The following is a 116,525-nucleotide window of genomic DNA, read 5'->3' as shown; positions in this document are numbered from 1 at the left end:
GCTACAGTGATTCCCGGGAAACCTGGCATGGCTCGAATAGAAGTGGCAAATGTCTCTATTGCTAACACATACATCAAAGGTGAGAGGGGGCAACCCTGTTTGAAATAACAAATGGAGATGATAAAAAACCATTGCTCGAGACTTTGGCAGTCAGGTTACTATATAGAGCAGTTATTGACGAGAGTATTGCTCCCTGAAATCCGAATTTAGTTAGGGTAGATGTAAGAAATCCCCAATGTAGGCGATCAAATGCCTTTTCGGCATCCAAAGAAAGCAGAAGCGCTTCCCGTTTTCTTTTAACTAACAATTCAGCTAGATTAAAGACCCTACGGGTATTGTCCGAGGCTTGGCGGCCCCTAACAAAACCCACCTGGTCAGGATGTATAAGCTGCGGGACCAGTGGGGAAAGGCGATTGGCAATTATTTTAGAAAAAATCTTCACATCAGAGTTAAGCAGGGCAATTGGTCTGTAATTTTGACAGAAAGAGGGATCTTTCCCAGGCTTAGGGATAGTAATGATCCGTGCTTCCAACATCTCAGTTGGAAAGGATCCTTGTTTAGTGGCTGAGTTATAAAGCGAAGTGAGAATAGGGGCAACCTCAAGTAAAAAATGTTTATAAAAGGAGTTGGAAAATCCATCCGGGCCGGGTGATTTACCCAGAGGGAGGGGCTTAATAACATCAACAATCTCACTCTCTGACCAAGGTGTATTTAGTGACTCCAGTTCGTCTGCCTTCAATTTGGGTAGATGTAATTTTTCTAAAAACAAGGAAATAAGGTTGTGGGTGGGTTGAGGAGTGTTAGAATCGTTATGTAAATTATACAGTTTTTCATAATACTTAGCAAAAGCCTCAGCAATGGACGAGGGATTAAGCAATCTCTGTCCATCTGGCGTAGTGATACTTTTAATTCTATTTCTCGTTTGGCATAAGCGTAATTTACGCGCTAAGAATTTGCCCGCTTTGTTACCTAATGTTTAAAATTTCTATTGTAATTTAGACAAGGTGCTTTTCATACGTTCCATAAACAATTTTTGAAGTTGGCTTCCAATGGACACCAACTCTCTTTTAAGGAGACGCGATGGGCGAGCTCAATTTAAGGAGTCTACTTGTGTCAGGCGGGTTTCCAAGTCAGTTTATTGTTGTAGGTATTCCTTACGGAGTCTAGAACCCGTCTGAATAGCGACTCCTCTAAGGACTGCCTTTAGAGCACACCAGTAAATAGTTATAGATGTGTCCTCTGGGGAGTTAGTAGCCTTATATGCTGAGAAAGCGTCCAATAGAGGAGTGGCTGCTTCGGGTGTGTGTAGCAGATATTCTGGGAATCTCCATTGTCTAGGGGGAAATTGGAGAGACCTCGCAATTCCATGAACAGGTCACAGCTGCGTGGTCAGACCAAACAACAGGGACAATTTTGGACTGTCTAGTGTGTTGTAAAGTCCTTTTGTCTAAAAGAATCAGGTCTATCCGAGAATATGAATTATGAACATGTGAGAAATATGTATAGTCTCTCACTCTTGGGGAGTGAATTCGCCACACGTCATACAGATCAGACTCTTTCAGTAAACTGCTCAGCGTAGAGGATGAGTCTGTGTAAGTTCTAGGGGTACCCCCTACATTTGACTTGTCTACTTTAATATCTGGTACTAGGTTGAAGTCGCACATGATCATAACACTACTCTTTTGGACTCCACGAAGGGCCTCTAACATCTTTTTTAGAAAAGGAATTTGTCTCGTATTAGGAGCATAAAGGGAGACTAAAGTAATTTCTCTATCATCTAGTTTTCCCACTAATATCAGATATCTGCAATCTTACAGGATAATTCGAATCGTAACGAGCAATGGAACATAATAGCTACTCCATTGCACTTAAAAGGACCGTTAGCATAATAAGTTACTGGGTATCTAGCATCTTTAATCACCGAAGGTGCCAATGAAGAAAAATGTGTCTCTTGAAGAGTCACCACTTTCGCCTTTTCCCTATGAAAAGTAGCCAGTGCTAAACGTCTCTTATTAGGGGAATTGAGACCATGGGTATTTAATGAGTAAAATTTAACCATTTGGGGTTAGAAAAGGCCTCTCTGTTGTATAGAGTTTATATGACAGCATATCTCGATTCCTAGGGATTAATAAAAAAGGAAAGGAAAAAGGAGATAGAAACAACAAAAAAAACACTCAGGAAAACATACATTAAAAGGGAATTAACTGAATTAGCCCAAAAAACATCGGGGAAAAGTGGCCTAGCATGAAAGCCACTCACCCATGCAGCTACTTAGAATTTTTTATTTTTTTTTACAAAACTGGGTGAGAAGAATATCAATTATATGAAACTCAGAAAACCCCAGTTTATAAAATCTTAAAATAATCACTACAACTTAAAGTACAAATAGTCAACTAATTTAGAGGTATCCTATTTCATAGGTTTAAGAATCATCCCTACATACTAGGAGCCTCATAGAGTATTGTAGACAAGAAGAGATATACTATTATATATAAAAAAACATATAAACAGTAATTATATTATAATAGCTACTTGAAATTTTTTTTTTTTTTTTTTTCCGAAAACATTGTATATAAACAATAAATGTAATACTATAACTACATAGTGTAAATATATGAGGGAAAGATCCACAGACCTAGAAAAAACACTCATCTCAGCAGGGAAACCGTATCTATCAAGGCTTCAAGAAAATATACACATAATCTCACGTGGATAAGATCAATCGGGAACAGTGTTCCTTGAAGATCTAGATGTGCCTATGGTCACGGGAATGTCCCATTCCGCTAGTAGTTTAATACTAGAGGATTCGTAGTGTACTAACAGCTTAACCGGGAATCCCCAACAGTAGGGTATCTCAGAATCCCGAAGTGCTGCCGTGATTGCATGAAATGAACGTCTCTTGGTCAATGTGTGTGCCGATAGGTCTGGAAATATCTGTAGGCCTCCCAGAGTGTCTGATCCTTCTGCTTGACTGACAGCTTTCAGGATAAGCTCTTTGATGTGAAAGAAATGTATCCTCATCAGAGGATACATTTGTTGGTACTCACTCTTGGCTTAGGTAGACGATGCACTCTAACTATGAGTAAATCTTGTACAGAGGCCGAGGGTAGGAGTTTTTGGAATAATTTGGTCACGTATTCTTGTAATTCTGTGGGAGCGACTGAATCAGGGATACCTTGTATTTTGACGTTCTTCCATCTCGATCTGTCCTCTAGGTCAGCCATTTTATCGCGGATATTTGACACTTCAGTTTGCAGTTCGGAATGAGCAGTTAGCAGGTCATTATGTGAGGAGACTAGTTCACTCATCTTTCCCTCTAAATGATCTGTGCGGCCGCTCAAACTCACAATCTCTGATTTGAGTGATTGTACTGAGGACTCTACTCCAGCTAGAATATCCGTGCAGAATGCTGCAAACATTTGGAAAATCGACTGGGTAGTTAGAGGAGCCGAGGTATCTAAGTCCAGACCCAAGTCAGCCGGTGTAGTAAGTCCCTTAGAGAGAGTAGCGACTGGGGTCAGGGAGGACTTCAGTGAAACAGGCGCGGATGATTTCTGTTTATTCGAGGATGAGTTAGGAAATTGCACAGGCGATGGTAGTCGCTGTAGCTTCCCACCATGTTTAGACGGCATTATACTTCAGAATATATCAATAGTAAATGCTAAAGAAACGAGCTATAGATTATTGGCTCCTGGTAGTGATGTGATAGACAGTCTCGGAAGGTTACTGCATGGGTGAGGGTGTCTTCATCCCTAGAAGGGAAGCATGCTGCGAGACGGCTTTATAACTCCCAGGACGGGTTTCTGCAGAGCCAGCACTATACTAACATAATATAGTGAAAGAGGACTTCCTCAGGTGATCATAAGCACTTTGACTGTAAAGGGTAAAGAGCTACAGCTGGGATTCACACCCAGGATTGAGAGAGTGTATCCCAAGGTTTCTGAGGTCAAGCTAGGTAGCCCCTAAGCTATTGGGACAGTGTTGCTGTGCATCAAACCCCAGCCTTTTTGCAATAGAGAGCTCTGATTTATAAGGACCCTGTCTCCCAACCAAGATGGCGGCCGAACGGGAGTGGCGTGAAAACGGGACCACTGATCTCCTGCAGCCGTCAGCTACAACAACAGAAGGGTCCTACCGGTAAGTTGGCACTGGGAGAGCAGTAGCCAGTGCTTTTAAGCCCTGGGTGGCATCCGGCGAACGCGCAGGCACCTCCGCGTGACGCCGCGACTAACGGTCCCGCACTCCAGCCCGCGGCTTCCTGTAATGTGTAGGCCCCGGGTCTCTTGATCTCCCCACCGGAGCCGCCTTCAGACACAGAGGTCTCACCGGAAAGATGGGTGAGGTAGGGAGGAGGGAAGGAAGCCCTCGCAGGGTGTAAGGTGGAGGAGAAAGCTCCTCTAATTAGCTGCTTGAAGCTGCAGGCCCCCGGAGCTGAGGGAAAGCACGTCTAGTCCCATAGGAGTTTAGGCCACGCGCCCCCCCCCCCCCCTGATATCTCCCTTTTTGGTTGTTTGGGTCTTTTTCCGGCCTTGTTAAACATAGACTGAGTTTCTAGTGGAAGGGAAGGGGTTATATAGAGGGTGGGAGCCAGCCTTAATTAGTGCCTGACTCCACATTTCACTATACAAAACCCAAAGTATCCGCCGGATAGACTCCAAATAAGAGATTTTACGGTGAGTAAAAATTGTATCTTTTGTCTGCTTATTACAGGGAATGCGGTCAGAATGCAGATGCCAGAATCCCAACACTTATCAGAATACCAACTGCCTGGATCCCGAAGTTAAGTACTGGGGTTAGGGGGAGGGTTAGGCTGCTGGGAAGGGGGAGAGGATAGGTTTAGTGTGCAGGGAGGGTTAGGTTAGGAGTACTTACCTTTAGGTGGTGGCATTGTAACCTGGTTGGGATGCCGGTGTTAGGATTCTGACTGCCGGCATCCCGTAACCCATCCCTACTACAGTATACCAAACTCCCTCTATGTCCATGCCGATGGTAGAGAATGACGTTGGACAGTAGCTGATGACGTCAGGGTACATCTGTGGAAGGGGATCTATCCACAACCTTTGTACCAGACCACTGGACCAAAATTCTACCAACTTCCTGCCTATTACAATACAGTAATACAGGTGAATCTATTGTTCAGCAAACAACACTGCTACACATGCATAGTTACACCTAGAAGTCCGGTTGCTCAGTTACCGTTGCAACATATCCTTTTACGTTACTCTTCTGCTGCCATATTCCTAATAACTTCCACTATTGGAGTACTTCCTGAACTCGTTTGGTAGCAATGTTGGGACACCACTTTATATTGTCCAACCTGGGACAACAATCAATAACTGCCCCTTCCATGTAGAACTCAGGAGGTGTCTCTGCTACCATCACCATTGCTGGAGTAGGGTTTCTGGGCAGCACTAAGAGCTGGGAAAGAGAATGGCATGGTTAATTTAAATGTGGAGCATGAGGAGGTGTTCCGCTGAAATTGAAGCTAGTGTTTCATTCACTTTGAATGCTGGGAATATAGTATTTTTAAATGATTATATGAAAATCCATGTACTGTACTATTATGAATTCAACTCGGGACCCCAAATTTCCGGAGTGCTCGGCTTTCAGCAAAACTGAACCGCTCATCTGTAGTCATTACCCGAGTGATGGAATTACCTTACTGTATATACAAGGAAGAGAGCAACAAAAAAGGGGTTAGAGATAAATTGTTTTAAGCATTTATTGACAGTACACACAATGCATAAAACAAAGGAAAGCATAGGATACCGCTATTAACCACTTAATGACTGGATGTATGTGATACCTCAATGACCGCGCCTATTTCCATGCATTTGTCATGTGTTAGTGGGACAAGAGCCGCGTAGCCAGCACGGCCATTATCAGTTAAGCCTACTGGGGACCCCGCTCTCATTGAGGAGAATGCAGGAGGCACTTTCCCTATAAGTTCTTCGCCATGTGTCTAGTAAACGTTTACGTTATAGCAATGTTATGTTGTCAGTCAAAAGAGGATGATCACTCAAGCCAGGTACACATTAGCCGACCGCCCAATATGATGGCCGATGGTGCCGATGAACGATATTTTTGGCAGTCGGTACACACTGCACGATCCGGTGACTGACCGCCCCATATGTTGTTCACCGCGACCACTGCCTTTGCCGGCATCGGCAGCTGGGTCGCTCCATTGTCCGTGCATGCACGGCCGACAGAATCACCCCTATGTCGAGCAGCGAGGCACGTATAGTGGGTACACACTAGACGATGTGCCCGATATGTCGGCCCAATCCAGCAGACATATTGTCTAGTGTGTACCCAGCCTCAAGCTCACACCTAATCTATGGTACATTACTTGCATATTCCCCCACGTACCAACCGCTAGCAGTATGGTCCAAAAGACTTTGATAATTATCGATCATCTACTGAGAACTGTAAGCCTCCAGCAGATCTCGGAAATGTATCAAACCATTTAATAAGTGTAGCAGTGGAGATGTTACCCAAAGAAACCAATCAGCGCCTGCTAGCATTGATCATTTACATTCTAAGAAATGGTAGGTAGAAGATGATTGGCTGCTATGGGTAAATTCTCCCACTTCTCCACTCTTAAGAAGGTTTGATACATTTCCCCCAAAAACACTAATGGGGTAACCTCGGGACTTAATACCTCTTCCAGTATTAATGTACTATTGTTCAATTATACACAGCCAAAGGAAGCCAAAGCAGCAAGGAGTCCCGAGGCAACGTGAACGCCGGGGCTGACACAATGGAACTCCCGGAACCATAGTGTCTACCACACCCAATATGGTGAAGGGCGACTCCACAGGTACCCAACTTCCCCTGGACCATGGGAATCTGGAGGTACATAAAAGGATGATGTAAGGCTAGGCAGGACTGGTTAGAGGTTATGGCTTCCCGTGACCTGTCGGGACCCAAAAGTGCAAAAGGGGGACGGGGGACTACAAAGACATCCCAAAACCTCTATCCCGCAAAATGGGTCTGATAAGTTTTGTTTGCTGTTGGGATAGACTTCTGCCCTGTCTGGCAGATGAAGAAGCATCCCTGTGAATGTTCCCGGGTAAAGGAAGCCAAAATGTCCAATTAACATTGCCCATTTATGTTAGAATTGTGACCCATATCAGGATAACAAAGGAGCTATTGGCGAGTCTATTAGGAAACTGGTTTAGCACAGATCTCTCCATCATAGCGTACAAATAGATCCTGGACTGTAGCTGGTATAGGGTAAGATGTGGGCTCCAATCCCGGTGTTCTGTCACAGGGAACAACTTTCCACTCTTCTCTACCCAGGAACATTTTATACTGATTTTCTTTAAGTAGCATATTGGGAAGAAAATATGAGATATGGTAAGAACTTACCCTTGTTATCTCTATTTCTACGAAGTCCATAGGGTTCCACAGGATACCTTGGGGTATAGGTGTGACGTCAGTCATCGGGCACCATAGAGTTAAGCTTTCAGCCTCCCAGGATGCACTAGGGTCCCCCTCCTATACCCCGCCCCTGAGCCAAGGCACCTCAGTTAGTTACCAAGCCATAGGCCGGAGGAGGAGAAGGAAGAGAGAGAAAAAAGATCTGGACACACACAAGAATCACATTCTCACCAGAGGGAGATGGAAAAACCGGTGACCACAGCAAAGCCCATCTGCAGCACAGGTGCAACAGGGCGGGAGTCCTGTGGAACCCTATGGACTTCGTAGAAATAGAGATAACAAGGGTAAGTTCTTACCATATCTCATATTTTCTACTTCAGGGTCCATAGGGTATCCACAGGATACCTTGGGGATGTCCCAAAGCAGTATCCTTTAAGGGTGGGGACGCTCCTGTGCAGAAAGGAGAATCCGCCGCCCGAAGGAAGCATCCTGAGAGGTGAAGGTGTCAAACCTGTAATAGCTCACGAAGGTATGGACAGAGGACCACGTAGCAGCCTTGCAGATCTGGACTGCAGAGGCACCACATCGAGCTGCCCACGAAGGACCCACAGACCTAGTGGAATGAGCCTTCACAGAAGGAGGAACCGGCAGGCCTTCACGAAGATAAGCTTCAGAAATAGTCATACGCATCCAGGCTGCCAAAGTTTGCTTTGAAGCAGGCCAACCCTTTTTACGGAAGCCATAGAGGACAAACAAGGCGTCCGACTTCCTAAACGAAGAAGTGCGGTCAACATAAGTCCTTAAGGCCCGCACGACATCCAAAGAGGCCTCACCCACTGACAGATCAAGTGAGTTAAAGGCCGGAACAACGATTTCCTTGTTAACATGAAACTGGGAAACAACTTTGGGAAGAAACTCGGGCCGAGTGCGGAGCACTGCCCTGTTCCCATGAAAAACCAAGAAAGGGGGTTTACAAGAAAGAGCCCCTAAATCAGAAACACGTCTGGCCGAAGCAATAGCCATTTAAGATCCACTGAGCCCAGTGGTTCAAACGGCGGTCCATGGAGAGCCCTCAGGACCACAGCCAAATCCCAAGGCGCCACAGGTGGAACAAAGGGTGGCTGAATGCGGAGAACACCTTGCATAAAGGTGCGTACATCCGGGATTGTAGCAATCCTACGGTGAAACCAGACAGACAGGGCCGAAACCTGTACCTTCAAAGAAGCTAGGAGAAGCCCATGATCTAGTCCTGCTTGTAGGAAGGCGAGTATCCTAGACAGACGAAATTCCTGCGGTGCATAACCTCTCGGTCGACACCACTGGAAGAATGTATGCCACACGCGATGGTATATCCTCGCGGAAGACGGCTTCCGAGCTCGTAACATGCTACGCACCACAGAGCTGGAAAACCCCCTGGACCTCAGTATGGCTGTCTCAACAGCCACGCCGTCAAAAACAGCCGAGTCAGGTCCGGGTGAAGACAAGGACCCTGTGACAGAAGGTCCGGTCGTAGCGGCAACCGCAGAGGACTGTCCACGGACAGACCCTGAAGGTCCGAGAACCAGTGCCGTCTGGGCCACGCGGGAGCTATCAACAGGAGCGTCCCTCCTTCCTGTTTGAATTTCCGGATTACCCGTGGAAGAAGGGAGACCGGAGGGAACAGGTATGCGAACCGGAACGTCCACCGGACGGACAGAGCATCCACCAGAGACGCCCCTTCGTCTCTTGTGCGAGACCCGTACACCGGCAACTTGTTGTTGTGCCGGGACGCCATGAGGTCGATCTCTAGAAGACCCCATCTGTCCACCAGCAGTTGAAAAACATCTGGGTGCAGGGACCATTCCCCCGGATGAACGTCCTGGCGACTTAGAAAGTCCGCCTCCCAATTTAGCACTCCCGGGATGAAGACCGCTGATATGGCCGGGAGATTGCGCTCCGCCCATACCAGGATCCGAGAGACCTCCACGAGAGCCGCCCGACTTCGGGTTCCTCCTTGCCTGTTTATGTAGGCCACAGTGGTAGCGTTGTCCGACTGGACCTGTACCGGACGACCCTGGAGAACCCGATGTGCCTGCTGGAGAGCATTGAAGACCGCACGGAGTTCCAAGATATTGATTGGAAGCTCCGCTTCTGTCGGCGTCCACCTGCCCTGGAACAAGTGTGGACCCGAAACTGCTCCCCAGCCCCGAAGACTGGCGTCCGTTGTCAACAGGACCCAATGTGGAACCCAGAACGGACGTCCCTTGCTGAGATGGGTCGTCTGTAACCACCAGGCAAGGGACAGGCGAACCTCCGGGGTAAGCACAATCGTCTGGGACTTCAGAGACTGAGGCAGCCCGTTCCACTTGGACAGGATCAGGTGCTGCAGAGGTCTGGAGTGAAACTGGGCATATTCCACCATGTCAAACACCGACACCATGGAGCCCAGTAACCTCATCGCCGAGTGTAGAGACACCCGGCGGCTGTGCAGACAACTGCGCACCCTCGACTGTAAAACAGAGATCTTTTCCCCTGTCACGAAGATCCTTTGCTGTTCTGAGTCCAATAAGGCTCCGAGGTGCAGAATCCGCCGAGACGGGATTAGAGTGGACTTCTGCCAGTTGATTAGCCAGCCGTGCCGTTGCAGTAGCGCAATGGTCAGGTCCAAGTGGCGTAGAAGGAGCTCTGGAGATCCTGCCACCAATAAAAGGTCGTCCAAGTACGGCAACATGCGGACTCCCTGCAGCCGCAGAGAAGCCGCCATGACCGCATCACCTTGGTGAACACACGTGGTGCTGTCGCCAGGCCAAAAGGTAACGCCCGAAACTGGAAGTGGTCGCTGCGGATTGCAAACCTGAGGAACTGTTGATGGCGCAAAAGAATAGGGACATGCAGGTAAGCGTCCTGTATGTCCAATGGCACCATGTAGTCCCCAGGTTCCAGCGCCAGAATGATGGACCGTAGGGTCTCCATCCGAAACTTTGGAACCCGCAAAGACTTGTTGAGAGCCTTGAGGTTGAGAATCGGACGATACGACCCATTGGGTTTCTGTACCAAAAAAAGATTTGAATAGAAACCCTGGCCCCTCTGGGAGAATGGAACAGGCACTATAACTCCAGCCTGGAGCATAGTGTGCAATACCTTCCGCAGCTCCGTAGCCTTGTTCCGGTCTGATGGTAGACCCGTGGTGAAGAATCGAGCCGGGGGTCTGTGCCGGAAAGAGAGGGCGTACCCGTGGGAGACCACCTCAAGAACCCAAGTGTCTGTCGTAGTGACCGACCAACACTGGGCGAACTGCAGCAGGCGGCCTCCCACTTTGGGATCCCCGGACCGTCAGGCCGCAGGCTTGTCATCTGGCTTAGGGGCCGGACGTATGGTACTCCATGCCTGTTTCAGGGGCTTGGCCGATTTCTTAGGGCCAGCCTGTCGAGGAAAAGACTGTGGTTTTGGCCTGCCCTGGGCCCTATAAGACCGAAAGGACGATGGTCCAGAACCAGAAGGAGCAGCGGCCGACGGGAGACAAGCCGATTTGGCTGCCGCCAGCGTGGCCACAATCTTGTCCAGATCCACGCTGCAGCCAGTCCCCAGGGAGCCCCCTGCCTGGGGACTCTGGACCATGTGACAGCGGGGACCCACACCGCCGGACCCCGCTACTTACCTGCGGTCCCCCTTGAATCCGGCCATGGTCCGGAACATCTGGGGTCACCGCTAGCTGTGACCCCAGATTCTCACCAGCATCCCCGGATCGGTACCGGCGTTCTGGTACCGGCGGGGGTGTAGGGAAGACAGCATGGACGTCAGGACTGACTGTCCATGCTGTTCATCCAGATGTGCAGCCACAGCTGCATGAAGAAAAAGCTTCAGGGGCTCTTCTAGCCCCCACTCCAACAGGTGCACCCGACTCCGGCCGGGCACCAAACTAAACTGAGGTGCCTTGGCTCGGGGGCGGGGTACAGGAGGGGGACCCTAGTGCATCCTGGGAGGCTGAAAGCTTAACTCTATGGTGCCCGATGACTGACGTCACACCTATACCCCAAGGTATCCTGTGGATATCCTATGGACCCTGAAGTAGAAATACTTTGTCTTTATATTTTCATCGCAATATAAGGAAAAAGAGCAAAAGTGTATGCAAGCTTAAATTCCAAGATTACAATCATGAAAATAGGCCCCATACTCGTTTAACTAACTAGTTTAGAGAAGATAGATACCAAACATATTTACTTTCAAACGTATTTTACATATTTACATCAGTGTGAAAAAAACATATATATATATTTTTTTATCATCAATGGGTCACCATCAAGACTCAAGCGACTGTAGTCATTATCTTCTACAACCAACACCTATAGATTCAACTGTATCTAATAACAACTAGTAAGTTATCTCCTAATACAAGTAGGCAGGGGAGAACAGATTTGGGTCCCCACTGCATTTCTGTAACCTGCTAGGAAGAGGACCTAATGACATCGCAATGTGACGTTTCCGGATCTCCCTCTCGGACCTAATGATATCGCAATGTGACGTTACCGGATCTCCCTCTCTCCTATGCGGAAGTGTTGTACACTCTGTTTTTGAATCATACAGGAGCTGATGCACAGTTTGCGTAGCGCAATTTGTGTGATTTGACCCCGCACATGCCCAGAAAGGTGGCATTCGTGCCCATGCAGACTTGTGTCATTTTCCCACTTACGTGTGTTTGTGCATGGAAAGGCTATATGGGACAAGACCTATGCATCTGAGAAAGCCATACTACACTACTCCGGTTTCCTCTCACACTCTAATGCTGCGTACACACAATATGATATGCTGTCAGATTTGAAAGAGAACGATAACGATCCTATCGTTAAAATCTGACAGTCTCTGGCCCCTGCAAACGACCATACGATGGTCGATGCGCGGCCGCGTATGGTCGTTATCGACCAACTACCGTCTGTGCGAGCAGGCAGACCTGGTCGATATCGACCAGGTTAGCCTGCTTACTATAGGGACTCGGTCGTTACAGTCGTTAAGGGGTTACTGCATGTGTTGGATGAACATGCAACACATGCTGGACGATCAGACAACGATCATCTGATCGTTATCAGATCGTTGCCATCGTACCATGTGTACGCAGCATAAGGGGCATATTCAATTGGGTGCGAGAATAGCAAAAACCCTGCACCTGCGAAGTTTTTCCTGCAGGTGCAGGTTATTTGCTATTCAAATAGGTGTGGATTTTTTCATTTTTAACGCCCCGGGAGATTTTAATTCACGCACCTCCAGAGCAAAATGTGTTTTTTTTCCTAAAATCGTTTTAGGAAAACTCAGCGGGACTTGCTCTGGCATCCCGACGGTACCCCCCCTGAGGTCTAATTTAGCAATTGGAAGTTTCCAATTAGCTTAATTAGTCCTTAATTACTTACTTTCTGCAGCGCTGTCTTCTTCATCCAGCGTCGGAAGTAGGGTCTTAGTATGTCAGTGTGTGTGAGTGTTTGTTACTGTGTGTTATACCCCTTTTCCACCTAAATTCCGGGTCTGACCCGGAGTTGGAACAGAGTTCCTATCCGGATCAGACCCGGAATTTAGCCGGCGCCGACTCGGGATATTCCCGAGTCGGCGCCGCTCACACCGCAGTCGGGTCTGCATAGACCCGGCTTTCCCGGCGTGAAAGTGGACGCTTGGAGATGACGTCATCTCCAAGCGCCACTGAAGCCGGACCAATCAGCCGGCTAGCAGCGCACTCCAGGTCATCGTGACCCGGAGTGCGCTGTTCTCACAGCAGGGTTTCACGGGCTACGCCCGTGTTAAACCCTGCTAGTTACCTGGGTTGGATTGCCGGGTCACTCGACCCGGCGATCCAACCCTCTCCCCTTTTACACCAGGGAGCTGCCCGGGTTAACCCTGCAATAACCTGGGTTTTAGCTCCGGTGTAAAAGGGGTATGAGTGTGTATGAGTGAGTGTGTGCGTGCATGAGTGTGTATGAGTGAGTGTGGCCCCCCGGAATGGGCGCTGGGAGAACTACATCTACCAGCAGCCCTTGCCCCTCCCAGCAGCCCCTGGAGCCTCCCAGCAGCCCCCCCTCCAGTGTGAAGATAGAGGGGAGGCCACCGGGAGCCGCGGAGACCACTGGAGACCCCTGGGCAGGTAAGTGCAGAATTCTTTTTTTTTTTCTTTTTTTGAAAACCCCGCAACCACTTTTTTAAATTGGTACCGAGGGTATCAGAAGCACACATACCCACGGTAATCCAAAATTGGGCGCCCAATTGAATATGCCCCTAAAAATACACTGTTAGGTTAATTGGCTCTTGACAAAAATGAATCCTAGTGGGTGCGTGTACATGCGATAGGGAATATAGAGTGTGAGCTCCACTGGGGCAGGAACTGATGAGAATCACCAAACATTCTCTGTAAAGAGCTGCAGAATATGTGTGCGCTATATAAATAACTGGTAATAAATAAAGGATGATAATAGAGCGGATTAGGGAATTGCTTATATTTGGCTATCTGGAAATGTTTAATTGACACCCACTGGCGGTACCTCCTTTGCCCGGGCCATATGTACTGCTGTCGTTTACGTGTTTATACAAAACTCTTTTCTTTCCATTGCATCTGCTGTATTAGAGAGGTTTATGCATTATTATATATGTCTAAAATCAAACGCAATTGTTGCAGATAAAATAAATTGTTAATAACATGGACGCAGGTGGGAAACACGAGTATGTGACTTTATCCTGGCATAAACCAGGCGCATAGGTTACTGTTGCCAACTGACACACATTTCAATATAGTCGCTGTTTTGCATATGGGCGCAGGTGAAGCTTTACTAATGAAAGCAATTTGCTTCCGTGGCCAACCATGCATCAACCCCACCATGTTCTGCAATCCAGAGAGGTGGGCAGAGACCTTCCAAATTCATGCCTTTAAATAGTCATTGAAATTGATGGCTGCACTTTCCCGCCGTACTCTCCGTCAAAGTACAACAAATGAAGCAAGGGCAAATCTGTATTATTTTTGTTAAAAAGTATATTTATATATTTGATAACTACGGATGTGCAGGCTCGGACTAGTTCGTATTTTCCCACCAAAACTCTGGTCTCAGAAAGAGGCAAAACATCATCTTTCATGGGCAAACATCATCTTTCATGGACGTTTGTCCATGAAAGATGATGTTTTGCCTTTGTGAGACCCAATTTTTGGCGGGGAAAAAAAAATGAATCTGAATTTGGCGGGAAAATCTGAACTACTCCGAGTCTGCACACCCCTATTGATAACTCTATACGTTTCTTTAGGTATGAACACTAGCACCAAATTCACTACCCTACCAGTTTTACTTTACACGTAACAGACGATTAAAATAATAATGGTCTTTTAAATATACATCCAAAATAACAGTACTCCCCAATAATCTGTTTTCGGGCCCCCCGATTGTCAGACACTTTGTATTGTAAGCTCCCGGTCCTCAGGTCCCAAATCTATGGCACACGGACAAAGCTAGAGTCCTATTTTAATGTGTTTCGTTCAAAAAGTAATTTGTATAACCTCCTATATAAGAGACCATTTACTAAAATGTATTATTATTACGGTAGTATATTTTATCTATGTCCTATTTTTCCTATAAACGGTTTGTTTTCTTACAAAAAAGAGGCATGTTCCTGAATTGCAGTCCGGGGGAACGCAGATTGGTTCGGAACAGAGCTATAGAAACATTTTCCCTTTTTCATGAATCCTTTTGCGGTGTTTATCAAGACTCCCTTTCCTGGTGAAAAACCTGCCACACTCCATACACAGGAAGGGTTTCTGATCCGTGTGAATTACTTTGTGCTTGGCGAGATTGGACTGGTTGGCGAAGCCCTTGCCGCATTCCGGGCAGACGTAGGGCTTCTCTCCCGTGTGGATTATCTTGTGTGAAATTAGATTGGATTGGTTGGCGAAGGATTTCCCGCACTCGGCACATATAAATGGTTTCTCCCCGGTGTGAAGTATCAAATGTGCATTGAGACCAGACTTGCTGGAGAAAAACTTCCCGCAATCGGAACACGAGAACGGTTTCTCCCCCGTGTGAATTCTCACGTGCTTAACCAGAGCCGGGTTATTGCTGAAGCATTTTCCGCAAGCTGGACAGACCACCGGCTTATCTCCCGTGTGAATCTTCTCGTGGGTTTTCAGATTGAACTTACTGGCAAACAGTTTTCCGCACTCAGAGCAGGAAAAGGGCTTCTCCCCTGTGTGGACTCTCTGATGACTGACAAGACTTGGTTTGTAGGTGAAGCATTTCCCGCATATGGAGCAGCAGTACGGTTTATTGCCCGAGTGAGATCTCTGATGCTTTGTGAGATACGAGTAAAGGCTGAAACTCTTTCCGCATTCCGTGCAGATGAATTGTTTTTCCACCCCAACCTGATCAAACTCTTCTGAGATACTGTTGCGATCGGCTTCATGGCTTACGGCTCCGGATGCTGTGGCTGAACGATATAATTTTTTCCTGCTCTTACAGTTAAGTGCGTGGCCTGGAGAGAGAGAGAGAAAAAATTCTAAACATCATCCTGCATTATTTTAGTTAAGAGCAAATAAATATTCAACAGTAGCCATCTTTTTAAATTGTGGCTAATAAATCTAGTAAGTCACTGACTCGATTCTGAAGTGTAGCTGGTTTATTATGAACAGGGCCACCCCCCTCCCCCCCCCAACCAGTGACGTCATGACATCACACTGAGGGGGCATGGCCACCAGCAGCAGGAAATCAAGCACTGCCTGGAGCAGCTGTCCCACACACCCTGCAAGCCAGATGCAGGTACCGTGGGGCATCGCGGTGCTGCCCCCGGGGCACTGCTCGATGGCACCGCTCACACCCAACCCCGCGGCCTTGATAAGAACACTGGGAAAATGCCATGAATTACCCAAGACTTACATGTCCCTATTTTATAATGGCGCCATCTTCCTCTCATGGGATCCCATGGAGACAATGGGGTAGACGTAATAGCCTGTGCGTTACAGACAGCTATGAGACTTCAGCAATTTAGACGCTAGATTTATAGGACGCCCGCAATGCCGCTCCAACGACCCCAGCGTCGGTGGTCGCAGCACTGGCAACTGGGTCAGTGGCTTCGGCCGCAAACTCCTGCACAGGTGGGTTGTCTGCTAGAGGGAGCGCATCCTGGGGAGGGGCTAACAGGAGGAGCCTGTCTCCCCCATCTGGTTCAGACCCCAGGGCAAATGGCCGCCACTGCTAAGCAGTGAGTAAGCGGCTCCGTGCCAGGAGGGATCCGCACTTACATCCCCTGGCCGCACAGCGGGGATAAGATATCTCCCCTGTGTGCAGAAGTCTGCGGCCGAAGTTACTGACCCAATCGCCAGTGCTGCGGCCACCGGCACTAGGGTCAGTAGAGCAGCAGTGAGGGCGTCCTAGGGGACGCCTTTCACTGCCCACTCTAAAAGACTAAATAAAACTAATAAACGTAATGGGGGACCACCTAAAGCAACCCTTCTTCTACAACGGTGCTCGCTCCTGCCGGCACTAAACTAAAACAGAGTCATCCCTGTGCCCCCTAGTGGAGGAAGATGAAAACTAGGTTTGATTATTTTGGAAAACGTTACCTTAGAGGTGACCTATTTTATGTATTTACACTCTACCATGAGGGAATATACGGTCACATTTATTCTGGCTAATAAATACAGACCCGACTAAATGTGGTGTTCTCACCTGGGTGAATATCTACAGGAACGGGCTCCTCCTTCACCTGCTGCTCAGCGGACACATACATCTCTTCCTCCCCCTCTGTCTGTGATGAGACATCATCCGTCTCAGCTCCCAGCCACTCGGCCTGAATGTCACACAGAATAACACCCCAATGGGGTTTAGCACAATGTATCTAAAGTCAACGTCATAATAGATTGTCTAGTAACTACATCCATCTACCTGGTCATTAGTCCGGGTACTGTCACCTTCTTCAGAACAATCTGAATAGTAAGGAGGGGGACATCTCTCTGCTGTATGTCTGTTACTGGATCCATCTGTAGGAAGCCCACACAGTGACTGAGTACACTGTTTATTAGAAGAGGTGTATAATAGAAACCTAAACAGGTAACTGCATGGACACTATTCTCCTGCGGTTCCTGTGTTCCAGCTCCCTCCTCCATCCCCATATACACCCTCACTATTACATTAGAACCGTTAGTGGGTGCCTAGCATGATACGGACATGACAGCGGCTGTATGTGACTAGCATGTTCTGCTATTCTGCTTTTGGCGTTTATTACTCACCAATGCTGGTATCTCTAGGGATTCCCTCTTTCTTACATGGCTTTTCACTGTATTTCAACTTACACTTCTCCTCTTCTCCCTCCATATATTCAACTTTGATATTGAGCCGATTTTCAACCTTAATAGCAAAGAACCAATTAAAATAAATAAAAATAAAATAATAATAGTAATAGCATTTTTCTTAGTAAACTGCAGTTTTACAGCATAGATCTGCACAAGAATTCTGGCATTTAAGGGTAAAGCTGGGTGCACACTGGGCCTGATTCAGACCCGGTCGCCAGCGCTGAGCGCTCGCGACTGGATTGATGTTTTCCCACTGGGCATGCGCACGACGGAGCCACCATCATTGTGCGCATGCGCGAGACCCGGCTAGCGACGGTCGCTCCGGGTCTCGCACCAAAGAGGGCGAGCTGTCAATGGTGATTGACAGCTCGTCCCGTTTGGTAGGCGTGGCCGGGGGGTGGCTTCACAAACGGAGGCGTTCCCAAGCGAATGCCTACCGTTTGTGGGTGGCCCCACTGACATCACCAGTGATGTCAGTGGGAGAGCTTCCGGCTCTATTAGAGCCAGAAGCTCTCTGGGGCTTGCGGCCACGAGACCCTACCACAAGGGTCTCGTCGCAAGCCCGATGGTCGCGATGGTCTTGACCATCACGACCATCATCCTGGCTGCTCGCTATAGCTGTGGGTGGTCACCCACAACTATGCGAGCGGCCAGGAGGCCGCTCAAAAAAACCCCAAAAACGCCCTGATTCAGAGCGAGCGCTCTTTCAGAGCGTCCGGCTCTGAATCAGGGCCACTATACGATCCATAATACGATGTATAGTTCCGTTGCGGATCGGAACGCTATATTGTACGGATAGCGCAGTTTGTATGCCTGATCCGTCGTTCGCGATGGGCATTCATCGCATTGTCCCAACTACTGTTCTGCACAGCACATGGGACGATGCAATGATCAATCGCGCCGTTGTACACTGGATCATGTACTGTGTGTATGGCGCACACTATGTATCGTTGCAGCATTGTTACATCAGTGGGTACACATATTGTATAGTGTGTACCCAGCTTAAGACTCTCAATTCTACCTACCTGATGATCCCGTCGGATACGATGATCTTCTCCTGATCCATCCTGTGAGTAACGAATGCAGGGACATCTCTCCGGGGTATCTCTGTTACAGGATCCATCTGTAGGGGACACACAGTCACTGAGTACATTGTATATATAAGACTCAGGTGTATGGGTATGCAGGTTTCTAGATGGACTCCTCAAGATCTAACCCTCTCACTCCTCACTATCAGCTCAGCAAGGACACTCTGAGATGGTGAATAATGGACATGCCTCTTGCTTGATGCTATTTCCCACTCACCTTCCCTTACTCCTCCAATAGGTTACTAGGCATCACTGATAAATATGAGAGCATGGAAAGATGATCCAGGTGGTTGAGAACCCTTATATTGGAGATTCCACTGCCTATCACTTCCCATACATCATACAGTCAGGTACATAAATATTGGGACATTGACAGAATTTTCATATTTTGGCCTCTATTCACCACCACAATGGCTTTGAAATGAAACAAACAAGATGTGCTTTCACTGCAGACTTTCAGATTTAATTTGAGGGTAATTACATCCAAATCAGGTGAACGGTGTAGGAATTACAACGGTTTCTATATGTGCCTCCCACTTTTTAAGGGGCCAAAAGTAATGGGACTATCAACTCAAAAACTATTTCATGGACAGGTGTGGGCTATTCCCTCATTATTTCATTATCAATTAAGCAGGTAAAAGGTCTGGAGTTGATTCTAGGTGTGACATTTGCATTTGGAATCAGTTGCTGTCGACTCTCAATATGAGATCCAAAGAGCTGTCACTATCAGTGAAGCAAGCCATCATTAGGCTGAAAAATCAAAACAAACCCATCAGAGAGATAGCAAAAACATTAGGTGTGGCCAAATCAACTGTTTGGAACATTCTTAAAAAGAAAAAACGCACCGGAGAGCTCAGCAACACCAAAAGACCCGGAAGACCACGGAAAACAACTGTGGTGGATGCCAGAAGAATTATTTCTCTGGTGAAGAAAAACCCCTTCACAACAGTTGGCCAAATCAAAAACACTCTCCAGGAGGTAGGTGTATATGTGTCAAAGTCAACAATCAAGAGAAGACTTCACAAGAGTGAATATAGAGGGTTCACCACAAGATGTAAACCATTGGTGAGCCTCAAAAACAGGAAGACCAGATTACAGTTTGCCAAACAACATCTAAAAAAGCCATTACAGTTCTGGAACAACATCCTATGGACAGATGAGACAAAGATCAACTTGTACCAGAGTGATGGGAAGAGAAGAGTATGAAGAAGGAAAGGAACTGCTCATGATCCAAAACATACCACCTCATCAGTGAAGCATGGTGGTGGTAGTGTCATGGCGTGGGCATGTATGGCTGCCAATTGAACTGGTTCCCTTGTATTTATTGATGATGTGACTGCTGACAAAAGAAGCAGAATGAATTCTGAAGTGTTTCGGGCAATATTATATGCTCATATTCAGTCAAATGCTTCAGAACTCATTGGACGGCGCTTCACAGTGCAGATGGACAATGATCCGAAGCATACTGCAAAAGCAACCAAAGAGTTTTTTAAGGCTAAAAAGTGGAATGTTATGCAATGGCCAAGTCAATCCCCTGACCTGAATCCGATTGAGCATGCATTTCACTTGATGAAGACAAAACTGAAGGGAATATGCCCCAAGAACAAGCAGGAACTGAAGGCATTTGCAGTAGAGGCCTGGCAGAGCATCACCAGGGATGAAACCCAGCGTCTGGTGATGTCTATGCGTTCCAGACTTCAGGCTGTAATTGCATGCAAAGGATTTGCAACAAAGTATTAAAAAGTGAAAGTTAGATTTAGGATTGTTTAGTTTGTCCCATTACTTTTGGCTCCTTAAAAAGTGGGAAGCACATATAGAAACCGTTGTAATTCCTACACCGTTCACCTGATTTGGATGTAATTACGCTCAAATTAAATCTGAAAGTCTGCAGTTAAAGCACATCTTGTTTGTTTCATTTCAAAGCCATTGTGGTGGTGAATAGAGGCCAAAATATGAAAATTCTGTTAATGTCCCAATATTTATGCACCTGACTGTATCAGATACAGGGGAGATGAACCAAGCCGTGGAGAGAGATAAAGTACCGACCAATCAGCTTCTGACATTTTACAGGCTGTGCTTGAAAAATTACAGTTAGAAGCTGATTGGTTGGTAATTTATCTCTCTCCAAGGCTTGATAAACCTCCCCCACAGTCCCGTCCTCACTAACACAATCACAAGGACAGCTCACTGACTCCGACAAGGCCGCACATTCCTCTCCTGCTGCTGTGACCATTCTGATGATTTGATTGGCTAAAGGTTGTCCTATACCTGCCCACTTCAAAACGGAGGGCAGCTTGGATGAACAGGAAATTAATATTGAATTTATTACGGTCATCAGATGCAAGTCAGACATAACATACTAAGCTTGTATGCCTCCATAAACTGCTGGGACAACCTATGCACCTAACCTCTCCCCATCCCCTTGTCAATCTATGTCCTTTTGCCCTAAGCCATAGTGCACACACCGATAGAGTGGTGGGCATGTGCTTTTTTCCTATCACCAGGGTCACGGTCAATCAGAACGAAGAGTTTACATATTTTAGCTTGACTTGCGTATTACGAGAGCTCTGCCACAAAATCTTAGGGTGGATCGGAAATCACTTGTCTGCAATACCCATTTCAGGCCTATCAGACATCGGAGACGGACATGGTCCTTTGGATGGCCAAAACAACAATCTGGAGACCTAAGGTGGTGGATGGAGCCCATCCTGAACAGGCCAACTGTAATAGGATGGAACATTTTATAAAAAAAGATATAGTTGCGCTGACATGTGGCACCCCAAATTAGTGCTTTTTTAGCTAACAATATTGTTATACTGTGCTTAATAAGAGGACTCTGCTTCTTTTAAATCATTAATTGGTCATTTACGATTAGTACTGTATATTAATACAATCTACTGAATTCTTAACGGCGCTCCACCCTTTTTCCTTTTTGTGGAACATTTTATGACTGGACGAAAGGATAGAGACAGGATCATTGGAAAACATGGAGTGCAGCCATGGACAAAGAACATGATCTCAGACATTTGGAAGTGGATATATAAATAGGTAAAGTGGAGAGAAAAATCCCCAAACATTCAAATGCCAACCAAGCAACCAACCAACACTGGGCGGATACCTTATCTGCAGTGCTGACAGAGGAGGAAGCAGAGGAAGAGGTCACTGACCTGTGGTGATATCCGATGTTACTCTCCTCTCATCCCCAGGACAAGCGTCTTCCTCCGTAAACTCAGATTTCACTTCAACCTTCACATATGCCAGATCGTCCACCTACATGTCACGCACAATGGCCACATGAATGGACATTGCAGCTTACTTCAGTGGCTACAATATTCTAAGTTAACAATGCAAATAGATTCATGGAAATACATTAATGGAGATATTCAGTGGAATGGTGGCCTTAATTAAAGAAATAAATAAATACATTACAAACGGTTTGATTACATGACATTCGTATCATAATTTATTAAGCGGTTAATGTTCTGAGACAGGGGTAGGCAACCTGTGGCACTCCAGCTGCCGTAGAACTACACATCCCAGCATGCCCTACCACAGTTTTTGGATGCCCTAACAGCAAAACTGTCGCAGGGCATGCTGGGATGTGTAGTTCCACAGCAGCCACAGGGTGCCTACCCCTTTTCTGAGGGATAATCGCTCTCCCTGCTATAGGGAAGTAGTCAGCATCACGGCGTGCAGGATGCCGATGGGCAAAATAGTGCCAGGATCCCGGCACAAGAATCCCAACCGCCGGGATCCCGAAGGTAAGTATCGGACGTTAGGGAGAGGGTTAGGGTGCAGGGTTAGGGTTAGGCACTAGGGGGAGGGTTAAGCACTAGGGGGGAGGTTAGGTTTAGGCATCGGGGAGGAAGTGTTCGGTTTAGGGTACGGGGAGGGGGAGGTTAGGTTTAGGCACTAGGGGGGAAGGTTAGGTTTAGGCACTAGGGGGGGAGGTTACGGTTAGGCACTGGGGAGGGAGGGTTAGGGGTAAGGGTTAGTCTTACCTTGTTTTCTTATGGGTGTCAGGATTCTGTCGGGATGTCGCTGTCGGTATTCTGACCAACGGGATCTCATACCCAACCCTCCTAAACATAGTTGTTCCCCAGGGTTCCTAGTGTATGAATAGGATGCAGTGTCATGGGTTCTGGTTCAGCACACAAAATGGAGTCCTTCATTCTGTGCAGGTGGCAGGTGCACTTTAGATCCCACAAGAACTCAACATCTGTGCTGCTTTGGGCAGCACAGATGGTGTAGTGGTTAGCACTACTGCCTCACAGCACTGAGGGTTCGATTCCCACCACGGCCCTACCTGTGTGGAGTTTGTATATTCTCCCTGTGCTTGCGTGGGTTTCCTCCGGGTACTCCGGTTTCCTCCCACACTCCAAAAATATACTGGTAGGTTAATTGGCTCCCAACAAAAATTACCCCTAGTGTGTATGTGTGTGCGTGTACATGTGGTAGGGAATATAGAGTGTAAGCTCCACTGGGACAGGGACTGATGTGAATGGCCAACTACTCTCTGTAAGCGCTATATAAATAACTGGTAATAAATACTAAATAAATAAAAACTATTAGGTATCCACTGTGGTGCTAATGTAGACATTCTGTACTATAGAGGGCAATTCAACATTGCATCCGACTTCGGTCAGGCACCGACGAAAACTGAGTGCCTGAGGCTCGGGGGCGGGGTATAGGAGAGGGACCCCAGTGCATCCTGGAAGGATGGAGAAGTTTTTAACTCTGTGGTGCCTGGATGTCTGCCGTTATCGCCTGTACCCCAAGGTATCCTGTGGATACCCTATGGACCTTGATGTAGAAAACCCACTAAGAACTTGCTTAGTAATGAGTTGCATTGCTCTCCCATATATTAGGACAGTTTTCATAACATCACTTCTTGGCCTTTTGGTCTAGACCCCTAGGGGCCAAATGTAATAGGGTGAGAGCTTAGAAAATGTCAGAGTTTAGCAGTAACCTGTCACACTATGTAAACTCGGCCAATGTAATAGAGCCTGAGAACAGAAAAATTCCCATGTTTTTAGACTCAAAAAACTCACGATTTAAAATCTCATCCAGATGTTTCCCATTTTGAAGATAAAACTCGACCAATGTGAGAGATTACTGCTAACCTCTCACCCTATTACATTTGGCCCCTTGTGTCCATGATCGGAGGGGGTGGTCAATTCTCCTAGGACAGAACTAGTCTGCCTTAATCCTATGGCCACTTGCACCCAGAGTGCCAACAAAGAGATGTCAGAAAATCTCAGGTGGTGGCCAGACGTCACTCAGTCTGAGGGTAAAATAAAAGTGCTGCCATTCCAGTTTGTTTACTTTAGTGGTTGTTGTGTTTTCCACAGATTGATGGGTGCGGTTCACCCTTATAAGCTCCATTCCCCAAGTGAGGCAGTGTGATTCTGGGGCTCCCTACTTCCTTACAGCTGAAGACTTTTGTCCTCTGGTTCAATTGATTCCAAGTTAAAGGGGATCCCACCCCTACCCTCTACAGTTCACCCCTACCCTCTACAGTGCTGAATAAAGTGGGATGGTTTTCTTAAAGACACAACAACACAACATACATAAAAAAACAAAAAAAACAAAGTAATTCAAACCTTATTCTGCTTCCTATGCATATTTCTATCATTCTGTATACAATCCACTGAATAAGGAGTGCTGGGCCTTCTCTCTGGTGTACACGACCCACCTGCAGAAGACACACATGGTCACATTACTGATATAGAGGTGCATATTATGACTTACACAGGAACCTATTTTCCATAGTGGTCACATGACCACTCACATGACTGCCTCTCATTCCTCACTATGATCTCAGGATTTACCCCGTCAGTCTGCCCAGGACACTGTGTGCAGTTGTTCGGTGGGTGAAGGGACTCAAGATTACCTGCTGCATCATGCTTTACACTCAGTCAATGACCGTTTCATCCCACTTTGGCCTAGAATGTAAGCTCTAGCAAACGACGCGTTTCACCTTGTATTTATGCAAATGCTCTGTTACTTTGCAGTGTGCACCAGTTATTAGGTTCCCATAGCGTTTATCCATGTTTTCTTCTTCCCGAAACGCTACAAACATATCCCCAAAATATATTGCAAAATCATATACCAATAGTATACTAATACTGTTTCTTACCTGTCCTCTCCTATAACTAATGTAACAGTGAGCAAAAAAAACCAACTAATTATCGTGTTATTCAGAATTACCAAATAAAAAACTAAACATTATCAGTGTGATCAAGCTTATAAGCTCTAATATTAAGCTAAGCAATACATTAGAGATAGTTGGAATGTGTGAAAATATAACACTCAAAATTCTATATATACAAAAATACTGTGAGAGCAGCAGTGGCACATTCAAAAATGGGATTGATATACTTATGTTAAATCCTTTCCCCATAGACACAAACTATAACTGATCCTTGACAAAGTTTATCACCTTACCAGCTCCATAGATAATAGATAATAATTTGAATATTCCTCCCTTTGGGGTTTGGTTGGGAGATACGTTTTCTCCTTAGGCTGCAGATTTATACACCTTTACCACCAAAAACCCGGGACCGACCTAGATTTTCGGACATGGTTCCAACCCAGGTCAGACCCCATTACACGGCACCTCACACTGAACCCGTGTCTGCTCTGCTAAACTTGTGAGGTCATAAAAAGTGGGAGGTGACTGCTCCACAACCACCAAACAGCTCATTTTAGGCATGACCCAGGTCGGATAACCCGGGTTGCGTCGTTTACACTGCACCGTTACCTGGGTCCGACCTTGATAGCTACCTGGGTTGGATTCCCGGGTCAAGTGACCCGGGTTATTTTTCAGGGACCCTTTTCCACTTATTGTAGCAGTGGAATAAGGGTATAAGTTTCCGCATAATTTAAGTAAAGTTTACCTGCTGAATAGACCCCTTAAATCGATTGTCAGCGAGCAACAGTTAAGACTAAAGTAATGACACTTGCTGCAGTTTAATGTACATGTGTATTACTGCTCGCAGTGGCTCTGACGCAACAGCACCTGTAGGTGTTATACTGGAACTAGAATAAAATATGTCCATTTCATGTAATACAATCCCACCCAGTCTGGAGCTAAGAAATCCTCCCCAATGGGTTATTAACAAGGACATTTTTTAAAGCTATTACAGCTAATTCTCTACCCCAACAGTGTTCCTAAGGACAATAGATTTCCACGCATTATAATTATCGCTCGTTGATTGCACAATTGCATGTTTTCTAATTACATGAATGTTAGTTTTCGTTATCATATGAATGTTAGTTTTTGTAATCATATGGATGTTAGTTTTTGTAATCATATGGATGTTAGTTTTTGTAATCATATGGATGTTAGTTTTTGTAATCATATGGATGTTAGTTTTTGTAATCATATGGATGTTAGTTTTTGTAATCATATGGATGTTAGTTTTTGTAATCATATGGATGTTAGTTTTTGTAATCATATGGATGTTAGTTTTTGTAATCATATGGATGTTAGTTTTCGTTATCATATCAATGTTAGTTTTTGTAATCATATGGATGTTAGTTTTGTAATCATTTTTACACTATATAAACACTGTGCGGGAATTTTCCACTTACCCAGCGATTGCGGCTGATCTCCCGTCATCATTGTCTCGCCCCCTTGAGTAACACCTGTACATAGAGGAAACATAAAGAATACATGGAAATGAGGATTACCAGAACGTGGATGAACGGCTTGGTATCCAACAGTCAGTTACCAGTTAGCTGTGGCACGTATATTACACTTAATGTGCGTACACACGGTACGATTTCTAAGAACGCTAACGATATAACGTTCATTTTTATGCAGTGAATGACCAACGATGTGCTTTCCTGCATGAACGATATTTGTGATAGTTTAACACCTTATCCTACAGAGAAAAAGTACCAAATCATTAAAAACTTAAATAGCAGACCCCACCCCCCAACATGGCCCCTTCCACCAGGTACAGAATGTAAGAATGTTGTCGTAATTTATTGATAAGAAAGTTAAAAGTTGCTAAGAAAGTTGTTTTAACACAGGTGACGGCAATCATAAATTAAGAGGGAAGCATTCTGTACCTGGTGGATGGATCCATGATGGAGGGTATGATATAGATTACACATATACTGTATATACAGAGGAGCTGCAGGACCAGTTTAAGGACCACATGGATCTGGGGCTGAAAATGACCAAGGGCCTATTATGAGCAGAGGAGGTGTGGCCACTGCTGTGTGGGTGTGGCCAGTGCGGTGTGGGTGTGGCTAGTCCCATGTGGGTCTGTACACTCCCTACACTCTTAGCCCCAATGTCTCCCTAAAAATGTAAAAGTATAAAAATTGTATCATTTTGTGAGGAAAATAGAAATACAACTTAAATTTTGATACTTATGATTTATGGCTGACTGTTCTTCACTCAATCCAAAGGTATTACAGCCTCTTCTCCTCTACCCTCTCCATTAAGTTGACATGGTCCTCTCTTCGTTCTCTATAACTATGACAACATGTGTATGATTCTAATAATGTGTAGGCTGGTATTTATGTATATATACTTGCTCGTTAACCTGTTATTTTAGTATAACTGCTCTGTACAGCGCAACTGGTACTTTGTGCCACTCTATAAATAAGTGCTAATATTAATACATACATAGTACATACATACATGCACTCAATTTGAGTGCTCAAAATAAATAGGTTAAACAAAAATGAAAAAGCAGTCAATTCCCACATGATTCAAAGAAACAAAACATTGTAAATTGCAGAGCTAAATTGTTAAAACATATATCAATATTTTTACATGAACAGCATAAAGACACATTTGTATGAAAAGAGTAACAATTGTCTTGTTTGTATTATTTTATATATGTTATTAAAAATGTATAAAAAACAGATATAAAGAAAATAGTTCTTAAACTGTAATAAAAACAGCATATTAAACATAATTTATCAAACATAAATAGGGGCAATTAGGACATTGCATAACCAATATATAAAAACGTTTGCTAGACAGGTTCCGGATTTATATATATCCTTTATTTGGATTATTGCAAGTCCCAACTTCAGATGGTCGGATGAATAAAAACCTGCTTCAGGCACTGCAAGTAAGTTAGGGGCTTAGGGGTGTAATAACTGGACCAATATTCTGACTCCACTTCTGCATTGTAGATAAACACTGGGATATAATCGCAAAAGGAAACACTAGAGCGAGTGGCCAACGTTACTTTGCATATTGCAATAGAGAAAGCTTTGTGTTAATAGATGTCCATGAATGTTAATATAGGGCAGCAGAAATCTACCTCAGTGTGTGTGTGTGTATATATATGTGTATATATATATATATATATATATATATATATATATCAGTGCTATACTCAGCATGCCCATGCCGTGTGGTGTGTCAACCCCCCCCCCCTGCACTCTCACCTGACTCCCCTCTGCCTGGTCTCCCAGCACTGTCCCCACTACTCCTTCCCTGCACTCTCACCTGACTCCCCTCTGCCTGGTCTCCCAGCACTGTCCCCACTACTCCTTCCCTGCTCTCTCACCTGACTCCCCTCTGCCTGGTCTCCCAGCACTGTCCCCACTACTCCTTCCCTGCCCTCTCACCTGACTCCCCTCTGCCTGGTCTCCCAGCACTGTCCCCACTACTCCTTCCCTGCTCTCTCACCTGACTCCCCTCTGCCTGGTCTCCCAGCACTGTCCCCACTACTCCTTCCCTGCACTCTCACCTGACTCCCCTCTGCCAGGTCTCCCAGCACTGTCCCCACTACTCCTTCCCTGCACTCTCACCTGACTCCCCTCTGCCTGGTCTCCCAGCACTGTCCCCACTTCTCCGTCCCTGCCCTCTCACCTGACTCCCCTCTGCCTGGTCTCCCAGCACTGTCCCCACTACTCCTTCCCTGCTCTCTCACCTGACTCCCCTCTGCCTGGTCTCCCAGCACTGTCCCCACTACTCCATCCCTGCTCTCTCACCTGACTCCCCTCTGCCTGGTCTCCCAGCACTGTCCCCACTACTCCGTCCCTGCCCTCTCACCTGACTCCCCTCTGCCTGGTCACCCAGCACTGTCCCCACTACTCCTTCCCTGCTCTCTCACCTGACTCCCCTCTGCCTGGTCTCCCAGCACTGTCCCCACTACTCCTTCCCTGCCCTCTCACCTGACTCCCCTCTGCCTGGTCTCCCAGCACTGTCCCCACTACTCCTTCCCTGCTCTCTCACCTCTCTCCCCTCTGCCTGGTCTCCCAGCACTGTCCCCACTACTCCTTCCCTGCACTCTCACCTGACTCCCCTCTGCCTGGTCTCCCAGCACTGTCCCCACTACTCCTTCCCTGTACTCTCACCTGACTCCCCTCTGCCTGGTCTCCCAGCACTGTCCCCACTACTCCGTCCCTGCCCTCTCACCTGACTCCTCTCTGCCTGGTCTCCCAGCACTGTCCCCACTACTCCGTCCCTGCACTCTCACCTGACTCCCCTCTGCCTGGTCTCCCAGCACTGTCCCCACTACTCCTTCCCTGCCCTCTCACCTCTCTCCCCTCTGCCTGGTCTCCCAGCACTGTCCCCACTACTCCTTCCCTGCACTCTCACCTGACTCCCCTCTGCCTGGTCTCCCAGCACTGTCCCCACTACTCCTTCCCTGCCCTCTCACCTGACTCCCCTCTGCCTGGTCTCCCAGCACTGTCCCCACTACTCCGTCCCTGCACTCTCACCTGACTCCCCTCTGCCTGGTCTCCCAGCACTGTCCCCACTACTCCTTCCCTGCCCTCTCACCTCTCTCCCCTCTGCCTGGTCTCCCAGCACTGTCCCCACTACTCCTTCCCTGCACTCTCACCTGACTCCCCTCTGCCTGGTCTCCCAGCACTGTCCCCACTACTCCGTCCCTGCACTCTCACCTGACTCCCCTCTGCCTGGTCTCCCAGCACTGTCCCCACTACTCCTTCCCTGCCCTCTCACCTGACTCCCCTCTGCCTGGTCTCCCAGCACTGTCCCCACTACTCCGTCCCTGCACTCTCACCTGACTCCCCTCTGCCTGGTCTCCCAGCACTGTCCCCACTACTCCTTCCCTGCCCTCTCACCTCTCTCCCCTCTGCCTGGTCTCCCAGCACTGTCCCCACTACTCCTTCCCTGCACTCTCACCTGACTCCCCTCTGCCTGGTCTCCCAGCACTGTCCCCACTACTCCTTCCCTGTACTCTCACCTGACTCCCCTCTGCCTGGTCTCCCAGCACTGTCCCCACTACTCCGTCCCTGCACTCTCACCTGACTCCCCTCTGCCTGGTCTCCCAGCACTGTCCCCACTACTCCTTCCCTGCCCTCTCACCTGACTCCCCTCTGCCTGGTCTCCCAGCACTGTCCCCACTACTCCGTCCCTGCACTCTCACCTGACTCCCCTCTGCCTGGTCTCCCAGCACTGTCCCCACTACTCCTTCCCTGCCCTCTCACCTCTCTCCCCTCTGCCTGGTCTCCCAGCACTGTCCCCACTACTCCTTCCCTGCACTCTCACCTGACTCCCCTCTGCCTGGTCTCCCAGCACTGTCCCCACTACTCCTTCCCTGTACTCTCACCTGACTCCCCTCTGCCTGGTCTCCCAGCACTGTCCCCACTACTCCTTCCCTGCCCTCTCACCTGACTCCCCTCTGCCTGGTCTCCCAGCACTGTCCCCACTACTCCGTCCCTGCACTCTCACCTGACTCCCCTCTGCCTGGTCTCCCAGCACTGTCCCCACTACTCCTTCCCTGCCCTCTCACCTCTCTCCCCTCTGCCTGGTCTCCCAGCACTGTCCCCACTACTCCTTCCCTGCACTCTCACCTGACTCCCCTCTGCCTGGTCTCCCAGCACTGTCCCCACTACTCCTTCCCTGTACTCTCACCTGACTCCCCTCTGCCTGGTCTCCCAGCACTGTCCCCACTACTCCTTCCCTGCCCTCTCACCTGACTCCCCTCTGCCTGGTCTCCCAGCACTGTCCCCACTACTCCGTCCCTGCACTCTCACCTGACTCCCCTCTGCCTGGTCTCCCAGCACTGTCCCCACTACTCCTTCCCTGCCCTCTCACCTCTCTCCCCTCTGCCTGGTCTCCCAGCACTGTCCCCACTACTCCTTCCCTGCACTCTCACCTGACTCCCCTCTGCCTGGTCTCCCAGCACTGTCCCCACTACTCCTTCCCTGTACTCTCACCTGACTCCCCTCTGCCTGGTCTCCCAGCACTGTCCCCACTACTCCTTCCCTGCCCTCTCACCTGACTCCCCTCTGCCTGGTCTCCCAGCACTGTCCCCACTACTCCGTCCCTGCACTCTCACCTGACTCCCCTCTGCCTGGTCTCCCAGCACTGTCCCCACTACTCCTTCCCTGCCCTCTCACCTCTCTCCCCTCTGCCTGGTCTCCCAGCACTGTCCCCACTACACCTTCCCTGCACTCTCACCTGACTCCCCTCTGCCTGGTCTCCCAGCACTGTCCCCACTACTCCTTCCCTGCACTCTCACCTGACTCCCCTCTGCCTGGTCTCCCAGCACTGTCCCCACTACTCCTTCCCTGTACTCTCACCTGACTCCCCTCTGCCTGGTCTCCCAGCACTGTCCCCACTACTCCGTCCCTGCAGTCCCCCCCATGCACACACACAGCATTAGCTGATGATGGGTGGTAGTGACAGAAGGAAGCTCTCACCCTACTGTGTCAGGACTCAGTGACCACTATCTCCGATTACTCTGATAGTCAGATTCAGTCGCCGCATTCTGATCTCATCAAAAGTTTACCTGCAGTGAAGGCTCATGGGAAGCGTAGTTTCCCTTTTATTTTACAGTGCAAACACTAGAGGAATACAGTATTGCAATTTGGTACGCAGAGGTGTCTATAGGCGTCTGACTTTTTATTAAAGGAGAACAAAGGACACATAAAATTCTTTGCTCATAAGAGGAATGCTCTATGTATTTGCCCACTATTTCCTTACTAACCATGGAGAAGCCTATGTTACTGTTTTGTTTTTTTAAAGATGGTTGCAAGTCACTTAACATTATACAGCCTCTAGTATACATATACAGTCGTTCTAAAGACTATATAGAGCTGTTGTTGTGCTATAATACTCATATGCTATATATCTATCTATAAATATATATACTGTATACATACATATATACATACATATATATTAGAAGGGCATAGTCGTGCCATTATATTAAGGCTGCATCTAAAAAAAACGTTTCCATAGAGAATTCCAAAGGGGGGGGGGGGGCAGAGTGTTTAAGGGGCTACACCTCAAAAGCTATAGGAGGTATACGGATCTGAAATTTGGCATGGCCGGGTAGAACTGTTACTGGATGCTGCATGCCAAATTTCAGGGCAAAACCATAAAAAATGAGGACATGGGACATTCTCAATTAGGAACCCTTTTCTGCTGTAGTCTATGGGTTTTTTTTGGGGAAGGCAAAACTCAGGGTAGGGGTGGAATTTACACTTGGGGTTTGTTTTATTCGGTAGCTATTGTTCCAGGGTTCAGGTAAATTAGAAAGTTACAGTTTTTAAACTATTACCTCAAGATTGCACCATTATATTATAGGACTTTTCAACTTGTTGCGTAGCCTCAGTAGGAACCTCCAGCAGGTGTAGTCATAGTGGCTTCACTTGTGTGCAGCAAGATGGGCGGCGATAGCGGGCAATGGTAGCAGCGGCGGTGTAGACACCAGCGGCGACGGTGTCGGCAGCGGGCGACCGGACGCGGATGTCGGCGGCGGCGCGGGTTTCGGTAGCGGAGAGTCCGGCGGCGGTGAGGGCGTTGGCGGCGGGCCTGGATTCAAGAGGATCCAGTCCCCGTCAGCCATTCTGCCGAAAACAAAAGCGGCGCCCATTTCAAAAATGGCGCCTTAGCGCCATTGTTGAAATTCAAAGATGGCCACCGCGAGCCAATCACAACTTTGAATTTAAAAAATGGCGCTAAGGCGCCGTTTTTTAAATGGGCGCCGCTGCCGTACTAGCCAGAATGGCTGGCGGGGATTGGATCCTCTCGGAACCAGGCCCGCCGCCGACACCTGAACAAGCACCGGTCCCACAGCTGCCGGGTGCCCCGACGATGTCGCAAGCCGTGATTGACTCGCGGCGGCCATCTTTGATTGTGACGTCATTGGAGGCGGTGGCACCTGAAGAGGACCACAGAAGCCCTGGGGAGGTCGCAGCCACCCACCAGGTGAAGATGCCAGAAGTTCTGGCGGGTGGGCGCCCGCCAGGCGAAGACACGAGAAGTCCTAGTGGGAGGCAGCCACGAAAAAGAGCTAACATGCTGCCGCCCACTAGGCGAAGACGCCGAAGCCCTGGCGGGTTGGCGCCCAGCAGGTGAAGATGCCAGAGGTCCTAGTGGGCGGCAGCCATGAAAGAGAGCTGACACAGGCTGCCGCCCACTAGGTGAAGACATTGAAGCCCTGGCGGGTTGCCGCCCGCCAGGCGAAGACTGCGAAGCCCTGGAGGGTTGGCACCCGCCAGGTGAAAGACGCCATAAGTCCTAGTGGGTGGCAGCCATGAAAAAGAGCTGACACAGGCTGTCGCCCACTAGGTGAAGACATCGGAGCCCTGGCGGGTTGGCGCCCACCAGGTGAAGACGCCGGAAGTCCTACTGGGAGGCAGCCACGAAAAAGAACTAACATAGGCTGCCGCCTATTAGGTGTAGACATCGAAGCCCTGGCGGGTGAAGACGCCAAAGCCCTGGCGCATTGGCACCCGCTAGGCGAAGACACCGAAGCACTGGCGGGTTGGCGCCCGCCAGGCGAAGACGCCATAAGTCCTAGTGGACAGCAGCCACGAAAAAGAGCTGACACAGGCTGTCGCCCACTAGGTGAAGACGTCGAAGCCCTGGTGGGTTGTGCGCGCCGCCGGCCGGTGAAGGCGCCGAAGCCCTGGTGTGTTGACGCCCGCCAGGTGAAGACACCAGAAGTCCTAGTGGGCGGCAGCCACGAAAAAGAGCTGACACAAGCTGTCGCCCACTAGGTGAAGACGTCGAAGCCCTGGTGGGTTGTGCGTGCCGCCGGCCGGTGAAGACGCCGAAGCCCTGGTGGGTTGATGCCCGCCAGGCGAAGACACCAGAAGTCCTAGTGGGAGGCAGCCACGAAAAAGAGCTAACACAGGTTGCCACCCACTAGACGAAGACAACGAAGCCCTGGCGAGTTGGCGCCCGCAAGGCGAAGATGCCGGTAGTCCTAGTGGGCGGCAGCCATGAAAAAGAGCTGACACAGGCTGCCGCCCACTAGGTGAAGACGTCGAAGCCCTGCCAGGTTGGTGCATGCCAGGCGATTACGCGGAAGCCCTTCCGGGTTGGCATCCACCAGGCGAAGATGCCGCAGCCCGAAGGGTGCCCTGAGGAGGGGGACCCCTTTATTGGGGGGGTCCCCAGCTCCTTAGGGATCCCCAGCCTGGACTGACTAGCGGTCAAGGCTGATGCTGCGACTGGGGGTCCCGGTGAAAGGGCTCCCCTGGCTGTGGCATCAGCCCGTTAGAAATAGTCCGGTGCTGATCCTGGAGAATACAGGGGGACCCTACTAATTTTTTACCCTGTATTTCCAGAACCAGGACCGGATCAGAGCCCAGTGCTGGTTGCACAACTTACAGGGGACCCTTACGTCATTTGTCCCCTGCATTTTGACAAACGGCTGGTTCGGACTAGTCTGGTGCTGGTTGTGCTTAAATACGGGGTACCCCTATGTCATTTGTCCCCTGCATTTAAGCACAACCAGGACTGGCTGCCTGCTTGAAAAAAAAAAAAAAAAAAACTAAAAAAAAGGCGTGGCCCCACCTCCCAAAAACAACAAGCACTGGGCTTTGGAGCCCCAGTACTGGTTGTGCTAAATACAGGGGACAAATGACGTAGGGGTCCCCCGTATTAAGCACAACCAGCACCAGGCTTTTCAGAACCTGTCCTGGTTGCCAAAATACGGGGGACAAATAACGTAGGGGTCCCCCGTATTTACCGCAACCAGCACAGGGCTCTGAGGCGGTCCTGGTCCTGGAAATACAGGGGGAAAAAAATGCATAAGGCCCCCCTGTATTTCCCAGAACCAGCACCGGACTCCTCCTAGCGGGGGTCCCCCTCCTCAGGGCACCCCAGGCCCAGGCTACTAGCCCGGGGCTATCTCCAGCACCCCTGGGCGGTGGGTGCTGGGTTGATTATGTTAAGTGTGGTGCATTTGAAAATATAAATATTGGCTTTTGCTGTGGAACTACAGTTTCCAGCAAGCCTCCCCCGCATGCTGGTACTTGGAGAACCACAAGTACCAGCATGCGGGGCATTATGGGCATGCTGGTAGCTGTAGTTCCACAACAAAAGCAATATTAAAAAAACACACAAAATTATACAGAAAAGTATAATTTTATTAAAACATACATGCACACACACATACACTATCTCACATACTCACCTAGTATCCCTGAAGCCAATCTGTCCTCTTCTCCAGTAGGTAATCCAATGGTGTACCTGTAATAAAAATTCCATACTCACCTCCTCCTATGCGTAGATCTGTCCTCTTCGTTCCAAAGTAGGCAAATCCTGGGTCTTGGCAAAAAAAATAAAAAATGAATTAACCAAGCCCAAGGACACTACTACCCGAATGACAGCTCCGCTGCGGGATTTCAGTCCAGAAATCCTGGTGCGGAGCGCTCATTGGCTGAGAGACGCGAGCCTTCCACCTCTCAGCCAATGAGCGGTTCAGCGCCATTTTAGAAATTCAAAGATGGCTGCCGCTCATTGGCTGAGAGAGGCGAGCCTTCCACCTCTCAGCCAATGAGCGGTTCAGCTGTATTTTCTGCTTAGACCTCAGTTGCATAGACTGCATGTGTGTATTCCAATGAGCACACAATTCTGTGAATTAGCAGCTCCGCCATTTTGCGAGTGACAGCAATCTCGTTCTGTGAGAGTTCTGATTCTGCCGTTAACCACAGGGTGTGATGGCATACCATATCTGTATTGCGCAAGGAAAACGTCCATTAAGGCATCAGCTGTAATGATCGTAATTTCATTGCTTTTTGAAGTTTGAGTGGCAGAAAATCAATAGGTTTTGCAAATTTTCAGATCATGTCTAAGCAGCCTTAATGGGACATGTGAAATTGTCTATGGAATGTATATATATATATATATATATATATATACATATACATATATATATATATATATATATATATGTATTAGGGGTGTGCACCGGCCACTTTTCGTGTTTTGGTTTTGGATCTGGATTGGTTTTGCCAAAACCACCCTTCCGTGTTTTGGAATCTGGGTTTTGTGTTTTGGATCTGTATTTTTTTTAAATAAAGCATAAAAACAGGTAAAATCACAGAATTTGTGGGTTTTTCTGCTCCTATGCTATTATTAACCTCAATAACCTTAATTTCCAGTCTATTCTGAACACCTCACAATAGTGTTTTTATGTCCAAAAGGTTGCACCGAGGTAGCTGGATGACTATGCTAAGCGACACGAGTGGGCGGCACAAACACATGGTCCATCTAGGAGTGACACTGCAGTGGCAGACAGGATGGCAGTTTGAAAAACTAGGCCCCAAACAGTATATAATGCAAAGACAAAAAAGAGGTGCAAGATGGAATTGTCCTTGGGCCCTCCCACCCACCCTTATGTTGTATAAACAGGACATGCACACTTTAACAAACCAATCATTTCAGCGCCAGGGTCTGCCACACGACTGTGGTTGAAATGGTTGGTTCGTTTGGGCCCCCACAAAACAAGCTGGCAATTAATCTGTCCCTGCACAAACTGGCTCTACAGAGGCAAGATGTCGTCCTCACCCTCTTCAGTGTTGTGTACATCCTCATCCTCACAGAGTATTAATTCGTCCCCGCTGGAATCCACAACCACAGGTCCCTCTGTACGTTCTGGAGGCTGGTCTACCTGGAAGAGTTGATAATTCATTTTTATGAACATCATCTTCTCCACATTTTGTGGAAGCAACCTCCTACGCCTTTCGCTGACAAGGTTCCCGGCTGCACTAAACACTTTTTCGGAGTACACACTGGAGGGGGGGCAACTCAGGTAAAATAGAGCCAGTTTGTACAGGGGCCTCCAAATTGCCTCTTTTTCCTGCCAGTACAGGTACGGACTGTCTGACATGCCTACTTGGATGCTGTCACCGATGTAATCCTTTAACAGACAGACGCATGCTTGTCGCTGCTGCTTTGAGGATGCAGGTGTGGCTACAGCCCACACAATTCACAAAGACAGAAAAAAAAAGAATAATTTTTTTTTTTTTGTGGAGCGCACTTTGAGGGTTACACCACTCTTTAACAGACAGACGCATGCTTGTCGCTGCTGCTTTGAGGATGCAGGTGCGGCTACTGCGCATACATTTCACACACAAAAGATTATTTTATTTTGGTTGGAGCGCACTTTGGGGGTTACACCACCCTTTAACAGACAGACGCACGCTTGACGCTGCTGCTTTGAGGATGCAGGTGTGGCTACTGTGCATACATTTCACACACAAACACAGAAAAAAAGATTATTTTATTTTGGTTGGAGCGCACTTTGGGGGTTACACCACCCTTTAACAGACGCACGCTTGACGCTGCTGCTTTGAGGATGCAGGTGTGGCTACTGCGCATACATTTCACACACAAACACAGAAAAAAATATTATTTTATTTTGTTGGAGCGCACTTTGGTGGTAACACCACCCTTTAATAGACAGACGCACGCTTGTCGCTGCTGCTTTGAGGACAGTATCATATGCAGTGACAGTAGACTTGTCAGAAATTGTTGGCACATCCTTCAGTCCGGACCAGATGTCCAAACCTGCCCTTGACTTATGACACAGGCGCACGCTTGGCGCTGCTGTGTTAATGCACGTGCGGCTACATCGCACACAAGTCACAAACACAGAAAAAAAAGGTTTTTATTTTTTGGAGCACTTTGGGGGTTACACCACCCTTTAACAGACCTATGGGACACAGGCGCATGCTTGGCGCTGCTCCTTTGTTGATGCACGTACAGCTACAGTGCACACAATTCACAAAGACAGAAAAAAAATAATTTTTTTATTGTTTGTGGAGCGCACTTTGAGGGTTACACCACCCTTTAACAGACACACGCTTGTCGCTGCTGCTTTGAGGATGCAGGTGCGGCTACAGCCCACACAATTCACAAAGACAGAAAAAAAAAGAATTTTTTTATTGTTTGTGGAGCGCAATTTGAGGGTTACACCACCCTTTAACAGACAGACGCACGCTTGTCGCTGCTGCTTTGAGGATGCAGGCCACACATTTCACAAAGACAGAAAAAAAAAAGAATGTTTTATTTTGTTTGGAGTGCCCTTTGGGGGTTACAGCACCCTTTAACGGACAAGCCAGCCGGCCCTTTACTTATGACACAGGCGCACGCAGTCGCTGAATGGCAAAAGTGGCCAGAAATTTTTCGGGCCACCCAAAGCGTCTCCTGCATGCCCCTGACGCTTTTCAGAAAATTCTGCACCACCAAGTTTATTGTGTGAGCAAAACATGGGACGTGCTGGAATTTGCCCAGATGTAATGCCCGCACAATATTGGTGGCGTTGTCAGATATCACAAATCCCCAGGAGAGTCTAAGTGGGGTAAGCCACTGGGCGATGATTTCCCTCAGTTTCTCTAAGAGGTTGTCGGCGGTGTGCCTCTTACTAAAACCGATGATACACAGCGTAGCCTGCCTTGGAACGAGCTGGCGTTTCTGAGATGCTGCTACTGGTGACGCTGCTGTTTTTGCTGCGTAAGGTGATACATTTACCCAGTGGGCTGTCACAGTCATATAGTCCTTAGTCTTCCCTGTTCCACTTGTTCACATGTCCGTGGTTAAGTGGACATTGGGTACAACCGCATTTTTCAGGACAGTGAGGACACTTTTTCTGACGTTTCTGTACAGTCTGCCTAGTGAAGTGGAATCTAGACGGGATTTGGAACCGGGGACACACTACCTCCATCAATTGTCTAAATCCCACTGCACTAATGGCGGATACCGGACGCACGTCTAACACCAACATAGCAGTCAAGGCCTCAGTTATACGTTTTGCTTCAGGATGACTACTGTCGTACTTCATCCTCCTCGCTAAAGGACTGTTGGAGGGTCAATTGTTTAGTAAAAGTAGTGGTGTTCCTACTTCCTCTCTGGGATGATGAACAACTCCCAGCAGCAGCAACAGCACTAGGAGGAAGTGGTTCTTGATCTTTCCCTATTTTATTTTTATCGGAGAAAGTTTGGTCCTCTCCTCCATTTATATTGATATATACGTGCGGCTAAGGCGCACACAAACACAGAAAATTATTTTTTATTTTTGTTGGAGACTAGTGCACTTTGTGGGTTACACCACCCTTTAAGAAATGAGCCAGCCGGCCCTTTACTTATGGGACACAGGCGCACGCTTGGCGCTGCTCCTTTGTTGATGCACGTGCGGCTACTGCGCACACAGGCCCTCATTCAGAGCCGTACGCTCTGAGCAGAGTGCACGCTCTGAATGAGGACCGCCCTCCATAATTATGGAGCGTCCTCCTGGACGCTCGTATAGCTGTGGGTCACCACCCACAGCCTATACGAGCGTGCAGTTTGATGGCCGCGATGGTCGTGACCATCGCGACCATCGAAACTGCGAGCCGGAGCCTGCGGTTGAGGTTTTCAACCGCAAGGCCCGGAGTGAATTTGGCTCTATCAGAGCCAAAATCACTCCCACTGACATCACTAGTGATGTCAGTGGGCCGGCTTCTGACGGTAGGCGTTCCCTTGGGAACGCCCCCGTCAGGGAGGCACGCCCCCGGCACGCCCACCAAAGGGGGCGTGCTGTCAATCAACATCGACAGCACGCCCCCTTTGATCAAAGTCCTTCGCTCGTCGCGTCTGGCGCATGCGCACGACGGAGCTCCCTCCGTCGTGCGCATGCTCAGTGCAGACCATCGACCCACTTGCGAGCGGACAGCCGCTCGCGAGTGGGTCTGAATCAGGGCCACAATTCACAAACACAAAAAAAAATATTTTTTTTTGTTGGGAGTGCACTTTGGGGGTTACAGCACCCTTTAACGGTCTAGCCGGCCCTTTACTTATGACACAGGTGCACGCTTGGCACTACTTGGTTGATGCACGTGCGGCTACTGCGCACACAATTCACAAACACAGAAAAAATATTTTTTTATGTACTTGGGGGGAGCACCCCTGATGGACAGAGCACCCCCTGGACAACTGTACAGCACCCATTTAGGACTGGGACACTGCACAGGACTTTGGAGTGGACACAGCCCCTATGGACAACTGACTGCACAACACAGTCCAGCCAGCCCCTATGGACTTTGGAGTGGACACAGCCCCTATGGACAACAGCAGCACAGCACAACACACCCAGCCCCTATGAACTTTGGAGAAGTGGACACAGCCCCTATGGACAACAGCAGCACAGCACAGCACTACACTACACAGCCCAGCCCAGCCAGCCCTAACTCCCACCCTCCCTCTTCACTGTCCACAGCCGAGTGAGTAAACCCCCCGAACCCGCTCACCCTTAATATTATATATACACACACATATATATATATATATATATATATATATATACACACACACACACACACACACACAAAGTAGGTGGCACTCAGGGCGTCTTTAGTACAGAAGTACAACCCCGCAATGGTATGTCAACGTTTCAGAACTTTATTCTACGTTCTTTATCCTGACGAAAGAACGTAGAATACAGTTCTGAAACGTTGACATACCATTGCGGGGTTGTACTTCTGTACTAAAGACGCCCTGAGTGCAACCCACTTTGTATTTCTACATATTTTCCCTCATTCGTGAGCGGTAAAAGGACAGCACCGGACGCAGTTTGCCACATTGGCTAGCAAGGGAGTGCCACAGCACTCAGCATTTGACAAAACCTTGACAAAGGGGCATGTGAGCTCCGAAACGTTGGTGGTGTGATGTAAGGTGTCACATTGATAAGCAAATACACATAGGGGTCAATCCTATTATGTGCTAGGGTGCGAGTCGCCGTTGCAACGGCGTTAAAAACGCCAACGGTCCGGCACCTCGCACCCTTCGCGGCCCGCTCCGAACCCGAGTACGCTGAATTTTGTTCGGAGCCCTTCGGGGCTGCATGCAAAATTCAGCGAATCCAGGCTGCCGTAAAGTGCGGCCATTGGCTAATAGGATTGACCCCATAGTAGCAAATGGGAGCATAAAACGGACACATAATGAATAGAAGTATTACACAAAAACACCAGGTCGCTACAAATGTGGGACTAATACTGACATTAACCACCTAACTGGCTAATATTTTTTTCAAAAATGGCCCCAAAATTGGTTGTTGTTTTTTTTTAAATTAAATTATGTAAATAAGAGCTAATTAAACCTGAATGGCAGATGGATTAGCCGGCAATTAGCGGTGACTGGCAGATAGTAAGTTGGTGTAGCAGGAGCTGGAAAGCGCCCTATCGACGCATTTCGCTCCTAGAATGGAGCTTTTTCACCGCTAATTGCCGGCTAATTCATCTGCCAAATGCCAGTGTGAATATCCAGCCATTTACATCCATTTGGCACAGAAGGGATAAGCTTCCGGCGACAATCGGCTCGCGGCCAGGACAACAGAGCTGACGGCGGTCTCCACTATACACAGTAAGCCGGCTTCCGCTACAGCTGCACTCCCACTAATAGCCGGAAGGCTCCTTCATATTTATGGTCAGACGGAGTTCCCAATAGGTGTAGGGAGAACAGGCGCACTACAGGTACCATCCCGACACAGTTCTAATATAAGGCTGATTGAAGCGCTGGACATACCAGTGTTTAAACACAACCTTCCACTATAGAAGTGGACACTCAGCGGGGAAGATTTCCTTTTCTGGCTCACTCTATAACGGTGACTATCTGATATGCATATACAGTAAGCTTATACAAAGCAGAGACCAGATTTTCTTATTTTGTTACTCTGATCAGTACTGATTGATTTCAATACTCTCTGAGAGAGATCTTTATTGGTAGAAGGTTATATTGCTATTTGATGCATTTTATCTATAGTTATGTGTTAAGTGATGTCTTTGTGAATAAATGTGTTAAATAAACCTTATTTAGATTATTCATGCATCATTTATTGGATATTCAGTCTCTTTTTATCCTGCTTTTTCGGCTGCCGGAAGATTAGTTTCCGCCAGCCGCCTTGTGTGCGTTTCTGACTGGTCGCATCAAATGAGACCACGCTAAGCAAGTGGTTAAGAGATCTGGACATAATGCCAACACACAATACATAACAGTGACCCAAAGCAGCTGAGATAGCAGACATGGGGGGAGGGAAGAAATATGAGAGTGGAGGGCCCTGCTCGCAAGAGCTTACATTCTAAAAGGGAGGGAGTGGGGGTACTGGGTTTATGTCTTCCATACCACAGACAGGCAACAGTGCATCAAATGATGGACAATCTGAGTCAGGTACCAATTCAGATGGCTTCTCAATTAACACGTACGCTGCACATTACATCGTATGGGCTACAGAAGTATAAGGCCTGTCCGTATTCCATTGCTATCTGCTGCAAACAGGGTGAAACGCCTCCAGCTTGCTCAGGAACACAGGAATTGGACAGCAAATGATTGGAAACAGGTTATGTGGTCTGACGAATCATGTTCTCAAGACAAAAGCATGGATCCTTCTTGCATTGTCATAACACTTAGATAGCAGAGGCGTTATAGAGATGCAGTTCATTGCATTTGGGCTAATAGCCACAAAACTTACTGTACCGACAGTTAGTAGAATGGAAGCCATATTAAGGGCAAAAGGTGGTACCAAACCGGTGGTCATAATAATTAGTCCTCTCAGTGTATAATAGCTTTGAGAGCATCTCTTTCCACACGGTGATAGAGTCCGACATATTTTGCAATCTATGCGTTTCTTAACCCATTAATTACCAAACACATTTTACCATGTCCCGCTATTTTCTTCCGGTGATTTGCAGCAAGATCGGCTTCCCTAGTTTATGGAACGTTATAGGGGCACCTATAACACCTGCAGTAATTTTATCACTGACTAAGTCCTTTGCTATTTACTGCAGACCGTGATCTTCGATACGTGTTGCACTGAAATAGTGAGGTTTATATATTCCTATACATTTCTCTACAAATTTATTTTAATTTATGTTTTCTATATATATATTTTTTATATCTGTTATTTTCCGGTTTTACCAACATTCCAGGGTTTTTTTTTTACATGGTATAACTTGAATTGCATACAACTTAATAAATAGCCTTTTTAGCACAACAGTAACGATTTTATCTATAAATAAGGGAGTACTGTACAGGTTCTACATAATACTCTCAGCACGCAATTTTCTCCCCACAAACTTGAGGGTTTCCCTGTAACATAAATCAAAGAGACCAAAGGACATCAGGGTTCAAAATTATGTCCAAAGCTAACAGAAGTCTGACAAAGGGTGAGTAGGTACCAATAAGTCCTTATCTGGTGCGTCCATTCCTGACAACAGAAAACACAAGGTTTTTTTCCCCATTGTATTCAACATATTTTCTGAGAACTAGAACAGCTGGAAATCCTGGAGACAATACTGTACATTGCCACCACCCGCAGATACCGATGCAATATTACCCAATGTGAAATTCCTTACATAAATTGGTGAGCATAATATGTGCTGGATGACGGCGTAACCTACATTACACAGTGTACACTATATACAGTGCCTTGCCAAAGTATTCACCCCCTTTGCATTTTTCATGTTTTGTTGCCTCACAACCTGGAATTAAAATGGATTGTTTGAAGGTGTGAATCATTTCATTCACAGAACATGCCTACAACTGTGCAGTTGTGGTTTTTTTTCATATTGTGAATCAAACATTTAGGACAACATAACAGAAAACTTCAGCGTGCATAACTATTCACCCCCCTAAAGTCAGTACTTTGTCGAGCCACCTTTTGCGGCAATTACCGCTGCAAGTCGCTTTGGATAAGTCTCTATGAGCTTGCCACATCTTGCCCCTGGGATTTTTGCCCATTCCTCAAGGCAAAACTGCTCCAGCTCCTTCATGTTGGATGGTTTCCGCTTGTGAACAGCAATCTTCAAGTCTGACCACAGATTCTCAATTGGATTGAGATCTGGGCTTTGACTAGGCCATTCCAACACATTTAAATGTTTCCCCTTAAACCACTCGAGTGTTGCTTTAGCAGTATGCTTCGGGTCATTGTCCTGCTGGAAGGTGAACCTCCCTCCCAGTCTGAAATCACAGGCAGACTGAAACAGGTTTTGCTCAAGAATATCCCTGTATTTAGCACCATACATCTTTCCCTCGACTCAAATCAGTTTCCCAGTCCCTGCTGCTGAAAATATCCCCACAGCATGATGCTGCCACCACCATGTTTCAATGTTCTTTCCATTTGATGATGATGGATTTGATGGTGCTCCGGGGGATCATCAAAGATTTGGATATTTTTTTTTTATAACCCAACCCAGAATTATACATCTCAACAACTTTGTCCCTGACTTGTTTGGAGAGCTCCTTGGTCTTCATGGTGTGATGCCTCTTGCTTAGTGGTGTTGCAGCCTCTGGGGACTTTCAGAAAAGGTATGTTTATACTGACAGATCATGTGACACTTAGATTTCACACAGGTGGACTTCATTTCACTAATTATGTGACTTCTGAAGGTAATTGGTTGCACAAGAACTTTTGAGGGGCTTCATAGCAAAGGGGGTGCACATGCAAATTTTCAGAATTTTATTTATAAAGATTCTTTTTTATATATATTTTTCTCATTTCACTTCACTTCACCAAATTAGACTATTTTGTGCAGATCCATCACATAAAATTCAGATTAGAAATATAAATAAATTACAGGTTGTAATGTAACAAAAAAGGTAAAAAGCCAAGGGGGGTTGAATACTTTTGCAGGGCACTGTACACATTTCTCTGTACCCAAACACCTTACAAATGTAACAGTTAGAGAAGCATTGAGATTAATCTTTATGTAGCTTTAGCCTGCCCTATTAGCAAAACTGTGGCAGGGCATGCTGGTATGTGTAGTTCCACAGCAGCTTAACGCCACACGTTGCCTACCACCGCTGTAGACTATACCAACATGTAAATGGGATGGACACCCATTAATCATGTTTTAAGATGACACGCTGGCGTTTATTTTTCATTTGTTCTTGTAACCGTTGGTTCCCACTTTTAGAAATGACTTCAGTAAGACCATTCAGAATGCTCTTGGCTTGCAATTGCTTTGCATTTATTCACAAATACACACATTGCATAATACAAATAAAAGCACAATGATGAAAAACATCTTTTTCTGGACCCAATACATGATTCTAGGTGCGATTATTAGCATCAGACTGGTATCACAACACAGCAGTCAACTGCAAGTTTATAAGACCATTTTCTTTACATTAGATAGTGGATTAAAAATATTGCTATATCACTGAAGATATTGCTTATCTCATAAATGTCTTCTATGTACACATCTGAATTGAGCTCACTGCTAGATTTGTTTGGGTAAATCCGATCAGAGCGTTTGGGTACAGTGGGGGGTTTTTAAGCGGCCATAAATTCATGTAAATTGTCGTAAAAATCATATATATAGTTTTTTTTTTAAATAATAAGCAGAAACAATACGTTACTGAACTACACTTTTGTTTCTTAGCTACAAACATGCTTTAATAACCTTCAATATGGAGGAACTCCTTACCAAACCCTACAGTAGTATGATTTCAGCCATTTGTCGATGTACAAAATCTAAAATGCCACAAACTAACACCAGCGTCACCCCCTCCCCCCACATGAAGAGTTAACGGGGCTCAATTCAATTAGCTAGTATTCATTCTAGCACCCTGCACCGTGTAGTTCCTCATTCCTGCCTGGGGTGTCACACTCTGCTCTGGTGCTTCTAGCACACTCTGGACTGTATCTCAGCAGTTTGTTGCATCAGCTGAGTGTGCTAGAAGCACCGGAGTAGAGAGCGACACCCCAAGCAGGAAAGAAGAACTGCACAGGTTGTGACAGGTGTAGGGTGCTAGAATAAACACTAAATTAGCCACGAGGGGAACCGCAACTCGCCTTCTTTGCGGCCTCACCTCGCCCCCGGACTCGTGGATTTTGCTTTACGCAGCTCCCTGGGGCTGCAAACAAAAATCTGAGAGTCGGGAGGTACCGTAAGTGCGGGATGTGGAAGCACTTCCTCCTGGGTAATTAAACTGAACCCAGGAAGTGGTTTCCCATAGATCAGAGCGGGTCTCTCTGGATCTCATTCTGCAGCAAGGCATGGAAGTGAAATAGTTTCAAAATTCTAATTTCTTTTTATGAATTCTTTCATAATGCTTTGCAAGGCCGTCCTTTCTGGAGAAAACATTACCACATTCAATGCACACGAATGGCTTATATTCTGTGTGCGTCAATTTGTGTTTGGCGAGATTGGACTGGTTGGCGAAGCCCTTGCCGCATTCGGGGCAGACGTAGGGCTTCTCGCCCGTGTGGATAATTCTGTGTGAAATAAGATTGGATTGGTTGGCAAAGGATTTCCCGCATTCGGCGCACATGTACGGCCGCTCTCCTGTGTGAAGTACCACGTGTGCGTTAAGGCAGGACCTGCTAGAAAAGACTTTCCCGCAATCGGTACACGAGAACGGTTTCTCCCCCGTGTGAATTCTCAGATGCTTAACCAGAGCCGGGTTATTGCTAAAGCACCTCCCACATGCCGGACATTCTACCGGCTTCTCCCCCGTGTGGACCTTCTCGTGGGCTTTGAGATTAAATTTACTGACAAACAGTTTCCCGCACTCAGAGCAGGAAAAGGGCTTCTCCCCTGTGTGGACTCTCTGATGAGTAACAAGACTTGGTTTGTAGGCAAAACACTTCCCGCATATAGTGCAGGTATACGGCTTCTCCCCTGAGTGCGACCGCTGATGCTTTGTGAGGTAAGAGTAAAGGCTGAAGCCTTTCCCACACTCCGTGCAGATGAATTGCTTTTCGGTGGTCACGAGCTGCCCGTATTCGTCTATCTCGCAGCTGCGGGCTGTGGACGTTGTGGCTGAAAGTAGTATGTCCTGGTTGAAATGATTCTGTACTTCGTAGCCTGGAGAAAGAATGGGGAAATTTAAGTGGCGTTACTAATATTGCAGTAATTGATTCTCCTGCATAAGCAGCATATATCTTCTGTACACAATCAAGAGCTAACATCCATGATCTAGACTTACAGACACGCTGTACTAGCTACTGAGATATGTGTATGTACATTATAGAGTGTGCTCCAGCAGCAAACAGGAGCCATTTTGAAAACGGCTTTAAAGGCAGATGCCAGATTAGGAACACAAGGCATTGATGTACTTTTGTGCTATACAATATCTGGTTTTGCCACACTGTGCAGGTATCAGAGCCTAGGGGTGTCCCACAACTAGGATTCCCTTAGGGTTAAGCTCAGACATACTCTAGGCCACAAATTCTCAAACTCGGTCCTCGGGACCCCAAACAGTGCATGATCTCCTCACAGAACCACAAGTGAAAATAATTTGCTCCACTTGTGGATCTTTTAAAATGTGTCAGTGAGTAATGAATACACCTGGGTGACCTGGGAAACGTGAACTGTGTGGGGTCCTGTGGACCAAGTTTGTGAACCACTGCTTCTCAATGTCAGTCCTCAAGAACCTCCCAACAGGTCATGTTTTCAGGATATAAATATCTATGTTACCAGGTGAGATAATTACTGACCCAACAACATAGATGAACTCACCTGTGCATAATTAGAGAAATCCAAAAAACATGACCTGCTGGATGTACTTGAGGACTGGAGTTGGGAACCCCTGCCCTGGGCTAATGGCAGCCATGTCAGAGCAGGGAAGAGTTGAATTAGCTTTCCAACACTCATAATAGGGGACACTGGGCCTGATTCAGAGCCGGACTCTATTTGCGGACGGTCGTTCTAAAAAAGGGGACGGATATTTAAATTGAGCGCTCGCTCTTTGCGGTCTGCTGACGCCTCTATGTCTGAGCGAGCGAGCGAACGAAACATGCGCTAGCTATTTTGTAAAGACGCCCCTTGGCCGCTCACATCATACATCATCTCCGCTATTTGATTAATCGAGTACATCGGACGGCGTATGAACTGCTCGCTATTCTTGTGGTAGCATTTTCCTACCGCAATCATGCGAGCAGCTCAGGCTAAAAGACAACCAAGTGACATGGTCGATGACGCTGCTTTGTTAATTATGCACACCCTTAAAATGCCCGTTTTGACCGTTTGGCACGCCTGCGTTCGGATCTCCACTCCCCGTTTTCAAGCACCTTCCCCTGTTACCACCCACAAACGCCTCATTCTGTCACTCAAATTAGCAGGCACTCGCTATTTTGCGAGCACACGATTTCCGACCGCACTGACTGGATGGCGCCTGCGCATTACAACCCATACGCATATGTGCGAACATCGCTCGGAGCGTACGAGTGGCCGCTTACGAGCGGCTCTGAATCAGGCCCACTGTCCCCCCTTCCCAAAAGGTCGATTTTAAATTGATCTAAATTGATGGTGTGTTTTGAGGGTTAAAATCGCACATTTACTGACATTTTAAAATCAAGTTCAAAAATTGTCTGTTAGTAAATGTGCGATTTAGCCCCAGAAACACAACATCAATTTAAAATCGATTAAAATCAACATTTAGTAAATTTACCACCAAGCATAATTTCCTGCTTCAGATATGTGATTGGGAAGGGGGGACAAGGGACAAGCCTCACCACCACCAAGTCTAAAGGGCAGATTCAGTTACAACGGCGTATATAGGACCATCGCAGTAGTCGATCTCTGTTCTTGCACTTCCACAGGCTGCAGGCAGAAATCAGCTATAGAGACACAGCCTGCAAAGCTGCAGGGAGCCTCTCCGAGCTGCCGGTACACAGACCCGCATCTCTCCCAGCTGCATCCAGCTCCTGCTGTCGTGGAAGACAGCGGGTTAGTTATTGTCACCGGAACCCATCATCAGTAGAGCCAGGTAAAACCCGGGACCGACCTGGATACAATGCAGTCTGAAAGGGGGAACCCTGGTTATTCGACCCAGGTGAAGTTTAAAAGCTGCTGATTGGCTGTGGATACAGAAGCCCGCCTCAACATAGCGATATGCAGGGCAGACACGGGTGCAGTGTGAGCGGGAATAGCCCGGGGCCAATGCTGCAGTGTGACAGGGATCTGTGCAGCTGCGACACAGGTTGAAACTGTGGGCCTGATTCAGAGCCGGACGCTCTGACAGAGCGCTCGCTCTGAATCAGGGCCGTCCCTCTGTTTTTTTTTGAGCGGCCTCCTGGCCGCTCGCATATCTGTGGGTGATTACCCACAGCTATAGCGAGTGGCCAAAAAGATGGTCGCGATGGTCAAGACCATCGGGCTTGCGACGAGACCCTTTTGGTAGGGTCTCGCTGCCGCAAGCCCTGGAGTGCTTTTGGCTCTATCAGAGCCAAAAGCACTCCCACTGACACCACTTGTGATGTCAGTGGGGCCAGCCCCAGACGGTAGGCGTTCCCATGGGAACGCCTCCGTCTGGGCAGACACGCCCCCGGCCCGCCCACCAAAGGGGGCGTGCTGTCACTCAACATCAACAGCACGCCCCCTTTGTAGCTAGACCCGAAGCGACGGCTTCCCCGTCGCTATCCGGGTCTCGCACATGCGCACGACGGAGCCGGCTCCGTCGTGCGCATGCGCACTGGGCCACCATCGACCCGCTTGCGAGCGAATAGCGCTCGCGAGCGGGTCTGAATCAGGCCCTGTGCTCAGACCCGGGATTTTGGTCTGAAAGTGATATAAATGAAAATTGGTTGCCAGACAAGGCATCTGAATTCAAGTTTGTTATTGCATACCAGATACGGTATCCTGGTGGGCGGGATGCCGGCGCAGGAATCCCGACACCAGTCCGAATCCTGGCACCAGCATCCCGACAGTAAGTATTGGGGTTAGGGGGAGGGTTAGGCTCTATGGTAGGGTTAGGCTGTGGGGGGGGTGGGGGGGTGAAGGGTCAGGGTCAGACTACTTACCGGCAGGTGTCAGCATTGAAACCGAGATGGGATTTTAAGTACCTGGATCCTGAGCGCAGGCATCCCGTACCCAAACCCCAGATATGAAAATGCTGTGATGCATTCTAGTAAGCCCGGACCACAGCTGGAATAACCTGCTCAGTGCACTCACCTGCGTCAATCTCTACGGGAATTTCCTCCTCCTTTATCTGCTGGTCAGTGTTCACATAGATCACTTGCAGCCCGTCCGTCTGTGTTGTAGCATCATCTGTCCCACATTTAGAAGATTCTGCCTAAATGGCACATAGAAAGGCATTTATTTCACGTTACTGATTAAACATTAAAATGTACTGTTAAATCCATTTGTAGCTTATTGGGAAACACAGAATGATATTTACAAACCCGGCCTTCCAGAGGTTGGACACAGAGGAAACAAAAATCACACACTCCTACCCCCTAGGGGCCACAAACCCCCGGCCTGGCCCCAAGAAGTTAGTTCATAAGCAAGAATATATACACTACCGTTCAAAAGTAGGGGTCACTTAGAAATGTCCTTATTTTTTAAAGAAAAGCACTGTTATTTTTCAATGAGGATAAAATTCAATGAATCAGAAATACACTCTATACATTGTTAATGTGGTAAATGACTATACTAGCTGCAAACGTCTGGTTTTTAAAGAAATATCTACATAGGTGTATAGAGGCCCATTTCCAGCAACAACCACTCCAGTATTCTAATGGTACCTTGTGTTTGCTAAGCGCGTTAATGCCAACAGTAAAGCATCCTGAGACCATTCATGTGTGGGGTTGCTTCTCAGCCAAGGGAGTGGGCTCACTCACAATTTTGCCGAAGAACACAGCCATGAATAAAGAATGGTACCAAAACATCCTCCAAGAGCAACTTCTCCCAACCATCCAAGAACAGTTTGGTGATGAACAATGCCTTTTCCAGCATGATGGAGCACCTTGCCGTAAGGTAAAAGTGATAACTAAGTGGCTTGGGGAACAAAACATCGAAATTTTGGGTCCATTTCCAGGAAACTCCCCAGACCTTAATCCCATTGAGAACTTGTGGTCAATCCTCAAGAGGTGGGTGCACAAACAAAAACCCACAAATTCTGACAAACTCCAAGCATTGATTAGGCAAGAATGGGCGACCGTCAGTATGTGGCCCAGAAGTTGATTGACAGCATGCCAGGGTGAATTGCAGAGGTCTTGAAAAAGAAGGGTCAATACTGCAAATATTGACTCTCTGCATAAACTTAATGTAATTGTCAATAAAAGCCTTTGACACTTATGAAATGCCTGTTATTTTACTTCAGTATACCATAGTAACATCTGACAAATAGGTCTAAAAACACTGAAGCAGCAAACTTTGTGAAAACCAATAATTGTATCATTCTCAAAACTTTTGGCCATGGCTGTATATGAGAAAGCAATTTAATCCTGTGTTACACAATGCCTGAACAGTGGTGAGGGGGCGGGAAAGAACAGAAGTCGGGCGGATGCTACCAGATAATCTTGTAAAGCTTTGCAAAGGTTTGGAGGAAAACATGACCACCTGCACAGCTAATCTGGATACCGGAAGTGCTTACTACTGGGGCAGAGAAGGCAGAGACCCTGAAGGGCGGGTGGCCAATTACTCATAAGAGAAAACTAGGGCACGCCTGGCCAACCTGTGGCTCTCCAGCTGTTGTGAAACTACAATTCCCAGCATACCCTCTCACCGATCAGTGCGTAAAACATGCTGGGGACTTATAGTTTCACGACAGCTGGAGAGCCACAGGTTGGCCAGGCCTGCCCTAGGGGGATCAAGGAGGCTGACAAAGGGGCAGGTTCAGAGGTGGACAGTAAATAGATTTGGTCGCAATTGATTGATGTTTTTGGCTCTGCATATGCACTGGAGCTGTACTGAGCATGTGCAGATCTGGCATTGTCGGATGCAGTGCGGCTGCTGGTATATACAGCATCTGCTGCTGCCACTCCCCTTTTCTCGGAAATGCAGGCCAGGAACGCCCCCGCTCCGCCCACCAAACGCTGCAGCCTGTAGATCAGGCTGCAGGATGGGGACTCGCAGATGGGGGGCTGCACATGCGCAGTCCTCCCACCATCGGAGGTGTGCGCTAATTATCGGGTTAGCATACATCTCTGAATCAGGCCCAAAGAACACAAACCACAGCCACAATAGGAACCTGTGTGTGTCTCAGGCACAACCAACTACATTCTGCTGGAACTCACACCCTATTATACGCATTAGGCCCTCTTACACAAAACGACTGAAGTCCAGGCAAAAAGAAATGCTACAGGGGAGAGTGCAGAGTGTAATCATACAATTACAGGGGGGGATTCCTGGAGTCATGCCTAGAGGTACAGTCTGCAGGTTGCGGAGTATTTCTGTTTCCCTTCGTTGACACACTCCTGGAGGAAGGGTTTTCTACCCATAGTCGTCCCCCGTCCCACACTAACACATGCGACATTCCTAACTATGCTACAATAGTACGGACGTACCTGATCATCTTGTGGGGTACTCTGATCTTCCTCCGTAAATTCCTGTGAATGAGGACTGCTGCTGGATCCATCTGTAGAACACAGAGCAATTAACGCATTTATTGCACTGAAGCGCGCCAATTGGTTTGCCTTGGGCATACAGCTGCACACTCACAACAAGAATATAGTACCGCAAACTAATCTGCATGATTGTAGATAGAATGGTTAATGTGTATGGTGTAAAAAGCAGGGGTGTTCAACATAGGGCCTTCCAGCTGCTGTGGAACTACACATCCCAGCACGCCGTGTCATTGTTTTGTATGCCCTAACAACAAAACTGTGGTAGGGAATGCTGGAATGTGTAATTGCACTGTGGCTTGAGGGTCGTATGTTGAATATTCCTGAAAGAGTATTGAACATTGCTGAATATTCCTAAAGAGTGAAGGCAAGTGGGGAGTTTGACTTCTAGGTCCTGTCTTCTACCACTTTAAATCCATTTAAACAGAGAGAGATGGCATATGCACTGTGGAAGCGTTAGAAACAATTTTAAGAAAGCTCTTCTAAATATACACCCTGTACTTATACCAGTAGGCTTCTATACTATTGTTGTAAAATAGCATAAACTGTGACAGCACTGTCCACTTTTTGCAACAATTTGCAAAAAAATAGAGTTATGGGTAAACTTACCTTTGTTAACTCTTTTTCTTTGAAGTCCATAGGGTCCACAGGGAGACCTTGGGGTGTAGGTGGTGGTTGAGGACCGGGTACCACACAGTCAAAGCTTTCAGCTTCCAGGATGCACTGGTCCAACCCCCTATACCCCCCCCCCCCCCCCTTAGCCAGAGGCACCTCAGTTCGTGACAAGCCAATGGCCGGAGGAGGAGAAGAGAGAAGAAAGTCTGATACACACAAGAATCACACTCTCACGTAGAAGGAGATGGGAAACCAGTGACCAGAAACATAGCCCATATGAAGCCAGGTGCGTCAGGGCGGGTGCCCTGTGGACTTCGAAGAAAGAGAGATAACAAAGGTAAGTTTTACCATAACTCTAATTTCCTTCTTCAGGGTCCACAGGGATCCCCAAGGGAGACCTTGGGGATGTCCCAAAGCAGTTGTTTAAGGATGGGGACGCTCCTGAGCTGAGAGGAGAATCCGGCGCCCAACTGAAGCATCCTGAGAAGCAAATGTATTAAAGGCATAAAACCTCAGAAATGTATGGGCAGAAGACCACGTGGCCGCCTTACAAAGCTGTTCAACTGAGGCGCCAGAGTGAGTAGCGAGTAGAGCAAGTAGAGTGAGCAGTAACAGTAGCCGGTACAGGAAGGCCTGCCCGCGTGTAAGCCTGTGAGATAGTCATGGGAAGCCATCTAGCCAATGTCTATTTGTTGGCTGGCCATCGCTTGTGAAATCCATAGAGCACAAATAAGGAGTCTGATCTCCGAAGGGAACTGGTACGGTCCACGTATATCCTGAGGGTACCGGCCACATCCAAAGAGGCCTCACTTGCCGATAGGTCTGGTGATTGAAAGGCCGGGACTACAATTTCCTTATTAATGAGGAAACTAGTAACTACTTTAGGAAGGAAACTAGGGCGAGTCTGAAGCACAGCTCTATCCTGATGAAATATCAGAAATGGGGAGCGACAGAGCGCCCCTAAATCTAACATCCTTCTGGCGGACGCCATAGCCAGAAGAAAAAGAGTCTTCGCTGTTAGCCACTTGAGTTCGACAGAATCCAAGGGTTCAAATGGAGGACCCTGGAGGGCACGAAGCACTACTGTCAAATCCCATGGAGCCACTGGAGGGACAAAGGGAGGTTGTATATGGAGGACACCCTGGAGGAAGGTGTGGACATCCGGAAGTGGAGCAAGTCTATGCTGGAACCAATGGGGTAGAGCAGAGACATGCACTTTCAGTGAGGCCAGGCGCAGTCCAAGGTCCAAATCAGTTTGAAGGAAGGCCAGGACTCTGGAAATCCTAAACACTTGGGGGTCGTAGCTTCTGGTACGACACCATTGGAAATATTTATGACACACTCTGTGGTAGATCCGAGCAGAGCCTGGCTTACGCGCTCTGAGCATATTTTTGATTACAGAGCTAGAGAATCCTTTGGACTTCAGGAGGGATGTCTCAAGAGCCACAAATTCAAAGACAGACGACCCAGGTCCGGGTAAAGGCAAGGACCCTGAGACAACAGGTCTGGTCATTGAGGCAGCAGGAACGGAGTGCCGATGGAGAGACTCTGAAGATCTGAGTACCAATGACGTCTGGGCCAAGCTAGAGCCACCTGCAGGACAGTGCCTCCGTCTTGTTTGAACTTCCGAAGAACTCGAGAAAGAAGGGAGACTGGAGGGAATAGGTACGCAAACTGGCAGGTCCACTTCACTGATAATGCGTCTACAAAGGTTGCCTCAGCATCTCTTGTTCTGGACACGTACACTGTGTCTAATCCAAATAATGCTTCTCCCAGGTGCATTGTTGTACCAAATAATCAATTCGAAACGGATATTCTTAAGAATAAGTAATTTATTAATTAATCTTACTGAGAGAAGGTACATCTCTTTCAGGGTTAAAATGCAGAGAAACAGTGAGTGGTTTCGTTACAAGGTCTTTTATACAATTCTTAATACGATCTCTAGGTATCTCGCCCACCATCAAGTTTCTAACCTTCTATGGTATACAAGTAGCTAATGACATTTAACATAGTTTGATTTCACATTTATCAAAATTATGACAGAGCTTATTCTTGGAGACTATCCCCCGGCCTTTGAACTACAATACCGGGCCTATGTGTGTCCTTCATAGTATTATTGTTCTGTATGCTGTATCACTATATTTGATAAATACTTCGGACCGTGTGCGTAAAAGGAAAAGTCTTGTCGGACTCTTAAGACAAAAACAAGTTAGGTAATATTGTGCTTTAAAGAGATACCAAGCCTGCTAAGTCTTGCTTTAGCAATATGGCTGCACAAAGGAGATCATACTGAATAGCAAATATATACGTTCTGTAAAAAGTGCGTATGTGAATATACTGACTTGTAGATATATGTAGGTATATGGAATATATAGAATTATGCAAAATATATTGCTGATAATGTTTCTTATGAAGCTAACTTTCACAACTGGCAGTCTGTGATTGTGTCGGGAGACCATGAGGTCCACCTCTGGGAGGCCCCATATGCTCACTAGGAGTTGAAAAACCTCTTGGTGAAGAGACCATTCCCCGGGATGCACGTCGTGACGGCTGAGGAAGTCTGCTTCCCAAATGGGAACTCCCGGAATGAACACCGCAGAGATGGCCGGGAGGTGACCATGTCAGAATGCATGACACTCTGTCATCGATGCCCGACTTCGAGTGCATCCTTGATGGTTGATGTAAGCCACTGTTGTGGCATTGACGGAATGTACCTGTACAGGTTTTCCGTGAAGTATGTTTTGGGCCAGTATGAGGGCCCTGTAGACACCTTGAAGTTTCAATATGTTGATTGGCAGGGTTGATTCGACCGATGTTCAGCGACCCTGAAAGGAGTGTGAACCGGTCACTGTGCCCCATGACAGCCATAATTTTGGTAAACACCTGTGGAGCTGTGGATAGTCCAAAGGGCATAGCCTGAAATTGGATGTGTTGCTGTAGTATAGCAAACCGGAGATATCGCTGATGTGAGGGCGCTATAGGTACATGTAGGTATGCATCCTGAATATCCAGAGATAACAAAGTCCCCAGGCTCCATAGCTAGGATGATAGAGCGTAGGGTTTCCATCCTGAACCTGAGTACCCTGAGGAATTTGTTCAGGGATTTGAGGTTGAGGATAGGCCGATGAGACCCATTCGGCTTTTGAACCAGAAAGAGAGTAGAATAGTAACCGGTCCCCTGCTGAGATAGCGGGACTGGCACAATTACCCCTGCTTGCAGCAAGGACTGTATGGCTTTCTGGATTTGTAAGGTCTTGCTTGGGTCTGAGGGAGGTGGGGTGAAAAACTGGTGGGGTGGACATCGAAGAAATGAGAGGGCGTACCCGTGAGAGACCACCTCTCTTACCCAAGCGTCCATGGTGGTTTGACACCAGCACTGGGCAAACTGAAGAAGTAGGCCTCCAACTTTGGGATCCCCCAGAGAGAGGCCCATCCCATCAGGCTGAGGGATTAACCTCAGATTTTGAAGCAGGGCGTCTGGTGGTCCAGGCCTGCTTGGTCCTGGGCTTGGCGGCCCTAGTGGAAGCCGACTGCCTAGGAAAGGACTGACCTTAAGGTTTTCCTTGAGGACGAAAGGATCTAAAAGATGTAGTCCGAGGCTTTGCAGTAGTAGTTGCTGAAGGCAGAAATGCAGTTTTTGATGCCGCCAACGTGGTTCAAATGTTGTCAAGGTCTGGGCCAAACAAGATCTCCCAATTATAGGGTAACGCTTCTAGGTCTTTCTTGGAGTCCGCATCCGCCTTCCATGAGCGTAGCCACAGGGTACGGCGGGCAGACACTGCCGTGGCTGAGACTATTGGAGGTTAGGAGACTGGCATCCAATATCACTTCTTCAATATAAGAAGCTGCATCTCGTATGTGTCCGAAACACATCTGATCTCGAGAAGCATCTGAGGGAAGAGTCTTCAAGTGCATCAGCCCAGCTCTCTATAGCTTTAGCCACCCATGCAATAGCCATGGCTGGACGGGCAACAGCACCTGAAAGAGTGTATATAGATTTAAGGCAAGATTCAACCTTTCTATCCGTAGGGTCCTTCAAAGAGGATACCGTAGCGCTTTTAATTAAACGTGTAACATGCAAATCAACCACAAGGGGAGTCTCCCATTTTGAACAGTGAGCCGCAGGAAATGGATAACAAGAGGTCAGACATTTTTAGGGGCTGAAAGCTCTTAGCAGGCGACTACCAGGCTGCCACCATGTGTTCAGCTAATTGATCCGATAGAGGGAATTCTGCTGAAGCCACTTTGTCGTTTAAATAGTGGGTGCTTTGATTTCAGGGCTGGCTTGTCATCTTCTATTAGTAAGATGGATCTAACAGCTTGCACCAAGGCAGGAATATTAATTTTAGACTGACTCTCGTCCTCCCCCTGAGGGAAGTCAGTTAGAGAGATCAGCATCTTCTGCCTCCTCAAAATCTGAGAGCTGTGTGGACAGTGATGATAACACAGGATGCTTAGAAAGCTTACTGGGTAGGGGCATCTCGCCTTGCAACATAGTTTGAAAGGCTGTATAGGTAACCACCAGATTCTGTACAGAGCTAGAGAATATGTCTACCCATGGAGGGGGCACAGGAGGTACTTGTATTGCCTGAACCTGTTGTGGCAGCCCCAGAGGGGGAGTTATTGCCTGCTGTGGTAACCCATAGGGGAAATTACAGTCGGTACCGCTAGGCTGTCCGCAATAGTAGCCAGCACCTGAGAAAAGGAAGCCCAGGGGGGCTCTTGTGCAGGAGTTGGGGGGTCTGATGGGCCTGGTGGAGTATAACAATTATCACATAACCCATCTTGTATCAAATCATCCTCACTTAAGCCTGCAGCACATAATTTGCATGATAGCAGTATGGGTGCAGATGGTTGCTTGCTACTCTTGCCTTTGCTAGACATAGCTGTAGAGTAGTATAGCACACAATATAGCACTGGGTATAATGCAACCACTGGGTACAGTATGTAGGATACAAGTAGGAATGCAATATACTGATCCTGTCTTAGGCTTGAGCAAGCTGCAAGAGCGCACAGCACAAATATGGCACTGTGTAGTGACCAACTATATGTGACAACCCTCACCAATACATTAGTTTTAGAGATGTGAGGTACTGGGAAAAACCCTGAATACACCTGTATGTTAGGGCAAAGTCAGAAAAAAAGGGAAAGATATGCTGACAGTATAGAGAAATATACAGACAGGCAGCGCTAGCATAAGTCACATACAATGCAGAAATACCATATCACTGCAGAATGGCACTACAATCAACCTACACAGATTCTTTGGTCAGTGACTCAACGGGTTATATTTACTAAAGTGCGGGTTTTAGAAGTGGAGATGTTGCCCACAGCAACCAGTCAGATTCTAGCTATTATGTTCTAGAAGGTATTAGATAAATGTTAAGCAGAATCTGATTGGTTGTTATGGGCAACATCTCCACTTCTAAAAACCCACACGTTAGTAAATATACCCCAACATCTGGTAGGCTATAGCACTACATAACCTGACTCCAGGGAGAGGTATGTAGGGGGACCGGAGTCTGCATTTCCCTGAGAGAGCTGTGGCTGAGCCTGGAGAAAATGGCCGCCGGAGACATCTGAGGGGGCGTGGTCGGAGGAGGATAGCAGCTCAGGGGAGCGAGACCTCAGAGGAATGGCGCCCTGAGCTGAGGGGCCGCTTTAATGGGGAAAGCTGACCTCCTCATGCTGATTTTTTAACCATCGGGACGCTGGATTCCCGCTCCATATGTACCCTGGTGGTCTAGTGGATCACTGTGGACAAAGCCTGTGTTCACACTCAGCTCCTCCGGTCCCCTGAGACCGGAGGTATGACTGCCAATCCACAGGTTACCGCGAGCGATGACCCGCATTACCTGTCCCCTTGAGTCCGGGCTGCAGTCTGAGTCCGTCCGTGGGGCCGACTAGCGAGGATCCCGGGATGCCCGCGAAATCCCCAGCCGAAGCTGGCATTGCGGCGCCCGGAGGGGTGACGGAGCGGCAGCGCAGACATCCTGCGGACAGTCTGCTGCTGCTCGCTCAACAGATAAAGTACTAAAAATAAATAGAATCATAAAAATAAAACTATAAGCAGCCCACTGCGTAATTGTGACCAGACTCTGGCCGGACACCGACGAAACTGAGGTGCCTCTGGCTCGGGTATAGGAGGTTGGACCAGTGCATCCTGGGAGCTGAAAGCTTTAACTGTGTGGTGCCCTGTCCGGTCCCCAGCCACCACCTACACCCCAAGGGTCTCCCTATGGACCCTATGGACCCTGAAGAAGAAAGTGGAAATTCACCATGTAATTTTAAGCTCACTACATATAAAAGTTGTCATTGCCTGGATTTAAATCTTCAAGTTATTAAGTTTTATTATGTGATGTCGTCCAAATCCATCCAGTAGAAGGCTCGGAACAGGCTCCCCGGGTCAAAGTTCTGCCCAGCGTACACTAATGGGAGGTCTGACCGGGACCCTAACCCCTCTAAAACCTGGCCAGGATCTAACTGGACCACCTCGCGTTGGTTTAATCCCAATCAGTGCAGGGGTTTATCCTCAAATTATTACGTTTTATTATGTGATGTCGTCTAATCCACCCAGTGGAAGGCCCAAAATAGGCTCCCTGGGTCAGAGTTCTTCCCAGTGTATACCCAACAGGAGGTCCAACCAGGACCTCAACCCCCCCTAGTTTCTCTTCTGGGATCCAATATTACCACTCTGTAAAGTTTTCGTCCAAATGCTTCCATTGGAAGGCTCAGAACAGGCTCCCTGGGTCAAAGTTCTGCTCAGTGCACACTGGCGTGAGGTTCGAATGAGACCCCAACCACTCCATTAGGCATATGTAACTAAATACAACTGCATAATGGTAAAATAACTTTCTTTTGTCATCAATTGCTGAAGAAAGGGATAAACATAACCTATAATTCTGCATTTGAGGTACACACAAGCAATAGCGCTTTATAAAATATGTACTTAAAAATATGTATTTGTGTATATCTTTTTTTTCTCTCATTAATAAGCTTCCTCCAATCTACCAATGACAACTTACCCTGTGGTTCATAATCACTTCTTTCTGCCCAGTTCCTCTTGCTTCTCCTGATCTGTCCATACAAAGTGTCTTATTGAAATAGATATGATATATGTGATAAGTGGTGTATACAGATGATTATATTGTCTGTGATGCAGGGGTATAGAAGTGTGAGAGAGTGGTCACAGGGACTTCACTATGCCCAGCTCAGGGATAAAACGAGATAGCTCAAAACGGATAAGTACATACGCACCGCACATGTCAACCAGGAATAGGCAGTCTCAAGTACTCATGCTTATATAAAAACCTTTCATTGTCTAAGTTCCATTAGCACATAATAAATACAGTGACATAACTCACACTGAAATTCATTATAGTACAATGCCCCTGATGAAAGTACAGTCCTGTACAGAAACGCGTTGAGCCAAGTGCTGAACATCTCTGGACTGCAGACTATCCCTTTACATACCAAGCGGTCTGTCTGAACTATCTGCCAAAACCAGACACCCATTGTTACAGACCAGGGGTCTTGTTACTACTCCTAACAGCTGAGACTCTCACCCTCTGCACCATTGTTCTTACTTGCACCTTCGGAGAATAACGTGGAGGAGTGCGCCGTTCAGGGGATAAGATCTAGCCGCACTGTAACCCCTGCTCACCGTGCCGGTTGCATGCTGACGAGTGCGCTAATCAGCAGAGAGGATACAATCTCATGGTAGCGGCAAGACTCAGTTGCAGCCAGTCACTTCTCACTGGATCTCAGCTACATATTACCATCCACAGCATCTTTCACAGTGTATCAGAAAGGGATCGGTATGAAATATCACCCGATGTTAGCCCGGAGGATGTTATACAGACACCGGAAAGCAGAACAGCAGGATCCCAACTAAGGTAAGTTTCTAACTATCCCTAACCCTCCCCCCCCCTAACCCTAACCTCCCCCCGTACGTGCCTAAACCTAACCCCCCCGAGGGTGCCTAACCCCAAACCTCCCTTCCCCTAGCTGTCTAACCCTAAGTCCCCCCCCAGGAGCCCCTAACCTAACCCTCCCCCCCCACGCGGCTGTCCGCACCCAGCGCCCGGCTTACATTCATGCGGTATGCCGGGCGTAGGGCTCCCGGCATAGGTATAATGATAGGCGTTGAGATTTCGACGCCTGTCATTAGTCCCCTGCCGGGATTTGACGGTCGGGAAGCCGCCGGTCAGCTTTTTGACTGCATGCCATCTGAAGGCTCCCTCACACTACCATCTCAGTAGGAATGCATTATACAGCAAGACTGCAACCACTGATTACCAGGCTGTACTGCCAGCTTGGGTTTTGGACACAGACATTAGGGGTTTATTGCTTTATTTTTACTCCTATATTTGAAGCCTTTTACACAGACCGAGCCCTTGCACCAGGAATCTGGGTTACTCTGTCAGACTTCTCTTTATGCACCGATGAATGGACATGTGGCCTTTTTCAACAATGAGTGTGCACTACATAACTGTTACTACTACAGGTCTCCGGACAATTTACGTCTGCAGTCTGCCCAGCTGCGGTATTTACCTTCTAAACAGGAGTCTGTTGCAGCACTTCAGTATTGTGATTAGTATATCTTTTGTCATATTTGTATTCTGTTTATCCTCACATTTATAAGCATTGTACTATAAGAATTTCAATGTGAGTTATTTGACTAAATGTATTATGTGCTAATGACTTTTAGACAATAAAAAGGTTTTTATCTTAGCAAGAACACTTGAGACTACCTAGTCCTAGTTGGCACATGCGCGGTCTCTATGTACTTTTTTTTTGTGTGTGTGGGGGGGGGGGGACCTAGCACGATTCGCTTCAATTAGACAGCTGCAGTGCCTGACTATTTAAATAATCTCTGACTAAGCGCTAGGTTCTGACTTTTTTTCATAGATCAGGAGCGGGATGTAATCAGCGTGCTGGATGCCGACAATCGAAATACCGGCGCCGGCATCCAGACAGCGTCAGCATTCCAGCACCAGAATTCAGACCACTGGCATCTCAAAGGTAAGTATAGGGGGTTAGGGGGAGGGCTAGGCTTAGACGGGAGGTTAGGGTTAGGCACTAAGACGGGCGGTTATGGTGAGACACTAAGCAGGGAGGGTTAGGCTTAGGCACCGGCGATGGGGAGGTTAGGGTTAGGCACTAAGGGGTCAATTTAAGACTCGAGTTTGGTCGAGATTGCAATCTCGGGTGAGTTTAGGCATTTTTTTCATCTTGCAAACTTACTAAAGACAAACTCGGGTGAGTTTGGGAGAGAGTTCTCATTTTTCACTGAAAAACTCAGGTGAGGTTGCAAACTCGATTCAACTCACCATCGGCCAAACTCTGAAGTACTTTTCATGAAAAAAAATGCATTTCGGGAATTTACCAAGAATCGAGATTACAATCTCAGGTGAGATTGTAGTAAACTCCCAGAGAAATTGAAATTTCAAATAGACCACCTCCTGAGCTGCGAGTTAGGCAGAAACATACACAGATCAGTGTGATTTGTGAATGTTTCTGCATGTGTACCTAATTTAAAGTGTTTTTATTTTAAAAAAAATGACATAGGGTCCCCCAACGCAAAGACATAACCATCCCCGGACTGCTCAGACAGTCCTGGTTCCCAAAATTACAGGGAACAAAACATGTAGAGTACCCCCGTAATTTAGGAACCAGCACCTGGCTGCAGAGCCAGTGATGGTTTTAATTATAAGGGCAAAAACTGCATAGGGGTCCCCCTATATTTAAAACCAGCATCAGACCCAAACCGACTGGGGTGTAACGCCACAGCCAGGAGACCCCATCACCGGGTCTCCAGGGCCAAAGCATTAACACCCCAAGCCTGTCAGCCCAAGCCGGGGATTTCAGGGGAGGTGGGGACCCCCCCCAAGAACGGTTCCCCCTCTCCTGAAACCCCAGGCTTAGGCTGAAGCTTGGGGCACTTCCCCGCACCCCTGGAGCGGTGGGTACGAGGTTAATAGTTAAAAACTATTGTATTTTACAGTGGAACTACAGGTGCCAACATGCCTGCCCTTTGGCACTTGTGGAACTACAAGTGCCAGCAGGCGGCCGGCACCCGTATCCCCACTGTAAAATAAATTGTTAAAACAGACACACACCGTCTAAAGTACAATTTTATTACATTCACCTATCACACTCTCACATTTTTACCTACTGTCAGCTGATCTGTCCACTTCTCCCATGTAGAATCCAATGGGTGTACATGTAAAAAAGATCCCATACTCACCTCTGACCTTGCGCTGCTCTCCGTAGCATCCACGTACTTGGCGAAATAACAAACAGAGTTTCCCGATCCAAGGCTGACAGGTGCAAGTATATAATAGTTTAGAACTATTTGCACCATTATTACCCCCGCGCCTACCGCTCCAGGGGTGCGGGTAAGAGCCCCAGGCTTCAAACTAAATCTGGGGTTAGGCTGAAGCCTACCTCCACCGAGATCCCCGGCTTGGCCTGACCAGCTTGTTAATGCTTTGGCCCTGGAGACCGGGTGATCGGGTCTCCTGGCTGTGGCATTACCGGTCGGTTTGGGTCCGGTGCTGGTTTTACATATAGGGGGACCCCTATGCATTTTTCCCCCTATATTTAAAATCAGCACTAGCCCTGCAGCCAGGTGCTGGTTCCTAAAATACGGGGGAACCCTACACGTTTTGTTCCCCGTAATTTTTTTAAACAGGGCTGGCTGAGCAGTCCGGGGCTGGTTATGCCCAGGGCTGCAGAGTCTTCTCTCTGCAAAACTCTCCCGAGCAAGCAGCCTGCACATATCAGTGAGATATGTGAAGGCTGCTTGTGTGTTGTACCTGTAAAAAACATGTTGCATGTTTTTTTTAAAATTACAGGGAGGGGGGGGGGGGGTCGGGGGGAATCTACGTAATTTTTTTAAAGCATTCAATCTGTTTTTTACAGGTACAACACACAAGCAGCAAGCACATATCTCACTGATATGTGCAGGCTGCTTGCTCGGGAGAGTTTTGCAGAGAGAACACTGCAATCTCGGGTGCGTAATCTCATCTAGACTTGCTACTCGGTGGGGAGAAATCTCAATCTGCTTCACCATCGGCCAACTCACTTTCAGCTAACTCACTTCTTCGTAAATTTGAGAGTTTAAAGCCGGGAAAATCACCCGAGTTTCGGTGATGCAAATCGAGATTAAAAAAAAAAAAAACAAGACTTGAATCTTAGTAAATTTACCCCTAAGGGGCAAGGTTAGGGTTCAGCACCGTGTACGGAGGGAGGGTTAGCGGTTAGTCTTACCTTACTTACCTAAGGGTGTCGGGATTCTGACTGTCCACACTATATTACATTTAAATGTATAAGACCCACAAGGTTTGCCTGCCTACCTATTGTTGGTTAGATACACGCTCTAAAAAAGAGTATCTTACAAGTACCTGCAATAAGGATGAGTATACATGCCCTCCCCGTGATGTTAGCTTGGTTTTCTCAATTTGTATGAATTTGTTAGATACTCTTTAGTAGAGACTATATAACCAATGGATTTAGGTAGAAATTTGATGCAAAAACTTAGGGTTAGGCAAGCTGTGGACTACAGATCCCAGCATGCCCTGCCACATTTTGACTTTTAGGGCATGCTAAAACTGTGACAGGGCATGCTGGGATGTGTAGTTTCACAGCAGCTGGAGTGTAGCAGGTTGCCTATCCTTTCCGATACCTCAGGCTCTGCCATTTTCTGATTAGGTGCTCCCCATTTTGTGTGGTATTGCTGACTGTGTACCCAAAAGGTGATTACGTGTCCTATGTTTTGCCGGCATAAACTGAGAAGCAGCAAAGTAATAAAAATCCATGAGATCTACAGAAAAATGCCACATATTAAGGAGTTGGCGGCTGATGGTTAGGTGACCTGGTGCTAAGATTGTCCACAACACATGAGAGTTCTGCCCCTTGTAGAGTACAGCTCGGACTGTAGGCTGAGAGACTTCTAGTAGACACTTAGATAATTAACCACTATGCTGTGAGAGTAATCTCTTACCTGATGCTTCCTCCACCTTTATCTCCTGCTTCAGATGAGAGATTCTGACCTTAAGTGGTTCCTGTACAGAGTAAAATATAATATAATGAGGAATATGTCACCACACAAAGCAAGATAGAACAAAATGAGGCCATTGGGAACACTATTGTAGAGGTGCAGTATAGAGGCTTGGGGACTTTCAGAACACAAATGGAGCTTCGCTAGTGTTAGAATAACTAATGTTGCAAGAAGCTGTATAATATATTTGATTGAGCATATGAACTTCAAAAGGCTTTCTCAATAATATCTACAGCAAAGGCTAGAGTGAGCCGACTTCTACACAAGACAACTGGTGCGCCCACGTGTCATCGGCGCTGTGAAGGCAGGTCTCCCCTGTCCCGTTGCCAGGAAGAAGACGGAGAACGAGACGCCGTAGACGCCACGCTAACCGGGACGGTGTTTATTTTCTTAATACAAATCCAACTGTGGTGAGAGCCGGATACTAAGCGCATATTGACCAGCTATTTATTACTTGGTGGAGTATGGTGAGTAACATTTTTATACCACTTTGTTCTTATTACTAAGACGCTTACCAAGACTATATATAAGCTGGTTAACCTGTATATGGATATAATGAACTAAACCCAGGTGGATACCGTGAGAATGATAGTAGCTTGCTGTGAACAAATTGCAGCATAGTATTGGCAACTGCAAAGATACAATATCAAACAATTATTATTACGATAAAATGTAACACTTATTCTTATAATATGCATTCTTGTGGAGGAATGGAATTTTAAATAAATGTTGTTTGTTGAGAAAGCCTTTTGAAGTTCATATGCTCAATCCAACATATTATACAGCTTTTTGCAACATTAGTTATGCTAATGAGGGGCATCCACTAGACGATTTTATCCCTGTCCAACCTCTTAACGATTTTCCCTTGAAGTTTCCCTTGAAATATGATCTTCCACTCTGAACAATTTGCAAAAGATTTGCAAAGGATTTGCAAAAGATCTAACGATAAACTATGTTTCAATCTGTGATTGAGACCTTTCAGCTATAGTGGGCACATAGTGGTTCATCGTTTGATCGTTCAGCTTGAACGATGTGTAAACGATGTGTAAACGATTTGTAAGCAATCAAGTGAAATTGACCTGCATGTTCAGTCGATGGAGGAGACGATCAAACGACCAGCGGGAGCGCGCATCGTACATCGTTAGAAACAATTACTGCACGATTTGCAAACGATGTTCGAACGATTATCGAACGATTTTATCATTATCGTTCAACTTTATCATCTAGTGTATACCCCCCTTAACACTAGCGCAGCTCCATTTGTGTTTAGGAAGTTTTTGGTTTAGGTCAGCGGGGTAACTGACTTTTTGAGCCAGCAGCTGTGTACACATTCTACCACATACAAGTGGAACCTATAATACAAAAAAAGCCTATATAGCGCCGGGATAAAGCTCTCAGTGGCAACACAGAGAGATTACTTCTTGTTTGGGGACTTTCAGAGGCTCATATTGAGTCAGAAGCATCTGTGGACACTTTACCGTCTAGCTGCAAATATCTGCTTATTACATTATGTGAGAATACGCCTTTGTATAGTAAAAACTGGTGACGTGAAGACTACCTCGCTCACTGTACTTACTTGCACTGCCGCAAACGTCATCATTACTATCTGACCCTACACGAGCCCCAGGCTGGGTGCAAAAAAATCCGGCTAAAACAGACTTCCCACCTCAGTCCATGCGCTATGAATGAGCGAGAAAGTCAGGAGACACGCAAATGAAACTCCCTCGAGACAGAAGAGTACCAGGTGTTCTGGAGCATGCAGAGTGCGCTAAAATCAGTGAGATCCATGCGCATTGCGACTTGAGTGCAACTCAGAATGGGCCTCCAAGTCTCCTTCCAGGAATTTAAGCTCCTCCCCCCCTATACTCCAGTCGGACTTCAATATTTCACTTACAAAGCCCCAAGGACGTAACTAGAACCCTATGAAAATAGTGAAGAGCAAGAAACGATTAACAGAAACAAAAAAGGAAGGGGTTCAGTATCCAAACATTACAGAAAAGTACAAAAATCCCAGCTTCTCTTTCATCCATGGAAACACAGGACGACGTACCAAAGCTGTCCCTGAAGGAGGGCGCACTTAGGACGCATAAATCTGCAAAATTTTGCTACTGTGTACACCAAAGACCAGATTATTATTATCATCATTTATTTATATGGCGCCAAAAGTGTTCCGCAGCGCCTTACAAAGTACAAAAACAAATTGTATACAAGTGACTTACAGAACAATACAATACAGGACATGGATAATATATATTGCTACATTAGCGACCATATCACCCAGATAAGCAACAGAGCATAAGCAACCAAGTGTCAGGTGCCCTAGCGGTGAGTAAGAAGTAAATGACACTATAGTAAGGAGAAGCACAAGAGGGTAGATGGCCCTGCTCGTGAGAGCTTACATTCTAAAAAGGTGGGGGAAGACAAACTGGGTTGACACAGATGGGGTAGATGGGGACGAAGGAGCATGTAGCAAGGAGTTAGAATGATAGCTGGGCACCAATTAGCATCCAACAATTTGGTTGAATGTGTTGCCACTTTTTCGGAAACACTGTCCTGCACCAATGTCAGCCTGGGAGAATAACCTGGTGAATTACCAAAGTAATCCACCTAGCAATGGCCTATTTATGATGCCTGCAAGAGAGATTGGTTAGCATATAAAGGATCAAGAGGTCACCTATCCTACACAGATCATTAGTACTATAGACATAGGACTTATAAGTCCTGACCCTCTCCATGGAATGAAGAGAGAGTCTTCTTCTGGAGTCCTAACCCAATCTAAAACAGGGACCACAATGTCCTGCTTAAGATGGGGACCACTTTGGGCTGACAGAAAGGGCTATTCTTTGGGCTAAACCTATCTTCATAAAATGAGTAACAAAAGCCTAAAGAGAAAGAGCCCCTTGCCCCAAAACTTGCCTAGATGTGGAGATGGCCTAGAGCAGTGGTGTCAAACTCTGGCCCTACAGCTGCAGTGGAACTACACATCCCAGCATGCAGTGCAACAGTTCTGCTATTAGGGCATGCTAAAAGTGTGGCAGGGCATGCTGGGATATGTAGTCCCACAAAAGCTGAAGGCCAGAGTTTGACACCACTGGCCTAGAGAAATGTAGTCTTACAAGTAAGAAACTACAGGCTATTTTTTTTAAGCCTGCACCCCTAAACCCCAATTCTGAACTTTTTTTCGCCAGTTAAAGGCTGGCGAAAAATTATCCGTTTTTTTACATTGACTTTTCACACCGGCGAAAAGTCAATGTAATTGAATACGGGGATAATTGAAATAGGCGAAAATGAGGTCATCGGCGATAAATTATCGCCGTTTCCGACATTTCGCTCCAAATTGAATATGGCCCCTAGAGCAGAAACACTCCACCTTGTGGTTCAACTGAGATGCCATTCTGTTGAAATCTGGCCCACCTATCCTTTATCTCCAAGGTTCTCAAACTCTGTCATCAAGACCCCAAACAGTGCATGTTTTCCAGGTCTCCTCACAAAATCACAAGTGAAGTAATTAGCTCCACCTGTGGATTTTTTTATTTTAAATGTGTCAGTGAGTAATGATTACACATGTGCACCTGCTGGGTGACCTGGGAAATGTGTCAGTGAGTAATGAGTACACCTGTGCACCTGCTGGGGGACCTGGGAAATGTGTCAGTGAGTAATGAGTACACCTGTGCACCTGCTGGGGGACCTGGGAAATGTGTCAGTGAGTAATGAGTACACCTGTGCACCTGCTGGGGGACCTGGGAAATGTGTCAGTGAGTAATGAGTACACCTGCTGGGTGACCTGGGAAATGTCAAGTGAGTAATGAGTACGCCTGTGCACCTGCTGGGTGACCTGGGAAATGTGTCAGTGAGTAATGAATACACCTGTGCACCTGCTGGGTGACCTGTGTGGGATCCTGAGGAGCGAGTTTGAGGCCCACTATCTCTTAGAAGACCATTCCCCGGGGTAAAGGGACTTGTTTGAGTATCAGCCTATCCTGGGATAAACCCTGATACAACGGATGAAACAATTACCTCCACCCATCACATGATCCTGCTAGTGTCTTGCATGGGATGGGCACTCTTGGTGCCTCTCTGATGATTGCAGTACGGCACCACCGTAGCTTTGCCTGACTGGATCTTTATGGCCTTTCCTCGCAAAATAGGTGTGCTCTAAGATCCAGCACAATTATTAAAAGCTCTGACTATCCTTGAGTCCAAAGATCCTGGAAAGGGCACTGAATTGTGGCACCCCCAAGCCCCAAAGGTTGGCTTTGGTAAACACATTCCCAAATGTTAAAGGGCAACCCTGTTTGAGAAAGCATACATTTTTCCTCTCAGCTGACCTCCACAAAGTGTGGAGGTTTCTCTTCTGGAAGTCTGACTACTGACCTTCCCTGAGAGGCGAAAACAGCCAACCTAGAGCTCTCCGGTCTGGAGGTATTAACAGGGAGAAAGGAACTCTTTCCTGCTGTTGCCAGGGAAATACTTATGTCCAGTTCAATACTGTACAAGACCTCCCTAGAGCAAAGCAGAGACTTGAGTCCTCCTGGACTCTACGTTCACCGACCTAGGCTCTAAGCCAGAGGTGATAAGACTACAAAAGCTGTAATCCTAGCCCCAATGAGACCTGAATCGATAGTGGTGTACCCCAATTATTCAGAACCGTTACGTAAATATATGCTCTACCAGAGTGAGCAAATCCGGTCTATATCTGCTGGGTTTCAAACCCAATTGCTCAGACAACATCTTCACTGCTTTAATAAATCAAGCAGAAGGAAAGCCCCTGCAGTCAGTCATACAAACTGACTAAAGGCCCCCATACACTGACTAAAGGTCCCCCATACACGAGGCGATTTGTATCAGATCCGATGGCACATACCATTTCCCTTGAAAATTCTACCCTTGACATTCTGTACGATTTGTGTTAAAAAAGGTACGATTGGACAAAGGCCCATACGAACCGATGTATCGTAAACGATTGCAAATCGTTTACGATATATCGTATGTAGCAAATTCACACACGATGCATCTGCTGGAATGTCAATAGCGGAGGGCTTATCTAGAGGGTGTCCAGGGACATAGTACATCGTACGTACTTTTGCTGAAGTACGATGCGATGTATGTCAAATCATACACGATAAGTCGCAATCTTTCTGCAAAACCATTTGATCTACGATGTCGATACATGACGCCGGGGGCGCGCATCGGCATCGTAATCGTGTATGAAAACACTACTTTTCACACGAATGGTCGTTACGATCAGTTGAAAATGGCCATATCGTGTGCAAAATTGCCCTGTGTATGGGGGCCTTTAGATCTGTGGGATAAATGGTTTCCTCCATAACTGACCTTAGAAGCACCGCCCCCCCCAGTCAATCCCAGAAGAGGGAAGAAAGGCAAGGACAGCAGAAGTGCACAATCCAAGGTGGATATGACAACTTCAAGTCTGACAAAGGCCGGGAAAAGTAAATAAAAAAATAAAAACAGTAAAACAGCACCCACAACCCACACACACTACTTCCCTGCAGAGTAGAAAGCAGGAGATGAGAAGGAGTCGCTGCTGTGGCTGCCTGTCCTTTTGACTTCCCTGGCAACAGGGACACTGCACTCACTCCTCCCGTGAAGACTCAGCAGCCAAGGAATGCCAATGTCACAACTCTCGGGTAGATTATCGATGCAACCCGTATTTAGGGAATTGACGTGACCTATTCCTGAGCCGCGGAGTCTATTGTGCCGGCGGTTTTCACCAGGGACCCTCGCAAGAAGGTATGGACTTGGCTGCATCCGACACAGGTCTCGGCCCCCAGGACAGGTTCCCATACACAGGTGCTGGGAAACTCTGGATGGAGCGTAGAGAATATTCAGCGTAGTCGACAAGCTGGATCAGAATCAAACAGACAATACGGTACCAGGGAGCAGACGAAAAGCGGATCACAGGGAATAGCCGAGGTTAGAACCAGATATAAACGTAGTACCAAGAGTCAGGCAAAATCGGAGTCTCAGGTAAGCCAAAGGTCGGGAACGTTTAGAGGATATACACTGGAACGCTGGAGTAAGGTCCTGTACTCTCACCTCTCTCCCCTCTGCCTGGTCTCCCAGCTCTGTCCCCACTACTCCTTCCCTGCACTCTCACCTGACTCCCCTCTGCCTGCTCTCCCAGCACTGTCCCCACTACTCCTTCCCTGCACTCTCACCTGACTGCCCTCTGCCTTGCCTCCCAGCACTGTCCCCACTACTCCTTCCCTGCACTCTCGCCTGACTCCCCTCTGCCTGCTCTCCCAGCACTGTCCCCACTACTCCTTCCCTGCACTCTCACCTGACCCCCCTCTGCCTGCTCTCCCAGCACTGTCCCCACTACTCCTTCCCAGCACTGTCACCTGACTCCCCTCTGCCTGGTCTCCCAGCACTGTCCCCACTACTCCTTCCCTGCACTCTCACCTGACTCCCCTCTGCCTGCTCTCCCAGCACTGTCCCCACTACTCCTTCCCTGCACTCTCACCTGACTCCCCTCTGCCTGCTCTCCCAGCACTGTCCCCACTACTCCTTCCCTGCACTCTCACCTGACTCCCCTCTGCCTGCTCTCCCAGCACTGTCCCCACTACTCCTTCCCTGCACTCTCACCAGACTCCCCTCTGCCTGCTCTCCCAGCACTGTCCCCACTACTCCTTCCCTGCACTCTCACCTGACTCCCCTCTGCCTGCTCTCCCAGCACTGTCCCCACTACTCCTTCCCTGCACTCTCACCTGACTCCCCTCTGCCTGCTCTCCCAGCACTGTCCCCACTACTCCTTCCCTGCCCTCTCACCTGACTCCCCTCTGCCTGGTCTCCCAGCACTGTCCCCACTACTCCTTCCCTGCACTCTCACCTGACTCCCCTCTGCCTGGTCTCCCAGCACTGTCCCCACTACTCCTTCCCTGCACACTCACCTGACTCCCCTCTGCCTGCTCTCCCAGCACTGTCCCCACTACTCCTTCCCTGCACTCTCACCTGACTCCCCTCTGCCTGCTCTCCCAGCACTGTCCCCACTACTCCTTCCCTGCACTCTCACCTGACTCCTCTCTGCCTGCTCTCCCAGCAATGTCCCCACTACTCCTTCCCTGCACTCTCACCTGACTCCCCTCTGCCTGGTCTCCCAGCACTGTCCCCACTACTCCTTCCCTGCACTCTCACCTGACTCCCCTCTGCCTGCTCTCCCAGCACTGTCCCCACTACTCCTTCCCTGCACTCTCACCTGACTCCCCTCTGCCTGCTCTCCCAGCACTGTCCCCACTACTCCTTCCCTGCACTCTCACCTGACTCCCCTCTGCCTGCTCTCCCAGCACTGTCCCCACTACTCCTTCCCTGCACTCTCACCTGACTCCCCTCTGCCTGCTCTCCCAGCACTGTCCCCACTACTCCTTCCCTGCACTCTCACCTGACTCCCCTCTGCCTGCTCTCCCAGCACTGTCCCCACTACTCCTTCCCTGCACTCTCACCTGACTCCCCTCTGCCTGCTCTCCCAGCACTGTCCCCACTACTCCTTCCCTGCACTCTCACCTGACTCCCCTCTGCCTGGTCTCCCAGCACTGTCCCCACTACTCCTTCCCTGCACTCTCACCTGACTCCCCTCTGCCTGCTCTCCCAGCACTGTCCCCACTACTCCTTCCCTGCACTCTCACCTGACTCCCCTCTGCCTGCTCTCCCAGCACTGTCCCCACTACTCCTTCCCTGCACTCTCACCTGACTCCCCTCTGCCTGCTCTCCCAGCACTGTCCCCACTACTCCTTCCCTGCACTCTCACCTGACTCCCCTCTGCCTGCTCTCCCAGCACTGTCCCCACTACTCCTTCCCTGCACTCTCACCTGACTCCCCTCTGCCTGGTCTCCCAGCACTGTCCCCACTACTCCTTCCCTGCACTCTCACCTGACTCCCCTCTGCCTGCTCTCCCAGCACTGTCCCCACTACTCCTTCCCTGCACTCTCACCTGACTCCCCTCTGCCAGCTCTCCCAGCACTGTCCCCACTACTCCTTCCCTGCACTCTCACCTGACTCCCCTCTGCCTGGTCTCCCAGCACTGTCCCCACTACTCCTTCCCTGCACTCTCACCTGACTCCCCTCTGCCTGCTCTCCCAGCACTGTTCCCACTACTCCTTCCCTGCACTCTCACCTGACTCCCCTCTGCCTGGTGTCCCAGCACTGTCCCCACTACTCCTTCCCTGCACTCTCACCTGACTCCCCTCTGCCTGGTCTCCCAGCACTGTCCCCACTACTCCTTCCCTGCACTCTCACCTGACTCCCCTCTGCCTGGTCTCCCAGCACTGTCCCCACTACTCCTTCCCTGCACTCTCACCTGACTCCCCTCTGCCTGCTCTCTCAGCACTGTCATCACTACTCCTTCCCTGCACCCTCGCCTGACTCCCCTCTGCCCGCTCTCCCAGCACTGTCCCCACTACTCCTTCCCTGCCCTCTCACCTGACTCCCCTCTGCCTGCTCTCCCAGCACTGTCCCCACTACTCCTTCCCTGCACTCTCACCTGACTCCCCTCTGCCTGCTCTCCCAGCACTGTCCCCACTACTCCTTCCCTGCACTCTCACCTGACTCCCCTCTGCCTGGTCTCCCAGCACTGTCCCCACTACTCCTTCCCTGCACTCTCACCTGACTCCCCTCTGCCTGGTCTCCCAGCACTGTCCCCACTACTCCTTCCCTGCACTCTCACCTGACTCCCCTCTGCCTGCTCTCTCAGCACTGTCATCACTACTCCTTCCCTGCACCCTCGCCTGACTCCCCTCTGCCTGGTCTCCCAGCACTGTCCCCACTACTCCTTCCCTGCACTCTCACCTGACTCCCCTCTGCCTGGTCTCCCAGCACTGTCCCCACTACTCCTTCCCTGCCCTCTCACCTGACTCCCCTCTGCCTGCTCTCCCAGCACTGTCCCCACTACTCCTTCCCTGCACTCTCACCTGACTCCCCTCTGCCTGCTCTCCCAGCACTGTCCCCACTACTCCTTCCCTGCACTCTCACCTGACTCCCCTCTGCCTGGTTTCCCAGCACTGTCCCCACTACTCCTTCCCTGCACTCTCACCTGACTCCCCTCTGCCTGGTCTCCCAGCACTGTCCCCACTACTCCTTCCCTGCACTCTCACCTGACTCCCCTCTGCCTGCTCTCTCAGCACTGTCATCACTACTCCTTCCCTGCACTCTCTCCTGGCTCCCCTCTGCCTGCTCTCTCAGCACTGTCATCACTACTCCTTCCCTGCACCCTCGCCTGACTCCCCTCTGCCCGCTCTCCCAGCACTGTCCCCACTACTCCTTCCCTGCCCTCTCACCTGACTCCCCTCTGCCTGCTCTCCCAGCACTGTCCCCACTACTCCTTCCCTGCACTCTCACCTGACTCCCCTCTGCCTGCTCTCCCAGCACTGTCCCCACTACTCCTTCCCTGCTCTCTCACCTGACTCCCCTCTGCCTGCTCTCCCAGCACTGTCCCCACTACTCCTTCCCTGCACTCTCACCTGACTCCCCTCTGCCTGCTCTCCCAGCACTGTCCGCACTGCTCCATCCCTGCAGGTAGGGTTTGTACCCATTGTTGTCTGTCTGCCACAGTGTAACACATGATAAATTCCTAATGATATGATAACAGTATGACATACATGATCATCCTGGGGCACTCTCTGATTTTCCTCCGTCTGGTCCTGTGAATAATGGGGACTGGGGGGACTGTGCGGTCTGGGAGATTTCTCTGGTACATTGATGTTGCTGGATACATCTGAAGAAACAGAGAGAGAGCAATTAACAAAAAGCTTTTAATTATGCACAAACAAGACGTGTAAAATTGTGTGTGAGGGTGAGTGTGTGTGTGTTGCGTTTCAGATGGCCATGCTGTGAGCTGCTTCAGCGCTCAATGTTGCTACCAGCCCAGCACTGAGCCAATATGGCATCAGTAACGGAGTGTCCTGCGTCCCTCCGCAGGTGCAGTCCGCCCACTCTACTTTGGAAACGCCAGCAGGCAGCTGTAAGTAGCCCAATCTTCTATGGGGACTTAGTAAAAGCAATCACGAAGACTATGGTCCTTTTAGGAAAGGGGCAGGCTGCCACATTCACACAGGCTATTAAGGATATCAAGACACAGGTGCAGAAAGTTACTCACAGGCTCTCAGATGCAGAACATACATTCAGAGAAGCTTTTCAGGACATTTCCACATTAAAGTCAGCTATGTCCCACATCACTACAATGCAGCACCAGATCTGGAATAAGTTAGATGACCTGGAGAACAGATCCAGGCGTAACAATCTCCCATTGTGGGTCTGTCAGAATCACCTAAAGGGCCAGCGCTGTATTCCCATATACGCTCTTGCTAGGAATGAATGACTGTTGTGATTGAAGGGGAACAAAGAATGGGTGCAATCTGTGACTGGTCCCATTCCTGACCTAGAGTGGTTATCTTCAAATGTCTGAATTATGTCCAGAAAGACGCTATTTGGGTGGCATCAAGACAACATCACAATGTCTTATATGGAACGATACTAAACTTCTAATTTTTCAAGACTATTACGTCGCTAGGTAATTACACCTGTCTGATTCTGCCTCATAAACCTGGGCCGCAAGTGCGTCTAGTTATTCCCGGCTCATCTCCGGCTGTACAATGGCTCTTCTCACATCGATAGGCTGATGCCTATTTGGATGTAGCTACGACGGCGACAGGTTCTATTTCTCCTACCCATGTCTCTGACTGACTTCATAGGGTGTATTCCTGAGGATCTATATATGGACTTTGTGTAAATCACCATTTGATACTTTCAGGATCCCTGGTACACCCTATAGCTTGCAAAATGTTAGTACATTTGTTATTGATTTTCCCTAGCAGAATGTTCCTTAGGGATCTTATATAGGTCTCATGTAAAACGCCATGCTACACTCTGAGAGATTCATGGTGCCCTCATTAGCCCAGGTGTTCATGGCTTCCCTTCCAAATATCCTCGATATGTCATATTTATATTAATTACTTCAATTACCTTTAAATGACAACCTGTTCATGAAGTGCATTCTTATACCGAAATGCCTTATGTATGCACCTACTCTGTATGCCAAATCTCCTTCACCCTACACTAGGAGGCCAATTTGGGAAATTGTATTATATACTTGTTTTTTCTTTTGTATTCACTTTTGAATGTTGTCAATGCTGGATTTGTTATAGGGACGTATACGTTTTGCTCGTACTTTAGATTTCTTATGCTATTGTGTTTTCCGGATGTCCTCTTCACGTGTTTTACGTAGCTACCCTACTATTTTTGGTTATCTGCGTTTTCTTGCTCTCCTTTCCTTGTGATGGTCTTCCGTCTCCTCCCATTTTTTCTCTTTTCTACCCTTCTTTGTCCCTCTCTCCACCCATTCTACTTACAAAGCCATCCTCTCTTCAGATTTTAATTTTGAATCCAATAATTTTTTATTGAGTTTTTAAAATATGCAATAAATTTACATTATACAACAATATAAACATTACAATGAAAAAAAATAAAATAAAAATAGTACATAAAAGCAAAAATCTTGTGTGTGGTTTCACTTCTTATTATCCACATGCCATGTGTACGGTATATCAATCATCGCATGCATGTCAAACAACAATTAAGGTATTTGGGTACATATATACATGGTAAAGACATTTTGCACAGCATTATACAAATATAATTATTGTTAATTAAATATAGAAGCTTGAGACTAGATAGTAGACAGGCTGGGTGCCATCAACCTTGAATGGCTATAAGGAGAATCGAGTCATCTTTCCCAGGTATCATAATACTTCCGCACAGAGCCTCTAGCGGTATATACATACTTTTCATGTGCAGCAACCAAAGATAACCAGGTTTCCATATTTGGCCCAGTGGTCGCTATCCAATCCCTTGCTATGCAGACTTTAGCAAGCGTACAGAGATTAGTAGTGTAACGTATGGCATGTTTGTCGATTACGTCTGCATCTTTCACCGCCAGAATGCATGCCCTAGGGGTAATAATATCCTGAGGTATACCCGTAGAGACAATAACACGGGATACCCCTTGCCAAAAGGAATTTACCAAGGGACATGACCATATTAGATGCCAAAAGTCCCCCTCAGCTGAATTACATTTAGGACACTTTGAATCCGTCCTACCCTCTATTCTCAGTAATCGGGTGTCATATATACTCTATGTATTATGAAATAGTGTATCTGCTGATATCTGACAGACGTGGTGGCAATACGAGGGCTGGCAAGAGCCACTCTCCACTCATCTTCCTCTATTACCCCAATATCATTTTCCCATTGCTGTTTCAATGATAATAAATCAGACTTATGATGCTTGTTCAATAGATAAGAGTATATCGTAGATATTAAGCGACTAGAACTAGCAGATTGCAATAAGGTTTTAATGGGAGACTCCTGTAAAGACAAGAGGAACATCAGAGAACTGAGCATTGATAGCATGTCTAAGCTGAAGATATCTATAGAAGAAGTGGTTGGGGATGTTAAACTCTAGCCGCAGTTGATGGAAGGATTTTAGAGTTTCTGCCTGAATTATCTGTCCAATAGACACTACACCCCACTGACCTCAGGCTTCTCCAACCTGAAGGGCAGAGAGCTCCCTAAAGCAATTAGCATGAGCAAGAGGAGTATCTGTATCAATGCCCTCCGCTTGTAACAGACGTGAGACAAGTCTCCAAATCGTGATGGCCTGCCTAATTATGGGCATCCTAATTATATGTATATTGTCACTCAATATTAGTCGTAATGATGACAAGCCTATTTTAGAGTGAGCCATGACCTGGGCATGCAAGGAATTATCAGTTTGATCATTAATCCATTCCCATATATGCGTTAATTGTGCAGCAAAATAATACAATTTAAAAAGGGGTAATGCCAAGCCTCCAACATCACGAGGTCTAGTTAAAGTATCCAATTTGATCCTGACCCTTTTGTTGGCCCAGATCAGTGAAGATAAGAGGCCATCTATCGGTTTAAAAAATTTCTGTGGGATATAGACCGAAGAATTATAGAAAGTGTACAGGAGTTTAGGTTGGAGAACCATTTTAACAAGATTTACTCTTCCCGTTACCGTTAGTGGCAGTTTACTCCAAATTGGGAGACGGGACTTAAGATATTCAATTTGCGGCAACATATTCAGTGGCAGATAATGTTGAGGGATATTGGAGATCCATATTCCTAAATATTTAAATGAGTTCACCCATTTTAGAGGAAGATTAATAATAGGAACAGTGGGACAAGTCCCCCTGAAGGGTAAGATACATGATTTATCCCAGTTGATCAATAAACCGGAGTATTTCCCAAATAAATCAATAACCTCAAGAGCCTTAGGCATAGAAGTAACATATTGCGTGATAAATAATAGTATGTCATTCGCATACAGTGCAATCTTATCTACCCTTGATCCTAGCTGAAACCCATGAATGTCAGAATGAGCTCTAATCATACAAGCTAAGGGCTCAATGGCCATAGCAAAGAGAATGGGTGACAGGGGACATCCCTACCTCGTTCCCCTATGGAGTGAAAATGATGTGGAAATAAATCCGTTCACTGACACTCTTGCCACAGGGTCCATATATAACAGCTTTACCCACTTAATATACAGTCAGGTGCATAAATATTGGGACATTGACAGAATTCTCATATTTTGGCCTCTATTCACCACCACAATGGCTTTGAAATGAAACAAACAAGATGTGCTTTAACTGCAGACTTTCAGATTTAATTTGAGGGTAATTACATCCAAATCAGGTGAACCGTGTAGGAATTACAACGGTTTCTATATGTGCCTCCCACTTTTTAAGGGGCCAAAAGTAATGGGACAAACTAAACAATCCTAAATCTAACTTTCACTTTTTAATACTTTGTTGCAAATCCTTTGCAGGCAATTACAGCCTGAAGTCTGGAACGCATAGATATCACCAGACGCTGGGTTTCATCCCTGGTGATGCTCTGCCAGGCCTCTACTGCAAATGTCTTCAGTTCCTGCTTGTTCTTGGGGCATTTTCCCTTCAGTTTTGTCTTCATCAAGTGAAATGCATGCTCAATCGGATTCAGGTCAGGGGATTGACTTGGCCATTGCATAACATTCCACTTTTTAGCCTTAAAAAACTCTTTGGTTGCTTTTGCAGTATGCTTCGGGTCATTGTCCATCTGCACTGTGAAGCGCCGTCCAATGAGTTCTGAAGCATTTCAAAGCCATTGTGGTGGTGAATAGAGGCCAAAATATGAAAATTCTGTCACTGTCCCAATATTTATGCACCTGACTGTATCCTGGGCCAATACCAAAATGTTCCATGGTCTCCCAAAGAAATATCCACTTAATCGAATTGAACGCCTTAGCGGCATCTAATGACACAATAATAGAGGTTTATGGATCCCCACGTTTTATCTGTAAGTGTGTAAATAACCGCCGTAGATTTACTGCCGTGGACTTACCGGGCATAAAGCCTGTCTGATCAGGATGAATCAGTTGGGTTATGACCCGGTTAATCCTGGAGGCCAATATTTTTGCCAGGATTTTTACATCTGTAGGGAGAAGTGATATAGGTCTATATGAGTCAATCCTAGTGGTATCTTTGCCTGATTTAGGTAAGACAATTATCAGTGCCTCAGACACAGAATTTGGCAGCGTATTGTTTATGTAGATTTGATTAAAGAGCTCTAGTAATTGAGGAGCAAATATGTTTTTATGTTTTTTGTAAACCTCAAGGGGGATCCCATCTAAGCCAGGGGCTTTTCCATTTGGAAACGAGTTTAGGGCCACCTCTATTTCCTCTAGTGACAGTGGAGAGTCAAGAGAGTCCCTTGCCTCCAAGGAGAGTGCCGGGAGCGATACAGTAGACAAATATTCACGCACCTCCGGTTGGGTATAAACCAACCTAGATTTGTATAGGTCATGGTAATATTTAACGAATTGCCCCACAATATCTGGGGTATGCACATATTCAACGCTGTCTGACCCTACTAATTTTACCACTGTATTGGATGACTTTTGTTCGATGCGAGCCAAGTTAGCTAGATAAAAACCAGGTCTATCACCTGATGCATATTGCAAATGTGAATTAAACAGAATCTTGTATTGTGCCTTGTCCATCAGACAATCCTTCCATAATTTTTGGGCATCCCACCATGCTTTTTTATTTAAATCTGACCCATCAGCGATATAGGCTAACTCCAAAACTTACAAGACGCCTCCAGATCCATTTCAGCTTTTTAATATGAAGATTTCAACCCAGCCACCCTACGAATTAAAGAACCTCTTAAAAATGACTTAAAGACGTATAACTGCAACAGAAGCAGTACCACTATTCAATTCAAAAAATTCTTTCCACTCCGCCTCCAACTCTGCTCCTGAACCCATGCGTGATAACCAGAACTGGTTGAATTTCCAATAGTATTGACCCCTCTGTCCCTCTAAATCTATACTGATTGATATTGGGGAGTGGTCAGAGATTCCCCTAGTCTCATAAGTTATCTTGTGTATTCTAGGTATTAAATCCGGTGTAGCTAAGGCCAGATCTATCCTGGAAAAAGAGAAATGTGTGTAAGATAAACAGGAATATTGTCTCACAGAGGGATACCTCAACCTCCAGGCATCTACCAGGCCCATTCCCCTAATCATACTCGAAAATCCAGTTCCCCTGCCCTGTGTTACTGAAGCAGTCATTCTATGTCTATCTAGTGTAGGGTCTAATATGCTATTAAAATCCCCCACGCATAGAGTGGGTATACCCGGGAAAAGGGCCAAAAATTCAGCGACCTTCTTGAGAACATCGTGAGAGTACGGTGGTGGAATATAGACTGCCAATAGTAATAAGGACATAGAATTAACTTTACATTTTAAGAATACATATCTACCCCAGGCATCACACTGCACCCGTTCCAATGAGAACTGGACAGATTTGCGCACTAAAATAGATACACCCCTTGATGCTGAGGTATGTGAAGAGTGATATGTCCATCCTATCCACGGCTTCCTCAGCGACAATAATTTCCCACCAGTCAAGTGAGTCTCCATTAGACAAATTATATCTGAAGCATATTTTTTTACCTGTCTGAACAACAACGATCTCTTAACCTTGTCGTTTAAGCCCCTCACGTTCCATTTAAGAATATTAACAGTTTGTGAAGCTGTCATTTGAAGTAACTGTGGCAATATTTAAACAACCATGAGAGCATATGGAAAGCGCGTACATGACACCACACACAATAAAAGAAAACCACTATATTTAAAAAGAAAAGAAAAAAAAGACAATATCCCATACAACTGGTATGAGTCCAGACCCTATAACTCCCCCCACCCTGGATACCACACCCAACCTAGGCATACCTTGTACCTGAACCCCTTTCCCACACTATTACACTAAACTAGGCAATACAATAAAATAAACCAAATTAATTTTTATTTAAACGATTCACAGTAATGTCTTGACGTGGCAATTCCAACACAATATAAGCAATATATATCTCCCAAAGGTGATGTTCACAGTATCAAAAACATATTTAAAAACAAAGATAATAGCATGGAAAGTATGTCAATAGAAAACAGTTTAAAACCAAAAGTAAAGAATAAAAGTAAATGAAAGTAATCTCACTTCAACTGCGACACCATGTGTGGCACCTTGGTTTTATATATTGTGTATCTTTGCGTTATAAGGATTCTCTGTTTCTCGGCCACCTAGCACATCTATGCAATACGAGTATATGGCCACAGGCAACCTGCCACCGCCGGCATCCGCCAGTGCATCAATTAAATCTGCAACATCTGCATATATAGGTACATGTATAGCTCTAGCCTGCAATGAGCACGGTTCCATCCAACACCTGCATCAAAGCATAAAAAAATCTGCACCCCTACAGACACATATACGTAGGCAAACACCATGGGGCATATTCAAATGGGGGCGAGGTTTTGAGAGGTAAAAAAAACAAAAGCAAAAAAAAAGTGGACATATCATTTTGACTGCCCACACTGCAGGGAACCCAGGGCTCGATTCAGACTCGCTCGCTAGATGCGTTCGCACGCAGCCAAAGTGTACAAATCCCGCAATCGCACGGCAAGGCATTAGCACGCCCACTATGTCTTAGCGTGCGATCGCGGTGTGCATTTAGACGCCCACCAGCCTGTCTCCAGGAAATGTTATCAACAACAATCGGTAACCTCGAGTACCATCGGAAGCAAATGCAGCACTTGTCGTCGACCATACCCTACCGCAAGCACTGCGAGTGCTTCACTGTGTAAAACAACCATGTGATGTATACTGCGCTGCGTCTTAATTATGCCCGTCTCAGAAATGGCGTTACGACGCTCAGACATGCCTGCGTTCGCACCACCACACCCCCGGTTTTCAACGACCATCCCTGTCACCACCCATAAACGGCTTGTCCTGTCACTCATTCTAGCAAGCTGGCTATGCGCAGCGTGCGAACACTTCCCGATCGCATGGACTAGATCACGCACTGCGATGAATACACATGCTCACATAGCGAAACATCGCCAGCTACGGGTCTGAATCGGGCCCCCAGTTTAGATAGCGTCCTGGCTATCGGTACAAGAGTATTATAAAGATCACTGCCGTTACCAATGCTGAAGTACATATCTATGGAGTAGCGAAGTATTTAGGCAGCTTAGAGCACTTGCCTTACACTGGGCACCATAAGAGAAACACTGAAGCACTATGGTTTTGTTTCTTTGCCACCCACTGTGTGGGCATTTTAGCATGCTATGGATGGACTACATCTTTCTATGGGGCAACAGTGTTTCCCCGGGCTGTTATCTCATTGCCTGCATAGGGGCAGGAGACAATGGAGATATAAAATATCATCTTAAGTGTTTGGCAAATTGATACATTTTAATGCGGATCCTCAAGATTTGTATTGTTTTGTTATCAGGTGCCCCCATATTATATGCTATTGCTAAATTCAGGGTTAGGTGACCTGGTCCCAAGATTTCCCACATAATCTGAACACTGGTCCTTTACAACACAGCTCGGAGTGTGGTCTGTAGGACTCCGATACGCCCTCACTAGAACATTACTCAGTATATTATGAGGATAATAATCTCTTACCTGACGATTCCTGGTGATCCTCCACCTTTATATCCTGCTGACAGTATCTGATCTTAAGTAGCCTCTGCACATGGGAAATAAAATAATATAGTGAGGAACGGGTCACTGTACACAGAGTAAGATAATGTAATAAATGACATAAAAAGAGAAGTAAAGCACACATGCCCAGGAGGCACTCACCGATTTGGTAGAATGTACCGTGTCATGTTTGGGAACAGTCCATCGTGCCCAAATGTCAGCCTGCTGGATTACCAGAGTACTCAACCCAGCACTGGTCTGCTTAGACATTATTGGCCAACTATGAGTATCACAGAGAACCGAGAGATCACCCATCCTACATATTTCACAGGTCCTATGGACTTTGGTCCTCAAAGACCTGAACACGGCCATGTAGGGAGTACTCTTCTTCCGGAGACCTAACCCTGACTAAAGCCGGCATCACAATGTCCTGACTAAAGGAGCATATCCACTACACGATATAAATGGACGATTGAACGTTAACGACATCGTTATCGTTCATTAATCGTACAGCGAATATGCCGGCAACAAATATAGCGACACTCCCGGCACTGTGCACCTAATGGTGGGAACAAATACTTAAAGGGGTACGATAGGTAGCAGCAAAGACTACATACAAATTCTGTTAATTTGCAATTATGAGATATATATATGATAAGTTCGAAATGTCAACTAACAAAATAATAATGGTAACAAATGCAATAAAGGAAGTAATAGGTGCTGTCTTATAAAATCAGGTACTAATGCAGATGTATATAGAGCAGAAAAAGAAAAAAAGATAATAAAATTAAATAAAAAATTAAAAACAGTAGTGTCAGTACTAAAATAAATTTAATTTATCATTAAAAAAACTTCTAATAATAAGTCACATAGCATTCACAGTGTACTAAGCAATTTAGATATAATATCTACTACAATCAACAGAATAAAACATAGTAACAAAACTGTTGCAGATCTCCTAAAAATCATAATATGTATCACTCAATGAAGCTCCAGAAACCTCTGATTAGAACATATACCACAAGTCTCCAGCTGTGTATAATAAATCAAACCACTTGGATGGTAAATGTAGTTATCGGCTTCCTTGTTTGATTATATAGTGGAAGGTGACAATGACAGGCTGGTATTCATATATAGGAATAAAGCTGCATACACACAACGATTTTGTTACCAACGATTTTATTAACGATTTTCTGTCAGATTCGATTTTTGAAATTGTAATGAACGATTTTTTTTTTTACTACAAACGATTTTTGCATATTCCCTTACTGAAAATCGTTGAGTTGACAAGTCTGACTGAACTACAAACGTGAACGCGCATGAACGATAATCGTTCATCGTTTGACTCAGAAAGTGAATAATTTTTTCAAACGATTATCGTTAAAAAAATTGTTGTGTGTGTATGCAGCTTAATGGAGCATACCATACACACGGTCAGATCTGTCAGATGAACGATTTTACCAACAATTTGAACGATTTTTGACTATTAAAATGAATGGAATCGTTCAAGTCTGACTGCAAACACATCGGATGTCAGATATCGTTATCTGACCATCGGGAACGCGCATCGTTCAAATCGTTCATTTGACAGATCTGACAGATGTGTCAGATTTTCCTTCAGATATGAACGACTGAACGATTTTTTAAATCGTTATCGTTCAGATCTGAAGGAAAAATCGGACCGTGTGTATGCACCATTAGTTATTACTTACAGACCCTCCTGTGATCCGAAGTGAGTCTAACCACTTGAGGTGATAGTCACAATTGTTTAGCAGGGTCACCCGCAAAGCTCCGTGTATTTGGTCTCACTATCCAGATAGAATGGACAACTACAGGCTTCTGAATCACTGACCTGTAAGACCTGATTCAGACCCGCTCGCTAAGATGGTTCACATTGTGCGCATGCATAGCAGTGCGCAAACCACTGCGAGACATCGGGAAGCGTTTGCTCACTGCACATAGACAGCCCGATAGAGTGAGTGACAGGAGAAGCCGTTTGTGGGTGGTTCCATGGGATGGCCATTAAAAATGGGGGAGTGGAGATGCCAACGCAGGCGTGCCTGAGTGCCTCACCGGCGTTTCAAAGGCGTGCATAATTAAGAGGCAGGGTCATAGTACACGTCACCTGGCTGGATTTTACTCTGAAGTGCTCGCGATAGGGTATGGTCAGCCACAAGCACTGCGATCACATCCGATGGTACCCGATGTTACCGATGGTTGGAGATGACGTGATGATAGGCTGGTGGGCTTCTGCATACACAATGCGATCACATGCCAAGACATAGTGGGCATGCTAATGCCTTGCCGTGCGATCGTCTGCCTTTCTGAATTTGTGAACGCATCGAGCGAGCGGGTCTGAATCAGGTCCAGTGTTCCAACTCGTTAAGAGGGAAAGGTATCCGTGTGGTATACAGTATATTGTAATTAGTGGTTTCTGGAGTTTTATAAAAAGGAACTCATTGAGTGTTACATATCATTTTTAGGAGATCTGCAACAATTTTGTTACTATGTTTTATTCTGTTGATTGTAGTAGATATTATGGACCTTATTCAGAGGCGGCCGTACGGTCGATGTTTGGCCAGTGCGCATGCGCACGAGGGAGCCGGTTCCCTCGTGCGCATGCGTGAGACCCGCTACGACCGACAGCGCTCTTTCCAAAGGGGGCGAGCTGTCAATCACCATCGACAGCTCGCCCCCTTTGGAAAGAGCACTGTCGTTTGGAAGGCGGGCCGGGGGGGGGGTGGCAGCCCAAACGGAGGCGTTCCCATGGGAACGCCTACCGTTTGGGGGAGGCCCCACTGACATCACTAGTGATTTCAGTGGAGAGCTTCCGGCTCAGACAGAGCCAGAAGCTCTCCGGGGCTTACGACAAGTGAGACCCTACCCTAGGGTCTCGTCGTAAGCCCCGGTGGTCGCGATGGTCTCTGACCATCGCAACCATCACCCGAGCGGTCGTTAGAGCTGTGGGTGTAAACCCGCAGCCTAACGACCGCAACAGAGGCGGCCGGTCAGGATGCAAGTGGCCACCCAGTTTCTGAGCGACCGCTTGCATCCTCCGACCGCCTCTGAATGAGGTCCTATATGTGAATTGCTTAGTACACTGTGAATGCTATGTGACTCATTATTAGAAGGTTTTTTAATGATAAATTTAATTTCTTTTAGTACTGACACTACTGGTTTTTTTTATTATTTTTTCATTTTATTTTCTATTTTTTTTTTCTCCTCTATATTCACATCTGCATTTATAAGACAGCACCTATTACTTCCTTTATTGCATTTATGTTACCATTATTATTTTGTTAGTTGACATTTCTAATTTATCATTATATTAAGAGGGTTTACAATTGGGTAATGCGCAGACTTCTCTGTTTATAAATATGCCAGCAACAACTAGCGATGCGCGCTGACACTGGTCGTTGTCGGTATCGGTCATCGCCTGAACATACTGCCTGACCTGACGATTTTGTCATGTTGTGCATGTTCGGGGATGAGGGCGGGTGCCTGCATATCGTTCAGTGTGGGCACAATATCCACTGCACAGTATAATGAACGACTGAACGATAACGATGACATAATCGTACAGTCGTTCTACACTCGTGTAGTGGATATGCACCTTGGGATTGATCTTGGAAACCACATTGGTCTGAAAGTCCATACAACAATATCCAGAACACAAAATATATATAGCGCGTTGGTCAAGGTATCCGAAAATTCACCAAAACTCAGTGACTGTGAAGGTATTTAGGAGACGGAGTTTGTGTTTTTTCCTTTGTCCCCATCCTCCTAGAGACAGAATTTATACCGGTGGTCCTTTGTCCCCTCCGCCCGATGTAACACATGAAAACTCCCTACTTATGCTGCAACAGTATATGACGTACCTGATAGTCCTGTGGGGTACTCTGGGCATCCTCTGTAAAGTCATGTGAACAATACAGCCTGGGTGGCCTGGGACATCTCTCTGGTGTATTTCCGTTGCTAGATTCATCTGTAGAAAACATACGTCAAGCAATTAACAAGTAGCTTTCATTGTGCGCAAATAAGACTTGCAAAATAATAGTGTGGGGGAAATGCCTAGTTACCCCGTTGTGCCGTTTTGTGAGTCTTCTCCACCCCATGATCAAGTGGCGGATCCAGCGAGGGTGAAGGTGGCAATTTATCAGAACCCTACCTCCTCCCACACTCTGCCAAGTGAATGAGCAGTGCCACCCGCCAATCAGTGGGCTACGGCGGCTGCACACTGCATGGCAGAAAACGTTACTGCCCAATTGTTCAGACTGTGGTTCAAACAATCTGCGCAGCCGAGCACAATTATGTGGTGTGCAGCTGCAATCAGACCACCACTGCCATGAACATGATCAACGTCTGAAATATCTGCTTATATAGGTCCATTCATACATCTAACCTTATCTAGTTAGTTCAAATATGTCCACCTTGTATTTAAATCTGACAGACTCACAAGGAGTAATTGCCTGCCTATTATTGGTTAGATACACTCTCTACTAGAGAGTGTATCTAGCCCTGATTGTGTCGCTGTTCTTCGCATAGAATTATTTTGGAATGCTACCTGGTCACCACCCTTGAAGGGAGTATGAATGGAGTAGCGTAGTGTGTAATAGCTGGCTGAGAGCACATGACTTAAATTGGGCACTGTAAGAGGAGAAGTACTGAAACCCTATGAACAATGCTTCCCAAGATGAGTATGTCATTGGCAAAAGAGGGAAAGGTGCAGGTGAGTGATGAAAGTATGAATAATGTGGGTACACAGGTACGGCACGCCAACAAAGTTCCAATATAAATCCTTAAGAGTGTTCCGTCTCTCTCCTCACAATATCAATATCTTATTAAACATACCATAGTGCAGTGCAATACATATATACAAACCCCCAGTGCTCGCAGGATGAATAATCATGTAATAGTGAGTCAATCCAAATAATAGAGAAGACCTCACAGTCAGTGCAAAAAGCATGAAAAGAAAAAGGAGGTACAGTACTCTCTGCTCTGGTGCTTCTAGCACAATCAGCTGATGCAACAAACTACTGAAATACAGCAGTTGTGTGCTAGAAGCACCAGAACAGAGTGACACCCTGGACAGGAAAGAGGATGTGAAAGGTGCAGGGTGCTAGAATGAACACTAAATTCCTTTAACATCTCTAACCGGTCCAGGCAAGGATGTCCACTCCACCCACTAATTTTTCCCCATAGAACATCTCTGTATCTATCGGCCCATGGACAGAGGCACTATTTCCCAATTGTATCACTCTAACTTAACCCTGGGCCACCCACCCCTAGCCGCCCACAGACTCTATTGAGAAGGGGATCTCAAATCACTTCTGGGCGAGGACACCGGGGAGACAGTTAGGTCTAACATATTGAAGTGTTCCAATAGTGTATATAAAGTGCCTGCAAAAGTATGCATTTTTCATGTTGTGTTGCCTCACAACCTGGAATTAAAATGGATTGTTTGAAGGTGTGCATCATTTCATTCACATGCCTACAACTGTGAAGTTGTGCCAAGCCACCTTTTGCGGCAATTACAGCTGCAAGTCGCTTTGGATAAGTCTCTATGAGCTTGCCACATCTTGCCCCTGGGATTTTTGCCCATTCCTCAAGGCAAAACTGCTCCAGCTCCTTCATGTTGGATGGTTTCCGCTTGTGAACAGCAATCTTCAAGTCTGACCACAGATTCTCATTTGGATTGAGATCTGGGCTTTGACTAGGCCATTCCAACACATTTAAATGTTTCCCCTTAAACCAATCGAGTGTTGCTTTAGCTGTATGCTTCGGGTAATTGTCTTGCTGGAAGGTGAACCTCCGTCCCAGTCTCAAATCACAGGCAGACTGAAACAGGTTTTGCTCAAGAATATCCCTGTATTTAGCACCAGCCATATTACGGCTTATTGTGGTCACATGCACAGATACAGCAGTCTCTGCTGTGGAACTCTGCAGCTCTTTCAGGGTTACTTTTGGTCTCTGTGCTGCCTCTCTGATTAATGCCCTCCTTGCCCGGTCTGTTAGTTTTGGTGGGCGGCCCTCTCTTGGCAGGTTTGTTGTGGTACCATGTTCTTTCCATTTGATGATGATGGATTTGATGGTGCTCCGGTGGATCATCAAAAATTTGGATTTTTATTTTTTATTTTTTATTTTTTTAAAACCCAACCCAGAATTGTACATCTCAACAACTTTGTCCCTGACTTGTTTGGAGAGCTCCTTGGTCTTCATGGTGTGATGCCTCTTGCTTAGTGGTGTTGCAGCCTGGGGGGCCTTTCAGAAAAGGTGTTTATACTGACAGATCATGTGACACTTGGATTTCACACAGGTGGACTTCATTTTACTAATTATGTGACTTCTGAAGGTAATTGGTTGCCCCAGAACTTTTTTTAGGGGCTTCATAGCAAAGGGGGTGATTACATAGGCACATGCCAATTTTCAGAATTTTATTTATAAAGATTCTTTTTTATATATATTTTTCTCATTTCACTTGACCAAATTAGACTATTCTGTGCAGATCCATCACATAAAATTCAGATAAATAAAAAAAATAAATAAATGACAGGTTGTAATGTAACAAAAAAGGTAAAAAGCCAAGGGGTGTGAATACTTTTGCAAGACACTGTATATTAGGAAGACCTCCCTATAAGGTGTACACACGTTGGTACCTGGTTCCAGAATGTCTGCATCAAATGTTTCCTAACTCATCTTAGCTGAGTTGGCGTCAATGTGGCCAGACAGGCTCCTTTTTTCACATATGGTGGACCTGACCACATTTTGCGCCATTCTGGGCGATGGTTGAATCACTCATAGCCTATGCTGCGCCTGTGAGCTCTCTCCTCAACCCAACCTCGCTACTCGTGTGCCAGTTACCTAAACAGGTCAACAAATTGATCCTTCATCTCTCTTGTACAGCTAATTTCCAGATGGCAATGACTTGGAGACCACCTTCTCCTCAATCTCGTTAGGAGCTTTTCATCAGGATTTGGTTTGTGTACAACATTGTATAACTAGCCTTCAAAACATAGCCTTCAAAACAACACAGTGGACCAGTTCCATCAAGTTTGGTCACCTTGCTTTAGGATGCATAATGCAACCCTACCTGGACTCGTTAAATTACAGGTTCTCTAAATATGTCCTCCTCATTGTACAGTCTTACTGCTAACCCACCTTCTTTCTTTTCCTCCTGCTCTATCTCTCCCTCTCTATTCTGTCCTGGCTCGCAACCCCTTTCTTTCTAGCCCATACTCTTTCCCTAGTAACGCCTCCTGTCCTTGTTTCACCTGGCTCTACCCAGTCTCTTTCTCCCTCCTTTGTTCTGATCTCACTTTCCTTCTATATTCCCTGATCACTAGGCGGAACGCCCACAGACACATAGGATCCCCTGCTTCTGCCACACATGATCTATTCTACAACTCTCCCCATAGATTGCTGCCCTTTACGGGACTGCCTCGGGGTAATTGGCCCAATAATTGCATGTCATTTTTGGGTGTTAAAAAAAACAAAAAACTTAAATTACCCTGAAATCAATTTTTTCATTAGTTTAGACACCACAAATTTGATTAAAGTAATTTTTTAAATGAAAAAAAAAAAAAATCAGAAAAATTATAAAAAGCTATTTTTTATTTTTTTCCATTTAAAAAATTACTTTAATCACATTTGTGGTGTCTAAAGTAATTTTTTAAATGAAAAAAAAAATTTTGCTTTTTATAAGTTTTCTGATTTTTTTTTTTTTTTTGTAAAGTGGATGCAAATTTCCACAAAACCACCTTTTTTTCTACTTTTTTTTTTTCTTTAATTTTTCACTTAATTCGTTTGTGATTAAATAAAATACATTTGGTTTTTTAGCATTAAAAAAAAAAAAAGCACGAATCAGCCATTTGACACCAATTAATAAACTCCAGTTCTTTCCTTATGACCACTAACAGCTTTCTGTAGGATTCTGCTAATGAAGTTGTCACTTTTTTGAGGTCGAGGATGGTTTCCCCACATACATGCAAAATTGCGCAATCTCGCCGCAAGTCCTGCAAAATGCCATTTCTAATTATAACTTGCATATCTGGGGTGCGCGCATTTGTGCGATGTTTGCGAGTTTCATGAAACAAACTCGCTCATAACAGGATTGAGCCCTATAAAGAAAACTATACTTTGGTTTGGTGAAGTTTATTGTCTGTAATAGCAATAAGAACAGCACATCCTACTGTACACTACCAGCGATACAAGATACATCCAGACAGGTCATTATTTCGGCTGCATTTGTAAAGATATGAATTTAATGTGAGATTGAGCTAAAAGTAAAATTACCAGCCCTACTATAATTTAAGAGAATCTCAGCATTAGAGGCTATTTATTTGTGATATGATCAATGAACAAGAATTGATTGTGTAAGCACTGAATTCAGAAGGGTGATTGTGTACTCAGTACAGTATGAGGATAAATGTATCTGGATTATACCAAATAGTCATCATGCAATAGATTGACAGGTACAAAAGGTTGACACAAAAAAAAAAAAAAAAAAAAAAAAGTTTTTTTTTTTTTTATTATTCTTTTTTTAAAACATTTTTAAGGGTTAGGGTTTGGCTTCTGGAGCAGACTGTTAGCGTTAGGCTTAAAATGCAAAAAATGAGTTCACCTTTTGTACTTGTCGACCTATTGCCTGACAATCTTTTACACCATACCTGATGATAATAGTCTCTTACCTGAGGATTCCTTGTGACTCTCCATCTTCATCTCCTGCTTGGAGTGTCTGACCTTAAGCGGCCCCTGCAGATAGTAAATGATAAAACAATGAGTAAAAAGACACCATACAGTGAAAAGGATAAAAGAAACATAATGCGATGACCAAAACAACAAAAATAAAAATAAATAGCAGATAAAGAAAAGAAAAAAAACAAACAAAAAAACAATAACAAAATCGAATCGCCTAGCAGAGTAAAAATTGGATACACAAAAAAAATGGTTATAGAATAAAAAAAGAAAGCTAAAGCTAAAAAAAATAAAAAAGTGATTTCTGAAAAATAAAAACACATACGTTTTAAACCCATCATTCTGTTTCAGAAACTCGACATACTAAGCTGGACTATCTACGAAAAATCTACCAGGCTTCCAGCACTGCCCCACTACTCCTCCCATGCAATCTCTGCCTGGTCTCCCAGCACTGTCCCCACTACTCCTTCCCTGCACTCTCACCTGACTTCCCTCTGCCTTGTCTCCCAGCACTGTCCCCACTACTCCATCCCTGCACTCTCACCTGACTTCCCTCTGCCTTGTCTCCCAGCACTGTCCCCACTACTCCTTCCCTGCACTCTCACTGACTCCCATCTGCCTGGTCTCCCAGCACTGTCCACCTACTCCTTCCCTGCATTCTCACCTGACTCCCCTCTGCCTGGTCTCCCAGCACTGTCCCCACTACTCCTTCCCTGCTCTCTCACCTGACTCCCCTCTGCCTGGTCTCCCAGCACTGTTCCCACTACTCCTTCCCTGCACTCTCACCTGACTCCCCTCTGCCTGGTCTCCCAGCACTGTTCCCACTACTCCTTCCCTGCACTCTCACCTGACTCCCCTCTGCCTGGTCTCCCAGTACTGTCCCCACTACTCCTTCCCTGCACTGTCACCTGACTCCCCTCTGCCTGCTCTCCCAGCGCTGTCCCCACTACTCCTTCCCTGCACTCTCACCTGACTCAACTCTGCCTGGTCTCCCAGCGCTGTCCCCACTACTCCTTCCCTGCCCTCTCACCGGACTCCCCTCTGCCTGGTCTCCCAGCACTGTCCCCACTACTCCTTCCCTGCGCTCTCACCTGAGTCCCCTCTGCCTGGTCTCCCAGCACTGTCCCCACTACTCTTTCCCTGCACCCTCTCCTGGCTCCCCTCTGCCTGGTCTCCCAGCACTGTCCCCACTACTCCTTCCCTGCACTCTCACCTGAGTCCCATCTGCCTGGTCTCCCAGCACTGTCCCCACTACTCCTTCCCTGCACTCTCACCTGAGTCCCCTCTGCCTGGTCTCCCAGCACTGTCCCCACTACTCTTTCCCTGCACTCTCTCCTGGCTCCCCTCTGCCTGGTTTCCCAGTACTGTCCCCACTACTCCTTCCCTGCACTCTCACCTGAGTCCCCTCTGCCTGGTCTCCAGCACTGTCCCCACTACTCCTTCCCTGCACTCTCACCTGACTCCCCTCTGCCTGGTCTCCCAGCACTGTCCCCACTACTCCTTCCCTGCACTCTCTCCTGGCTCCCCTCTGCCTGGTCTCCAAGCACTGTCCCCACTACTCCTTCCCTGCACTCTCTCCTGGCTCCCCTCTGCCTGGTTTCCCAGCACTGTCCCCACTACTCCTTCCCTGCCCTCTCACCTGACTCGACTCTGTCTGGTCTTCCAGCGCTGTCCCCACTACTCCTTCCCTGCACTCTCTCCTGGCTCCCCTCTGCCTGCTCTCCCAACGCTGTCCCCACTACTCCTTCCATGCCCTCTCACCTGACTCCCCTCTGCCTGGTCTCCCAGCGCTGTCCCCACTACTCCTTCCCTGCCCTCTCACCTGACTCCCCTCTGTCTGGTCTTCCAGCACTGTCCCCACTACTCCTTCCCTGCCCTCTCACCTGAGTCCCCTCTGTCTGGTCTCCCAGCACTGTCCCCACTACTTACCTGCACCCTCTCCTGGCTCCCCTCTGCCTGCTCCCCCTAGCACTGTCTCCACTACTCCTTCCCTGCACTCTCACCTGAGTCCCCTCTGCCTGGTCTCCCAGCACTGTCCCCACTACTCCTTCCCTGCACTCTCACCTGACTCCCCTCTGCCTGGTCTCCCAGCACTGTCCCCACTACTCCTTCCCTGCACTCTCACCTGACTCCCCTCTGCCTGGTTTCCCAGCACTGTCCCCACTACTCCTTCCCTGCACTCTCACCTGACTCCCCTCTGTCTGGTCTCCCAGCACTGTCCCCACTACTCCTTCCCTGCACTGTCACCTGACTCCCCTCTGCCTGGTCTCCCAGCACTGTCCCCACTACTCCTTCCTTGCACTCTCACCTGGCTCCCCTCTGCCTGGTCTCCCAGCACTGTCCCCACTACTCCTTCCCTGCACTCTCACCTGAGTCCCCTCTGCCTGGTCTCCCAGCACTGTCCCCACTACTCCTTCCCTGCACTCTCTCCTGGCTCCCCTCTGCCTGGTTTCCCAGCACTGTCCCCACTACTCCTTCTCTGCACTCTCTCCTGACTCCCCTCTTCCTGGTTTCCCAGCACTGTCCCACTACTCCTTCCCTGCTCTCTCACCTGACTCCCATCTGCCTGGTCTCCCAGCACTGTCCACCTACTCCTTCCCTGCACTCTCACCTGACTCCCATCTGCCTGGTCTCCCAGCACTGTCCCCACTACTCCTTCCCTGCACTCTAACCTGACTCCCATCTGCCTGGTCTCCCAGCACTGTCCACCTACTCCTTCCCTGCACTCTCACCTGACTCCACTCTGCCTGGTCTCCCAGCACTATCCCACTACTCCTTCCCTGTACTCTCACCTGACTCCCCTCTGTCTGGTCTCCCAGCACTGTCCCCACTACTCCTTCCCTGCACTCTCACCTGACTCCCCTCTGCCTGCTCTCCCAGTGCTGTCCCCACTACTGCTTCCCTGCACTCTCACCTGACTCCCCTCTGCCTGCTCTCCCAGCGCTGTCCCCACTACTCCTTCCCTGCACTCTCACCTGAGTCCCCTCTGCCTGGTCTCCCAGCACTGTCCACACTACTCCTTCCCTGCACTCTCTCCTGGCTCCCCTCTGCCTGGTTTCCCAGCACTGTCCCCACTACTCCTTCCCTGCACTCTCACCTGACTCCCCTCTGCCTGGTCTCCAGCACTGTCCCCACTACTCATTCCCTGCACTCTCTCCTGACTCCCCTCTGCCTGCTCTCCCAGCGCTGTCCCCACTACTCCTTCCCTGCCCTCTCACCTGACTCTCCTCTGCCTGGTCTCCCAGCGCTGTCCCCACTACTCCTTCCCTGCCCTCTCACCTGACTCCCCTCTGCCTGGTCTTCCAGCACTGTCCCCACTACTCCTTCCCTGCACTGTCATCTGACTCCCCTCTGTCTGGTCTTCCAGCACTGTCCCCACTACTCCTTCCCTGCACCCTCTCCTGGCTCCCCTCTGCCTGGTCTCCCAGCACTGTCCCCACTACTCCTTCCCTGCACTCTCACCTGAGTCCCATCTGCCTGGTCTCCCAGCACTGTCCCCACTACTCCTTCCCTGCACTCTCACCTGAGTCCCCTCTGCCTGGTCTCCCAGCACTGTCCCCACTACTCCTTCCCTGCACTCTCTCCTGGCTCCCCTCTGCCTGGTCTCCCAGCACTGTCCCCACTACTCCTTCCCTGCACTCTCACCTGAGTCCCCTCTGCCTGGTCTCCAGCACTGTCCCCACTACTCCTTCCCTGCACTCTCACCTGACTCCCCTCTGCCTTGTCTCCCAGCACTGTCCCCACTACTCCTTCCCTGCACTCTCTCCTGGCTCCCCTCTGCCTGGTCTCCCAGCACTGTCCCCACTACTCCTTCCCTGCACTCTCTCCTGGCTCCCCTCTGCCTGGTTTCCCAGCACTGTCCCCATTACTCCTTCCCTGCCCTCTCACCTGACTCCCCTCTGTCTGGTCTTCCAGCACTGTCCCCACTACTCCTTCCCTGCCCTCTCACCTGACTCCCCTCTGTCTGGTCTTCCAGCACTGTCCCCACTACTCCTTCCCTGCACTCTCTCCTGGCTCCCCTCTGCCTGGTCTCCCAGCACTGTCCCCACTACTCCTTCCCTGCACTCTCTCCTGGCTCCCCTCTGCCTGGTCTCCCAGCACTGTCCCCACTACTCCTTCCCTGCACTCTCTCCTGGCTCCCCTCTGCCTGGTCTCCCAGCACTGTCCCCACTACTCCTTCCCTGCCCTCTCTCCTGACTCCCCTCTGCCTGGTCTCCCAGCGCTGTCCCCACTACTCCTTCCCTGCACTGTCATCTGACTCCCCTCTGCCTGGTCTTCCAGCACTGTCCCCACTACTCCTTCCCTGCCCTCTCACCTGACTCCCCTCTGCCTGGTCTCCCAGCACTGTCCCCACTACTCCTTCCCTGCACCCTCTCCTGGCTCCCCACTGCCTGGTCTCCCAGCACTGTCCCCACTACTCCTTCCCTGCACTCTCTCCTGGCTCCCCTCTGCCTGGTCTCCCAGCATTGTCCCCACTACTCCTTCCCTGCACTCTCACCTGAGTCCCCTCTGCCTGGTCTCCCAGCACTGTCCCCACTACTCCTTCCCTGCACTCTCTCCTGGCTCCCCTCTGCCTGGTCTCCCAGCACTGTCCCCACTACTCCTTCCCTGCACTCTCACCTGACTCCCCTCTGCCTGGTCTTCCAGCACTGTCCCCACTACTCCTTCCCTGCACTCTCACCTGACTCCCCTCTGCCTGCTCTCCCAGCACTGTTCCCACTACTCCTTCCCTGCACTCTCACCTGGCTCCCCTCTGCCTGGTCTCCCAGCACTGTCCCCACTACTCCTTCCCTGCACTCTCACCTGGCTCCCCTCTGCCTGGTCTCCCAGCACTGTCCCCACTACTCCTTCCCTGCACTCTCACCTGAGTCCCCTCTGCCTGGTCTCCCAGCACTGTCCACACTACTCCTTCCCTGCACTCTCTCCTGGCTCCCCTCTGCCTGGTTTCCCAGCACTGTCCCCACTACTCCTTCCCTGCACTCTCACCTGACTCCCCTCTGCCTGGTCTCCAGCACTGTCCCCACTACTCATTCCCTGCACTCTCTCCTGGCTCCCCTCTGCCTGGTCTCCCAGCACTGTCCCCACTACTCCTTCCCTGCACTCTCTCCTGGCTCCCCTCTGCCTGGTCTCCCAGCATTGTCCCCACTACTCCTTCCCTGCACTCTCACCTGAGTCCCCTCTGCCTGGTCTCCCAGCACTGTCCCCACTACTCCTTCCCTGCACTCTCTCCTGGCTCCCCTCTGCCTGGTCTCCCAGCACTGTCCCCACTACTCCTTCCCTGCACTGTCATCTGACTCCCCTCTGCCTGGTCTTCCAGCACTGTCCCCACTACTCCTTCCCTGCCCTCTCACCTGACTCCCCTCTGCCTGGTCTCCAAGCACTGTCCCCACTACTCCTTCCCTGCACCCTCTCCTGGCTCCCCACTGCCTGGTCTCCCAGAACTGTCCCCACTACTCCTTCCCTGCACTCTCTCCTAGCTCCCCTCTGCCTGGTCTCCCAGCATTGTCCCCACTACTCATTCCCTGCACTCTCACCTGAGTCCCCTCTGCCTGGTCTCCCAGCACTGTCCCCACTACTCCTTCCCTGCACTCTCTCCTGGCTCCCCTCTGCCTGGTCTCCCAGCACTGTCCCCACTACTCCTTCCCTGCACTCTCACCTGACTCCCCTCTGCCTGGTCTTCCAGCAAAGTCCCCACTACTCCTTCCCTGCACTCTCACCTGACTCCCCTCTGCCTTGTCTCCCAGCACTGTCCCCACTACTCCTTCCCTGCACTCTCACTGACTCCCATCTGCCTGGTCTCCCAGCACTGTCCACCTACTCCTTCCCTGCATTCTCACCTGACTCCCCTCTGCCTGGTCTCCCAGCACTGTCCCCACTACTCCTTCCCTGCTCTCTCACCCGACTCCCCTCTGCCTGGTCTCCCAGCACTGTTCCCACTACTCCTTCCCTGCACTCTCACCTGACTCCCCTCTGCCTGGTCTCCCAGCACTATCCCACTACTCCTTCCCTGCACTCTCACCTGACTCCCCTCTGCCTGGTCTCCCAGTACTGTCCCCACTACTCCTTCCCTGCACTGTCACCTGACTCCCCTCTGCCTGCTCTCCCAGCGCTGTCCCCACTACTCCTTCCCTGCACTCTCACCTGACTCTCCTCTGCCTGGTCTCCCAGCACTGTCCCCACTACTCCTTCCCTGCACTCTCACCTGAGTCCACTCTGCCTGGTCTCCCAGCACTGTCCCCACTACTCCTTCCCTGCACTCTCTCCTGGCTCCCCTCTGCCTGGTCTCCCAGCACTGTCCCCACTACTCCTTCCCTGCACTCTCACCTGAGTCCCCTCTGCCTGGTCTCCAGCACTGTCCCCACTACTCCTTCCCTGCACTCTCACCTGACTCCCCTCTGCCTGGTCTCCCAGCACTATCCCCACTACTCCTTCCCTGCACTCTCTCCTGGCTCCCCTCTGCCTGGTCTCCCAGCACTGTCCCCACTACTCCTTCCCTGCACTCTCTCCTGGCTCCCCTCTGCCTGGTTTCCCAGCACTGTCCCCACTACTCCTTCCCTGCCCTCTCACCTGACTCCACTCTGCCTGGTCTCCCAGCACTATCCCACTACTCCTTCCCTGTACTCTCACCTGACTCCCCTCTGCCTGGTCTCACAGCACTGTCCCCACTACTCCTTCCCTGCACTCTCACCTGACTCCCCTCTGCCTGCTCTCCCAGTGCTGTCCCCACTACTGCTTCCCTGCACTCTCACCTGACTCCCCTCTGCCTGCTCTCCCAGCGCTGTCCCCACTACTCCTTCCCTGCACTCTCACCTGAGTCCCCTCTGCCTGGTCTCCCAGCACTGTCCACACTACTCCTTCCCTGCACTCTCTCCTGGCTCCCCTCTGCCTGGTTTCCCAGCACTGTCCCCACTACTCCTTCCCTGCACTCTCACCTGACTCCCCTCTGCCTGGTCTCCAGCACTGTCCCCACTACTCATTCCCTGCACTCTCTCCTGACTCCCCTCTGCCTGCTCTCCCAGCGCTGTCCCCACTACTCCTTCCCTGCCCTCTCACCTGACTCTCCTCTGCCTGGTCTCCCAGCGCTGTCCCCACTACTCCTTCCCTGCCCTCTCACCTGACTCCCCTCTGCCTGGTCTTCCAGCACTGTCCCCACTACTCCTTCCCTGCACTGTCATCTGACTCCCCTCTGTCTGGTCTTCCAGCACTGTCCCCACTACTCCTTCCCTGCACCCTCTCCTGGCTCCCCTCTGCCTGGTCTCCCAGCACTGTCCCCACTACTCCTTCCCTGCACTCTCACCTGAGTCCCATCTGCCTGGTCTCCCAGCACTGTCCCCACTACTCCTTCCCTGCACTCTCACCTGAGTCCCCTCTGCCTGGTCTCCCAGCACTGTCCCCACTACTCCTTCCCTGCACTCTCTCCTGGCTCCCCTCTGCCTGGTCTCCCAGCACTGTCCCCACTACTCCTTCCCTGCACTCTCACCTGAGTCCCCTCTGCCTGGTCTCCAGCACTGTCCCCACTACTCCTTCCCTGCACTCTCACCTGACTCCCCTCTGCCTGGTCTCCCAGCACTGTCCCCACTACTCCTTCCCTGCACTCTCTCCTGGCTCCCCTCTGCCTGGTCTCCCAGCACTGTCCCCACTACTCCTTCCCTGCACTCTCTCCTGGCTCCCCTCTGCCTGGTTTCCCAGCACTGTCCCCACTACTCCTTCCCTGCCCTCTCACCTGACTCCCCTCTGTCTGGTCTTCCAGCACTGTCCCCACTACTCCTTCCCTGCCCTCTCACCTGACTCCCCTCTGTCTGGTCTTCCAGCACTGTCCCCACTACTCCTTCCCTGCACTCTCTCCTGGCTCCCCTCTGCCTGGTCTCCCAGCACTGTCCCCACTACTCCTTCCCTGCACTCTCTCCTGGCTCCCCTCTGCCTGGTCTCCCAGCACTGTCCCCACTACTCCTTCCCTGCACTCTCTCCTGGCTCCCCTCTGCCTGGTCTCCCAGCACTGTCCCCACTACTCCTTCCCTGCCCTCTCTCCTGACTCCCCTCTGCCTGGTCTCCCAGCGCTGTCCCCACTACTCCTTCCCTGCACTGTCATCTGACTCCCCTCTGCCTGGTCTTCCAGCACTGTCCCCACTACTCCTTCCCTGCCCTCTCACCTGACTCCCCTCTGCCTGGTCTCCCAGCACTGTCCCCACTACTCCTTCCCTGCACCCTCTCCTGGCTCCCCACTGCCTGGTCTCCCAGCACTGTCCCCACTACTCCTTCCCTGCACGCTCTCCTGGCTCCCCTCTGCCTGGTCTCCCAGCATTGTTCCCACTACTCCTTCCCTGCACTCTCACCTGAGTCCCCTCTGCCTGGTCTCCCAGCACTGTCCCCACTACTCCTTCCCTGCACTCTCTCCTGGCTCCCCTCTGCCTGGTCTCCCAGCACTGTCCCCACTACTCCTTCCCTGCACTCTCACCTGACTCCCCTCTGCCTGGTCTTCCAGCACTGTCCCCACTACTCCTTCCCTGCACTCTCACCTGACTCCCCTCTGCCTGCTCTCCCAGCACTGTTCCCACTACTCCTTCCCTGCACTCTCACCTGGCTCCCCTCTGCCTGGTCTCCCAGCACTGTCCCCACTACTCCTTCCCTGCACTCTCACCTGGCTCCCCTCTGCCTGGTCTCCCAGCACTGTCCCCACTACTCCTTCCCTGCACTCTCACCTGAGTCCCCTCTGCCTGGTCTCCCAGCACTGTCCACACTACTCCTTCCCTGCACTCTCTCCTGGCTCCCCTCTGCCTGGTTTCCCAGCACTGTCCCCACTACTCCTTCCCTGCACTCTCACCTGACTCCCCTCTGCCTGGTCTCCAGCACTGTCCCCACTACTCATTCCCTGCACTCTCTCCTGGCTCCCCTCTGCCTGGTCTCCCAGCACTGTCCCCACTACTCCTTCCCTGCACTCTCTCCTGGCTCCCCTCTGCCTGGTCTCCCAGCATTGTCCCCACTACTCCTTCCCTGCACTCTCACCTGAGTCCCCTCTGCCTGGTCTCCCAGCACTGTCCCCACTACTCCTTCCCTGCACTCTCTCCTGGCTCCCCTCTGCCTGGTCTCCCAGCACTGTCCCCACTACTCCTTCCCTGCACTGTCATCTGACTCCCCTCTGCCTGGTCTTCCAGCACTGTCCCCACTACTCCTTCCCTGCCCTCTCACCTGACTCCCCTCTGCCTGGTCTCCAAGCACTGTCCCCACTACTCCTTCCCTGCACCCTCTCCTGGCTCCCCACTGCCTGGTCTCCCAGCACTGTCCCCACTACTCCTTCCCTGCACTCTCTCCTAGCTCCCCTCTGCCTGGTCTCCCAGCATTGTCCCCACTACTCCTTCCCTGCACTCTCACCTGAGTCCCCTCTGCCTGGTCTCCCAGCACTGTCCCCACTACTCCTTCCCTGCACTCTCTCCTGGCTCCCCTCTGCCTGGTCTCCCAGCACTGTCCCCACTACTCCTTCCCTGCACTCTCACCTGACTCCCCTCTGCCTGGTCTTCCAGCACTGTCCCCACTACTCCTTCCCTGCACTCTCACCTGACTCCCCTCTGCCTTGTCTCCCAGCACTGTCCCCACTACTCCTTCCCTGCACTCTCACTGACTCCCATCTGCCTGGTCTCCCAGCACTGTCCACCTACTCCTTCCCTGCACTCTCACCTGACTCCCCTCTGCCTGGTCTCCAGCACTGTCCCCACTACTCATTCCCTGCACTCTCTCCTGACTCCCCTCTGCCTGCTCTCCCAGCGCTGTCCCCACTACTCCTTCCCTGCCCTCTCACCTGACTCTCCTCTGCCTGGTCTCCCAGCGCTGTCCCCACTACTCCTTCCCTGCCCTCTCACCTGACTCCCCTCTGCCTGGTCTTCCAGCACTGTCCCCACTACTCCTTCCCTGCACTGTCATCTGACTCCCCTCTGTCTGGTCTTCCAGCACTGTCCCCACTACTCCTTCCCTGCACCCTCTCCTGGCTCCCCTCTGCCTGGTCTCCCAGCACTGTCCCCACTACTCCTTCCCTGCACTCTCACCTGAGTCCCATCTGCCTGGTCTCCCAGCACTGTCCCCACTACTCCTTCCCTGCACTCTCACCTGAGTCCCCTCTGCCTGGTCTCCCAGCACTGTCCCCACTACTCCTTCCCTGCACTCTCACCTGAGTCCCCTCTGCCTGGTCTCCCAGCACTGTCCCCACTACTCCTTCCCTGCACTCTCACCTGAGTCCCCTCTGCCTGGTCTCCCAGCACTGTCCCCACTACTCCTTCCCTGCACTCTCACCTGAGTCCCCTCTGCCTGGTCTCCAGCACTGTCCCCACTACTCCTTCCCTGCACTCTCACCTGACTCCCCACTGCCTTGTCTCCCAGCACTGTCCCCACTACTCCTTCCCTGCACTCTCTCCTGGCTCCCCTCTGCCTGGTCTCCCAGCACTGTCCCCACTACTCCTTCCCTGCACTCTCTCCTGGCTCCCCTCTGCCTGGTTTCCCAGCACTGTCCCCACTACTCCTTCCCTGCCCTCTCACCTGACTCCCCTCTGTCTGGTCTTCCAGCACTGTCCCCACTACTCCTTCCCTGCCCTCTCACCTGACTCCCCTCTGTCTGGTCTTCCAGCACTGTCCCCACTACTCCTTCCCTGCACTCTCTCCTGGCTCCCCTCTGCCTGGTCTCCCAGCACTGTCCCCGCTACTCCTTCCCTGCACTCTCTCCTGGCTCCCCTCTGCCTGGTCTCCCAGCACTGTCCCCACTACTCCTTCCCTGCACTCTCTCCTGGCTCCCCTCTGCCTGGTCTCCCAGCACTGTCCCCACTACTCCTTCCCTGCCCTCTCTCCTGACTCCCCTCTGCCTGGTCTCCCAGCGCTGTCCCCACTACTCCTTCCCTGCACTGTCATCTGACTCCCCTCTGCCTGGTCTTCCAGCACTGTCCCCACTACTCCTTCCCTGCCCTCTCACCTGACTCCCCTCTGCCTGGTCTCCCAGCACTGTCCCCACTACTCCTTCCCTGCACCCTCTCCTGGCTCCCCACTGCCTGGTCTCCCAGCACTGTCCCCACTACTCCTTCCCTGCACTCTCTCCTGGCTCCCCTCTGCCTGGTCTCCCAGCATTGTCCCCACTACTCCTTCCCTGCACTCTCACCTGAGTCCCCTCTGCCTGGTCTCCCAGCACTGTCCCCACTACTCCTTCCCTGCACTCTCTCCTGGCTCCCCTCTGCCTGGTCTCCCAGCACTGTCCCCACTACTCCTTCCCTGCACTCTCACCTGGCTCCCCTCTGCCTGGTCTTCCAGCACTGTCCCCACTACTCCTTCCCTGCACTCTCACCTGACTCCCCTCTGCCTGCTCTCCCAGCACTGTTCCCACTACTCCTTCCCTGCACTCTCACCTGGCTCCCCTCTGCCTGGTCTCCCAGCACTGTCCCCACTACTCCTTCCCTGCACTCTCACCTGGCTCCCCTCTGCCTGGTCTCCCAGCACTGTCCCCACTACTCCTTCCCTGCACTCTCACCTGAGTCCCCTCTGCCTGGTCTCCCAGCACTGTCCACACTACTCCTTCCCTGCACTCTCTCCTGGCTCCCCTCTGCCTGGTTTCCCAGCACTGTCCCCACTACTCCTTCCCTGCACTCTCACCTGACTCCCCTCTGCCTGGTCTCCAGCACTGTCCCCACTACTCATTCCCTGCACTCTCTCCTGGCTCCCCTCTGCCTGGTCTCCCAGCACTGTCCCCACTACTCCTTCCCTGCACTCTCTCCTGGCTCCCCTCTGCCTGGTCTCCCAGCATTGTCCCCACTACTCCTTCCCTGCACTCTCACCTGAGTCCCCTCTGCCTGGTCTCCCAGCACTGTCCCCACTACTCCTTCCCTGCACTCTCTCCTGGCTCCCCTCTGCCTGGTCTCCCAGCACTGTCCCCACTACTCCTTCCCTGCACTGTCATCTGACTCCCCTCTGCCTGGTCTTCCAGCACTGTCCCCACTACTCCTTCCCTGCCCTCTCACCTGACTCTCCTCTGCCTGGTCTCCCAGAACTGTCCCCACTACTCCTTCCCTGCACTCTCTCCTAGCTCCCCTCTGCCTGGTCTCCCAGCATTGTCCCCACTACTCATTCCCTGCACTCTCACCTGAGTCCCCTCTGCCTGGTCTCCCAGCACTGTCCCCACTACTCCTTCCCTGCACTCTCTCCTGGCTCCCCTCTGCCTGGTCTCCCAGCACTGTCCCCACTACTCCTTCCCTGCACTCTCACCTGACTCCCCTCTGCCTGGTCTTCCAGCAAAGTCCCCACTACTCCTTCCCTGCACTCTCACCTGACTCCCCTCTGCCTTGTCTCCCAGCACTGTCCCCACTACTCCTTCCCTGCACTCTCACTGACTCCCATCTGCCTGGTCTCCCAACACTGTCCACCTACTCCTTCCCTGCATTCTCACCTGACTCCCCTCTGCCTGGTCTCCCAGCACTGTCCCCACTACTCCTTCCCTGCTCTCTCACCTGACTCCCCTCTGCCTGGTCTCCCAGCACTGTTCCCACTACTCCTTCCCTGCACTCTCACCTGACTCCCCTCTGCCTGGTCTCCCAGCACTATCCCACTACTCCTTCCCTGCACTCTCACCTGACTCCCCTCTGCCTGGTCTCCCAGTACTGTCCCCACTACTCCTTCCCTGCACTGTCACCTGACTCCCCTCTGCCTGCTCTCCCAGCGCTGTCCCCACTACTCCTTCCCTGCACTCTCACCTGACTCTCCTCTGCCTGGTCTCCCAGCACTGTCCCCACTACTCCTTCCCTGCACTCTCACCTGAGTCCACTCTGCCTGGTCTCCCAGCACTGTCCCCACTACTCCTTCCCTGCACTCTCTCCTGGCTCCCCTCTGCCTGGTCTCCCAGCACTGTCCCCACTACTCCTTCCCTGCACTCTCACCTGAGTCCCCTCTGCCTGGTCTCCAGCACTGTCCCCACTACTCCTTCCCTGCACTCTCACCTGACTCCCCTCTGCCTGGTCTCCCAGCACTGTCCCCACTACTCCTTCCCTGCACTCTCTCCTGGCTCCCCTCTGCCTGGTCTCCCAGCACTGTCCCCACTACTCCTTCCCTGCACTCTCTCCTGGCTCCCCTCTGCCTGGTTTCCCAGCACTGTCCCCACTACTCCTTCCCTGCCCTCTCACCTGACTCCACTCTGCCTGGTCTCCCAGCACTATCCCACTACTCCTTCCCTGCACTCTCACCTGACTCCCCTCTGCCTGGTCTCCCAGCACTGTCCCCACTACTCCTTCCCTGCACTCTCACCTGACTCCCCTCTGCCTGCTCTCCCAGTGCTGTCCCCACTACTGCTTCCCTGCACTCTCACCTGACTCCCCTCTGCCTGGTCTCCCAGCACTGTCCACACTACTCCTTCCCTGCACTCTCTCCTGGCTCCCCTCTGCCTGGTTTCCCAGCACTGTCCCCACTACTCCTTCCCTGCACTCTCACCTGACTCCCCTCTGCCTGGTCTCCAGCACTGTCCCCACTACTCATTCCCTGCACTCTCTCCTGACTCCCCTCTGCCTGCTCTCCCAGCGCTGTCCCCACTACTCCTTCCCTGCCCTCTCACCTGACTCTCCTCTGACTGGTCTCCCAGCGCTGTCCCCACTACTCCTTCCCTGCCCTCTCACCTGACTCCCCTCTGCCTGGTCTTCCAGCACTGTCCCCACTACTCCTTCCCTGCACTGTCATCTGACTCCCCTCTGTCTGGTCTTCCAGCACTGTCCCCACTACTCCTTCCCTGCACCCTCTCCTGGCTCCCCTCTGCCTGGTCTCCCAGCACTGTCCCCACTACTCCTTCCCTGCACTCTCACCTGAGTCCCATCTGCCTGGTCTCCCAGCACTGTCCCCACTACTCCTTCCCTGCACTCTCACCTGAGTCCCCTCTGCCTGGTCTCCCAGCACTGTCCCCACTACTCCTTCCCTGCACTCTCTCCTGGCTCCCCTCTGCCTGGTCTCCCAGCACTGTCCCCACTACTCCTTCCCTGCACTCTCACCTGAGTCCCCTCTGCCTGGTCTCCAGCACTGTCCCCACTACTCCTTCCCTGCACTCTCACCTGACTCCCCTCTGCCTGGTCTCCCAGCACTGTCCCCACTACTCCTTCCCTGCACTCTCTCCTGGCTCCCCTCTGCCTGGTCTCCCAGCACTGTCCCCACTACTCCTTCCCTGCACTCTCTCCTGGCTCCCCTCTGCCTGGTTTCCCAGCACTGTCCCCACTACTCCTTCCCTGCCCTCTCACCTGACTCCCCTCTGTCTGGTCTTCCAGCACTGTCCCCACTACTCCTTCCCTGCCCTCTCACCTGACTCCCCTCTGTCTGGTCTTCCAGCACTGTCCCCACTACTCCTTCCCTGCACTCTCTCCTGGCTCCCCTCTGCCTGGTCTCCCAGCACTGTCCCCACTACTCCTTCCCTGCACTCTCTCCTGGCTCCCCTCTGCCTGGTCTCCCAGCACTGTCCCCACTACTCCTTCCCTGCACTCTCTCCTGGCTCCCCTCTGCCTGGTCTCCCAGCACTGTCCCCACTACTCCTTCCCTGCCCTCTCTCCTGACTCCCCTCTGCCTGGTCTCCCAGCGCTGTCCCCACTACTCCTTCCCTGCACTGTCATCTGACTCCCCTCTGCCTGGTCTTCCAGCACTGTCCCCACTACTCCTTCCCTGCCCTCTCACCTGACTCCCCTCTGCCTGGTCTCCCAGCACTGTCCCCACTACTCCTTCCCTGCACCCTCTCCTGGCTCCCCACTGCCTGGTCTCCCAGCACTGTCCCCACTACTCCTTCCCTGCACTCTCTCCTGGCTCCCCTCTGCCTGGTCTCCCAGCATTGTCCCCACTACTCCTTCCCTGCACTCTCACCTGAGTCCCCTCTGCCTGGTCTCCCAGCACTGTCCCCACTACTCCTTCCCTGCACTCTCTCCTGGCTCCCCTCTGCCTGGTCTCCCAGCACTGTCCCCACTACTCCTTCCCTGCACTCTCACCTGACTCCCCTCTGCCTGGTCTTCCAGCACTGTCCCCACTACTCCTTCCCTGCACTCTCACCTGACTCCCCTCTGCCTGCTCTCCCAGCACTGTTCCCACTACTCCTTCCCTGCACTCTCACCTGGCTCCCCTCTGCCTGGTCTCCCAGCACTGTCCCCACTACTCCTTCCCTGCACTCTCACCTGGCTCCCCTCTGCCTGGTCTCCCAGCAGTGTCCCCACTACTCCTTCCCTGCACTCTCACCTGAGTCCCCTCTGCCTGGTCTCCCAGCACTGTCCACACTACTCCTTCCCTGCACTCTCTCCTGGCTCCCCTCTGCCTGGTTTCCCAGCACTGTCCCCACTACTCCTTCCCTGCACTCTCACCTGACTCCCCTCTGCCTGGTCTCCAGCACTGTCCCCACTACTCATTCCCTGCACTCTCTCCTGGCTCCCCTCTGCCTGGTCTCCCAGCACTGTCCCCACTACTCCTTCCCTGCACTCTCTCCTGGCTCCCCTCTGCCTGGTCTCCCAGCATTGTCCCCACTACTCCTTCCCTGCACTCTCACCTGAGTCCCCTCTGCCTGGTCTCCCAGCACTGTCCCCACTACTCCTTCCCTGCACTCTCTCCTGGCTCCCCTCTGCCTGGTCTCCCAGCACTGTCCCCACTACTCCTTCCCTGCACTGTCATCTGACTCCCCTCTGCCTGGTCTTCCAGCACTGTCCCCACTACTCCTTCCCTGCCCTCTCACCTGACTCCCCTCTGCCTGGTCTCCAAGCACTGTCCCCACTACTCCTTCCCTGCACCCTCTCCTGGCTCCCCACTGCCTGGTCTCCCAGCACTGTCCCCACTACTCCTTCCCTGCACTCTCTCCTAGCTCCCCTCTGCCTGGTCTCCCAGCATTGTCCCCACTACTCCTTCCCTGCACTCTCACCTGAGTCCCCTCTGCCTGGTCTCCCAGCACTGTCCCCACTACTCCTTCCCTGCACTCTCTCCTGGCTCCCCTCTGCCTGGTCTCCCAGCACTGTCCCCACTACTCCTTCCCTGCACTCTCACCTGACTCCCCTCTGCCTGGTCTTCCAGCACTGTCCCCACTACTCCTTCCCTGCACTCTCACCTGACTCCCCTCTGCCTTGTCTCCCAGCACTGTCCCCACTACTCCTTCCCTGCACTCTCACTGACTCCCATCTGCCTGGTCTCCCAGCACTGTCCACCTACTCCTTCCCTGCATTCTCACCTGACTCCCCTCTGCCTGGTCTCCCAGCACTGTCCCCACTACTCCTTCCCTGCTCTCTCACCTGACTCCCCTCTGCCTGGTCTCCCAGCACTGTTCCCACTACTCCTTCCCTGCACTCTCACCTGACTCCCCTCTGCCTGGTCTCCCAGCACTATCCCACTACTCCTTCCCTGCACTCTCACCTGACTCCCCTCTGCCTGGTCTCCCAGTACTGTCCCCACTACTCCTTCCCTGCACTGTCACCTGACTCCCCTTTGCCTGCTCTCCCAGCGCTGTCCCCACTACTCCTTCCCTGCACTCTCACCTGACTCTCCTCTGCCTGGTCTCCCAGCACTGTCCCCACTACTCCTTCCCTGCACTCTCACCTGAGTCCCCTCTGCCTGGTCTCCCAGCACTGTCCCCACTACTCCTTCCCTGCACTCTCTCCTGGCTCCCCTCTGCCTGGTCTCCCAGCACTGTCCCCACTACTCCTTCCCTGCACTCTCACCTGAGTCCCCTCTGCCTGGTCTCCAGCACTGTCCCCACTACTCCTTCCCTGCACTCTCACCTGACTCCCCTCTGCCTGGTCTCCCAGCACTGTCCCAACTACTCCTTCCCTGCACTCTCTCCTGGCTCCCCTCTGCCTGGTCTCCCAGCACTGTCCCCACTACTCCTTCCCTGCACTCTCTCCTGGCTCCCCTCTGCCTGGTTTCCCAGCACTGTCCCCACTACTCCTTCCCTGCCCTCTCACCTGACTCCCCTCTGTCTGGTCTTCCAGCACTGTCCCCACTACTCCTTCCCTGCTCTCTCACCTGACTCCCCTCTGTCTGGTCTTCCAGCACTGTCCCCACTACTCCTTCCCTGCACTCTCTCCTGGCTCCCCTCTGCCTGGTCTCCCAGCACTGTCCCCACTACTCCTTCCCTGCACTCTCTCCTGGCTCCCCTCTGCCTGGTCTCCCAGCACTGTCCCCACTACTCCTTCCCTGCACTCTCACCTGGCTCCCCTCTGCCTGGTCTCCCAGCACTGTCCCCACTACTCCTTCCCTGCCCTCTCTCCTGACTCCCCTCTGCCTGGTCTCCCAGCGCTGTCCCCACTACTCCTTCCCTGCACTGTCATCTGACTCCCCTCTGCCTGGTCTTCCAGCACTGTCCCCACTACTCCTTCCCTGCCCTCTCACCTGACTCCCCTCTGCCTGGTCTCCCAGCACTGTCCCCACTACTCCTTCCCTGCACCCTCTCCTGGCTCCCCACTGCCTGGTCTCCCAGCACTGTCCCCACTACTTCCCTGCACTCTCTCCTGGCTCCCCTCTGCCTGGTCTCCCAGCATTGTCCCCACTACTCCTTCCCTGCACTCTCACCTGAGTCCCCTCTGCCTGGTCTCCCAGCACTGTCCCCACTACTCCTTCCCTGCACTCTCTCCTGGCTCCCCTCTGCCTGGTCTCCCAGCACTGTCCCCACTACTCCTTCCCTGCACTCTCACCTGACTCCCCTCTGCCTGGTCTTCCAGCACTGTCCCCACTACTCCTTCCCTGCACTCTCACCTGACTCCCCTCTGCCTGCTCTCCCAGCACTGTCCCCACTACTCCTTCCCTGCCCTCTCACCTGACTCGACTCTGTCTGGTCTTCCAGCGCTGTCCCCACTACTCCTTCCCTGCACTCTCTCCTGGCTCCCCTCTGCCTGGTCTCCCAACGCTGTCCCCACTACTCCTTCCATGCCCTCTCACCTGACTCCCCTCTGCCTGGTCTCCCAGCGCTGTCCCCACTACTCCTTCCCTGCCCTCTCACCTGACTCCCCTCTGTCTGGTCTTCCAGCACTGTCCCCACTACTCCTTCCCTGCCCTCTCACCTGAGTCCCCTCTGCCTGGTCTCCCAGCACTGTCCCCACTACTTACCTGCACCCTCTCCTGGCTCCCCTCTGCCTGCTCCCCCTAGCACTGTCTCCACTACTCCTTCCCTGCACTGTCACCTGACTCCCCTCTGCCTGGTCTCCCAGCACTGTCCCCACTACTCCTTCCTTGCACTCTCACCTGGCTCCCCTCTGCCTGGTCTCCCAGCACTGTCCCCACTACTCCTTCCCTGCACTCTCACCTGAGTCCCCTCTGCCTGGTCTCCCAGCACTGTCCCCACTACTCCTTCCCTGCACTCTCTCCTGGCTCCCCTCTGCCTGGTTTCCCAGCACTGTCCCCACTACTCCTTCTCTGCACTCTCTCCTGACTCCCCTCTGCCTGGTTTCCCAGCACTGTCCCACTACTCCTTCCCTGCTCTCTCACCTGACTCCCATCTGCCTGGTCTCCCAGCACTGTCCACCTACTCCTTCCCTGCACTCTCACCTGACTCCCATCTGCCTGGTCTCCCAGCACTGTCCCCACTACTCCTTCCCTGCACTCTCACCTGACTCCCATCTGCCTGGTCTCCCAGCACTGTCCACCTACTCCTTCCCTGCACTCTCACCTGACTCCACTCTGCCTGGTCTCCCAGCACTATCCCACTACTCCTTCCCTGCACTCTCACCTGACTCCCCTCTGCCTGGTCTCCCAGCACTGTCCCCACTACTCCTTCCCTGCACTCTCACCTGACTCCCCTCTGCCTGCTCTCCCAGTGCTGTCCCCACTACTGCTTCCCTGCACTCTCACCTGACTCCCCTCTGCCTGCTCTCCCAGCGCTGTCCCCACTACTCCTTCCCTGCACTGTCACCTGACTCCCCTCTGCCTGCTCTCCCAGCGCTGTCCCCACTACTCCTTCCCTGCCCTCTCACCTGACTCTCCTCTGCCTGGTCTCCCAGCGCTGTCCCCACTACTCCTTCCCTGCCCTCTCACCTGACTCCCCTCTGCCTGGTCTTCCAGCACTGTCCCCACTACTCCTTCCCTGCACTGTCATCTGACTCCCCTCTGTCTGGTCTTCCAGCACTGTCCCCACTACTCCTTCCCTGCACCCTCTCCTGGCTCCCCTCTGCCTGGTCTCCCAGCACTGTCCCCACTACTCCTTCCCTGCACTCTCACCTGAGTCCCATCTGCCTGGTCTCCCAGCACTGTCCCCACTACTCCTTCCCTGCACTCTCACCTGAGTCCCCTCTGCCTGGTCTCCCAGCACTGTCCCCACTACTCCTTCCCTGCACTCTCTCCTGGCTCCCCTCTGCCTGGTCTCCCAGCACTGTCCCCACTACTCCTTCCCTGCACTCTCACCTGAGTCCCCTCTGCCTGGTCTCCAGCACTGTCCCCACTACTCCTTCCCTGCACTCTCACCTGACTCCCCTCTGCCTGGTCTCCCAGCACTGTCCCCACTACTCCTTCCCTGCACTCTCTCCTGGCTCCCCTCTGCCTGGTCTCCCAGCACTGTCCCCACTACTCCTTCCCTGCACTCTCTCCTGGCTCCCCTCTGCCTGGTTTCCCAGCACTGTCCCCACTACTCCTTCCCTGCCCTCTCACCTGACTCCCCTCTGTCTGGTCTTCCAGCACTGTCCCCACTACTCCTTCCCTGCCCTCTCACCTGACTCCCCTCTGTCTGGTCTTCCAGCACTGTCCCCACTACTCCTTCCCTGCACTCTCTCCTGGCTCCCCTCTGCCTGGTCTCCCAGCACTGTCCCCACTACTCCTTCCCTGCACTCTCTCCTGGCTCCCCTCTGCCTGGTCTCCCAGCACTGTCCCCACTACTCCTTCCCTGCACTCTCTCCTGGCTCCCCTCTGCCTGGTCTCCCAGCACTGTCCCCACTACTCCTTCCCTGCCCTCTCTCCTGACTCCCCTCTGCCTGGTCTCCCAGCGCTGTCCCCACTACTCCTTCCCTGCACTGTCATCTGACTCCCCTCTGCCTGGTCTTCCAGCACTGTCCCCACTACTCCTTCCCTGCCCTCTCACCTGACTCCCCTCTGCCTGGTCTCCCAGCACTGTCCCCACTACTCCTTCCCTGCACCCTCTCCTGGCTCCCCACTGCCTGGTCTCCCAGCACTGTCCCCACTACTCCTTCCCTGCACTCTCTCCTGGCTCCCCTCTGCCTGGTCTCCCAGCATTGTCCCCACTACTCCTTCCCTGCACTCTCACCTGAGTCCCCTCTGCCTGGTCTCCCAGCACTGTCCCCACTACTCCTTCCCTGCACTCTCTCCTGGCTCCCCTCTGCCTGGTCTCCCAGCACTGTCCCCACTACTCCTTCCCTGCACTCTCACCTGACTCCCCTCTGCCTGGTCTTCCAGCACTGTCCCCACTACTCCTTCCCTGCACTCTCACCTGACTCCCCTCTGCCTGCTCTCCCAGCACTGTTCCCTCTACTCCTTCCCTGCACTCTCACCTGGCTCCCCTCTGCCTGCTCTCCCAGCACTGTTCCCACTACTCCTTCCCTGCACTCTCACCTGGCTCCCCTCTGCCTGGTCTCCCAGCACTGTCCCCACTACTCCTTCCCTGCACTCTCACCTGGCTCCCCTCTGCCTGGTCTCCCAGCACTGTCCCCACTACTCCTTCCCTGCACTCTCACCTGAGTCCCCTCTGCCTGGTTTCCCAGCACTGTCCCCACTACTCCTTCCCTGCACTCTCTCCTGGCTCCCCTCTGCCTGGTTTCCCAGCACTGTCCCCACTACTCCTTCCCTGCACTCTCACCTGACTCCCCTCTGCCTGGTCTCCAGCACTGTCCCCACTACTCATTCCCTGCACTCTCTCCTGGCTCCCCTCTGCCTGGTCTCCCAGCACTGTCCCCACTACTCCTTCCCTGCACTCTCTCCTGGCTCCCCTCTGCCTGGTCTCCCAGCATTGTCCCCACTACTCCTTCCCTGCACTCTCTCCTGGCTCCCCTCTGCCTGGTCTCCCAGCACTGTCCCCACTACTCCTTCCCTGCACTCTCTCCTGGCTCCCCTCTGCCTGGTCTTCCAGCACTGTCCCCACTACTCCTTCCCTGCACTGTCATCTGACTCCCCTCTGCCTGGTCTTCCAGCACTGTCCCCACTACTCCTTCCCTGCCCTCTCACCTGACTCCCCACTGCCTGGTCTCCCAGCACTGTCCCCACTACTCCTTCCCTGCACCCTCTCCTGGCTCCCCTCTGCCTGGTCTCCCAGCACTGTCCCCACTACTCCTTCCCTGCACTCTCTCCTGGCTCCCCTCTGCCTGGTCTCCCAGCACTGTCCCCACTACTCCTTCCCTGCACTCTCACCTGAGTCCCCTCTGCCTGGTCTCCCAGCACTGTCCCCACTACTCCTTCCCTGCACTCTCTCCTGGCTCCCCTCTGCCTGGTCTCCCAGCACTGTCCCCACTACTCCTTCCCTGCACTCTCACCTGACTCCCCTCTGCCTGGTCTTCCAGCACTGTCCCCACTACTCCTTCCCTGCACTCTCACCTGACTCCCCTCTGCCTGCTCTCCCAGCACTGTTCCCACTACTCCTTCCCTGCACTCTCACCTGGCTCCCCTCTGCCTGGTCTCCCAGCACTGTCCCCACTACTCCTTCCCTGCACTCTCTCCTGGCTCCCCTCTGCCTGGTTTCCCAGCACTGTCCCCACTACTCCTTCCCTGCACTCTCTCCTGGCTCCCCTCTGCCTGGTTTCCCAGCACTGTCCCCACTACTCCTTCCCTGCCCTCTCACCTGACTCCCCTCTGCCTGGTCTCCCAGCGCTGTCCCCACTACTCCTTCCCTGCACTGTCATCAGACTCCCCTCTGTCTGGTCTTCCAGCACTGTCCCCATTACTCCTTCCCTGCCCTCTCACCTGAGTCCCCTCTGCCTGGTCTCCCAGCACTGTCCCCACTACTCCCATGTAATAGTCAGTCCTTTATCTGGGCTCCCATCACAGTCTTCCCTTGTACACTGACTGCAGAGCAATTATTACAGCTCACCCTCCTCTGCCAGCAGTGCGTCAGGATTGGAAACCTAGAAGGAAAGAGTCGGTTACAGATCAGGATGTCACTTCCCATTGCTTTAAAGATCATGGGAAACGTAGTTCATACTCCTATAGCTTTGCCGATCGCGATTGCAAATACTAGAGGGAATGACTTTATACAGGTTTTCTAAATGTGTCGGCCATTTTCTTGAAGACCAACATCGATTGCACAGCGAGTTAGCAACTACAAAAAAGACACACAAAATGGCTCCTGAAATGAAGACAATGTAAACAGGGCAGACGCTTCTGCTGTAGCAACAACAGCAAAAGTGTTTGCAAGTTGATGAAGCTTGCTGAAGCTGGTTATAGTATTGAAGCAGTCTGAAATATCTTATTGTTACACACACACAACTGGTACAGTACATATCCAAAAGCCCATCATCATTCGGACACATTAAAACTTTTTGCAGATTTGGGGGGAGATGTACTAAGCCTTGGAGAAAGATAAACTGGAGAGAGAGAAAAAAAAATAAAATAGCAAGCAATCAGCGCCTTACTGTCATTTTTCAAGCACAGCCTGTACCATGACAGAAGCTGCTTAGTTGGTGCTCTATCTTTCTCTCCAGGGTTTGATACATCTCCCCCTTGATATCTTACACTGTGACGCAGTGATCTACCTGTCAAGTGTCCCTTTTGTGTAAATTCCCGACACAACGCGTTTCGATACTGTCGTTATCAAAAGCGCTTTTGGTAAAGATACAGCATTCTAGAAACGCGCTGAGCAAGGGTGAGGAAGACACTGGCATCATCATCATCATCTATCTGGATCCCAAGAGCGACAATTAGAAGAAAAAAAAATATGGAACTTTATGGGCAGATGTACAGAACACATACTTGCCGATTATCTGGTTGCTCCTTGCGGGAGGGAGCAGCCAGATTGGCAGGACAGGGGGCGTGGGCGAGCGGGCTGATGACATTTGCGGGCGTGACAGGGGCGGGGCTACGCGATCATGTCATTTTGGCCCCACCCCCGCTACACAATGCCGAAAATACAGGCAGTGTGAAGCAGGGGGCGGGGAAAAAATTACGCAATTCAGCGTGAATTGCGCCACCGGCCCCCCCGCTGCGGGAGTTTAACTGGTAATTGCGGGGGGGCCGGGGGGGATCGGCGGCAGCCCGGAGGCTTGCATGTCTTTCCGGGGCACCGGGAGCTGCACCAGTTTATCGGGAGGCTCCCGGCCGAATCGGGAGGGTAGACAACCCTGACATAACATTATATATTCAAACAAACAAGGGCAGATAATTATTGTGGATGTGATAAGTTTTTACATTTGTTTATTGTGAGATAAATTTATTAAAATTTTAATTATTTTTTTTTCAAGAAAAAATAAAAAGTATTAGACTTGTTTTGCTCTTTCACTTTTTATGTGCTGGGAAATATTATTTATTTTATAATTTGTATGGCGAGCGGCAAATCTGAAAAATAGTAAAAACAATCGCGAGAAAACCATAAACCTGGAGGGCATAAAGCAGAAAGTAACCAAAGACAGGTCACTTATTACTCCTGATTGTCAGCCGGATGCATAAACGGAAAGTCTTCGCCTATGTTCTGCCAATTCTGGGCCTGATTCAGACCCGGTCGCAAGCGCTGAGCGGTCGCAAGCGCTGTGCGCTCGCAACCGGGTCGATGGTGGGCCAGTGCGCATGCGCACGACGGAGGCGGCTCCGTCGTGCGCATGCACGAAACCCGGATAGCGACGGGCACTCCGTTGCTCCAGGTCTCGCAACAAAGGGGACGAGCTGTCGATGTTGAGTGACAGCTCGCCCCCTTTGGTGGGCGGGCCGGGGGAGTGGCTGCCCAAACGGAGGCGTTCCCATGTGAACGCCTCCGTTTGGGGGGCGGCACCACTGACATCATGAGTGATGTCAGTGGGAGAGATTTCGGCTCTCGTCGCAAGCCTGATGGTCGCGATGGTCTTGACCATCGCGACCATCTTCCTGGCCGCTCGCTATAGCTGTGGGTGGTCAACCACAGCTATGCGAGCGGCCAGGAGGCCGTTCTACAAAACCAGAAGGCTGGCCCTGATTCAGAGCGAGCGCTCTGTCAGAGCGTCCGGCTCTGAATCAGGGTCTCTGTCCAAAGACAATTAACGCACCAGTATATTTTTGAACTGTGGGAGGAAACTTGCGCAAAGAGGTGAACATATAACCCCACACAGTTATATGTTGTTTGAACTTTTTTTTATATTACGTCCAAAAGTCTCTGGATGCATGATAGAGTAGATCTTTTTTTCTTTAAAATCAAATCTGAAGCGCTTTCCACATTTATTGGGAAAATATACAGACCCTGGCGAACCACAAACTGCATGTAATCCACATACTAGCTGCATGAAAACATAGTTAAAAACTGCAGGTATTAGTCATACATGTGACATGACGGTAGAGCATCCATGCAGTAGTCATAATCCAGTTTGTCCAAAATGACGTCGCTGATCTATTAACCCATTGGGATCAATTCAATTATCGGAGACCCCTCGCAGCGCATCTATGTGTGTATATGCAGCTATATGCCGCACTTACGGAACCCTTTGACTGGCAGATTTTTGCTCGAGGGCTGCCTACTAGAATGTTAAGGGGGAAAAAAAAAAGTTAGCACAGCTCTGTGTAGAAAGCACAGCTTGCGGTACTGCAAAATGGTAAATGTTCAGTGTGACAAATGGACAAGACAGCGTTATGGAAATAAAAAGCACATAGCAAACCAGAAGAATACCTCCTAAATGTCACGGATTGAGCTGGGCGCTCATGGATGATGAGGGTTGTCCCCCAACCCGGTTTTTATTCTCAACAATGGTAACTATAGGGGGC

General features: G+C 49.5%; 1 protein-coding gene across 1 annotated transcript; it reads right to left on the bottom strand.

Annotated features, from left to right (window-relative positions):
• Positions 1-13,250: 13,250 nt before the first annotated feature.
• LOC148477790 (uncharacterized) lies at positions 13,251-113,821 on the bottom strand. Its single transcript, XM_088456147.1, has 17 exons — positions 113,677-113,821; positions 91,697-91,760; positions 86,888-86,994; positions 82,992-83,055; positions 74,556-74,671; positions 64,888-64,948; positions 52,209-52,279; positions 49,873-49,993; positions 45,994-46,785; positions 26,350-26,403; positions 24,357-24,448; positions 21,921-22,023; positions 18,691-18,788; positions 17,603-17,720; positions 17,259-17,353; positions 17,043-17,163; positions 13,251-15,849 (listed from the first exon to the last, which is right to left on the bottom strand). The coding sequence occupies exons 1-17, from the start codon at positions 113,767-113,769 to the stop codon at positions 15,038-15,040; spliced, it is 2,982 nt and encodes a 993-aa protein (XP_088312273.1). The 5' UTR covers positions 113,770-113,821; the 3' UTR covers positions 13,251-15,037.
• Between the last annotated feature and the right edge of the window lie 2,704 nt (positions 113,822-116,525).

The sequence above is a fragment of the Taudactylus pleione genome, unplaced genomic scaffold (genome assembly GCF_031769625.1).
Source record: "Taudactylus pleione unplaced genomic scaffold, aTauple2 ptg000689l, whole genome shotgun sequence".
Lineage (NCBI taxonomy): Eukaryota > Metazoa > Chordata > Amphibia > Anura > Myobatrachidae > Taudactylus > Taudactylus pleione.
This window is presented reverse-complemented; position numbering and strand designations above follow the sequence as displayed.

Excerpts from the sequence above, each read along its gene's own strand:
- LOC148477790 (XM_088456147.1), bottom strand. The coding sequence starts at position 113,769 with ATGATCTTTAAAGCAATGGGAAGTGACATCCTGATCTGTAACCGACTC. Across the intron at positions 83,056-86,887 it reads GTACCCCACAGGACTATCAG|AGGCTACTTAAGATCAGATA; the intron begins GTACGTCATATA and ends TCCCATGTGCAG. Across the intron at positions 17,164-17,258 it reads GTACCCGGACTAATGACCAG|GCCGAGTGGCTGGGAGCTGA; the intron begins GTAGATGGATGT and ends TGTGACATTCAG.